The 144,179-nt window shown below is 40.4% G+C and overlaps 1 protein-coding gene across 9 annotated transcripts; it reads right to left on the bottom strand.

Moving 5' to 3' along the window:
• Nucleotides 1-65,012: 65,012 nt before the first annotated feature.
• On the bottom strand, nucleotides 65,013-139,287 carry SP3 (Sp3 transcription factor). Of its 9 annotated transcripts, XM_064286981.1 has the most exons (8): nucleotides 139,173-139,287; nucleotides 138,419-138,582; nucleotides 137,763-137,921; nucleotides 128,882-130,241; nucleotides 80,530-80,628; nucleotides 79,258-79,450; nucleotides 73,020-73,216; nucleotides 65,013-70,495 (listed from the first exon to the last, which is right to left on the bottom strand). In XM_064286981.1, the coding sequence occupies exons 1-8, from the start codon at nucleotides 139,177-139,179 to the stop codon at nucleotides 70,179-70,181; spliced, it is 2,496 nt and encodes an 831-aa protein (XP_064143051.1). In that variant the 5' UTR covers nucleotides 139,180-139,287; the 3' UTR covers nucleotides 65,013-70,178. The 9 variants fall into 9 exon arrangements, with proteins under 9 accessions (XP_064143051.1, XP_064143052.1, XP_064143053.1 ...); XM_064286982.1 differs by lacking the exon at nucleotides 80,530-80,628; XM_064286983.1 differs by lacking the exon at nucleotides 137,763-137,921.
• Between the last annotated feature and the right edge of the window lie 4,892 nt (nucleotides 139,288-144,179).

Raw genomic sequence — 144,179 nt, 5'->3', positions numbered from 1 at the left:
TCACCGGTCACATACCAAAGCGGAACAAACCACAGGACACAAGAAGTGCTAGGCTGTGGTAAGAGGAGCACCAATGGTGAAGTTAGAAAGACTGGGGTTAACCGTGGCCCCACACTAGCTGAATGGCCATGGAGCAAGTCACTCCACACCTCTGAGCCCCAGTGTCCTCATGTATTCCTGCAGGGCTTCGTGGTGATTAACACAAACACTGAGCACAGTGCCGGGCCCAAAGAGGTTGCTTTAAAAATTATTAGCCTCATAGGAGAAAGAATGAGAGAGGGGGTCCATTCTAAAGGGAGCCTTGGGATTGGAAAGAAGAACAACCGGCTTACTGCAGCCTTCCCAACCAGCCAGGGCTTTATCAGTTCAAAACTGAACAAATGACTCATGAATTTGAATCCATTCTTCTGGTTTCATGCTGGGAGGCCAAATTACAGTAGTCTATTATTTTGCCTCTTTACTGTGTATTTTATCTATCTCTGTTGTGCTGCCTAGTTTTTGGCACTTTTTCAAAAGCCTTACTTGTTCCTACCTGCCAATCGAATTCTTGGTAAAACCACCTGTCACTATAATGTACCTTTCCCAAGCTTTGAGGTTTCTATGTGGTATTCTTGCCACACTGCTAGCCTCATTAATCTGGAGCTGAATGTTGAAATTCCACTTACTGTTTTGATTCATATGCTTTCTTGATGCTTTTGTTATTCTCCAGAATCAGAGGTTCTGCTTTTGGACAAGTGGCTGCTTGTGGTGGCACCTACCAGCCAACTGCCAACTAGTTCTTAGAGCAAGTCTTGATAGGATGAAGGTGGGTTGTATCAAACTTCTAAACCTACCTCAAATCAGGAAGGGTAACAGTGCTGCAGTCAGCCATTCTCTGTGTACAGAGACCCCTATATAAATACAGTGTAAAGTGGTATGTCTGTTGTGTGGATGAGCCTCACGAGTCATTGATGCTATAGATTTAGAAGAAAATGAGTCAGTGAGCTGAGAATTATTCATGGAAGAGATGCAACTGAGCATTGGGCAGGGGCCAGATGTGGAAGGATATGTAGAGTAGGGATGGCTGGAGAAGTTCAATGCCTTTCGTTCACTTGACTCTACTAAGCTCCAGAAGGTCAGGACTGCTGTATCCCAGTCTAGCACGGTGCCTGACACTGTGCTCAAAAACTTTTTGTTGAATGAAAGAGTGAATGAATGAATTCTTCCAAAAAGTATACTATCCAGCTTTTCTATCATTTCCTGGTAGATGCAAAGGAGAAGCTCTTTCCTTAACCCAAAGACTGGCTGCATTCTATGCAGCTTGCCGTGTTGATTGAGTTAAAGAATGGGAGGCACTGCTTCCAGCAGCCCTGAAAAGGGAGGGAGGAAAACCAAGACAAATTTGAATAAAAATGTCTCCTCTCCCCCTTCTCCATTGAAGTTCTGCAGCCATCCATACCCTACGTATCCTTCAGGGTCTGACCCCTGCCTAATGCCAAGTTGTATCTCTTCCATAAAGCCTTCCCAGGCCCATTGACTCATCTTCCTCTAAGCCTATAGCATTAATGACCCATGAAGCTCATTCACACGACAGACGTACTCTCTGAAGACACTTCTTGTACTGGAAACTTCTCTTTTTTAATCTAAATCCTTTACGGTTACTTCACTTTTCATGCATTCATATTGTATCTTCTTGAGAGCAGAAATTGTATTTCATACTTCTCTGTAGCTCCCTCTGCCCTGGTACTACCTCTGGCACACGGAAAGCTCTTTCCAGAGGTACCTGCCTCTCAGACAGTAGCCTTAATCACTCCATCACTTCATAAAGAAGTGGAGTAGAAGAGGATGAGGAGAGGAGAGGAGGGGGAAAAGAGAGGAGGGATGGGCAAGACAAACAGCCTAGAGAGAGATCATCAAAACAGGAAGAACTGAGCCAAGACAAGCCCTTTCAATAACCAAACCCTGTTGCCATCGAGTCAATTCTGACTCATATGAGCCCTTGCAATGGGTTAGGTCAAATTTCACTGAAATGCCAAATGAATTAAAAAAAAAAAAAAAAAAAACCAGTGCTGCTAATGGAGAAGGGGAAGTGTTGTGGTGTGAACCAGTTTAACGATCCCCCGACTACCTTACATTTCACTACTAAATAGTACAACCACCTTGACATAATCTCCAAGGAACTGGCTTGAGGAAAACTCAAAAATTCTGGTTTTATTGAATTAAATATATTTGAAATTTGATACTTAACCACCTACAAATCACAGAACTATAGGTTTTTCAAGCTGGAAGGGATATAAGAGATCATTTAAGGTTACAAATTCTAAAGATAATGTCTACCGCCCCCTTGTCAAAACATAAATGACCCTCTGGAAATGGGAAGAAAAATCGAGTATAAGCCTAGATTAGTTTATCTTTCCTGGGGAGAGGATTTATAATCTTCATCAGATTCTTAGCAGAGTCATGCTGCCAAAAAAAAGTTACAGATCAACAACTGTGGGCTAAACACTTGATGTTGTAGACCAGAAAGCTCTGACCCAGAAAGATTAGCTAGTGCACCCCAAAAAGTATAGCCAGAGAGTAAGAGAACCAGAATTACAACCCAAATCCCCCAACTTCTAGCTGCCACTTTTTCTGTCCGCTTATACTCCCCCCTTTTCTGGTCTAAAGAGATTTTCTTTGTGACACTATTTGCTCTAACAGGATTTGACCTGTGGTGTTCCGGATGTTTTGCTCTGTTACATTTTAAGTGCTTTCTATTTGCCTGCTTTCCTTCACACTAATGATGCCCACAGAGATGTAATTTTCTCACTTTTCTTTTTCTATTATCACCTTATCTGGCCTTTGCCCATACTCTTCTCTGCTGCGCATGGCACGTCTCTGGTGCCCTTTGTCCTCCCATCCTGGTTTATAAGAAGTATTTATTTCCATGTTTTCTGTATTCACCTGGATATATTCTTACAGAGCTGATGGTAAAACTCTTCTGTCTCAGCGGGAAACTCTTGCTCACGGCAATTACTCCTGCTGTCTTCCTTTTCATTTTCCTTCAGCTCTTGATGAAATTGTGTTTCCAGAGACCCTGTGAATTCTTTCTCAGACTCTTACATAACTCAGTGTATTCAGCTATTTTTTTTCCATCCATTCTTTTTTGTTGTTGTTGTTGACGTTGTTCGTTTGGGCCTTTGGCTCATTTTCTCTCCAAATGATTTGGTGGCTTTTTTATCTTCTGTTTCCTCCACACCACAGGGGGCTCCGGCATCCAGACGGATGGCTCCAGATGCAGTCGGATTCGGTTGGTGCAGGTATCATGAGCTACAGAATGAGTCTGTGAAATGCCAGTCGTTTGGCTGTTTGCATGTCAGTTTTTTTGTTTGAGGAGGATTTTTTGTTTGTTCTTTGTGGGAGAAGGATGTTAATTTTGGGTCCCGTCTTAGGGCTAAAGTTTGGAATTTGTTCTTTTGCTCTAAGCTATGTCCATTCTACTTTTAAAGAGCTTGCCCTTTAGACAAAACTCCGGACGTGTGTGTGTGTGTGTGTGTGTGTGTTCTGGGGATGATTGTAGAGAAAATTTCCATTGGGGCTGAAATATGGGTTTCAAATAATAAATAAATCAATACTTCAGGATAAGTTCTCAATTCTACTTCCCCCACCACCACCCAACCTCATCCCATTCCCTGCCCTAATTCCAGTCGCAGAGAAGAGCACTACCAAAATTAAGGCAGAAAACAGACACTTACCTACCACACTAGGGTTCAGAGAGGCCAAAAGAGTCATGGAAATGGGGTTGAAGAACAAAGGAATGCAGGAGGAGACATCCCAAAAGCAAATGAAATACCCGGTGGTTCTTTCTGTGGGCAACAGGACTGATAGTGAATATGCTTAAGGAGCAAATGAGAGGCTGATCAATTGTAGCCGAGCTACTAGATCTTGGGGCTGGGAAGGGACAACTTCATTATAAGCCCCACAAATAGAGGAGTTAGGCAGAAGTAATATTAAGACCTTTCTATATTTTCTGATTGACCTAGGAGATGAGGCAGGACAGATTCTAAAAGAGAAGTCATGATGACCTCCATTGAAAGGAGGTAGGGAAGGCAGAGGCAATGAGGTAAGGTCTGACATTCTTAGAACCTTCACTATGGCAACTGTTTGCATCCCACTCATTCTCCTCTGTGTGCCATGGTATCCCGATGAACCTTGAACTCCGCCTGAGGGTGCCATCAAAGTTTGATCAATGTATAAAGTGTATTTTTGCTGTAATTGAGAACACACACTGACAATGTCTGACAGACAAAACCTTGAGCTGAATGGGTCACAGTATGTAGCCTGGGCCTGATACAAGTTCCTGCCAGTAGAAGGAAAAAGGTATAATATAATGTCAAACCAGTCTTGAAGAGAGAGCAACACATTAGACCTTTGCCCTTAAGAATTTACAAGATGGCGCAGTCGGGCCAGTTAACAGCTCTATGCAAACAGCAATTGGTGCTGAAAGGGCAGGCAAATAAATGGCATGATGACTTTTGATAGCTTTTTTTCAATTTTCTTGTTCCTCTCCCCCTTTAAAAAGGTATTCACCTTCAAGTGTCCTGCCAAAATACTCAAATCTTCAAAAGGCTGCCATGAATTCAGAAAGGTTAAGAATCAGCGGAACAAATAATATGATTTTAGAAGCCTAGAAATTAAAAAATAAAAATAATATATACACATTCTCTTCCCTTTTTTCAACGATACTAAAAATGTCACCAATGGAACTTTGAGAGACAGTATAATGAAGCAAAAACTGGACTGGAAGTCAGAAAAAGAAGCCTTTGATCCAGGTCTGCCCTTCACATGATTATACATTCTTGGGCAAGTCACTGAACTTCTCAGGCTCTCAGCTACCTCATTCACACAATAAAAAGGTTGAAACCAATCAGGGAGAACAGCCTTTCTTCATGAGATTCAATTCAAGAAAAACGAACATGTCAATGAGCCCAATGTATTCCTTTGCTCACTCAAAATGTAAAAGGCTTTATTGATCTCCACAGCAAAAAACAAAAAGGGAACATTACAACATTTATGAATAGAAGACTATGAATGATAATATAACAATTGTTTTAACTCTATTAAAATATTAATATCTGAATGTTTTTGAGAAGAGATAATAAAGACACAGTTTTCTAATCTTTCAGTCCGTTTTATTATCGTTGTTAAGTGTGGTAGAGCTGGTTCCGACTCACAGCAACTCTATGTATAACAAAGCTAAACATTGCTCAGTCCCGTACCATCTTTACAATAATAGGTATGTTGAGCCCACTGTGGCAGCCACTGTGTCATTCTATCTCTTTGAGGGTCTTCCTCTTTTTAGCTGACCCTCTACTTTGCATGGTGTTCTTCTCCAGGGACAGGTCCCTCCTGATAACACTCCCAAAGTAAGCAAGACAAAGACTCACCATCCTCACTTCTAAGGAGCATCCTGGCTGTACTTTTTCCAAGACAGATTTCTTCGTTCTCCTGGCAGTCCATAATATAGTCTTTGTATCATTACATCTGTTTAAATTGCACCTAAGCATTCACAAAATGCATTCATGGCTTATATCTCATTTCTTCTTCCAAGACAGCCTGAGAGGAAAACATAATTATCATGCCCATTTTACATATGGGAAAAGTAAGAATAGAAATAACTTTCTAAGTACAGTGAATTGGAAGCAGAGTTGAAGCTAAAATGAACTTCAAATATGATTTTTTGATTTTATATAAGGAAACGTGTCAACACATAAAAGATCTGCATAGCTCAGCCAACTAATATTTTCTAAATGAGCGATACATGATATCACAAAGTTATGCAAGGGTAAGAGATCTATTCAATGTACAGATAGATTAATGGGTTTTAATTGTACCAGAATATGAAAAGTTCATTTCTGTGGTTTCAGATTTCATGTGGGTATTAACCTTTAAGGAAGGTTGTCTAGTTTTGGTTTAGAATTAAATATAAATATCCATGATTATCTGAAAAGGCTATTACAATACTCCTCCTTCATCCAACTACTTATCTGTATGAAGCTGGGTTTTTTTTAATGTACTTTAACTAAAACAACATATCCCAAGAGAATGAATGCCGAGAAAGATAAAAAGAATCCAGCTGTTGTCTAATAAGCCTGACATTAAATAGATTTGCAAAAATGAAAAATAATGCCATCCTTCTCAGTAATTTTTGTTTGCTTGTGTTGGATAATAGAGCTTAATTTTTTTTTAATGTGTTATTTGTATTAACATGTAAAAGATTTATTACTGTTATTTTTAAATAAATATTTTAAATTTTTATGTTTTAATTTTTAATACAATAAATATAACCCACATAAACAAAATCTCTTCTGGGGGTGCTCAATTATTTTTTATGAGTGCAAAGAGCTCCTCAGGCCAAAAAGTTTGAGAACTACTATATAAACCACTAGCTACATTAATACTGTCAAATCAGACTTTAAGATAAAGGTCATTATGAGGTATAGATTCACTTCGACAGGAAAATATAACAATTCTAAACTTGTATGTGCTTAAAAAGTAATAGCCTTAAAATATATGAAGAAAAATATATAAAACATTGAAATTGACAAATTTACCATAATCATCAAAGATCTCATCCCATCTCTCTCAATGATTGCTAGGTCACCCAGGAAAAATAAGTGTATGGGTCAAGGTGGCAGAAAAGAGATACTATACTCCACTGAGGTAAGTGGATAGAGTTTAATGAAGGAATATTCACAAGATATGGGTGAAGACAGGGGATACCAGCTATCTCAGTTACCTAGCGCTGCTGTAACAGAAATACCACAAATGGGCAGCTTTAAAAAACAGAAATTTATTTTCTCACAGCTCTGGAGGCTAAAACTCCAAATTGGGGTCTCAGCCATGTCAATTCAGTAGCCCCGGGGGTTCCTTGGTTCATTGGCAATCCTCACATGGCATCTATGTTCCCCTGCCTGTGTGTGTCTCTATGTCATGCTGCTCTTTATATGATTCAGAAGTGATTAGGTTTAGGCTCTACCCTACACTTGTGTGACCTTAACTGACTTATTGATTACATTACATTAGAATGCATTACAGAAGTTGATGTAAAGTAATTACATCACAGTGAAAGTGAGGGAAACCCTTAATGAGATAGATTGACACAGTGGCCACAGCAATGGACTCAAACATACCAATAATCATGAAGATGGCACAGGACTGGGCGTGTTTCATTCTGTTATACATGGGATCACCATGAGTTGTGGCCAGCTTGACAGCAACTAAAAACAACAATAATTACATTACATTATATTATATTTACAGGTATAGGGTTTGGGATTCTAACACATATTTTAGGGAGGCAGGATTCAATCCATAACACCAACCGAGGATGGGTGGTTAAGCACATTCAGGCCTAGCAACAGGGGCACGCAGGCACCACTCCTAGGCCTAAATGAGAGCTGACTTTGAAGAGGAGGGCATCTGACAAACTCTGTGGCCTTTGACAAAGGATTACTGTCTTTACCAAAACGGCCCAGCAGGGAGGGAGCTGGATGAATTAATACTCTGACCTTTCTCTCTACCTCTTTCTAATCTCCTACCAGTGTCTCCCACTGGCTGAACCCAAGGAAGCCAGGGGTGAAGAGAGCCCTTGATAAAGCTCGTATAGGTCAGCCTCCTGAACCACAAAGCAGGTGAGGATACTTAGAGGGCAGATCCTGGGGGGCCATGGGGCTGGATGATAGAGACTATCCATCACAGATACAGAGGAATTGAACAAGACAATTTATAGGTCTGGTTTACTGGATAAAAATAGTTCCCTGGATCCAACGATTAAGGAATATACATTCTTCCCAAGCACATACAGAACATTTACAAAAACTGACCACAATTATAGGCCAACAAGCCAGTCAACAACTCTTTAAAAAATTGGTATCAAACAGAAGCTGCCCTCTAACCACAATGCAATTCGTTTGTGGGGGATTAGAAGTCAATAACAAAAAGGTAGGGAACCCTCACATGTTTATAAATTTTAAAAACAAACTTCTAATAACTCACCAGTCAAATAAGAAATCATAGAAATTTAGATATACTCAGAAATCAATGATAATGAAAATACTACATATCGAAACTTGAAGATGTGGTAAAAAATAGTACATAGCAGGAAATGTAAACCCTTAAATGCCTGTATTAGAACATAAAAACTAAGAATTAATGAGCTAAGCCTCCAACTTCAGATGTTAAGAAAAATCAAAGTGGAAAGAAAGTAATAAAAAGTATTAAAGGAAAAACGAATGAAACAGAAAATAAAGATAGAGACCATCAACTGAGCCAAATGTTGGTTGGCTCTATGATAAGACTAAAATAAGCAAACTGAGACTAATTTTTTTTTTAAGTGAGCAAGCAAGAATACACAAAAATTTCCTTCTTCCTTCTTCATGGCCTCAATGCCTACATCTCTAATCTCCAGCCACCATTTCTTTAGCTTTTTGTGAGCAAAAGGGTGTACTTGAAATTTTAGCATAAACGAGCTAAATACACACCTGGATTAGGAGACGACCTGAGATCTGCTGAAATTCTACAGATTCCTCCACATCTCTGATAGGCAACGGACGGCTCTGGGTTCTGCCCACGGGGTGAGGGTAAGGGTACCAGCTTGCCTGGAGAGATGGCCTTGCTAAATAGGATAAAAAGAGTAAAAAGGACACTGAGCACCTGAAGTGGAGGAAGAGTGGAAAACGGTACTGGCCAGGGAGCTAAACAGGCCAAAGACAAATCAGAGACCTGCGCCATTATTTTATCACTAGCCAGTTCCGTACTCGCTATTCATCAGGTGCGTGAACAGCGCCGCTCAAGTGGGATTTGGGGTGGTGAAGGGTTCTCCATGGCTACAGAAAATCTTTTTGTTGTGCTGTTTAGAGAATTTTCTTTTGGTTTTTGTATTTTCCGCTTTTCTTCTGCTGCTTTATAGTACCTTTTCTACAGGGACCACAAATCCACTCGCAGGGTTCAGTCATCTTTATGAAATGGAGGCCCATTTACTTGAGCTATCTCAAGATGTGTGGATCAGAAATAAAATACTCCCCCAAATCATTCAAATCCCAGGGTTTATATTCACGCAAGACTGTGAAAGGTAAAAAGAACCGTGAACCAGGTGCAAAGAGTCATTTCCAGCTCCATAATTCCTGAGGGGAAATGGCATTTCGAAACCGTGGGTGTGGAACTGAGGCTGGCGTAGGTCAGAGGTGCTATTACACAGGTTAAATTTTCGCACGCTAGGCCTTCCATTATAAATCATTAATATTAACGCTCCGTGTTCGTAGTAGATCTATTTGTTGTTAATGTATCTCAAGCCACAGTTGAATAAACTTTTAAAATGGAAATAAAGTAGTTGATTTTCTCACATAAAATGCTGGTTCAAATCCTTTTGACTTTTGAAATGATGAGTCATTCATTAATCTGCTGAAAATATTCCATGTAGTTGGAGAGGAATCTCTCCATTCCAATTTATTGGGAATACAATTTTGAATTCAGTGAAAAACCAGTATTCTTCATTCAGAGAACCATCCCCCAAATAATGCTTTAATTTCCAATTTTAATTTTAAAAACTCTAAGAATTGCTTTATACACCCATTAAAAAAACAGGAATGGCCTAAAATTGATTAATATTATCCTTGTGGTAATGACTATAAAATTCTCACCCTGGCCATTTATAATCACCATAAATAACTGAAATGTGTGTCTCTACTTACTTCTCTAATTACAAAGGAAAGAGACCTCATTCATCCCCTCGTCATTTCCTCAACATAATAGAACTCTGTCTTAAAAAAGATATTTTCCTTCTGTATCAATATCTGAGTATGACGAGATTGTCATAGACCATTTTTAGTCTTTTCTACATTTTTTAATCTTAAATTTAGATTTTCCCTGTATATGCATAGAGCCGCCCTCTGTGCTTTTTAATTCTATGACCAAAATCAGAAACGATATTTATAAATAATCTCTGAAATTGCTCAGCAAGTACAGGACATAAATATTTGAGTGACTGGTTCAAGATTTGTGTTACACAGGCGTTTGTATTCTTACTATCTATGAGGCCTATGGAAAAAAAAAAAATGACATAGCTAAGGTAATAAACCTCTAGGCTGAAGCTTATTACACAAGACATAGCATAAGACATTACCATAAACAAAATCCAAATGTTTTCTTGTTTCCGTCTATTTTTCCTCTTTTGAACCTTGAACATTAATTTTGCTAAAAATTTTAATTCCACCGTAAGTCTTATTGCAAATAGTTTAGAAGTGTGTGTGAGACCTACACTCAGGGTCCAAGAGGCTCATCTGATTTAAATAAAAACACAGCTTCTATGCAAGAGTAATAATGAATTTTCACCCAAAATTGCAGAAGTCTAGCATGTAAGTGATGTGTAAATTAAGCACTCCCTGAATAGGCATTAAATGAGCATTAAGAAAGAAGGCCATAACAGTCCATCATTTCAATGGTCCCAGCCCAAAGGTGCTTCCAAGTCGCTTTGACACACCAGAGTGTGACAGTTTCATAGGTGTTGTTTCAGGCTGCTGGGTCAAAACTCAGTGGAAAAGAGCAAATGGAAACAGGCCAGAGGAGTCACTGATGACTGTAGCCCCAGGCCCTTAACCCCAGCAGCACGGTTATCACTTTTCCAGATTTGATCCACAGGAGGCAGGAAGGAATAGGTCAGGATTGTCTGTGGTTTTACTTAAAGTAAATGATAAGCAACTGATATGGAAATAAATAAGCCATCAATTAACTTTATGTTTCCTGGGCACTGTTTGTAAGGTGCTCACCACACAGATAGTGACTGTCCCTGGAACAGCCCTGTGGGAGCAGTCTACCCAGAGTTGCTGTCCAAGCATTGCCTCGCATGCTGAAGACATGCGGAGTGAGTGCCTAGTGATCCAGCTTTTGCTATGGGGGTTCAGGATAAAAACATTCTGCTTTTGCCAGGTCAGGAATAACATTTGTATATCATTTGCCCCAAAAAGAAGAGTCTAACCTCAGTAATACCTCATCCTTTCATATAGGAAAATAACACATATGCCGGGATGGAGGGGAGGATGGTTCCTGGGATGGTTCCCGGGGGTCTGGTTTATGTGAATGAATGGACGGTGGAGCCTTCCTCAAGAGAGGAAACAGTAGAAGAGTCGTCCAAGGACATCTATAGATAAAAGGGTAAGGCCTGTAGCTAATGGATTTGAGGGCATCTAGTTTGGCAACCCTGGTGGTGTAGTGGTTAAGTGCGATGGCTGCTAACCAAGAGGTCGGCGGTTCGAATCCGCCAGGCGCTCCTTGGAAACTCTATTGGGCAGTTCTACTCTGTTCTATGGGGTCACTATGAGTCGGAATCGACTCAACGGCAGTGGGTTTGGGGTTTTTTGGTTTTGGTTAGTTTGGCCATTTACATGCCTTTTTTCTTTTTTTCCTCACTTTCTGGCTCTAAACCAAGTTGCAGATATTTAGGTGTCATCATGAATAGACTCACAGGCATACACACAAATAGGAATCCTTATCAAGAAAGTTACAGGTTTCTCCAAAAACATAAGGAAAATATTACTCCAAAAGACTCATGGACCATATCCACCAGCCTGAGCCCAGAACTAGATGGTGTCCAGCTGCCATCACCAACTGCTCTGACAGGGATCACAACAGTAGAGGGTCCCAGGGAGAGTGGGAGAAAAATGTAGAACAAAATTCTAAACCACAAAAAAAAGACCAGACTTACTGGTCTGACAGAGACAGGAGGAACCCCCAGACTACGGCCACTGGACACCCTGCTAACTCAGAACTGAAGCCACTCTCGAAGTTCACCTTCCAGCCAAAGATTAGATAAGCCTATAAAATAAACCATAACACACATGAGGAGCATGCTTCTTAGTTCAGTTAAGTGTATAAGACCAAATGAGCAAAACCTGGCCCAAAGCAAAGACAAGAAGGCAGGAAGGGGCAGGAAAACTGGACAAAAGGACACAGAGATCCCAGGGTGGAAAGGGAAAGGGGGAGATTGTTGACACATTGCGGGAATTGCAATCAACGTCACAAACAATTTGTGTATAAATTTTTTAATGAAAAACTAATTTGCACTGTAAACTTTCATCTAAAAAAGAAAACCCAGTGCCATCGAGTCGATTCTAGAGCACAATAAAATAAAATTACAGGTTTCTATTCACAAAACAAGGAGCGCTGGTGGTGCAGTGGTTAAAGCACTCGGTTGTTAAAGGAAAGGTCTACTGTTCTAACCCACCAGCTACCCCAAGGGAAAAGGTGTGGCAGTCTGCTTCTGTGAAGATTTACAGCCTGGGAAAGCCAACAGGGCAGTTCTTCTGTGTCCTTCAGGTCACTATGAGTCCAAAGCCACTCGACAACAACAGGTTTGGTTTGGTTTTTTATTCACAAAACAATTTCCAGTTACAAACTATTTTTAATATTCACAAATGAAAGAGTTATCAAAAAGGTTTCATTTTCTCTTTATCACAAGATTGTCTTGTCTTCTTGGAGGACTCCAGGTTTCATTAACCCTTTCGTTAATCTGTTTCTGTCTAAGATTGAAAAATTCTACCACAGATCCTTTTAAAAAATGAGAAAGGGCATCAACACGAATATCTTCATTATTTCTATTTCTACACAAGGGTAAAATGTTGACTTTGCCAAAACAATTAAACAAACTGAAAACATGAGTCACCAGCCAAATCGTTCCCTTGGTGACTTCATCCAACCTCCTGCCAGCTATCCCGTCATGCATCTGTTGGAATCTGGGCAAGGGAAGGGTTGCAAACGGGGGAGTTTAAATTCAGCGATCTGCTTTTATTCTTACTTATCTCCAAATTTATATAAACTTCTAAATGTTCAAGCTAAAACTTTGAATATTGAAGTTAAAGGACATAAGCGTTGGTTTGTTTTGGCTTGGTAGGACTTGATAGAAATTTTCTAACTTTCTGCCGTTAGATTCTGTGGAAGCAACACTTGAGGCAAGAAATAGTTCAAAAGGTTGGGGGTTGGCATTTGAGAAGAAGTGGTTTTCCTTGCCCTGGTCATTCTCAGGTCTCCATGCACAATGTGTCAGCATTACGACCCTTGCAATAATTTTTCTGTTCATTTTCTTTCACCCACCCACCAGGCCCCAACCCTCTCCTGCAGAAATTCCCAAAGGAACCAAACTCATGGAGATTTCACTTTCAAGCAGCCTCAGTCAAGAACTCTAAGATTTACACTCTGCTGAGAGAAATCAATTTCAGATTGTCCCATCTTCAATTTTCCAGAATTTAATAAATAATGTAAATATATTTTTATTAATGTACCTATTCAGTGTTCTGCCAAGACAAAAAAAAAAGTTTGTTTTTTTTTTTAAAGAAAGTAGTGGTTATAAATAGGCTGCTTATGGAGGGGACCAGTTCTACAAAAATTTTTGTATCAAACTAATTATCTTTAAAAGAAATTTTCTAGATTAAAGTCATTGGACTTCCTGGCAGTTAAAAGAGCTTAGGTTGCTGTACAGATTTCTCGAACTTTATATTTCTAATTTCCTATTACATAAATACCATAGAGTAAATGTTGAGGTAGGAGAGAACTTAAAAAAATAATGGAGTGCTTGTAAATATTTGCCTCACACAGACAATGCGATCTACCTTCTAGGGTAGACAAGGAACATTTGCTCAACTTGTTTTATCTAAGGAAGCAAAACAAAATTTGCATGTGTTAGAACTCTATCAATGATTAGTTGCAAAGCAGCAAAAACCTAACCAGCAAAAAAGAAAGGGAACTATTATTGGCTGATATAACCTAAAGGAGCCCTGGTAGCACAGTGGCTAAGTGCTCGGCTACTAGCCGAAAGGTCGGCGGTTTGAATGCACAAGCCGCTCCATGGGAGAAAGATGTGGCAGTCTGCTTCCATAAATATTTCATCCTCGGCAACCCTATGGGGCAGTTCTACCCTGTCCTACAGAGTTGCTATCAGTCCGAATTGACTCGACAGCAGTGGATTTGACTTGGGGGATGTAACCCAAATACAGGAAGCCTTGTGAACAACTGTAACCAGGGCCTTTAACACTGTCAAGAGGGTAGTGGTGGTTCAGTGGCAGAATTCTTGCTTTCTGTGCTGGTGACCAGAGTTCAATTCCCAGCCAACAAGGGTCCCATGGTGCATGGGGGCGCCATGAGTTGAGGCTGACGTGAAGGCCTCCCTTTCTCTCTCGTCCCTTCCTTTCTCTGCTTCTCTCTGCTGGCTGGCTTCATTGTCAGATCAACTTTATCTACCCACGGTTAGAACAAAAGTCATTTACAGCTCATATATTTGCATCTTCCCACCATAGAGGGTCAGCAAAAAATAGGAAGAAGATCCTCAACGAGATGGATTGACACAGTGGCTGCACTAATAGGCTCAGCATACCAACGACGGCGAGGATGGCGCCAGACCAGGCAGTGTTTCGTGCTGTCATATATAGGGTCACTATGAGTCAGAACCAACTCAATGACACCTACTAACAACAAAATCAATATCGAGGCCAGAAAGGAAAGAATCTCTTCCTCCTTTCTAACAGCTTCCGTTTTAAAAAAAACGCCAAAGGAAGACTCTGTTGGTCGGGTTTGGGTCACGTGCCCATTCTCAGCCAGATCTTTGTTGCCAGGGAACCTGGTACTATGAATGACCCAGCTCAGCCAAGCTCCCGCCAGTGACAAGCAAAATGCCAGGGTGTCGAGGTCACATAAGAAAGTGCAACTCCCTTTTGAATCATATATTAGACCAGGAATTTCCCAAAATAATTTTCAGAGGAAGGGGTGGAGGAGGTAAGCAAATGAAACAGTTAGTGCCCACCCATTTATGTGATTTCTGACAACCATGACTCCGCAGTCTGAGCCAGGTAAGACTTTGCCCACATTTGACATTTAAGACACCAGAGATCAATGACTTTATTTCAAAGAACTTGTTTCCGCAAAATCAAACTCTAATTGTGTGAGTCATTAATATGAAAGTGTAATTGTGTGAATCATTAATAATGATACACACATGAAAAGAAATAATTCTATAGTGACATTTCTAGCATCTATAATTCTCTGATACTCAGGTAGGTCTTTTTGGAAGTAAAACAAAGCACTGAGGGCTTTTTTTTTGTTTGTTTTCTTATCCTGTATAATAAAAAACCTAATGCAGCCTACATTAATAATTTTAGAGTGTCATTAATGATCTTTCCACATAAAAATGAATCCTGTAGAATCGTTCTAATTCAGCAATGTCAGCAGTACCCAGGAAACTAAATGCAAGTACCATTAAAAAAAAAAAAACCATTGCCATCAAGTCGATTCCAACTTACAGTGACCCTCTAGGACAGAGTAGAAATGCCCCATAGAGTTTCCAAGGAGCGGCTGGTGGATTTGAGCTGCCAACCTTTTGGTTAGCAGCCATAGCTCTTATCCACTGTGCCCCAGGCCTCAGAAAGTACCACACATGTGTGTTTATTAGTGGAGATGGCTGTTTTCTTCACCGAGCATATGTAACTGTGCAATACTAGGAGCCAATATAAAGATGTCTTTTTTACTCAAGGCTGGGAATCACAACCAATTCCCACATGGAACTCTGAATGAGAGGAGCTGGAAGCTAGCCCAGTGCCATCTTGAATAAGTGGTATTACCTTAGGCAAGTTACTTCATCACTCTGGTCCTTCGTTTCCTTGGTTATAAAAATGATAGAATTTGGGTAAATAAACTACAAGGTGATTTCCACCTCTAAAATATCATTCTAACAGAAAATAGCATAATTGGGATATAAAAGAGCCATTTGTTTTATCACTTAGAGCACAGCCAGTAGTCAGTCTCTCTTATTAAACCTTTACAGAGTCCCTTGCCACTCTCTGGCTTAGGCATCGAGGTAAAGGCTGAGTCCTTTTTGTCCTTGTCCTCAAGCAGCACACAAGCTGGCGGGAGAGACAGGCCGATAAACAGTTAATTAAAATAACTAGAACCTGTTGCCGTGGAGTCAATTTTAACTCATGAAGACCCCAAGTGTGTCAGAACAGAAGGGTACTCCATAGGGTTTTTATTGGCTGATTTTTTGGAAGTAGACACCTTTCTTCTGAGGCGCCACTGGGTAGCTTCAAACTGCCGACCTGTCAGCAGCCAAGCTAAAACCATTTATACCACTCAGGGACTCCAGTAATTAAAATACGATGTTGTAAGGGCTCTAAATGAATAGCAGACAAGGAACAAAAGGGTGGAAATGACCAACTTTACCTGGGGAGGACCTAACAGAAGAGGCAATGTTCAAGGTAAGCCTTGGAAGGCGAGTAAGAGTCCAATAGATCATCAGATGCAGGTGGTCAAGCTTGGGGGGGAAATGTCTGTGCAGAGGAGAAAGCATATGCCAAAGGAACCCAGAACATTCTGAGATGAGCCTTGCAAGAGTGAGACAGGTTTGTGGTTGTCATGGATTGAATTGTGTCCCCAAAAAAACATGTGTCAACTTGGTTAGGCCATGGTTCCCAGTATTGTGTGGTTGTCCTCCATTTTGTGATTGTAATTTTATGTTAAAGAGGATTAGTGTGGGATCGTAAGGTCATATCCCAGATCCAATGTAAAGGGAGTTTCCTTGGGGTGTGGCCTGCACACAAGAGATAAAAGGAAAGGGAAGCAAGCAGAGAGTAGGGACCTCATACCACCAAGATAGCAGTGCCAGAAGCAGAGCCTTTGGATCCAGGGTCCTTGTGTGGAAGAGCTTCTAGTCTAGGGGAAGATTGATGAGAAGGCAGACAGAGAGAGAAAGCCTTCCCCCGGAGCTGACACCTTGAATTTGGACTTTCAGCCTACTTTACTGTGAAGAAATCAATTTTTCTTTGTTAAAGCCATCCATTTGTGGTATTTCTGTTATAGCAGCACTAGATGACTAAGACAGTGGTCGTGATGAGATGTGAGGCTAAAGGGACTTTGTCCTATTGACAGGCAGAGCATTGAAGGGCTTTACACAGGAGCAAGGCATGCTCAGACCTGCCTTACAGAAAGCTCCCTCTTAGCAGAGCAAAGGGTGGATCAAGGAAGTGGACCTGAGGGCAGGGACGCTGCGCCTTTGGGAAGCAATGTAGTAACAGCCAAGTGAGCTAAAGAAGGTCTAAGTTAAGACAGTGGCAGGGGCAAGGGAGAGCAGGGCCAGGTGCTACTGAATGAAAAGTTTTTCAGATGCCAATGAATGGAATTACATTTATATGCTTTTGAATTTAACCTCGCTGAGCCTCACTTTCCTCAGCTCCAAAATGAGGGAAAAACTTTGCTGACCTACAATTAAAATAAAATGAAAAAATCTGCTTAACTCACTCAGGACAGCAGTGAGTAATCACTAAGTACAAATCATCAGCATCACGCCCCATCTTCCAATCCTCCCTCAGAGGAAACAGGGGAGAGTGAGCTGGCCAGTTTGCCCAACCTGGAGATGAGCTCCTGTGGTCCAGTCTTCAGTGGGTGAGGGGACCCATAGTGACCAGAAGAGGAAAGAGCCAAAAACAAGGGGACAAGTGTCCTTTGGGTGCCAAAGGTCAAAGCTAGAAAAGGAAAAAAATCTATCTTCGAGGTTAAGGTTCTACCACAGAGTCAGAAATAGGAAATAAAGGAGAGTCAGGAAGATGCAGGAACTGAGTAGGAACCCAAGAGCAAGGTGTTGAGAAAAGAAAGTTCAGAATAATTGCTGTTGTGGACAAGGCTGAGGAGCCCACGGTGAGGGTGGTCCTAGTGCGTCATTTTGGTTTAAAGGACAGGGTGGACCAGAGCTGACACCATTTATCATCACCCACCAGTGATCTCGGGGACACCCAACTAAAGGCTAGAAAGCCTTGTTGTGAAGAATCTCTTTGCTTTCAAGAGAGAGAAAACACCAAGCCTTCCCCTGAGTCCCCAAGGTAATAGGAGCAACTTTCAGTACTTCTAATCATTCTTCCCATCCGAGACTGAAGTTATGAGGAAAAAGATCATTGAACAAATAGTAACATTTAACCAGCCATGCCAAGCCTTGCTCTAAATTTAATCTGTTATTCCCTAAACCCAATGAAGTAGATTCCATCATTTTACAAATAAGTAAGGTGAGGTTTAGAGATGGTGAGTAACCTGCCTATTATGGATTGAATTGTGCCCCCGCCTCAATTTATGTGGAAGTCCTAACCCCTGATACCCTGGTACCTGTGAAAGTGACCTTATTTAGAAGATGTTATCAGTTAGGTTAACGTGAGGTCATACCAGAATGGGGAAGTGGGGAGTCCCAACCCTATTTGCTGAGCTGTGTCTTTATAAAAGAAAAATGACACAAAGAGACCAAGGCAAGACAGTGGCCAAGTGAAGATGCATCTACAAGCTTCTGGGGATACCAGAACCTGACACAGACAATAAAGGATCTTCCCCTAGAGTTTTTTGGGATAGTACAGCCCTGCAGAGCTCTGGTGCCTTGGTTAAGAACTTGGTGGCTAGCCAAAAGGTTGTCAGTTGGAATCCACCAGCTGCTCCTTGGAAACTCTATGGAGCAGTTCTACTCTGTCCTATAGGGTCGCTATGAATCTGAATTAACTTGATGGCATTGGGTTGGGTTTTGGCTTATAGGTCTGCTGTCACCCTGAATCAGGACTTCTAGCCTCCAGGACTGTGAGACAATAAATTTCAGTTCTTACAAGCCACCCAGTTTGTGGTATTTTGTTAGGACAGTCCTGGGAAACTAACACTTTGCCCAAGGTCACACAGCTGGTATGACGTTAAACCCTCCTTGAACCTCTCTGCTCTATTGCCTCATGCTGGGCCAAGACCCTGGAGGAACCGGGGGAGAGGAGATGAAAGTCCAGGACAAGGCAGAGGAGGGTACCTCTTCCTCTGAGACCAGAGGGAAAGTGGGGGAGGTTAGATTAAGTTTGGAGTTGAGGGAAGGAGGGAATTTGAGGGAGCTGAGACTTCATGGTCTATATTTTCTCTGAAAAACAGACCTTGGTTTATGTAAAAGAGTTGGAGGCGAGCTGATTATAGGGGAAGCAAGAGGCTGAGGTGTTTGTGGAAGCGAGCAGGGTCCTGAAAACCTGGGAGAAGCACCAGTGATGGGTGCTGCCCTAATCAACACTGGACCTTCCCAGGAGAGGTGCTGCTGACGAAGTCAGGGGGCCCCAGGGGCCTAACAAAACACAGCCCCAGAGCGCAGGCCTTCTTAAATGCTGAGTTCTGGGTCTAGTACAATATTATTGGAGCCCCACCCCAATGTTTGCTTGTAGAGAAGACACTTACTAGAACCTTACTGTTTAAAATGTGACCCTAACTCAGCAGGATCAGCATCACCTAGAAGCTTGTTAGAAAGGAAGACTCTCAGCCCCCACTCAGATTTACCGAATCAGAACCTGCATTTTCCTGAGATCCCTCAGTGACTCGGGTGCATATCAGAGCAGGAGAAGCCCTGCTCTGAAGGCACAAGACCCAACTCCTAAGCTGCTGTTCAATCTGCAAAGTCACCGAGCACACTGCCATCTCATTACCGTGGTTCTCACCAAGACATAAATCTCTGGAGAAAGACGAAAGTGCCCAAGATTGGGTCAACAATTCACACTCCAGGATGAAAGATAAAATGGAACAATTCCTTAACATTCTCTGAGTGTCTAATCTTGTGCAGAAGAGTGTTAACATTGCATATTCTGTGGTCTCGGGGTGCTGTTCCCACCAACATCCAGTCATTACTGAGTGCCTCCTATGTGCCAGGCACTCTTCTAGCAGCTGCCGATACCCCAGTGAACAGAACAGGCCTACATCCCTGCCTCCAAGAAGCTTAGGTTCTAATGGGAAAAGAAAGTAGTAAAAACATATATTATGCTGTTGCTGAGTCAATTCCAACTCACAGAGACCCTACAGGACAGAGTAGAACTGCCCCATAGGGTTTCCTAGACTGTAATCTTTACAGGAGCAGATCACCAGGTCTTTCTCCTGCAGAGCCACTGGTGGGTTCAAACCACCCACCTTTCAGTTAGCAGCCAAGTGCTTAACCATTGCACCACCAGGGCTCCTTTGCAGTATGCTAGATGGTACAAATGCTATGGAGAAAAATAAGGCAGGAAGGGGGATAGGCCATGTCAGTGGTGGTTTGCACTTTTAAATAGGGGAACCCAGGCAGGCCTCCCTGAGAAGGTGACATTAAGTCAAGACACAAAGGAGGTAAAGGAGCAAGCTAGACAGAAATCTAGGGGAAGAGTGTTGGAGTCAGAGGAGCAACCAGGGGCAGGAGTGTGGCTGGCATGCTGGAGGAACAAGGAGCCCTGTATGGCTGGAGAGGAACGAACAAGAGGAATAAGAGTGGAGACTGGAATATTGGCACAGGGCCACGGGCCAGATCCTGTCGTGCCTTATAGGGCAATGTAACAATTTTTGCTTTTACCATAATTGAGATAGGAAGAAGCTAGAGGGGTTTGTGTGTGTGTGTGTTTTTAAGTTTTTATTGTAATAAATTACATATAACATAAAAACTGCCATTTCAACCATTTTTAAGTGTACAGCTCAGTGGCACTAATTACATCTTATCAGTGTTGCACAATCTTCACCACCGTCTACTTCCAGAATGTTTTCATCTTCCTAAAGAGAACTCAGTGCCCCTTAAGCAATACCACTGTCTCTCTTTCCCACCCTCCCCTGGCAACCACTAATACCCTTTGGACTCTATGCATTTGCCTATTCTGGATATTTCATGTAAGTGGGATCATACAATATTTGTCCTTTTGTGTTTGACTTATTTCACTCAGCACAATGCTTCTAAGGTCATCCATGTTGTAGCATGTATCGGGACTTCATTTCTCTTTACAGCTGAAGAGTATTGCATGGATACACCACATTTTGTTTATTCATTCATCTGTTGATAGACAGTTGGATTGTTTCCACCTTTTGCCTATTGTGAATAACATAGCAATGAACCTTGGTGTACAAGTACCTGTTTGGGTCCTTGCTTTCAAGTCTTTGGTTACAAACCCAGGAGCGGAATTTCTGGGCCATCTGGTAATTCTATGTTTAACTTTTTGAGGAACTGCCACACTTGTTTCCACAATGGCTGTACCATACATTCCCACCAAATATTCACAAAGGTTCCAATTTCTCCACATCCTCACCATCACGTGTAACTTTCTGTCTTTTGACAATAGCCATCATAGAGAGTTCTGAGCAGAAGAGCAATATGGTCTGACTTATGTCATAACAGGATCACTCTGGCTGCTGCGTCAGGATGAATTGAAGGAGGGAAGGCAGAGGCAGGGAGAGCTGTTAGGAGACTCCTGGGACAGTCCATTCATGAGATAATGGACTTGGACCAGGGTGGTAGCAGCAGAGGTGGTGAGAAGTGGCTGGATTCTCATAGTGTGTGAAGGTAGATAGAGCCAAGAGGATTTCCCGGCTGGTTGGATATGCGATGACTCCAGCATTTTTTGGCCTGAATAACTGGAAAGATGGAGATGCCATCACCTGAAATGGGCACTGCTGTGGGCAGAGCAGACCAAACGAAAGAACCTGGAGCAATCAAGTGTGGTGCAAAGCACTCAAGGAGAACACAAGTCATGTTTTCATTTCACATGTTCTGGGAGCAAGTGGGTTTTATTTTTAGTTGGAAAATGTAGTTCCATGGTTGCTCCTCACCCACTTAGAGGATAAAGTAAACTATCAGCCTACCAAATCCTTGCCATATGGCAACAGTGAACTGGCCCCAAAGAAGTCTGAGCCAGTTCATTACCCTGAACATTTGGGATCCAGTTCGCTGCAATGGAAATGGAGGACTGGACTTAATGACCAGTCCTGCGCTCTTGCAGTTTTCCCACCCTGTCTGCATTTCCCCACAATGGACCTTTGGGTAATGCCGTTTGGTGCTTGGTTTCTTCATCCACAGCTGAGGAGTGCCTATCCTGCCTGCAGGGCCACCAGCATGGCTGGAGAGGCACTGTCCAGGCCACAAGGTGTCCAGGTTGGATTAGTAGTTGGAGAAGGACTTCCTGGCTCAGTCTCTGAGAACTCTTTTTTTGTTTGTTTGGTTTAGTCTGGGTTTTGTGTATTTATGTGTGTGTGTGTGCGCCCTCATGTGAGTCTGTATGTGTTAAAATATACGTAACAAAACATTTGCCATTTTAACCATTTTTAGATGTACAATTTAGGAATATTGATTACATTTACCAAGTTGTGTAACTATTACCCCTATTCATTTTCAAATGTTTTTCATCCCCATAAACAGAAACTCTTTGGAGCACTATGACACAGTGGCTAAGAGTTCAGCTGCTCACCAAATGGTCACCAGTTCCAATCCACCAGCCACTCCTTGGGAACCCTATGGGGCCCCTCTACTCTGTCCTATAGGGTCGCTACGAGTTGGAATTGACTCGGCGGCAACAGGTCTGGGTTTTTTGGTTTAAACAGCAACTCAGTACCCTTTAAGTAATAACTCCCCAATTTACCATTCTCTTAGCCTCTGGAAACTGCTAATAATCTTTTGTCTCTCTATATTTGCCTATTTTGAGTATTTCATGTAGGCGTGGGTCATACAAAGGAGCCCTGGTGGCACAGTGGTTAAGCGCTTTGCTGGTAACTGAAAGGTTAGTGGTTCAAACCCACCAGCTGCTTCACAGGAGAGAGATGTGGTAGTCTTTTTCAGTAAAGATTACATCCTTAGAAACCCTATGGGGCAGTTCTACTGTCCTACAGGGTTGCTGAGTCAGAATCAACTCAATGGCAGTGGGTTTGAGGTCATACAGTATTTCTCCTTTTGTGTCTGACTTATTTTACTCAGCATAATGTTTTCAGGGTTCACCCACATTGTGGCATGTATCAGAACTTCATTTCTCTTTACGGCTGAGTAATATCCCGTTGTATGTATGTACCACACTTTGTTTACCCATTCGTCTGTTGATGGACGTTTAGGTTGTTTCCATCTTTTGGCTATTACGAATAGTGGTGCAGTGAATATCAGCGTACCGGTTTCCGTTTGCGTTCCTGCTTTCAATTCTTTTGGGTTTTTTTTTTTATGATAACCGTAAAAGTCCATGAAACATGATGATCTTTCACGTTTCTTGGAAACCTTGGCTAAGAGACATCCACTTCAATGCTCTGTGGAAAGAGAGAACACCACCTCACCGGGCAGCAGCCTCAGTCACGTGACCATGTCAGGCCTACTCAGGCTCCGCAAGGAAGCTGACAGCTCCACACCTTGTGGACTGTGACTGATTTCCTCACGTTAAAAGTTTGAAGTTGCTCTGAAGCTCTGAAATGTTTGTTTTGTTTATTGAATTTATTTTCTCATTTCTAGATCTACTTTTTAAAATCTTTTAGATCCAATAAATCTTAAAATCTTTTTAGGAATAAGATGTATCTAAGACTGGCCTGGAAGAAAGGCCTGTCGATCTACTTCCGAAAATCAGCCAATGAAAATTCTATGGAGCGCAACAATTTCATCCACAGCGGATGATGGTGATGGTGCAGGACCGGATGACATTTCCTTCTGATGTGCAGGGGTCGCCGTGAGTTGGGGCCGACTTGATGCAGCTAACAACAAGGTTGGCCTAAAGAACACATTTAGTAAGCACGTATTGCATGAATCATTGTAATTAAAGTTTTAAAAGCCTGATGACAAAATTAAAAAATGATCATATCCGACATCAGCTTTTTTCACAGAGAACTTTTCTAAGGAGTAAGAAAAATAGTAACGAGTTTATTCACTAAAAACCAAACAGCAAATACTATTTGTCTTTAAAAAAAAAAACAACTGGTTTTACTGTGACTGAGTCCAGCAGATACCATCGAGGCACTGTCGTCAGATCATGTGATGCGGTATGTAGAATATTTGCTTAATAATCCACAGAATATGCAAAAACAGACAAAATGGTCATGTTTCCATCTCTGCTTCCCATTACGCTTCTTTATCCAAAAATGATGTCAACTACATCGCAATGACTATAGCATTTGGAACATTGGTAAACCCTTCCAATTAGAAATGTGCAACTGTAAATTAGATGGGTTTACATACTTTGCACCACTGTGCGCTCTCCTGGGATTTCTATCAAGCACAGAGAACTCAGATCGATTGAAGAGTTACTCAGTTGAAAGTTTCACCTCTGCTCTTATGTTTAAACTCCTCCTCTACCTCTACCTCTTTCCTCAGGGGAAGGGAGGTACCCACACAGAGTGTCACATCTGACTTCATACGGGTATGCAATCGATACTAACCCAAAATAAGTTAAACAATATGTTCTTTATATTAAAAAAAAAAAAAAAAAGAGTCCTTCGTTACTCTGAGTAAGCAGTCACATACGTAAAAGACATTCTACAGCTCTGCAAATGGACTGTGTGAGTTGCTAGTAGATTTCTCAGAAACAATACCTCAGGAGATAGGTCACCCTGGATTGCTGCCCCTGTAATACACAAGCACGCAACTGATTTCCTCACCTGCCGCACCTGCCGATGCCTGTCAGTGACCTTCTGGGAATCCTGTGCCGTATTGGTAAGTACATATTTCTGTTGCTTACCCATTCCTCTATCTCGTCTCAGGTGCTGAATTATAATAAAACCCCAAACCAAACCAGTGGCTGTCAAGCACATTCTGACTCACTGCAAGCCCATGTGTGTCAGAGTGGAACTGTGTGACATAAGGTTTTCGGTGGTCGATTTTTCAAAAGTAGATCACCAGGCCTTTCTTCTAAGGCGCCCCTGGGTGGACCCAAACCTCCAACTTTCCCGTTAGCACCTGTCTTAATTATCTAGTGCTGCTATAACAGAGATACCACAAGTGGATGGCTTTAACAAAAAGAAATTTATTCTTTCATAGTCTAGTAGACTAGAAGTCCAGGGGAAGGCTTTTTCTCTGTGTCAGCTCTGGAGGAAGGTCTATGTCATCAATCTTCCCCTGGTCTAGGAGTTTCTCAGGCACAGGGACCGCCCCCATCCAAAGGATGTGCTCTGCTCCCGGTCCTGCTTTCTTGGTGGTATGAGGTCCCCCTGTCTCTCTGCTCTTCTCTCTTTTATATCCCAAAAGAGGTTTGTTTAAATTATAGATTAATCTTGTAGATTGAGTCTATTTAACTGCCGGTAGTCCCATCTCATTAACATCATAGAGGTAGGATTTACAACACTTAGGAAAATCAAATCAGATGACAAAATGGTGGACAATCACACAACACTGAGTCATGACCTAGCCAAGGTGAGAGATATTTTGGGGGACACAATTCAATCCACGACAGCAACCAAGTTCATTAACCATTTGCACTACCCACAGGCTCCTGAGTTATAATAACTATCCTTTAATATGTCACCCCTCCAGCACAGCCCAGTAATCAGTGCTGCATGCCCTCTGAAGCCTCGCTGTTTCTTGATAGGGGCCGGCAGAAGACTTCACTTCTTAGCCCTCTTGCAGTTGGGCTGAGCCGTGTGAGTATTCCTGGCCATGGGCTGTGAGTCGAAAGGAGTGTCATTGCTGGAGTGAAACATAGAAAATGCCCTGAGGATCCTCCCAGCTAATGAGGAGGCAACATACTCGAGGTGGTGTTACAAGATGGTGTAGCCTCTGTTATCATGGAATCCTGAGTCACCGTGTGGAGCAGAGCCCTCTACCAATTTGAGTGGAACATGTAACAAAAGCTAGAAGTAAATTGCTACTGTGTTAAACCATTGAGGTTTGGGGGTTGTTTATTTCCATAGTATCCTGGTGAATCCAGTGACTTTAGCTGGCATTGCTTTTGAGCCACCTGGACCAAATATTTCTCCTATATATCTTCTGCCCATGCTTCAACAAGTTCCACTTTCCAACCCTGGAGAAGGACACATGGTTTTTGATGCACAGACTCAGAACTTCTCTAGGAGGTGCTTTCTACCTAAAGAAACACCACATCCTTCTGCCCCACCTCAGAACATCTCTCCAGCTCTGCCCAAATGTGTTCATGGAATTCTTGGAAGATAATTGCTGGGACTCACTTTCAGGATCTTCCTCCCAGGGGAAAGCTCATGCCCAAATACCAGTTCTCTCAGGAAACTACCCTATCCTTCTTTGACCCCCCTGGCTCCTCTCCAGCCTCCTCTCTGAGTTCGATTCATTGCCGTTTTCCTAAAAATCAATCTAAGACTTGGAGCAGTATCTATTAGAGATGTTACATTCTCCCTCTATTCATAAGTAAACACTCGTATTTCTGTATTTTATCTCTTCTGTACAATAAATCAGCCACTTGCCACCAAGAGCCAAAAGCTGAAATCTGAAATTGAGTCCTGAAGTCACAAGGATGATTTCATACATTGGATCATCTATTTCAACTCAAGAGATTTCTGTGCAGACCTTCCAGCTAACACTCTTCCATACTCCACTTCTCATTTTCCAGGTTTTTCCTGCCTGTCGGTTTAAGTCTGCCCCTCTCCTGTTCTTTTTAGATTTGATTTTACTCCTTTTAAAAGGCCAAGGGCAGAGGCTTAGGGAGGATAACAAGTGCCCAGAGGCAATTTCTAAACTACTCCCTCTCCTGATTTCAAGATGAATAGACGTTGATACTCGGCAATGTCAGCAGAAATGCCCTCCCCATCTTGTCCGGCTTCCTCAGTCAGGCACCTTTCATATTTGTGGCGCCTCGGATGCAGCTCTGTGCCTCATTTTGCATCTCTTTGGTCTTTCGCACAGGGGCGAGTGCCCTCCTCTGCCTCTCCTCGCTACGCCTCTGGCTAGGGGTGGAGAGGGAACAAAAAAATTTTCTTTTTAATTAAAAGCAGATGACTAATACAACTCAGTCATGGAAAATAATAGGAGTCAAACTGTCTCTCTGGCTCTCATCGGTGCACTCCCTCCATTGGCCTTGACTGAGCAGAGCAGCAACAACGCTAATCCAGCCTCCTCTGCTTTTTCCAGAAGATAGACATTATTTAAGCAGATGTCCACAGGGATTCCATTAGAAAGCTGTGCCTGTTCTTTCTTTTCCATTCACCCTCACAAAACAATTTCAGAGGTGGAAGGGAGCTTCTACAAGTATCTTATGAGGAGCTTCTATGACTGTCTTATCATATCTCCTATGAGGAGCCCAAGGACCAAAGAGGAAGGACAAGGGATATGACCAAGATGGTTCAGTCTATTAAGGTCTCTAGATCCACCTTCCAAACGTTGAAACTGTCTGATGAATCAACGCTTCTCAACTGCCCTAATACTCAAAATAGATGGAGACCCTGCCTTGTATGTTGGGTTCCTCAAGTCCTTGGGAGTGAGAGAGGTATAGCACATGCAGATAAATGCCTGTGGCTAAGCATCAGGCTTTCTCTCATTCTTCCAAACAATTTTGATGTTGTTACCTCCTTTTCGACCACTTTGTTTTTTGGGTTTTTTTTTCCCTCTCTCTCTCTCTCAACCAAATTCAGCCTTGTGCATACTCTATGAGCTTGAATGGTTTGTTTGCTTGCCTGTTTATTAACTTAAAGACAGTCTAATTCCAGATTTTTTTTACTTCATTTAGATTCAGACTTCCAAGTCACACTTTTAAATGTGTTTACTGTTAAAATGTTCTATTATCATACGTAATAATTCCAAAGGCCTGGTCTTTGCTCCAGGTTTCTCACACTTAGAATGGAATGCAACATTTTTTGTAGTGATAGCACTGAATACAGTTTTCTGTTATTAAACTCTTGCCTTCCTTCCTTTCCCCACCAAATGTAAGAAGACCATGGGGTGAGAGTGACCAAGTGAACTCACCTGCAGGTTATCAAAGAGACTAAGCCAGAGAAGTTCTGATGAAGACAAACTCTATCCATGTGGCGTGGCAGACAAAGAGAACAAGTGTTCTGGACTCTGTTGTGCACACTGGGAAATTTAGTTAGGACTCTTGATTGCAAAAGACAGAAACCTAACCCAAACTAGCTTGAGCAAAAGGAAAACTTTATTTGCAGGCTCACATACCCATATGGGAAGAGCAGGCATGCCACTGGACATCAGAGACCACTGGGACCAAGGACTCAAAAGCCCTCAGCATGCTCTCTCTTTTCTCTGCACCTGTCTGAGTTGGCTTTCTTTCTCCCAGACTGGCTTTGTCCATGTAGTGAAACCATGAGGGATTAGCTCTCTCTCACCAATTCCAGTTTCAAAATCCTTGGCCTGATAAAGGTTAGGTACCTACTCCTACTCCTGGGTATGGGGGGTTCTTTCTCAGAGGAGGGGAAATCATTGAGGCCTCCATAGTCACCCTAATTCACATAAACCACATGTGTGGCCAAGGGCAAGTTCCTTAACTTCTCTAAGACTTGATTTCTTCATTGCAAAATGAAAAAATGGGAGGGAGCCAAAACAAACCTTCAAAGAGCTGTTGATCATTTTACATAGATGACCAATTTCAAAGGCTGGTGCAGTGCCTGGAATATACATGAGGCATCAATAAATGTTCATTTTCCTTCTAAGGTGAGTCTTAAAGCCAAGGAAGAAGTTATCCCATTAAAATGGAGAGGCAAATTATCTGTAGCAGATGGAACCAAATGGGAAATGATAAACAATTCAGAGTAAGAGCTGCTACAGGAGTTGTTAAAAGGAGGGTGTTACCTTAAATCATTCCTGCCCCGAAATCAGCCGCAAGATCTGTGTTCTAGTAATTGGGGGGGCCAGCATTAGCTATTGAGGACCTGAAAAGCCAAATCGACCAATTAATCTGTAGTTCACGAGGCATTCTTTGGTATCGAGGGGAGGATTATTTCAGTCAAGTAACATTTTAGGGCCAACATAAAAAGAATTGTAAAAGACTTGGATTTTGATGAACTCTGAGAAGCAAAAGCTGCATGTGCTCATATTCCCTTTATCAGTCTTTGGAGGCAGGCCAATGAGCATACCCAGCTGTGCAATAGCATAACCTCAATTCACTACAAGTTCTCCGAAAATATTCCCTATGTTGTCTCCCCTCATAGATTTCATCCTTAAGTTTTATGAGAGGTAAAATAGATTTCATATTATGCATTTCTTAGGTAAGATTACTACACCAATGGAGCACTGAAATCAGTAGATCATAAAATTTCCAGTTTTCCCAAAGCTTCGAGAGTTTAGTACATTTAAGATTTGGCACTTTTGCATTTGAATCAATTTGACTCACACTGACATCTGTTCTTGCTATAATCATATGAAATGAAGTGTCTTAATGATGGCACAAACTAAACTCTACCTCCTTTCCTTGCTCCTCATCCCTTTCTTTGCTATCTCTCATATCATCTGCTCCTCTAGTGTGTGATGTCTGAAACTCACCAGAATTCACGTGTCCCAGATTTTCATTTCCCTAAAAACTTGTGGGGTACTAATTGCACTGGCCATGCTCTTCATTGCCTAAGGTGTATGGAGTCTTGGTGCACCTGAATCTCACCACTGGTCAGGCTTTGACTCTGCCCAAATCCTGTCTCCAAGAGCCATCCCCTCCACGATGCCTTCTCTTACCCCTCCAGCGCACAGTCACATTTTTCTTTAAACTCTTACCACATCAGTATTTTAATCTTAATCAAAGCCTGTTGGGTATTACAATTTAATTTTTACACGCCTGTGTCATTTTCCCCAATATGTTCTACACTAATGGAGGTGTAGGGCCTTGCTGTGTACTTGTTCCCAAGTGCCTTCCACAATGCGATAATGTTGTTAGGTGCCATTGAGTCGATTACAAATCATAGTGACCCCATATGACAAAGTAGAACTGCCCCATGGGGTTTTCTAGACTATAATTTTACAAGAGCAGGTCTTTCTCCTGTGGAGCCACTGGGTGCGTGCAAACCACCAACTTTTCAGTTAGCAGCTGAGTGCTTAATATTTGCGCCATTAGGGTTCCTTAATGCTGATAATAGAGACCCATAAATGAATGAATGAGTTAACAGAATAAACATTTCTATATAGGTTAGCATTTTTAGTCTGTGGGAATTAAGCCTATGTCAGACTTGAGTCTAATGACTAGCTCTGGGCTCAATCCTCCGGAGCAGAAGTATATGAAGGTAGAATAAAACCAGGGGCCATTAGGGATCACATGGAGCTGTGGATGGGCACGGGGCAGGAGAGAAAGGAGGAGATAGGCGAGGATTCAAACATCCTGGTCCAGGAACCAAGAGCCCTGCGTTCTGTCCCTCGTTAATCACTAAAAAGCAGACCTCACCAATGTGTCTGCAGATTGCCATCCGTTCCACCAGCCATAACCGGTTGCCGTTGAGTCAGCTCTGACTCACGGTGACCCCACGCACGGCAGAGTGGAACTGTGCTCCATAGGGTTTTCAACGGCTGGTTTTTTGGACATAGGTCTCCAGGCCTTTCTTTTAAGGTACTTCCAGGTAGACTCGAACTTCCAACCTTTTATAATGATTTGTACCACCCAGGAACTCCCCCAACTGTTTGTGAACCAAAATCTACTATCTTTGACTCAAATCTGACATAGACTTCAATTCCCAAAGACTGAAAATCCTAGCTTGTGTAAAGCTTGTGTAGGAGTATTTATTCTATGAGCAGAATAAATTCCTGGAGGGCTCCAGAAGCACTCATTCAAAGTATGAGTAATTGGCCCATTGTTGATCCAGCACAAGGCTTGCCACCCAAAAGAAAAATCACTTGCGGGCCTGAGGGATGCTGGGGTAATCTTGACAACTGTGGGCATGGCCATTAACACCACTGACTGGTGACCTTCAGAATTAAAGACAAATTTACTTAGAAAGGAAGACATTTTAGAGAAGCACTGATCGAGTTGACTTTACTACATACCTGAGAAGAACCACAACTGAGCATTGCGGGAAATGAGAGAAATTTGGTCGAATTTCTTTACCTCTTTAGAATCTACCCAGGAATTCTTAACTCTTTAGAAGCAACAGCAACAAAACAAGCTAATATTATTATAATTACAAGATTCTCTAAAACTCAAACAGAAGCACTTCAGTTCCCCTTTTATTCTGATGCCCTAGGGAAGGAGAGGGCTGTTACTACATGGAGCATGAAAGTCCATAGGGTGAAGAAGAAAGCTATGGCATGGAGGAAGTCCCATGGAGGGAGGAGAAGTACAGTGGAGGAAGGAGACACCAGGAAAGGAGGAGAGATCTGACATTTGACACTCGTGTCCTGGTTCCCTCTTGAGGCCAAAAGCCAGGAATGGGGACCACCAGAGCAGTTTAGAGGAAATCCCAGAGCAGTTGGTCCCAGCTCCCCCCATACCCCCAAACACAGACTGAAAACCCTACAAGCTCCCCTTAGCGGAGCACTACAAACAGTTTGGCACCACCCAGGCAGGAGTTCGGAAACTGAGAAGTAGCCTCACAAAGTGTGGAGAGGGTCCTCTTCTTTCCATCAAAGCCAAGGCTGGTGTTGAGGGTGTAAAAGGCAAATTCCAGACAAATAAGGAGACTGATTTGGTCAGGCTGCTGCAATAGGCAGAGCACCCCAGACTTGAAGATCAGTTGGTGGTTTCCCCTAGATTTTATAGGGAGGATTCAACAAGTTACAGGTGGGGTGATTTATAGCTGAGATGGTTTTGCAAGCAGTGGAGTCGATTAGTTATTTGAACAGAAAATGTGTTTCTCTATGGCTTCTCTATGGACAAGCAGTTCTAATCCTAGCTAATCAACCGTGAGACAAAGAAGGGGAAGTTGGGGCACCTGTGTCTGGCCTTATTCGTAGGTTCAGGCAAAAGGGCAAAGATCTGTGTTTGCCAAACACTGTTTGGCCTTGTCAGGGGGACGCCTGGATTTTCTGTGGGTCTTCGGAAAGCAGAGGAAGGGGCAGCCTGGACACCAGCTGGCTCACCGGTACCCTACCCACACCCGAGGGACTGCCAGAAGGAATCTGTGGAGTGGAACACAAGCTAGCATGGGAAGTGGTTGTGCCCATGTATCAGGCGGCTGCTGAAGGGATGCCCATGAATCTGCCCTACAGTAGAGCCCACAGCTACACGGCACTGTGGCCAATGCACATGTGGGGTGAGAACACCAGCCAGCTGCCAGTAGAGGAGAGACCTCAGCAGCAAATGCCGACAGGGCATCCCATGACCTGCCAGACTGGGGTCACAATGGAGGCAAGGACCCATAGGACCACTCAAAGACCTGGCACAGACCAGCTACTACCCCTCAACCCACCCCCACCCCCACCCACAAACACACACAGAACACCCAATCATCCCCTACACCAGCTTGGCTAGAGGAAGGGGGAGGAGGGAGAAACTTCCAAAAATTGATCATTTACCAGCAAGAACTTGACCTAACTGTAAACCAGACAATACTGAGGTATCTGTCTTTAGATTTCAAATCCAAATTGTTTCCCAGCCACCAAATCATCTGCTAAGTGGGGGTTCAAGAATAAACTGAGATCAGCTATACACCATAAAAGAAAGCCATACTCCAGTACTGGCCAAAGTATGGCAATAGATTCACTGCTTTGGCTAAGTCATGCCGTACTGTGCTTTAGAAGATCTAGTACTACCTAAGGCTAAGTTTAGGATGAAAGGAGAGGGAAAAGCCTAAAACATGGGGGAAAAAAGTATACATTCAGCATCTCTCTATAAATATATTTACTTTAGCCTTTTTTAAACCAGATAAACCACTAAAAAAAACCCATTGCCATCAAGTCAGTTCTGACTCATCCTGACCCTATAGGACAGAGTAGGGTTTCCAAGGCTGTAATCTTTATAGAGACAGACTGCCACATATTTCTCCTGCAGAGCAGCTGGTGGGGTCAAACCTCTGAGCTTTTGGTTAGCAGTCTAGTGCTTAACCACTGCACCACCAGGGCTCCTTGCTAAACAACTAGCAACTCCAGGAACCTGAACTCTAAGTATTTGTTGTTCTAACATAGGCTTGTGGGTCTGACTCTACGCTCAGTGTAGCTTTAAGGCTGCATTTCCCAAACCTCCCTGATGCTAAAAACCAGGAGGTGTCAGCTAACAAAGCTACAAACTGTGTCCAGGCTCCTCCCCTGGAGAAGTCTGCCTCAGCAGGGTAGAGTGGTAGGCAAGAATCTTTGTTTTTAACAAGTGCCCCAGAAAAAGGTTGGGAAAGACTGCTTAAGGCAATAGTTCTCCAAGCAGGGTCCCTGAACCAGCAGCATCAACATCACCTGGGAACTTACTAGGAATACTAATTCTCACCCATCCCCCACCTATTGAATCAGAAACTCTGGGGGTATTTTAACAAATCCAGGGAATGATTCTCAGGCACAGTAAAGTTTGAGAACTACTACCTTAAAGAAGGAGTCCCTGGATTGTGCAAAGGGTTGACATGCTCGCTCAGCTGCTAACAGAAAGGTTGGCATTTTGAGTCCACCCAGAGGCACCGCAGAAGAAAGCTCTGTCAATCTACTTTCAAAAAATCAGCCACTGAAAATCCTGTGGAGCACAGTTCTACTCTGACACACACGGCGCTGCCACGAGTTGGAATCGACTCAGAGTCGACTGGATGGCAACTGGTTACCTTAAGGAGGTCATGATAAGCAGGGAGTGAACAAGTTTCTTATTACAACTAAATACCATTCATCAATCCACACCCCACCCCCAAAATCGGCAAGGATATATCCAGCATCTCTGTGCCCACACTGTGTTATATCACTACAACAGCAACCCCCAGATTTTTACAAGCACCTGGGCTGCTTTTTAAAGCTCGTGATGCCCAGGTAGCGCCTGTTGTGTTGTTAGGTGTCCTCAAGTCTGTTTCAGCTCATAGTGGCCCCGTATGACAGAGTAGAACTGCCCCATAGGGTGTGTACCAGGTCTTCCTCCCATGGTGCCACTGGGTGGGTTCAAACTGCCAATTTTAAGCTGAGGGCTTAACTATTTGGGCCACCAGGGCACCTTAGGTAATATCTAATACCAATCAAACCAGAATGGGTGGGCGGGTAGGAGACGGGTGCCAGTGGTTTGTTTTGTTTTTTTTTGTTTTTTTAAGATACTCACATGATTCCAATGAGCAGCAAAGCTTGGGAACCACCCTCAGAGCACTTAACAGGGCCTCTGAGATCAGACTTGCCAGAACAGTTAGCGATGGCAAAACACAAGCAAGTAAGAGACTAGGATAACATCTAGAAGGCCCATCACGGAGGTTTTTTGATTTATCCACTACTTCAAAAGAAGCATTTAGAAGTATAGTAGCGTAGGCGGCTATCCTTTATGGAATAAAAAGGTAGGAGCTGCTTCCCAGAAGTCACGGAGAATTGGGAACACGTCCTCTCCTCTGGAATGTTCCCCAAGACTCCTGAATTCCAGCTGGAGAATTCAGAGCGAGAAGAATAAAGGAGCCCTTCCCCCCACCCTTTCTAAACACTCCTGAGCACTATTAGCATTATAATTAACATCACATGCCCTAGGTGGTTAAGTGCTACGGCTGCTAACCAAAGGGATGGCAGTTTGAATTCACCAGGCGCTCACTGGAAACTCTGTGGGGGCAGTTCTACTCTGTCCTATAGGGTCACTATGAGTTGGAATCGACTCGATGGCACTGGGTTTGGTTTGGTTGGTTTTTTGCCCTACATGCTAGGTAAATAGTAACTGAGAAGGAGACGGAGTTCCCTGGCACAGAATGATGGTGAAGATGATGGTGAGGAAGAGGCTAGCTAGCCTTTAGTGAGAAGTTCCCAAACGCCAAGCACAGGGCCTCACCAAAAAAGAAAGAAAAAAAAAACAAAGCCATTGCCATCGAAGTCCATTCAGACTCATAGTGACCCTACAGGACAGAGTGGAACTGCCCCACAGGGTTTCCAAGGCTTGTCATTTTTGTGGAAGCAGATGGTCAGGTCTTTCTCCCACACAGGACTGGTAGGTTCCAATCGACAGGATCTTTCCTGTTAGCAGCTGAGCACTTAACCACTGAGCCTCCAGGGTCCTTTTCCAGCTTCAGGGACTTCAGTCACTTTCTTAGTTAATCCTCACACAGCAACTTCATTTTGCAGTGGGCAATCTGAGGCCACAGGACTTTTGTAACTTGCCCCTGGGTCACAACTGTGAGTGGCAGAAGCACTCACAAATCAAGATGCAGAAGGCTGCTGTGAGACAAAGACGCCAGCGGGCAGGAAAAAGGCTCAGGAATGCTCCAGTTCCCCTGGGGCCAGATGCATTGCCTGGTGAGGCACTTGGGAACTCGACCTCACCATCTGGTTTAATCCAGAAACGGAGGGTCCCGGAGAGTCCGGACGGTGGCGAGTGGTGGTGGGGGTTCGGGCAGTAGCCACGTCCCAACCACATGGAATACTTCCACGTACGCACAACCAGTACAGCCATAGCCGAGTATACCAGCCAAACAGGACCCCTGGCTTAGCCGGTGCAGATAAAGAGCGTAAGGTTTGTTGTGGTTTAGTAGATGTAAATTTTTTAAAAGCCCTTTAGCATCCACCTTAACCCTTAATGAGTTCCCAGACGTCTCTGTGGGGCCCGGGGCACGAACACTTCTAACACCGTCGTAAGGACACCCGCGGCTCCCCTCCCCCTCGGCCGGAAGGGCACCCGATCTGGGATCTGTTTGGAAGCTGATGCAAATTGGTGCAGACAGAAGAACCTGCCGGGAGGGTGGCTGGGAGAGAAGAGGAGAAATTCCTAAAACATGACACAGATTTATCTCAAATTTCACATTTGAGCTGGGAAAACACACCCAAAATTTAACCAACAGGAACGGCTCGTTGTTTCAATGTTGCAGGTTTTCTGTGGGCTAAGCAACAGGATCACAGTTTGGGCAACTTCAGAGCCAAAGTCGTCCAGCTGGGAGGGAGGGCGGAGGCCATCTACAGGACGGTCTGGACAGGGTGGGGCATCTCGGGAACACAACCAAAACACAGCCCGAGATTGCCGCTTCAAGGGATGTTAACCCAATAAAAATTCGTGAGAAAGGACGGACTGTTGTATATTGTTTATTCAATACTATGGCCAATTTTTGCACAGATTTAAGGAAATCTGAGCAAAAGAAATAGAGGGGGCATCCAATGTGAGTGCCTATGTCAGGCAAAAGGCTCAGAACCCCAGTTTTGAATTTTAAGGCAAGCATCAAACTAGCAACTATCAGTCAATAATTTATAGGGAAAACAGAGCTATTTGGATGCAAAATTCACCTAAAAAAGCTAAAAGTTAGCACTGCAAAGATCCCAATGATTGACACAGCATTTACAACTATTCCAGCCAGCCCACATGGAGTGCGCCCTCAAACACACACACCTGTCCTGAGGAAATTACATACAGTATCTCAGGTCACCCATGGTAACCCCACATGCTAGTTACCAATACTATTCTTTCAAAGGAAGAAACTAAGGAGGCCACATAAGAAGTAAGTATAGTGTCAGGGTTTGAGCCAGGCAGCCTGATTCCATAGCCCATCATTTCTTTATATCTATATGACCTTTGCTTATAATATTAACCGCTGCTAGCCTTTAGCGGGCACCTCCTATGTTCCAGGCACTGTCCTGCCCAGTTTATAGGTGCTAACTTAATTAATTTTCATTGTTATGAGATACTATCATTATTTTTTATGAATGAGGAAACTGAGACAGAGGGAAGAGGTGAATTTCCCCAGATGTCATTGGTAAGTGGTAGAGCCAGGGTTCAAAGCTAGGTAGCCTGACTCCGGGGCTCAAGCTCCTACCCAGTCTGTACAGCTTACGAAACACAACAGGGTTGAGGGAAAGCACTCTTTGAGATCTGAAAGCATCAAAGAACTTCCCAAAAACTGATCAAGGGAATGAGAGAAAATTTCTATCTTATTGCCCATATTAAGAGGTATAAGGATTGTTATGAATTGAAATGTGTCCCCTCGAAAGTTATGCTGAATTCCTTGCCCCTATACCTGTATGACCCTGTTTGGAAATACGGGTTTTCTTTTGTTATGTTAATAAGGTCATACTAGAGTGCAGTGGGTCCTGAACCTCATTGCTTCTACCAGTACAGCCAACTGCTGTCAAGTCGATTCCAACTCGTGATAACCCCATGTGTATCACAGTAGAATGGTGCACCAAGACAACCCACATATTAAATATTAAATTCACATGTTGGCCAGGGGAATATGACAATCCACATATTAAATATTACTAAATCTTAATGTCTCTCATTTTAGGATGAAAAATGATTAAAAAGCAATCTAATATATTTTCTTCCTGCTGCTGTTCTTAGGTGCCATTGAGTCGATTCTGACTCATTGAGACCCTGTGCGATAGAGTAGAATTGCCCCATAGGGTTTTCTAGGCTAAATCTTTTTTTCCAGGTCTTTCTCCCTCAGAGCCTGTGGGTAGGCTCAAACTGCCAACCTTCTCGTTAGCAGCCAAGCACTTAACCATTGCACCACCAGGACTCTTTTGTCTTCCAGTACTACAGTTTGAGTTCCTGTAGGCACGCCATTCTGGAACTTATCTGTTTGTGCCTCTGCCTGTCTTTACCATCTCCTAGTCCTGACATCCTACTCCTAGATCTTTTCTTATCCACACTTTTTATTCTTATTTATATTGATCATTACTTTTTGGCTGGGTTCTCCTTAAATCCTATCTGGAATGAGCATGTACATTCCTATATGTTGTGAATAGAAGGGATGTTAAGAAACTTCTTCCATTTAAAGACCCGCTATTTATAACACCCAGGGATATTTAAAACAAGAATTATATCAGGAATACATTGTACATTGTAACCCCATTGCCGTCTAGACAATTCCAACTCATAGCGACCCTATAAGACAGAGTAGAACTGCCCCATAGGGTTTCCGAGGAGCGGCTGGTGAATTTGAACTGCTGACCTTTTGGTTAGCAGCCAAGCGCTTAACCACTGCGCCACCCAGGATCCATCTGTACCTTGTAGAAGCCCTGAAAAATGGCCCTGTGAATGTACGGTTAATATTAGCCATAGTGTTAGGCCATACTGAAAGACCAACTTTTTCTAATAGAAACCTACCATTGCTTTATACAATAGGTGTCTTCCTAAGAAGTTGTTATACATCTAGTTTTGCAAACCTGATTCTCCTTCGTGTGCATTAGGGAAGTTAACTGTTGAAAGGAACCTGCAGTGAATTTTAGGGGAAAGACTTGCATCTTATAATGTGAATAAACACATCCCTAGGTGGTGCAAATGGTTAACGCGCTCAGCTGCTAACTGAAAGTTCAGAGGTTCCAGTCCACCCAGTAACACTTCAGAAGAAATGCCTGGCAATCTGCTTCCAAAAAAATCAGCCGTTGAAAACTCTATGGAGCACAGTTCTACTCTGACACACATGGAATCACCAGGAGTCGGAGTCTCCTGGACTTGGAGATTGGCTCCTGGCTAACACATCTGCATCAGAATTTGAAATCTTCACTTAATGGATTTTCCTAGGGTAAGGCAATCTCAGCAGACTAAAAGAAAGCCCCTAAAACAAACCCAAAATGCAAATCCTTTCCCTTTTAAGTCCTGTCTCAAGCCCTGTCCTGTATTCTCTCATGGTGGTCCCACTGCTTTCCCATGGAACTGACTCCATCAGCTGGAGATGCGGGCAGATGCTGACTGATGATCTTGCTTGTGCTGCTGAACTCGACTTAGGAAGAGAGTTCACTGTGCAAAAGCACACATTTCTCATCTCTCAGATGCCAAGTGTTCCAAGTATAAAAATACATCAACTGGCCACTCACCAGAATAAGATAGGCAGTGATCCAATGACGAGCTCGGAGGACATCAGTGACGTCACATTCTAACCAGGTGGAGAGCTGCAGTTCATAACAGCTAATCAACCAGAGAGCCTCAAATAGACAAGTTCTCCTTTTCTGGGCCTAATTCCTGCCTTGCCAAACTGGGAGTGCTTCCTCACAAAGCCCAGAAATCTGGATAGCTCCATGGAGCTGAAGACTAAAACATGCTGGAGGGGAGCCATGATTTTAACTGCGTACCATATGAGTAATGGAATTGCCATAGCAAGAGATGTGGTTTCCAGAAAGCTCACCCCATATGAGTGCACTCACACACCCCACCAGCATTACCTCCAACTCCTAAGGAGGTGGGTAACCTCTCTCTCTCTCTCTTTTTTTCCCCCTTCTCTGAATTTTAAGGGAAAATTATAAAATCAGGAGCCTGTATATCCCCTGAGACATTTAAACTTAAGCTGGACCCAGAACTACCCATGTATCACAGGCAACAATTTCACCCTGGCAGGGAAACGGACTAAGTGACTTAATGGGTATTTTCCATCTCTAATTTCCATGATTAAAAGAAAGAGGTTGAGAGGGGTACATGTGGAGCCTATTGTGAGTTTGCCAATGAATCCTAATTTAGATCAAAGAGAGTCTATGTGACACTGAACCATAAACACCCTAGTGTGCGTTACTTCAAGGAAGTTGTTAGTGTGTCCCCGATGGCTATTATGTGATATGGTTGCGCTCTAGAGCCTGCACCCTTTAATTACTAATATAGAAGAAAATCCCATATAAGAGAGAGGAATGTAAATGAGACCTCTGCTCTTTTGAACATTTTATGCATTTGCCAAATTAAAATTTGCTGTGGACTTTGGTTTTCCCCTGATCGCTGTTGGTAGGGATCATTTGGCTCTTGGGATTAAATCCGTCTTCCCAAAAACCATTTCCAATCAGCGTGCAGATTTCAGATCTTTGTGTATGCTTTGCAGTGAGACATGGATCATCAGAACCAGACTGGGAACCATTTCTTTGAAGTTTTCAAAGGTAGGCAAGAAATCCTCGTTCAAGCTCATCTTTCTTTGTGTCATTCGTTGTTAAAGGGCAGGTCACAGGGGCTGCAGCTGAGAGGGGGGCTCGTGGAGTCCAGAGGCACACTAATCCCACACCACTCCTGCACCACCCCCAGCGCGTCAATGGGGCTTCTGTGCAGAGCATGGGGTCTGGGTCTGTTGGGGACGTGGGTCTGGATCAGTGAGCGTGACCACACTCATTGAAGTGGAGGTTGCTCACAGTTAGTTTGAAAGCACAATTTCAAGATGAGGAGAGCCACAAATGTCCACTCAAACAGCACAGTTTTAATGATACTTCCTTCTCTAGGATTTATCTGCCCTCAGCCTATGTGTAGGAAAAAAAAAAAGAATTGATCACAGCTTTGCACACAAATGAAGGTCTGAGTTTAAGACCAGGCTCTGTACAAAGGCAAAGATGCTTATTAGACAGAATGACTACTGAAGATATTAACTATTCAGGGAGATTTGCCATCCCCAACGCTGCATCTCGTTCAATAAAGCAAACGCCTTTTTTGCCATCTGTCTCCTACTACAAAGAGATAATAATAATAAAATCATTGCTTAATGAGTAAACTAAGTAGAGGATAATTCCCTGGTAGACCATATTGGTGTTCTTCTCCAAAGGATGCTATATTCTCAATGAGGCAGAGAACACTGGGGAGAGAGCGTGATCATGCACAAACAGGGACGCCTAAAATCAAAACCCAGTGCAGCATATGTCAGTATTTAAAGCCCCATCAAAGAAACATCCAACTTTTCAGCTGTAACCCAAATATAAATTTTCCTTACCCTGTCAATTAGCAGATTACAAAACTTCTGTAGCAGGAAGACCATTCTGGCAGCAAAGCCGTAGTGTTTGGAATGGGTCCAGGTCAGACAGATGGTGTGGAAAAGGGGTGCAATGAGACGTTCCATATCTGAGAGTCGACTGTTCTTCCATGCAACAAATGTAACCTTGGAAAGGCTGAGCCCCAAGGTAAGGTCGCCAGCCTCCCACACAGCTGGAGGAGCACACAGATGTCTAGACACACCCAAGTAGACCGTGGCAAGCATGACAATGGACTGGCCTGAGGGATGTGTTGAGGGAAAGGAAATATGGGGGAAAAAGTAAAGTCATATCTTCTCCTAGTAAGATATGATTGTTTAAATGAAGATGATAGAGAGTTCTTGCTCTCTTTGGAATGCTTACTGTGCTACAAGTACTCGGATGGTATAATTATGGGAAAAAACAAAGGATGTTTGCTGTACTATTGTTCAATGCCATCGCTACCTGTCACAAGGTCCCTGGGTGGCACAAATGGTTTGGGCTAGACTACTGATGTCAACTAACAGCAACAACTAACCCCCTGTTATTGGCAGTTGGAACTCACCCAGCAGCACTACAGAAGAAAGGCCTGGCGATCTGCTTCTGTAAAGATTGCAGCCAAGACAACCCTATGGAGCAGCTCTACTCTGTAGCACATAGAGTTGCCATGAGTTAGAATTGACTTGTTGGCAACAGGTTTGGATTTTTGGTTTTGGTTTTGGTTTTTGGTACATGTCACAGTCTATTTGCACAACTGGCTTACTTACAAACAGCACCTACCCAGTTGCCTGATTCAGGAGCCAATGATTAATGAAGTTATTGTGCATAGTAATGATAAGGATGATAATCTCTGAGTTGAAAAGTGAGTTTTAAAATGTAAACATGAATTGGTGGCTTTTTTTTAATTAAAAAAATTAAATTCCCTTTCATTAAGATCAAAAACAAAACGACTTCATTAACTTAAATATTTTTAGGTCAGTAAAAGTGTCTTTGTTGCTTTCTCTTTAAATGAGCAGCCACTTGGAAACACCAACAATGTGCCAGACACTTTATATGTGCCAACACGCTTAATCCTCTAAACTGCCCTGCAAAATGAAATTATCCTCACACTTCAGAGATGAGAAAGTTACGATCCAAGAAAGGGTCCTGGCTACACTCTGGCAGTAACTCTCAGCACTGGTATTCAAATTCAGGTGGTCTGGCTCAAAACCTGTTTTCTCTCTGTTGGTATTGTTAGGTGCCATCGAGTCAATTCTGACTCATAGCAAACCTATACGACAGAGTAGAACCATAGGGTTTTCTAGGCTGTAATCTTTACAGGAGCAGATCTCCAGGTCCTTTCTCCGTCGGAGCCACTGGGTGAGTTTGAACCACCAACCTTTTGGTTAATGGCTAAGCACTTAATGACTGAGCCACCAGGGTTCCTACCAATTCACCAAGGAGAGAGAAAGCTATTTGTTGCAAGTTCCAAGTCAAGATTTTCTCTTCAAACAGAGGACTATCTGATGCTGAGATCAACTGGCCTAAATGCAAATGAACGGGTTGAGTTTATATCATACATATTTTGGCTAGCTCCAGATCTTGGCTAGTGAAACATGAATTTTGCACTATGAAGTGTTTTGTGCCCAACTACATGTTGTATTCCTTTAGTTAGTTATTCCTGAAGGCTCCCTGCATAACCGGGAACCTGGTTCCACCCACTGTCTGTCTTCTGCCAAGTGAGAAAGATAGGCAAACACTTAAGGTGGTTGAGGCATTTTGATCTTCTCTGTGCTCTTCTGATACCAAATCCCGATCCTTTTCCTTCTGCTACCTGAGTCCACTCACCCGTGCAGGCTGTGGAGGCAGAAATGGCGCAGAGAGGAAGACATTGAGGCCATGATCCTGACAATGCTGGACTAGGTTCTTTTCAGCTGCTTTAGCACAAAATAGAACCTGTCTTCAGGCAGAGGCTGGGTTTTGTTTGACATGATCTGTATTGAACAAAATAGGAGAGAATTAACACATCAGCTCTGTCTACAATAAAACCCATTGCCATAGAGTCAATTCCAACTCATAGCCACCCCAATAGGACGGGATAGAACTGCCCCATAGGGTTTCTAAGGAGCAGCTGGTAGATTCGAGCTGCCAACTTTTTAGTTAGCAGCCAAGCTCTTAACCACTGCGCCACCAGGGCTCCCTGTCTGTGACAAAAAAAATTTTTTTTAGCTTCTGATTAAAGAGAACATAAGCCTTGCGTTGAATTTTATGCTCTGGAAGCTTCAGAACCAAGGCAAAGTTGACCTGCCAAGCCTGGAATGAAATTTAATGGCTAGTGCCACTGTTTTCACTTCTGAACAACCTATAAGAAAGACAATCCAACGATTAAAGCAGCGGTGAACCTGGTCATCAGTGTGAACTTTTTAACCCAGACCCCTGCCCTCTATCCACAGCCTATGAAGAGGGTGAAAAAAGACAAAAAAAAAAAAGCACAAAAGGCTTATAAAAGTAACAATTGCTTATTTTAATGTTGGCAACTTATAACTGACAATTATGTTGTTAATTGATAGTTATTTCAATGAGTTGTCATCCATGTAGATTATTCAGATTAGCAATGTTGTTTTTGCATTGTGATTAAACCACTGGGTAACTGCACAAAGACTGTTGTATTTTATTATCGATTCATTCTACCATTTCAGAAGAGAAAAAGGGCCAAGCCCCTTTAAAGACACAGATGACTTTTAAAATAGGGTGGGATTTATAAAGCCTTGTTAAAATGTGATTTTTAGCAGCATGCTAGATTAATGAAATGCAATGTTTAATTAAAGAAATTCCTTTCTATGTAAATGAAGTATTAATTAGGAAGAAGGAAGTAAAAGAAGCGATCATTAACAGCATGGTTAGCAAGCATACCAAGGGAAAACATTGTTCCTGCCTAGAACGAGACTAACGAAGAGACGCCAGGTTTGTCTTGGGACATAAGACAGATGGCTGAATAAAGGATGTAGCTGATTTCTTGTTAAGGCCGGGACAAGAGCAAGTAAATCCTCAAAGGAATCTGACCTGAAGGAAAGATTTAGAATAAATTCACAGCCCAAGACTCAACACCAATTAACACAACATCTTAAAAAAAAAAGCAACTTGCTTAAAAGTTTTCTGTGGCTTTTAAATCGTATAACAAGAGGTTGAATTTCTAAGTTTTTCTGCTGTATAGAAGCTTTAAGCCTTGTCCTTTCAATAGTAACATGAAAAATTGATCTTAGACATCAGCTGACAACTCAGGAAGGCCAGCATGCCACTCCTATCCTATGGGGCAGTGCTGGCCACAAGGTGGCAGCTGCCCAACTCTTGGGCAGAGTGACCTATTGGAACTAAACAGAGTCTAGAGGGCATGTCATAGTTTCTGCATGAGTCTGGATTAAAAGTATTCAAGTTATCAAGCTTCTCTTTATTTCCTCTTAAACTAGGTCAAGCTAAAAAGCCTGGCAGAAACCCTTGTTAAACTGGGGCAATAGTCCTTTTCATATTAACTGTACATAACCAGTTGCAGTCGAGTTTTTTGGTTTTTTTTTTTTTCTCTTCTTTTTTTTAAATAATACTCTGTTGTGGTTTAGGTAAAAGTTTACACAGCAAATTAGATTCCCCTTTAGCAATCTTTACACAAATTGTTCCATGTCATTGGTTACAATTTTCACAATGTGTCATCGTTCTCGTTATTTCCATTCTGTTTGTTCTGTTTCTACTGGTCTAGCTTCGCTTCCCTTCCTTGCCTTCTCATCTTTGCTTTCGGGTAAATGTTGACCGTTTGATCTCATGTAGTTAATTGTTTAAGGGAGCATATTACTCACGGGTAATGTTGTTTATTTTAAAAGTCAATCTACTATTTGGCTGAAAGGTGACCTACAGAAATAGCTGCCAATCTAAGTTCAAAGGTTATCTGAGGGCAATATTTTCTGGGTTCCTTTAGTCTCTATCAATCCAGTAAATTTGCCCTCTTTGAGGACTTTGAGTTTTGTTCTACATTTTTCTCCCATTCTCTCCAGGACCTTCTATTGTGTCCCTGATCAGAATGATAGGTAGTAGTAGCTGGGCACCATCTAGTTCTTCTGGTCTCAAGTTAGAGAAGGCTATGGTTTGTGTCAGCGATTATCATATTTTTATGCAAATAATGCACATCTTCTGCGTTTGTTTGCTGGTTGCTCTCTTCCCTCTTCTCCCCTGAGATATTTTCTTAGGTGCTGTATGCTAAATTTTTTTTTCACAGCAACACGTGGAGAAGGATTGGCATAGCAGCACTTGTGAGGGTGCCTTGCGAGCAGGAGGGAACAGCCATCAAAGGAATTTAGAAGGCATGTGTTATTTGCTTAAAAACCCCAGAGTCCTGTGGACTAGTTTCTGCTTTGAGCCTTGACTACCTTCATGCTGTTTTCTTACAGAGTAGAACTGCTCAGAGAGTTTTCCTGGCTGTAAAAATTTTTTTTTTTTTTTTTTAATCTTTACAGCAGCAGATCACCAGGCCTTTCTTCGATGCCACTGGGTGGGTACAAACCACCAACCTTTTAGGTTAGTAGTCATCCACAAAACATTTGTGCCTGAGAGTTGAACAAATAAATAAATATATTGTAGATAAAGACATCCAGGTTTCTCACTGTCTGAGAAAGAAGTTAAAAATAAGGAAAGAGAGAAGGTAAGAATGGACATTGAGGTTTTGGATTAGAATTGGAGGTACCAGTATGAATTTACAGTTTTTTAATATATACCCAGATGGCAGATACAGCAATGAATATAGATACATGTGTATGCGTGACTTAGTATGTATGTATTTCCTAGCTCCATCTCCTGAGAAGGCTTAGACGCAATGATACCCCAGTATCGTTAAGCACACCTAGCACTCTAATCTTGGGTTTTATTCTCCAGTAAAAATAACTGAAGCTCCTTGGAGAGGCGATTGCTTCCAGGGTTGGGGTAGAGAAAATATAGGATGAATCTGTGGCATCTTGTGGTGCCAAAAAGTAGGGAAGGACTCAAAAAAGGGATGAGGGTCTATCAAAGGGCATGGAAAACCTCCCAATAGCCAAAGTTGGAACAATTTGAACAACAAAATAGAGTATAGAATTATAATCCATAGAATAATACCCACAAGTCCATAATGACATCAATAAATAATTGAATACATAAATAAAGGAGAAGGGATAGCTCTTCCTTACTGAAAAATACCAACAACAGATGTTACAGGAATGAAGAAAACAGAAAATTACTATTAAAATAATATGGTGATAATTGTTGCAGACAAAATCCATCGATGGTTTCTAATATTAGTGGGTAAGAGTTTGAGGAGAAATGAAATATTTGCATAGTCTCAAAGTATCTTTCCCAAGATATTTACTAATTACAAAGAGAAAAATAGTAACTTTTCATCAGAGAAACTTAGCAGACACCGCTTTAAATTAACATTACCAGTAACAAGACAATGGACATCATTACCCCCAACATGCTATACTGAGAAGAGCATATCATTTCTGAAATACCCTTACCAAAATTGCATAACTCAGTCTAATCCTGAGAAAACATCAGACAAACCCACACTGAAGGATGTTCTAAAAATGGCTGCCCAGTACTCTTCAAAAGTGTCAAGGTCATGAAAGAGGAACTGTCATAGAATGGAGAAGATGAAGGAGACATGACAACTGAATGTGATGTGAGACCCTGGGTTGGATCCTGGAATACAAAAATGCCATCAGTGGAAAAACTGGTGAAATTCCAATAAAGCCCTTAGTTTACTAGTGTCAGTGTAAATTTCTTAGTTTTGATTATTTTACGATTCTCATGCAAGACGTTGATATTAAGGGAAGTTGGGTGAAGGGTATACAGGAACTCTGTACTGTTTTTGCAACTTCTCTGTAAGTTTAAAATTATTTCAAAATAGTTTTTTTTTAAGCTACGGGATGGAAGTGGAGGGTCTTTGAAGATTAAAGGGCAATCAAGGGGAAGAGAACAGGGCCTGGTGACATTTTATGAACTCCTGGACCTCTGTCTGAAGCTGGCTTACCCCAGGATTTTCCATTGTTCCTAGACAAGGATGTAAATAAACTTACTACACCTAACTCTATACTAGGGGCCCTGGTGGCACAGTGATTAAGAGCTCAGCTGTTACTCAAAAAGTCAGTAATTAGAATCCACCAGCAACTCCTTGGAAGCCCTGTAAGGCAGTTCTACACTGTCCTATGTGGTTGCTATGAGTCGGAGTCCACTCGAAGGCAACGAGTTTGATTTTGGTTTTGTAACTATACTAAAGATCACTGGTGGTGCAATGGTTAAAGTGCTCAGCTGCTGATGGAAACGTCAGTGGTTCAAACCTAGCAGCCACTCTACAGGAGAAAAGACTTCATGATCTGCTCCCATAAAGATTAAAAAACCCATTGCCATTGAGTCGATTCGATTCTGACTCATAACAACCCTACAGGACAGAGTAGAACTGCCTCATATGGTTTCCAAGGCACATCTGGTGGATTTGAACTGCTGACCTTTTGGTTAGGAGCCCTAGCTCTTAACCACTGTGCCACCAGGGTTCCTAGGAAACCCCATGGGGCAATTGTACTCTGTTCTATAGGGTCACTATGAGTTGGAATCACTGATGGCACACAACAACAACTCTACACTAAATTTAGATACCAAAACTAAACCTGTTGCCAGCCAGGTTGATTAACATATTAAAAAGCCTTTAAGTGTTTATAAATATGCCCTTCCAATTGGCCCAACACTTCTGAATGCCACTATTGTCTATCAACAGAAATAGCTTTTTGCATAGAGGAACTACCTACCCAGATAGTGTGCTAAGAAATGTGGGAAAACTCAGCCCTAAAACGTCTTTTATTGGCTGTGCCATAGTATATGAGATTCATACCTTCCATCTCCTTTTGGGTTAAGGCCTTGCAGGTCTCTGTTAAAATGTAAATACTGTGGCCCAATCTATAAATATTTATACAGCTTCTATCTAAAGATTTAATACATTATTTTTGTGGTAAAAATACATGTAATAAAGGAGTAATATACTACTAATCTATTATCAACCATCAGCAACTTAGCACCAATTTATTAACCAGATGAATTTCTGCCCCCTGGTAGGGTCCTGGAGGAATGGGACATAGGATGAGTAATTTTTCATGAAAGATCTGAAAGTGGGGGAGAAGAAGGGTTTGAAGTCTAAGGGGCAAGACTTGTCTAGCTCAAAGTTAGCAGGTGGAAGAAGAGAAAGCCTCGGGACAAAAAGGAATAAAGAATGTGACAAGGGACCTCACTGTCACCCACTCCGCTGTGCATCCCGGCTACTGTCAGACCAATCCTGACATTTAGGACTGTGTTAGAGGTCACAGAAGACAAAGAACAAGAGGCGGTAGTTCAGGGAAGAACTTTGCAGCAGCCATCAGATTCTCTTCAGTGGCAGAGCTACTGAAGCGAGGTCTCTACTGGAAAATTTTGTGTATACTGATATCTTTAAATTAGCATTGCCAGTAACGAGGCAGTGGACATCGTGTACCCCCAATATGATGTGCTGAGAAAAGCATATCGTTTCTGAGGTATTCTTACTGAAATTGCATAACTCAGGCTAATTCTGAGAAAACCTAAGACAAACCCAAATTGAAGGATGTTCCAAAAAATAACTGACCAGTGCTCTTCAAAAGTGTCAAGGGGTGGTGAAGAAAAAAGGACATGGAGGAAAACTTCCATTCTACCAGCATTCTACTCAACGAAAATAGAAAATGAAACATCTGTGTCCCTTCCCTCAGGGGCCCATGTACAGAAAATAGTGCCTATGGCAATTTAGTTTTAGATTGCTGAATGATCTCTCAAAACTGGCATGGAAACTGAGATGGCCAACAGAAGCTGCTCATTAGCGCCCCTCCTCAAGCGGCACCCAGGGAGCGCACACTACCTGCCATACCTTACTCACGCCTCCGCCCTCTTTTTTCTGCTAAGGTATTTACTGCAAAAATACTAGAGTTAGAGAGTTAGGGAAATCACCCCCCCCCCCGCCCCCACACCCCGAGTTGTTTCTCCCTACTGCTTTCAGGACAGTGTTAATGTGCAGGCCTCCTTCTAACATATTTTGACAAGGAGAAAGTGGCAAATTAGTACATTTCCTCTTTATAACGGTACAGACATATAAGCTCCTACCTATTATTTCACTAAAACAGAGGTTCAGAAGAAATTCCCTCCAGCCTTAGAGAATATAACCTGATGAAGATAACAAGCAAATGCCCCTTTTGGTTTTGCCCAAACTCTTTTCTTTTCTGCTGAGTTTTTTCTGGCTAGTGGTTGAAGCTGAGGCTCACTTTGGACCAATGGTCATCTGGCATCTTCTCAGGACTGCAGCCACCACCTCCATAAAGCACCACGGGTCCTTGGTGAGCCCAGATGAGAGCCTGAATTCCACTCAGTAAGGGAGCTCAGGCGATCATCGTAAGCATTTACCTCTTTGGTTTTTCCTTTCAGTATTCCCAATCGATTACATACTGCAGATGCTGGAAATAGAGGAGGCAGCCACCTAGGAAGACTTAATTTGAGGCACAATCTGCCGTTAAGCTCTTCCCAATAGTCTATTCCTGCCCAATTTTTTTGCATTGAAGTTAAGGTATTGTGTTTCTAAACAATCTTACTAACTGCAGTGTGTTACTTTGGAAGATCTGCACGTTAGTAGCCCTACCTCAATCGTTGGACAAATATTTATTGACTGCCCACTATAGCCAAGCAGGAGTCCCTGGGTAATCTGCTCGGCTGCTAGCCAAAACGTTGGAGCTTTCAGTCCACCCAGAGGGACCTTGGACAAAAGGCCTGGAGATCTACTTCCAAAAAATCAGCCAAGGAAAACCCTATGGAGCGTAGTTTTACTCCGACACACACATGGGGTCGTCATGAGTTGGAATGGACTCAGCGGAAACTGGTTTTATACCTAAGCAGGTCCTCTGCTAAGCCCTGAAGAAATAGTGGTAACCGAGTAGATATGTAGTTTACTGCTGTCCCAGTTATCTAGTGCTGCTATAACACAAATACCGCAAGTAGATGGCTTTAACAAAGAAGAATTTATTCTCTCACAGTCTAGGAGGCCAGAGGTCAGAATTTAGGGTGCCAGCAGCTCTAGGGGAAGACTTTCTCTTTCTGTTGACTCTGGAAGAAGGTCTTTGTCATCAATCTTCCCCTGGTCAAGGAGCTTCTCAGTGCAGGGACCCCATGTCCAAAGGAGTGCTACTCTCCCGGTGCTTCTTCCTTGGTAGTATGAGGTCCCCATGTCTCTCTACTCGCTTCTGTCTTTTATATCTCAAAAGAGATTGGCTTAAGACGCAACCCAATCTTGTAGGTTGAGTTCTGCCTCATTAACATAATCGCTTTAATCCTGCCTCATTAACATCATAAAGGTAGGATTCACAACACACAGAAAAATCACATCAGATGACAATATGCTGGAACATCACACAATACTGGGAATCGTGGCCTAGCCAAGTTGACACATATTTTCGGGGGACACAATTCAACTCATAACAACTATTTAATTTGCTCTTCTTTATCTATCCAACTCTTTTTCATTTTCAGCTTCTGAGACTCATCCAGAAACCCCAACTCTAGTTTAGATGAGCCCTCATTTACTGTCCCATAATATTCTGTGCAAAACTGCTCTGCCACTTAACAGTAAGGAGAACTTCCAGTTCCAAGGTTAGTTTACACATCTCAAAATCTCTTGTCATTTTCATTTCAGTTGTAAAGGACCACCACATAAAGTAACTCTTAAAACATCATTCTCAAGCACTACTCAGAGGGAAAAATTGATATTCATTGCACAAAACCCAGAAAAAATAACGTCTATATTGCTCATAATGGCAAATGCAGTTGTGGGTCATGGATTTGGTCTAAATCACTAAAATCCATAAAAATAGTTAGAACTTATTCATAAAATACCTCTTGTGAGACTTTCCATAAGAAAACTTTAGAAGGTAATGAAACATCAGGTAACAGGAAGAGCTAATTAACTTTGGCAAAATCCTTGATAGACTCTGCTTTATTATATTAATTAGGTACATCATGAACCCTACACCCATAGACACATGCCTTCTTCACCCAAGTTTCCAATATTGATGGCAATAGAATTAGAGCCCTTCCTGCCACCAGACTTACATAGTCCGGATTTTATTTTTGAGTCTCACAATGTACCTTCTTATACCTTCCTGCATATTCCTGGGCCACCAGATAGGGTGGTTTCTGTAAGCAGATTCAATAGTTGAGAATTAAGACTGTTCAGGCCCCAAGTCCTACATTCAAAAATTGAAATTAAAACCAGACCTATAAATCATCGTGGAAAATGTAAAACCAACACAAAACTAGAGGGAAGAAAAATGATCATACAGGCTAAGAAAACCCTTTTATGTCTAGTTTCTTTCATTAAATATGGGGTCTTGGGGAAATTCCCAATATCTTGGGTTCAAAGCACCCTTTCTACTCTTTCTCTTCCTTGTATTTTTTTATTGCTGATGGCCTTGGTCTAAGTTCTTAGATTTCTCAGCCCCATTAGCCATTTTGTATCCATGGTATTTATTATCATCTTGAGCTCTTGACGAAAGCTGAGAGGCAATTTTCCAGCACGATGAAACATTTGCTAAGGAATGACAAATACAATTTGCACATCTTCAAATGCAGCTGATTTTGACAAGATAAAATAAAATAAGATTACTGAGTATCTGGGCTTTATAATGACCCACTTGATTTCACAAACTAATTCAAAGGGAGTAGAGAAATTCACCAATTACCAACTGTCAAAAACATATTAAAAGGCATAGCAGCAAGCATTAAGTTAGTAGGTTAGTCTACGGAAACTTTGCTTTTTCTTGATTTTCCTCCCAATCTTCTGTTCAGTGCTTACTCTGTTGACAGTGCCCGTTAATGCCTAAGAACTGCTTTAATAATCTTGGAACAGGAAAAATTAATTAGCATGTATTTATAACAAAGGGTGTATAGACATTGATGCTGTAATTGTATATTACAATAAAGAATATAATTCAATGTACTAAAAGACAGCTTGCCTGAAAACATGTTGTTGATTTGGGGATGTGTTCAGGGACGTAGCAATTTGGTAGTTGAAAAATAATTTAGGCAGCAAGCAATGCGGTCTGCTTACCCACACCACAGAGCAAATGTAATTAAAAGGGGGAATGGAAAATCCTGTGGGTTTGACTAAAAAAATTGAACAGGGACTTTTCCTAACTACAATCTTCTCTTGTTAAGGATGTCTGCATAGGAAAGTACTGATGGAAAGAACATGAAACAATCTGTCCAGACCCTTCCTTTCAACCACCTAGTCTACAAATAATGAGAAAGGCAAAGATGGGTCTAGACTGTAAGACTAGTAAATTTAGATTCTTCATCTCCTTTGATAACACCCTCTGCTGGTCCCCTTTCAGTCTTTTGGCTGATTTAATATTCAAGAAGAAGAAGGAAAATAAAGCAGCTTGGGGTTAACATAAAAAGAGAAAGAATATTGTTGACACAAAGCACGGCTTTCCTCTCCCTTTCCTGCTACCATTGGGTTCCTGCAAAAAGAACCAGAGATACATGATGGAGTGCTAGGAAGTCACCCTGCCTTCTCTTATAATTTATTCTACTTTCTTCATAAAGTTCGACATCTACTAGAGACTTCCCAGTTAACACGAGTTTATTATCCCAAGGTCTTGGAAAAAACGTTAGGTCAGCACGACTTGGTTATACTTTACAATCGACCCCCATCAGTGTCATACTCAACTAGAGGGAATGATCATTTTTCTTTTTTTTAAAGTTAGGCTTCTCCAAGGGGAGGTAGCTGAGGTGGGGTGGAAAACACATGAAAGCCAAGAGGACCCCGGCCACCTATAAGCTAGCCAGGAGCTGGGGACCTGGCAGGAAACAGAGGGACAGGCTCCCCATCCTCAGATTTCAGCTGAGGGAGCTGGGAAGTGAGCTGATTATGCAGCTGTGGAGTTCTTTGCTCTGAGCTCTGACTACTGCCATCCATTTCTGTTCCTCCCTGGGATGGGCATTGAGACTAGATCCATGCTCTGCCCTACTCAGTGGCTACATCCCCTTTACAAGGCATAGTTGTTGTCAGGTGCCATCAAGTTGATTCTGACTCGTACAGACCCCATGTGACAACAGAACTGCCCCATTAGGTTTTCTTGGCTGTAATCTTTATGGAAGCACATCGCAAGTTCTTTCTACTGTGGAGCCGCTGGATGTGTTCAAACTGTCAACCTTTCAATTAGTAGCCAAGCATTTAACTGTTGTACCACCAGGGCTCCTTCAAGGCCCGATAGGTCTTCCCAATTGACACATTGCTAGCTGGGGCTGTCCTGCTCCTGGTGCAGTGAAGGTGCAAAGGATGTATTTCTGACAGAAGGAATATAAGGCAGGGCCAACTGAACCATCAGGCACAGTGGGCACAGTGCCTAGGGCTCATGATACCTTTTGGGGTCCACAAAAATGTTTTATTATTTTTTTAATCTGAAGAAAAAAATGTATAATGATGAATACAACCTGGATTATATTTGTCTTCGTACCAATGCAGCCATAAAATATAATTAATTTTATTATTATTTTTTAAATGAAGGGGCCCCATGAAGGCCAAAGTGCCTAGAGGCCACAAAAGTCGTAATATGGCCCTGACAGAATGTACAAAGCCAGAGGCAAGCAGGAAGGAATGTGAGGTATCTGAGGCAGTGAGAGAAAGCCAGTGTGGCTAGAGCAGCTAAGGAGGTGCAGACTCATCTGAGGAGAGGCTGAAGTGAGCAGAGGCCAGGCTATGATGAAGACTCCGAATGTTTTTTTAAGTACCAATAACAATGTACTAAGGAGTCCTGGTGGTGCAGTGGTTAAGCGCTTGGCTGCTAAGCAAAAAGTTGGTTCGAGCCCACCAGACACTCCATGGGAGAAAGATGTGGCAGTCTGCTTCCATAAAAATTAAGTCTTGGAAACCCTATGGGGTAGTTCTACTCCATCTTGTAGGGTCACTGGGAGTCAGAATTGACTAGATGGCAACGGGTTAGGGTTTTATCAATGTACTAATGGATACCAATGATCATGAAAATGGCCCAGGACCAGGCAACGTTATACGCGAAGTTGCCATGTGTTAGAGCTGACTTCACAGCAACTAACTAAGGAGTCTGTGGGTGCTGCAAACAGTTAACACACTCAGCTGCTAGCCTAGAGGTTGGAGATTCAAGTCCACCCAGAGGCACTGGCAATCTACTTCTGAAAAATTAGTCACCGAAAACCGTACGGAGCACAGTGCTGCTCTGACACACATGGGATTGCCATGAGTCGAAAACGACTTGACAGCAACTGGTTTGTACTGCGTTAAGGCAATAAGAGCATTTTAGTGGAGTCAGGAGGCAGAAAGCGAATGAGAGTAAGTTGAGAATGAGAGATGAGAATGTGGGAAAAGTGTGGGCAACTCTTTCAAGAAGCTGATTGTGAAACAAGGCAAACCTCTCTCAAACTTCACTTACCCATGGGGCAATAGGGAAACTAAGACAGAAGAAACATTACTAAAAACAAAGGAGTTAGCAACCAACGTGGTACTGCTAATTCTTAGAGATCAGCGACGAGCAAGACCGAGGTCCTTCTGCAGCTGGGTACCTGACCATCTAGCAACTTGACTGAAGCCACCCCACGATTCTGTTAATTTTATGGCTGTCTGCAAAGGAACCGTTTTCTCTGCCCTTAGAGAGCAAAACCAGAGAGGAATTTAAGCCTGCAGATTGCTCCCCAGTATCCTTCAGAGCTGTGGGGAAAACCTCGGAAACGAAGGTGTGATCACACTGGGTCAGAGTCCAAAACACCAGCTCCAAATGATGCGGAGACTCCACAACAGCAGCGAGAAGTAGCCTCCTATAAACTCCTTTGGAGGTTCTTTCCATAAATCTGCTAAAAGGTCACGTAGCACCAGTGCTGAAGGGAGGCCTTGCCCCCACATCTTCGAGCACAGTCCACCATGCTGTGGTGGTCCACACAGGTAGTTGTGAACTGCTCCTTTCTTCCCCTCAAGCTTCTCCTCCCAGCGTCCTAAGTTTAAATTCGGGAATAGAGAAATCTTTCAAAACCTTTCTTTATCCTTTTTTTTTTTTTTTATCAGGGAGGTAATATGGGGTTGAGTGGGGAACCTAGAGACTGAGTAGGACAGAGAACAGAGGGGCCCCCAAATCTGCAAACAAAATAACAAGAAATGGGCCAGGGTGCAGAAACAAAGCCATTCCCCAGAACAGTGGGGCAGGGTATCTAAAAATAGCCTGCAAACGTCTTTAAAGTTGCCTTTCAGAAACAGTTGGAAAAGACCAGGCCCAGGGACAGGCACAGAACATCCACCTGTGACCGCTGTGTGACCTTCCACCAGGGGCAGTGAGGGGCTACAGCCCCAGCCGGGGAATTGAACCCAGGAAACGAGAGACTGCACAGGCGCAACACCCCATAATAAGTCCTGCTACAAATCTCAGAGGCCTCTGGGGCAGGAGCCATCTTGGAAAGCTACTGCGTTAAATAAAGCTACCTTATTTAACATATCCCCGCCTGTGCCTATGAATAAACATGAATCTTTTCCCTCAAGAACTTTTAAAAACTCGGGCCTGTCTTCATTCTGTGAGATGAGGCCCTCCTTGTCTCTGCTTGCAAGCCTCTTCAATAAAGCTTTGCTCGTGTGGAAAACCGCGTGTCTTACCTGCTCATTCTTCACCAGTGAAAGGCAAGAACCTTATTCCGGTAACATTTACACCTACTACCCCTTCCTTGGAAACCCTGGTAGTGTAGTGGTTAAGGGTTACGGCTGCTAACCAGAGGGTTGGCAGTTCAAATCCACCAGGGGCTCCTTGGAAACTCTATGGGGCAGTTCTACTCTGTCCTATAGGGCCACTATGAGTCGGGCTCGACGGCACTGGGTTTGGTTTTTTTTGGCCCCTTCCACCGTGACTCATCATTCTAATGATGACTTACTTAAAGGGCAGAATGTTACTTTTTACTTCTTCACCAGCTGTGACTCTAGCTGCTTTGTAGTCTCTAGCCTCCATTTTAGGGTTAACTGTCTCCAATATTAGAACCTATCTGAAGAGACTTTGTCTAGAACAACAGGCCCCACAAGCACCTTCTCTCTTTGTTTTTCCTTACTCTGAGTTTGGCCTATCAAGTAGTCTTGGGCTTAACCCTAGAGTTTGAGCAAGTGAGCCCTTATGTTCTTTCTTTGTATGTCGTAAAAGGTTTATTAGGTACCCTCATAGATATAACTCTGCGCCAAGCAGACAGAGGCCCTACACTCAGGCTCTCACATGCTTGGGGGTATGATGTTCCAGATGTCACATCTGTGGACACTTAGCAGAGTTTTGCTGTAGCTTTTGGAGGAACACATTTAAGGGGGGGAAAAAGTTAGTCCTCCCCTAACTTTGCAATAAAGGGAATATTTTGTTAGAGTTGAAAAGTGCAGGCAACTAGAGGAGTCAGACACAATTTTTAAGTCAGAAAGGTTGTGGAGTCAGAACGCCACCAGCCTCTGACTACACTCCTTCAGTACAGAGACTATGAGTGAATTTTATCCCAAGCGACAAGCTTATAGTGTGCATTCAAATGTTTGTTGAATGAAGGAATAAATGCCCTTAATCCTATAATTCCATGAAGACAGCGGTGGTACTTGGGGTAATCATATAGGATGTGAACCCAGATCTGGATTTGAGTTCACATTCTGACATTTACTGGCTTTGTGAGTTTGAGTGATACTTTACCTAAGCCTGATCTATAAATGGAGATAATGCCTACTCCACCTATATCATAATGTCATAAGAATCAAATGAGGTTACATGTAAAAAAAAAAAAAAAAAAAAGGTTAGGCGAGGACTAACTTTTAAAGTATAAAACCTTTCACAAAAGGAGCCCTGGTGGTGCAATGGTTAAGTGCTCAGCTGTCAACCAAAGCTTGGTGGTTCAAACTCACCCAGCCGCTCTGTGGGAGAAAGACCTGACGATCTGCTTCCGTAAAGATTACAATAAAAATAACCTTATGGGGCAGTTCTACTCTGTCACATGGGGTTGCTATGAGTTGAAATTGACTTGACGACACCTAACAATAACAAAACCTTTCACAGTATTACATAACAATTAAGTGTATACATTTTGGATTTAAACATACCTGGGCTTGTGTCCTGGCTCCGCTGTTTACTAGCTATATGACTGTGGGCTATTTACCTTTCCAGTCCAAGCCTGGGCTTTCTAATCCATAAAATGGGGGTTATAGTAGCATCATCTTTATAGGGTGATTGTAGAGAGTAAGTAAATTAATGCATGTAAACCACTTCCCACTGTGCCTGGCACATATAAACTACTAGTAAATATAAGCCCTGGAGAAATTGGTATTCGTACACTTGGAAATAATTGTGGTCATCAGTTGTCTGTCAGCAAATATTAACAAAACTGCTAGTTTTTGTATTGTACCTTTTCCCTTTTTATTATGAAGCATTTCAAGCATACATAAACATAGAAAACAATATGAACACCTACGTGTCCACCTTCTAGCTTTAAGAACCTTAACATTTTTTAACATATTTTGCTTATTTTATTTAAAAAGAAACCATTGTAGTTGAAATCTACCGCATAGCCCTGACTCATTTCATTCCTCTCGTTTCCCACAGGAGTAACTGCTGCCCTGATTTTGATGTTTATCAATACCACGAGTGGTTTTATATGCTTATATGTATGCATGCATAAGCAATATATATATAGGATTGTTTTCAGGTTTTGAAACTATATAGATGATATACTGTACATAGCTTTCTGGGACTTTTTTTTTTTAACATTTTATTGTGATTTAGGTAAAAGTTTACAGAACAAATTATCTCTGTATCTCCAATCAACAATTAATACACAGCTTGTTTGGTGACATTGGTGGCAAACCCCTGAATGTGTCAGCACTCTCCCCCCTTCCTCCCTGGGCTCCCCATGTCCATTCGCCCAGCTTTCCTGCCCCTACTGTCCTTCTGAACTTTGCTTCTTAGGCAAATGTTACCCTGTAGGTCTCATGCAGTCGATTGTTCTGTACATTCCTTACTGGTGTTATTGTTCATTTTATAGGCCTGTCTATAGCACGGATGTAATGTGATATCTGGGGATTATTTCAGTTCCAAGTTTGAAGGGTGTCTAAGGGTCATAGTCTCAGGGTTTCCACCGGTCTCTATCACAGCAGTAAGTCTGGTCTTATTTATGAATTTGAATGCTGTTCTACATTTCTCTGCCACTCTCAGAATGGTTGGTAGTGGTAATCGGGCACTTCTGGTGCCAGGCTAGTGGAGGCTTTGGACTAATTGTTTCCTTGAGTCTTCCATTTTCTTCATTCTCCTTTGCTCCAGATGGGAAGAGACCAATGGTGGGACTTGTTTTTTCACTCATGCTTTTGAGATTTACCCATGTTAACATACGTTTCTCTAATTTATTTTAAATGTTGTTGGGCCATTGAATGACTAGTATATCAGTTTACCCATTTTCTTGTTGATGGGCATTTCAGTTATTTCCAATTTTTGGCCATTATAAACAATGCTGTAATGAAGTACTTGACATGTTCCCTTGTGCCTGTGTGTGAGTTCTCTAAGGCATATATCTAGAAGTTGAATTGCTGGCCAGTAGGATATTCTTATCTTTATCAGATATTGCCAAATTGTTGATCTCCACAATGTACATACCGAATTACACTCCCACCAGCAGTGTATGGGAGTTCACATTTTTCCATACCTTCCCCAATCCTTGACCTTGACAGATTTTTTTCCAGTGAAAAACAATACAGAAATTTTATTTAGGAATTTGATGAAATGATTCTAAATTCATCTGGGAGGACATCAAGCAAGTATAACTATGAAATTTAAAAGTGACCAGAAATCCTAAGCCAATATATATAAATTAATACCAGTTTGTATAACCAAACAGTCAAAAAGATCAAAGCGTTACTCGTTAACTATAGTGTAGTTTTCTGACTCTCCTTCGACCCCTGTCCAGGTAAGGTATCCTCATGCAGCAAATAGCCCTCTTGGCTGGGATACTACTGTAAGGAAGGTTCAATTCCATCTAGCTACCTTCCCTGGTATACACCTCGCCAAAGGAATGGAAGTATCCTGAGACCAGAAGGACTAGATGGTGCCTGGCTACCACTACCAACTATTCTGACCAGAGACAAAATAGATAGTCCCAATTAGAATGGGAGAAAAATGTAGAACAAAAGTCAAACTCCTAAAAATGGCCAGACTTACTAGACCAGTAGATACTAGAGGAACCCCCGAGACTATCAGCCTTAAAAACTTAGATACCCTTTAAATGTGGAAATGCGCCACTCCCGGAGGTCACCTTTCAGCCAAATAACAGATTGGCTCATGAAATAAACAATTATCACGCATGAGTACTGCGCCTCTTTTAATGAGACCAAATGGTCAATGTTTACCCTAAAGCAAAGATGAGATGGTAAGGGGGGAGGGCAGCGAAGCAAGATTAATGAAAACAGAACAACCAGAATGGAAATCATGAGAATGCTGACACACTGTGAAAAATGTAATCAATGTCACTGAACAATAGGTATAGAAATTGCTAAATGAGAACGTAATTTGCTGTGCAAACTTTCACCAAAAAACACATTATATTTTTAAAAAAACTCAAAGTGGATGCTATGGATTGAATTATGCTTCCCCCCCACCCCCCCAATTATGTGTTGGAATCCTAGCCCCTATACCTGTGGATGTAATCCTATTTGGGAATAGGGTTTTTTTTGTTATGTTAATAAGACCATATCATTGTAGGTGTGTCTGAAACCTAATGACTTTTGAGAAATAAAAAGCAGTTTAGACACAGAAGCATAGAAGCACAAATGGGGAAAGGATAAATGCCATGTGGAGATCACCAAGGAACGCCAGGGCTAGAGAAGCTGAGACAAAGATATTCCCCTAGAGTGAATGAATAAAGCCTTCCCCTAGAACCAATACCCTGAATTTAGACTTCGAGCCTCCTAAACTGTGAGAAAATAAATTTCTGTTCATTAAAGCCACCCACTTGTGGTATTTTTGTTAAGGAGCACTAGCTAAGACAGTGGGTTAATAAGATAATTTGAAAAGCAAAATCAAAATTTTTACAGGAAAATATTTTTATCACACTAGGTAATTACTTCAGAAAGACAGAAAAGCCACAAATCATAGATACAATAAAACTTGTGCAAAGCAACACATACCTAAAACACCATAAAAAGATAAGCCCCTAAGTTATCAGCCCACACATCCCTGAAATAATACACAGAATTTATTAGGAATATTTAAAAACCAATGCAAAACGCAAATAACCCAGGAAAAAATGTGCACAGGATTTGAACAAGCAATTTTTCAGAGAAAGAATGAATGGATTACAAACTCATGAAAATATGCTCAATCTCACCGGAAAACAGGGAAATTAGAATTAAAATCACAAATGAATTATCATTTCACATCCATCATGCTGGCTAAAAATATAAATGGCAATATTAGGATCTCTGTAAAAAGAGATTCCCCAGTTTGCAATCCACTTATACAGCAGACTGGGTGATCAACGTCTATCTGGGCGGGACAGGGGAAGAGATATGGAGGCCACAGTTGGGTATCCAATACTTCTGTTCCTTGGATGAAGTGACCACCACGTAAGGTAGGTAGCAGGAATTGAACCTTCTTTACAATATCTCAGCCAAGAGGGCTGTTTGCTACATGAGGATACCATACCTGGACAGGGGTTGAAGGACAGTGAGAAAAGTGTGCATTGTTTCTACTACAGTTAACGAGTAATGCTTTAATCTTTCCTACTATTTGGTTATACTAACTGGTACCAGTTTATACATATATATGCCAAAAAACCAAACGAAACCCACTGCTGTCAAGTCGATTCTGACTCATAGCGACCCTATAGGACAGAGTAGAACTGCCCATCTTTTGGTTAGCAGCTAAGCGCTTAACCACTGTACCACCATATTTACCCATCTGGCACAGGATTTATCATTCCTTTTTAATTTCATAGTTATACTTGCTTGTTGTCCTCCCAGATGAATTTAGAATAATTTCATCAAATTCCAAAATAAAATTGCTTTTTTGTTTTTCATTGGAAAAAAAATCTGTCAAGGTCAAGGATTGGGGAAGGTGAGGAAAAATGTGAACTCCCATACACTGCTGGTGGGAGTGTACTTTGGCACATACACTGTGGAGATCAACAATTTGGCAATATCTGATAAAGAATACCCTATTGGACAGCAATTCAACTTCCAGATACATGCCTCAGAGAACGCTCACACACAAGCACAAGGAACATGTCAAGTACTTCATTACAGTATTGTTTCTAATGGCCAAAAATTGGAATGTCCATCAACAAGAAAATGGATGAACTGATACACTACTCATTCAATGGCCTGACATCTAAAATAAATCAGAGAAACGCATGTTAACATGAATTTCAAAAACATGAGAGAAAAAACAAGTCCCAGAAGGCTATGTACAGTATACCATTTATATAGTTTCAAAAACATGAAAACAATCCTATACATATATTGCTTATGCATGCATACATATAAGCATATAAAACCACTCATGGTATTGATAAACATCAAAATCAGGGCAGCAGCTACCCCTGTGGGAAAAAGGAAAGGAATGAAATGAGACAGGGCTATGCAGTAGATTTTAACTATGTACCTACTCCTCACTTACCAACATGGTTAGGTTTCGAAGATGAGATTGTTATGCGAAAATCGGCATTATACAAAAATGGAAGATGACCACATCAGATCACAAAATGGACAATGACTACCTCATTATGTAACTGCCAAATTATAACATTGCATAGCAGCCAATTTACATCATTACATAACTGCCAAACCACTGAGAATCATGGCCCAGACAAGTTGACACATAACCTTAACCATCACAACCAACATTACTCTTGCCTCATAACTCGGTTTGTTACATAACTCGGTTTGTTACAGCTAGACATACGCAGTTATTGTGCAAAATAGGATAGTTGACTTTTTACTATTGTCAGAAATGAGAAACGTAGGATGAGACGGTCAGTGAGTAGTAGGTGTATAATGGTTTCTTTTTAAGGAAAACGAGCAAACCTGTAAAAAATGTTAAGATTCTTAAAGCTAGATGGTGGACACACAGATGTTGATATTGTTTTGTTTCTGTATGTTTGAAATGTTTCATAATAAAGAAGGTACAATACAAATACTAACAGTTTTATTAATAACTGCTGACAACCAGGGTGATAGGTGAATGAATTCATTAATACATGATGAGCACAATTATTTCCAAGTGTAGGAAGAATATTGATTCCTCCAAAGCGTGTATTTACGGATACTTAATATATGCCAAAAGCCCTGGTAGCACAGTGGTTAAGCATTTGGCTGCTAACCAAAAGGTCCACGGTTCAAATCTACCACTCTTCTGTGGGAGAAAGATGTGCCAGGCTGCTTCTATAAAGATTGCAGCCTTGAAAACCCTATGGGCAGTTCTACTCTGTCCTATAGCGTTACTATGAGTTAGAATTGACTTGACAGCAGTGGATTCAGGTTTGGGTCTTTAATATGTGCCAGGCACAGTAGGAAGTGGTTTACATGCATTAATTTATTTACTCTCCACAGTCACTCTATAAAGATGATGCTACTATAATTCCCATTTTATAGATTAGAAAACCTAGGCTTGGATTGGAAAGGTAAATAGCCCATGGTCATATAGCTAGTAAACAGCGGAGCCAGGACACAAGCCCAAGTATGCCTAAGTCCAAAACCTATACACTTAATTGCTAGGTTATACTGTGAAAGGTTTTGCTATTGTTAGGTGCTGTCAAGTCAATTTTGACTCATAGCAACCCCATGTGACAGAGTAGAACCGCCCTATAGGGTTTTCTTGGCTGTAACCTTTTACAGAGGCAGATTGTCAGGTCTTTCTCCCTCAGAACCTGGGTGAGTTTGAACCACTAACCTTTTGGTTGGCAGCTGAGCGCTTAACCATTGCACCCCCAGGGCTCTTTTTGTGACAGGTTTTACCTTTACTCAGGAGCCCTGGTAGGGTAGTGGTTCACAGCTTGGCTGCTAACCGAAAAGTCTGCACTTTGAACCCACCAGCTGCTCCAAGGGAGAAATACATAGCAGTCTGCTTCCGTAAAGATCACAGCCTTGGAAACCCTGTGGGGCAGCTCAACTGCATCCTATAGGGTCAGTATGAGTCAGAATCAACTTGAAGGTAACAGATTTACCTGCACTAACGAATCGAGATGAAAACGTCAAAGAAAGTTATCAACAGTAAAAATGGAAAAGATGCAATTAGCGTAACTTAGAATTTTTAAAGGGTCAGAATGTAAGGAAGAATATTGTTGGTTGTTGTTAGGTGCCGTTGAGTCGGTTCCGACTCATAGCGACCCTATGCACACCAGGATGAAACACAGCCCAGTCCTGAGCCATCCTTACAACCATTGTTATGCTTGAGCTCATTGTTGCAGCCACTGTGTCAATCCACCTCGTTGAGGGTCTTCCTCTTTTCCACTGACCCTGTACTCTGCCAAGTGTGATGTCCTTCTCCAGGGACTGATCCCTCCTGACATGTCCAGTGTAAGACTCAGTCTCGCCATCCTTGCTTCTAAGGAGCATTCTGGTTGTACTTACAAGACAGATTTGTTCGTTCTTTTGGCAGTCCATGGTATATTCAATATTCTTCGCCAACACCACAATTCAAGGGCGTCAATTCTTCCTCAGTCTTCCTTATTCATATTAGGTAAACAATATTAAAAGTTTGAGACCTGTTGAGTCCAAATAATGAAAAAAGAGACACCCATGTGGTTGAAATATTAATTCTAAGGCTAATGCTGGCAGAGTCAATATACCCAAAACCAAAACAGACACAGACACAGACACAGCTCTGATAAGAGAGTGTCTTGTGAGTGTAGACGAGCAACTAAGTCTTTTAATCATGGGCATTTTAATGGCCTTCAAGACCTACCTCTTCTGACTCATTCAGCCTTGATAGTAAGCTCTCCCTCATCAAAACCTGACTCATCTGGCACTAATCATGACAGTTAGCATTTTTTACAGCAGGAAGTCACCAACTACTTCAAACATTTGTAGATCTTATTCAAGAAGGGGCTGTATCTCAGATGTCTTTGTTGGCATTATTTAAGTAAGGGGGGAGGCATTTCAATGTAAGGTTTTAAGGGCATCTTATCAAAGCCAAAGGCAGGAAATGCAGACGGGCACAGAACACTGAGACAAAAGCTCCAAAGGCAACAGAGACAAATGAAGCCTTCTCTTCCTCTTTTCTGGGGTGCTATTCTCTCATTGTTTGCTTTCTTCTCTCTGCTCCACACACGGATTCTGTATGTAACCTCCCAATACATCAGTTTTCCAATTCCAAATTCTCAGGAGAAGTAACGAATTAGCCCAAGTTTAACCAGATGTTCACTCCTTGTCCAGTCATCTAATCAGTCTATCCCTGAAGGTAGCAGAAATAATACTCAGGAAAGGGAACATAAATTGGACAGATATGCTAAAAGGTGTCTACTCCAACACTTCCTATTTCACTGTTGTCTATTAATTGTAGACTGAGACATTTTTTAGAGAAATAAGTTGTATTTCTTTGAGGACCTTTTTCAAGTTTAAAACCACTAAATTCTATATATTATCTTTCAATCAAAAGGAACCTAAAGATTTTTGCCTGGTTCCTAGAAACGTTAAAATAGTATAGAGAGTAACTTCTTCAAGAAGACACACTTTCGCGTGCTTCATTCTTTTCATCCTTTTAAACAGGACAATCACTTCAGGCACATTGCCCACTATCTGTTTAGATTCTAAATATTCTCTTTTCACATCTGACATACACACACACACAAACTCCCTTATTATGAAAGAGAAAAGCCAATGTATGACCCGTATTAAAGCAACGGATCTCCAAAGCACTGGCCCCATCACTACAGCAGTATGAAATCCCGAGTTCATAAACACATTTAGAAAGAAAAAAGGTACCATTTATTCAGTCCCTACTATATATATCCTAGGCGCTATGCTTAATGCTTACCATTTAATCCTCACAACTCTATGAAGAGGGCTAGTTATCAGATTTTTAAGGGTAATGAAAAAAAAAATTTTTTTTTGTACTTTAAGGTTTACAGAACTAGTTTCTCATTAAACAGTACACATTATCTTATGACATTGGTTACCCACCCCATGACATGTCAAAACTCTCTTCTCGACCTTGGGTTCCCTTTTACCAGCTTTCCTGTTCCCTCCTGCCTTCTAGTCCTTGCTCCTGGTCTGGTGTGCCCCTTTAGTCTTGTTCTATTTTATAGGCCTGTCTAATCTTTGGATGAAAGGTGAACCTCGGGCGTGACTTCATTACTGAGCTAAAAGGGCGTCTGTGAGCCACATTCTCGGGGTTTCTCCAGTTTGTCAGGCCAGTTAGAATTTTGTTCTACATTTTTCTCCAGCTCTGTCTGGGATCCTCTATTGTGATGCCTGTCAGAGCAGTCAGCGGTGGTACCCAGGCACCATCTAGTTGTACTGGACTCAGTCTGGTGAAGGCGGTGGTAAATATGGTCTATTAGTCCTTTGGACTAATCTTTCCCTTGTATCTTTTTTTTTTTTTTTTTAACTTTTATTGAGCTTCAAGTGAACATTTACAAATCAAGTCAGACTGTCACATGTTTATATATACCTTACTCCGTTCTGCCACTTGCTCTCCCCCTAATGAGTCAGCCCTTCCAGTCTCTCCTTTCGTGACAATTTTGCCAGCTTCCAACTCTATCTTCCCATCCCCCCTCCAGACAGGAGATGCCAACACAGTCTCAAGTGTCCACCTGATATCGTTAGCTCACTCTTCATCAGCATCTCTCTCCTACCCACTGTCCAGTCCCTTTCATGTCTGCTGAGTTGTCTTTGGGAATGGTTCCTGTCCTGGGCCAACAGAAGGTTTAGGGAACATGACCGCCGGGATTCCTCTAGTCTCAGTAAGACCATTAAGTATGGTCTTTTTGTGAGAATTTGGGGTCCCTTGTATCTTTAGTTTTCTTCATTCTCCCATATTCCCAGAAGGGTGAGACCAATGTTTTCTCTCCGACAGCTGAAAATTAGGTTCTAAGAAGGTAAGAAACCTATTATCAGACATCTAATATGTAGCTTAACAATGATTTTGAAGAGAAAGGAATTAAAAGGTAGAGATTACACAGCTGAAGGAGGCAGAGATCTCCTTTGCAGCATATTGTTTGTAACACCATAACAACTGTAATTTACAGTAGTGAAATGGTATGAATCATGTTACATGGCAGCGTACCATGCAGCTTTTTAAAAACATTCAAAAAATTTGTTATGGAGAAAAGTTATTTTATAACTGCAAATAAAAATAGGAGAAAAAGCTTGTGTATCTTCTAAACCCCGATTTTGCTATGCATTTTAGAAAAGCAAAATGAACAATGGTTATTTCTGGGCAGCTTAGAGATCATTTTAATTCTTTTATACTCTTAACAGTCAATATAAAATCACTTTCATATAGTCAGAAAATGCTTTCCAAGACCTTCCTCAACCAAGCATCTGCCCATCTTTCCTTCACCACTATTCCACGCTGTCTCCATAGCGGTTTCTCCTGCGCGCTCAACTGACCAGTCTAACTTTTACACTCTTAAATTGCTTAGAAAGATGTGGAGGTGACTCCTTATTGCCAAAATCAAGGCTTTTCTCACTCTTCATCTGACTTAACCTCTCTACTGCATTTGATGTTTGTCACCACACTACAACTTCTTTACCAGTAGCCTTGACTGCTAGCCTTCCTCCCCCAGTTCCTTAAGTGTGGTTGTTTCCAAAGTGCAGTACTTTAGCTCACAGATTCCCAGTGCAGCGTTTGGATGCTCTGGCATTGAATGAATTTAACATTTTTCTCAGGAAAAAGCTCATGATTTCAAAAAGATTAGGAATCAGGCAAAGATTAAATTCTGAACCCCTCTACAATTTAATAGCCTCTCCTCCAAAACTTTTCCACTTCACCTCTCACAAATTCCTCAATCCCTCTTAAACCATACTGACCCTTTGTTAATGCCACTTCCTTTGCTGACCGTTCACCATACTTCTCCATGTAGAATTTCCCTCTGCAAAACACTAGTATACATTTAAATTATACTGAACTGCATGCAATCTGTCTGAACAAGTGGCCAAATCAGTATTTGTCTTCCCAACACTAAATAAAGGATGATTTCACTGAACTATCAAGTTTTGTCCCCAAAATATAAGCTACCTTGTTTTACACTCATTGTCAGACAACTAAAGACTTACTACAAATTCACGGTAACAAGTTTTACATGCACTATTAAGTAAAAAATTCCTTTATGTTGAAGATACTTCTTCACACAATTAAAATTGAAAACCAAAATGTCTACTAGCTGGTAACATAAGCAACAATGTGTCAATTTTAAGACCAAATGCTATTAATAAATTCCAAAATCATTCATATAAAAACCCCCAAATTTCAAACGACACTGAATAAAAAAACTTTATACAACAAAAATTCTGGAATCCTAATCAAGCAGTATAAAGATTTGAACTTTAAGACTCAAAGGGGAGGCTTGCTCTACTTACGTGATTTTCACTCAGGAGTGTTCAGCAGAGCAACTTGAGAAGCTGTTTAAAAATGTACTTCACCCCCAGAGATGCTGATTTAGTAAAGGGTTGGCAGGTCAGTGGATTTCCTAAACTGCCTCCCAGCATTCTCTGATAACAACACTGGTTAAGAACTATCTCCTATGAAATGTCTGTCATGCTGTCAGCTTATATGCACATGTATTTCCAAGTATCTTAAGTATTTTCACTATTTTGAAAGACCAAAGTTATTTACAGGTCACATAACTTATTGCAATAGGGGTAGTTCTTTTTAAAGTTTTTTTGCTTATGTTTTTTGAGTAACTGGAAGTTATTAAGTGTTGATCTAGGAAAAAAGATTTTTTAAGTGATAAAAAAAATTGTACTGTATACACAGTACAGACACCTAGTCTACTAGTAAGAATATGTGATAGATTTGTACGTAAATATACTGAATATGCACCAAAAAATTAAAGCAGTTGACAAAACACTTATTAGTTCAAGAGTATGCTTGAACTTAAAATCTTATACATAATATCAAGAATAGAAATTTTATAACTAGGAAAAACCTGACTTCAGAGTAATTCTCCACATATTGTTTCTGGAGTATATTTAACATTTTTGATATAAAAATATTTAAAATCACCTGCACTGAGGCTGAATGCTAACTTCTGTTAGGTAAAAGATTTAAAGCTCACTGGTATACCCCTAACAGAATCACAATATATCTTAAAAATGAAAAACAATTTTTAAGACTACTTACTTTCTTCATTGCATTCATGCTCCAAGAACTCTTAAATAGGCTTGGAAACCCATGGATGAAAAATGCTCACTAAACTTATCATAAAAATTTCAATATTATTTAAAAACACATCTACTGTAACACTCTAAAAAGTTTTATGTTCTGACCTGAGCATTTTGCTCAACTGAGCAACCTCCTCACATAAGCCTCTTTATATAATCCTCAATAATAAAAAATTAGAGATTATCTGAAGTTTGTAAGTTCAACTTCTAATCCTGAAAGAACATCAGAGCATTCCACTGATTCATTTCTATGATTCCAATAGTTCCTATTTCACATCACACACTTCAGTCTTACATTTAGAAAAATTTTGTCCATGTTTGTGTATCTAAAGTTGTCCTATGCATTCAAAGATATTACTGATAGTGTTTATTTAGATCGGACCTGGAGAAGACAATGAAAATCATAATCCCCACTGTAAATATATGAAAAAGAATTTGGTTTTTACTTTGAAATATCCAAAATACAGTCATACTTTCTATTTTTCCTTTCCTGGTATGTTGCCCTCATCATGATTAGACATACACAACCCAAAACACAATCTTTTCTAATAATTCTTGCCACAGTTACCAAAACATGGCTTCTGTTATCTTTTCTCAGGAGTCTTAATTAAATTCAGGTTTTCGATAAATCAAAATATTCTGCATTGTTTTAACAGGAGAAGCAAAAAAGGTTTGCAAAAGAGCAATGATAAAACTGATGAGTCAATGAGTTAAGGGTTAAAAGGTTTTTTTTTTTTTCCTAAGTTACATCTTCGACACTCCCTCTTAGGTGAAAAATTAGTAAGCTGCCAATGGCTCCACACATTCCTTTTGAAATAAATATACCTGTTTACAATAATTTTAGTGCCTGACACATAGAAGAATGAAGGGCTGGGATGAAAGGCCACACAAATTTTCTTACCCCTACCACTGCAATATTTTAAATGCATAGGAATACAACAAACTCAAAAGAAAAAAAAAAATAGTGTTTTATTAACTACCACACTGTTATAATACACTTTAAACGTACAATAAGGTAGCCTTTAAATTTGAGGTGGTCTTAAGAATAACAAATGAACAGAATTCCAAATTTTTCAAATAGGTGAACTGTTGCAGTTGTAAGTATACATTGAGGAAAATTATATAGCTCTTACAAGACGACCAGCAATGTAATTTTATTTTGTACATTTTAATAACTGAAAATATAAACAATAATTAAAAGATAAAAAGAAAATACAGCATAATAAAAACATATGTTTCTCAATTAAATGTACTGGATACATATAAATTTTAAGGGAAGAAGCAAAAAAGAAAAATGGTTGATATTTAAGTGCAGACTGACTACCTAGACAAAAAAAAAAAAAAACCCTTAAAAAAATATCATAAAACCTCTAGTTTTCTATGACTAATATCCATATGGTTGGAGTATTGTCACTATGGAAGTGATTTTGTTATGTTTGCATATGTTATTATACTTTACTGGTAATTTACATGATGGCTTTTAAGGCCCTGGCAGACATGGTTTTTGGAAACAAGATTGAGTAAAAATCACTGCTAAGACGCAATACACCTTATTTTTTTGGTCCTCCAATATTCAAGAAAAGGGATAATTCACTATAACATCTTTCTTACCACCCAAATGCCTCAACCTATACATTTTAAACTTTTTTAAACATTGGTTATATTGCCCAACTTCGTTATTGAAAGAATATTAACGAGACATTATTTTGGCAAATTAAATCTTAAACATGGCTTTTCAACAGGATTTAAAAGGTGACTATCCCTAGAGTTCCATGTTAAAATGTAGTTTTCAAAATCTTACAAGAGTAATGCTTAAAATATTGTACATAGTTAACCTAATTAAAAGAATTAGCTTCAAAATGACAAATTGATAAGCTAAGTAAAGCCTACACTATGTAACATTTGCTTGGAAACTTGATTTGTCAGTTATGCATAATAAAAATTCCAGTCATCAAGAAAATTACAAAAAAATTTTTTTTATCATAACATGATTTCTTTCACCCACCAACTTTTTATCTTACAATAGATAAATACCAACATGTTCTCATTTTTACACTAAACCACACAGGATTGATGCATTTGGTTAGACTACCATTCGCATTGTTAAATTCAATTTTCTCTTTATATAACTTGGTAAAATTTCATTTCTTCTAGATTCCAAAAGTACCTACAAAACCCATGCAATTTTACCATTTTTAATATACTATGGAATATCATACAAAGTAAGGCATTTCAGTGTCATGTATAACCAAGTTACTGTCAATCCAAAAATTTTTGCACATCAATAAAAAGATATCTAAGAACTTAGGAACAATATTCTTCTCACTACTGTATAAAAATAACCACAATGAATAAGTATTTGCGTAGTATTTACTCCATTGTCTCATTTCCAGAAACTGTGACAAGCTGTAAAGGTATTTCAGTGTTGGTAAGGATATCTTGATTGCTGGTGGCGGAAGTATTAACAGTTCCTATCCCTGAAACAGAACCTTGTTGAATATTTGCAAGGATAAGTGTTGTTCCTCCTGCAGTAATCAAAGTATCATCTCGCGCAGCTTCCACAGAGGCCAGCACTGTACTGCTAGAGTGAATACCTTTTTTATTCTGATGTGTTTTAATATGTTTGGCAAGGTGGTCACTTCTCATAAAGCGTTTTGAACATTCTGGGCAAACAAATTTCTTCTCACCTGTTAGGAACAAAATAAAATAGTCACTTAGTTTTAAAAATTCAACATTAATATACAAATCATCCTCTCGAACAAAGTAAGCCAACACCGATGGATGGGGAAGATCTATTACAATTGTATTCGGTTCATGAGCTATTCCCACAAGCTCTCAAAGGATAGCTCTTCCTCAAAATAAATCTGTCACCTTTATTTTTTGATGAAAAGCAACCTTCAAAGTTATTAAATACATGGGATACTCAAATAAGACTTTAATGCGTCAACTATGCTAAAATTTTGCAATACCGGTATATTACAAGACACCAGTTTAAATATTACCATCTCCTGTAACACCTATTTAACCACTAAATAAAAAGTACATTGTTTGAAACTATATTTAGGATGTTAATATGCCATATCTATAATACTAAATCTTCAACAGTTAAATCTGAATTCAAGTAACTACACAGAGTACTTCTGGATTAAACCAAAAGACAAGCAAGCTTGAGGTCCAAGGAGATTTGAGTTATCCCAAGAATTAATAGAGACAGCTAGCTGATGTGATTTCAGCTGGAAATATCAAGAGCAAGCCTAATCTATCAGTATATTGTTACAAGTTAGTAATAAGACCCTGGTGTCTAAATTTATTGCCCACCATAAATAAACTTTTCAAGTACAAAAGATAGGCTCAACATTTGTTATACTGAAGACCCACTAAGCAAGAGAATTACTATAAGAGAAGGCAAAAGGCCAACCTAAAAGGAGTTCAGATAGAAATCAATCAATAAACAAAAATCTAGTAAACAATTATTTTCTTCAAAATGTCTTAAAAAGCTCTTGTTCCAGCACCTCTACTCTAGGTAGGTCCTCAGACCTCATGTCTGAATTACTGCAATGATATCCTACTTTTTCTCTCCAATCCAACAATCAACGCGAGACAAATTTTCCTTAAATACCCGTTTTATTTACATTACAAAACACCATTGTACTAAGTGGTGTAGGAATGCAAGGGAAACTTGTAGCCAACAACCAAATAGTTCAGATATTCCCTGCCTAACTTAGAAGAACCTCTATAATGTGGCACAACCATACTCAACAGAAATATGTAAAATTCCATCTTTACACATGTTGTTCTAATTACAAAATAGTTTTTCACCTCTTCTATTCACATATATCTTACTCGTTTTGGAAGTGTTTCCCTGATCTTAGAGCATCAGTCCTGAGAGATGTTCCATGACAAACAAGGATTGATTGGGTTTAGAAAATGCAACGGGTTTTATACATTCTACATCCATCCCTTCCCCGACAAAAAGATCCACGGTCATCTTTAGCATCCAATTAAAGGTCCCAACAGAGATATGCTGCAGTGAAAGTACTTGTAACCCACACTTATTTGATCATAAACCTTGTTTCCTTTTTCTGTTATTCTTTTTTTTTTACATTCTGCTGATCAAATTCCACCGAGGGAAATTCTGTTTGGGCTACCTTAAGGTCTAATGTACCAGCCCACCACCAATGGCTACACCTTATTATTTCAGGCTATAATCATCTCTGGCTCTGATTATACAAAGCAGCACAGACTATAACACAAAACCGTTCACTTTCTTAGACTACTCAGAACACTTACATGCAGGTAAACCTTGTGTCTCTAGCTACCTGATGAAAGAGATAGGAAGTAAAACAAGTAGAGCATCTGTGTACTACTCCATATGTCTCAAATTATTTCATATAATATTTAAAGTCAATATAGGAGGTGTGAAAGCAGTCAGAGATGTGAGCTTATTTGCTTAAGTTAATAGAGAACTTGGATTTGAATCCAGATCTGGTAGGCTTAAAAACCCATGCTCTTCATTTTACCATGCTTCTTCCTTCTAAGCTCTCTAGGGGCTGTAAATACATAATGTATTTTTAATTCTCCAGTGTTAAGCATTGACTGATCGAGCACCTAGATCGTTTACATGGTATCAGGAGAAAAACATCTCCAAGCTATATTAAGTTAGGCTTCAGGCTGAGTCAGTCCCAGGTGCATTTCATGTAATAACCACACAACACTATCTTAAGAACAATTAGATAAAAGAAAAAGAGTCATAACAACAACAATGCCTAGGTTATTCCTCAGTGAAACAGAAGTAATGTCTTTTGCTTACCTCACAGATACTAAAACAATGGAAAATGGAAAATGACTGAACTTGTCAGAAGGGATTATTCTTTCTGATAGTGTTAATGGGAATGAAGGATCATGAGTAAAAGCAGACAACTAATTAAAAATTTTAACAAAATAAATAATAGTATAAATGTGGCCCAAGACACTCAACAATATCAACAAAAACTAACCACAGTCTGCACAAAATTAAACTTCCTAAGATGAGCCATGACGGCTTGTTCTTTGAAATTAGTGTTTTAAAACTGGTACTACTAAAGATAGAATATTAATATAATTAGTTATATATATATTTTCAATTCTTTCATTTAAGTATGCTAAAAGAAAATTTCAAAGATGTACATATCCCTACTGTATTCATTTTAATCTATTAAAAGCATCAGTAACCTGTATGTGTTCTTCTGTGCCTCTGTAATTCATCACTTCGAGTGAATCTTTTACCACAGAACATCCAGTTACAAACAAAAGGACGCTCCCCAGAATGCCAACGCAGATGAGCTCTCAGATGTGAGGTCTTCCCATAGACTTTACCGCATCCTGGTATGTGACAAATGTGTTGCTTCTTTTTCCCAAGATTGGTACCTCTAAAAAACACACACAGAATAATATATACTTATTTGAAAATATTCAAATGGTCATTAACACTATATCATATACCCTCATGTTGAATTTCAAATAGAAGGCAGTGAGGGTCGACTGGAAACCAAGACCATTTTAAATCAATTTAAATAAAATCTATGTATTTCAAACACAGAGGTTTTATCTATTATTTTTACTCAAGAATCAATGTGATACTGCTGTCCAAATATGTAAACATATATAAAAACTGTGTTATTAAAATGACATTCATACATAAAAACTGTATAATAAAGTTATTTACTAGTCTATCAGAACCATTTACAAATTCTATGCATAGGCCCAATCCAACTAAGTTAGGTGTATGGGTACTTGAATGGTCTTTATTCAAAAGTCATGATGTCATCTAATTAAAAAATAAATAAATCAAAGATTGAATGCATAATTGATCACAGGCACAACTGAAACATAGATAGCTTAAGCAGACTTTAAGTTAACACAATTTAAGCATATTTTGTGTATTTGTATGGCCCACCTCTGAATATACACTGACTTGGATAAAGTCAAAGAAAAAAATCTAGCTAAAGCTATGGCATTAGCTCCTTTAGCACTATATGAAATAAGTATAAGCCAAAATTACATTTACAGTTAAAATTTCCTTCATATTAACTATGCAAAGATATCCAAAATTATATACAAGAGATATCCTAACCATTTCAACATTGTGAATATAATAAAGTTTTCTCCACATGCCCAAATCTGACTGTTATATTTCAGCACTTGATATCAAGAACAGGGTTTGCAAAGTACGTGCTCAGATGGGTTAAAGGAGGTATCTTAAGTCTAAGCAAGAAGAAAACTGTTTTGATTCCAGAAATGATATTCAAATAGTATTAAATAGCTATACAAAATGTTATTCCTCAGGCTTTTAAAAACAAAAAAATCAGACTAGTTATTGAATAAAGTAAATTTTTAGAAAATATGACATTTTCACACATGGATTCTCAAAATCATATTGTATAAACTTTGCAATGCTTCTCTGTGAGATTTTTTTAAGTTCATTTTTAAAACTCCCCAGCCCTCCCTCCCCCAATCTCACAATCTCAGTGTATCCTATAAACCTTCCAGAGCCTGCAAATCTTCCTGTATACAATATACCTATCGTTCTTCTAATTTTACTGGAAAAATGCATATTTCCCCACATTTATATTTTAATGTACTCACACTCAGTAGCATGTGAAATTGCCATAGGACAAACAGTGCTAAACGGTGCAGTGCTGGCTGTTAGATGCCATAGGTGTTCTGAACAGGGAGACATCAATGTGGGCTCCAGTAGTTAGAGAAGGCTTCGTGGAGAAGGTGGGTAGGATTTAGATAGAAAGGAGGGAAGGCATTCCAGGCAGAGGAATAGCATAAGTAAAGACAAGGAGGAGTCATGCTGTTGTCTCAAGGGCAAGGATGTCATAATCTAACACAATTCTAGTTTCTGCTCCAGTCCACCCCCAATTTCTCTTGAAACTCTCTTCAAAGAGTTGAGATGAGTAAAACAGGTTTTTCTGGCTCATTTGCAATGCCAAAGTCTTAACCAAAGTCAGTATTGTTTCCGTTTAATTTACTTTATTCTTAAATAGCCCTAAGAAAAAGAGCAAGGTTTCTAGTTATTGGTGTACAAATCAATTTTACATATTGTGTTCACCATAGCAATTTCACAGAGAACCCAATTGAATTCATTCTTGTACTCAATGGCTTCTTGCTTCTCTTCTAAGTCTGTCACTCAGGTGTAACGATGTGTTTTTATAAACTCGAAAGTGCCATTTCATGAACTTAGCAAAATCTAGCTTGGGAGCACTCACAAAACACAAGACTGTAACCGATTAAAGCAACAAATCTGGGCTCTCAAAGAACCAAGAAGTTAGGGAAAGACATTTTCAAATGAATTATAAGGAAACACAAGAGCAAAACAGTCATAGTTTGAAAGTGGGACAGGCATCTAAGAAAAAAAAAAATGGAGGAAGGGACAAATATATAATTTCGGGGGAAAGGCCTAGGTTCAAGTTCCTATTTAAAAAGACAGGAACTAGATATGCATTTATCATATGTGATGTAAAGGAAGGGAAAGAACTGAGGTGAATTTCTCAACAAACTTCAGGTAGGAAAAGACTTAGTCATAAATTTTCTCGTGATTTACATAACCACACCACTAATAAAAAAAACAAAACCAAACCCTAATACCTATTTCCAAAAAAAAAAAAAAAAAGACCCCAAGGCCTTACAGCCTTATAGTCGAATCCGACTCATACGGACCCCCCATAGGGTTTCCAAGATTATGTAAATCTCTACATAAGCAGACTGTCAGTTCTTTCTCCCACGGAGCCACTGGTAGTTTAGAACCACCAATCTTTCAGTTAGCAGTCGACTGCTTTTAACCACTGTGCCACCAGGGCTCCTTAGTAATACCTACTACATAACCCTGAGAAGTTTTAGGTTTCTAGTCTTAAGTGCCTAAATTTGCTCCCAATAATTTAATAATGCTAAGATAAACTAAATTCTGGATAGAGGGACTAAAGAAACTAAGTAAATCCTTTTGTTTCTGTCTTTCTTTTGTACAGGTGGGAGAAATAGGACACGAACTAAAACGCTGACAGAAAAAAACAGACTTTGAAAAATTATTTTTAAAATACAAATTGATGTTTAAGCTACACAAAACCTACATAATGATAATGCTTTAGAATTTATTCTACTTTATTATAATATTTGTCTCCTCTACTAGATTAAAACCTTTTTGAATGTTGGTTCTGCTCAGTAAAAACTGGCTAAATGATCAAATAAATGGCAGAATGAAAAAAATTCTGTTTATAATTTTACCTTAAGTAAAACGTAAGCAAGTAAAATTTAGCTCTCTAAAGGTGAATAAAATTTAGTTTTTTTAAGACATCACCTTCCCAATATTATTTTGTTTTTAAGAAAATTGCTGAGAAAAAGGCCAATATTTAAATATTTTTTTAAATGTAACACCTATTTCACCCGTGCAGAACACTTTCAAATATTTTAAACTTACAATATATGTTATGCTTTTACTAATAAGATGTAACAATCGTCATTGATATAATTGTACCTATGGTATATATAAACTGAATTTTGTTCAAATGAGCTCTAAGAAATCTAGTTTTTTTTTTACTCCAATTTTGATTGTTTAAAATACTAAGTTATCAAAAAGTGAACTCACAAAAGACCTAGAAAAAATATAATTACTTTTATAATCCTTGAGATACAGAAGACTTAACTTTAAATGATGGAACTCTTTCTTTACTTGCATAATAACACATTTTGCAAACCACTGACATAAACAAAGATGAAAGACAACGTAAAACTGGGCAAAATGCAGTTGCACATATGACAGAGTTCACACAAAACAGTCACAAAATACAACTCACAAAGAAAAAATGACATGCAAAAAAGTTAAATCTCACTAATTAAAAAAAAAAAACGTAACAATACTGAGATACTATTTTTCATCTATCAGACTTTAAAAGGCTGGCGGGGGGCGGGGGGCACGGAGATCATATCCAGTGCTGGCAAGGGTGTGGGAACGCAGATATTCCCGTACACCATTTGTGGGGTACAAACTGATACAGCCTTTCTAACAAATTACCTTTGACCCAGCAATTCCACTTTTGCCAAATTGTATTAATGTAATAATCAGACATATGTGTAAGAACTATAATGATGACAACAAACAGCCTAAATGCTCAACAAAAGATGTTAAATTATTACACATCCACACAATAGAAAACTATACCAAACCAAACCTGTTGCTGTCCGATCAACTCCGACTCAGCAACCCTACAGGACAGAGCAGAACTGCCCCGTAAGGTTCCCAAGGAACAGCTGGTGGATTTGAACTACTGACCTTTTGGTTAGCAGCCGAGCTTTTAACCACTATGCCTCTAGGGCTCCACAGAACACTATATTGTACAGCCAAAAAAAGATGTAGATTCTATATAGACTTGCAAATTCGGTCACATTTTTCAGAACAAAAGCAGACATGTAAAATAGTGAGAATAAGACGATTCTACTTTAAGTATTTATAAAGTCTAAAAGGATTATCTACAAAAACGTTACAGTGGTTATCCTGAAGCGGGGTAGGATTTTAGTGGTTTTGTTTTTTTTTTTTTAAATACTCTTCCATATCTCTGAATTTTTAATGAGTATGTATTAATTTTATAAACATAAATGTAAAAGATTTTCACTTTAAATAAAAGAATAAGTGAAACACAGGCCAGGCCCTGACCTTCAATTAGATTTGATTTTCATAAATTATTTATCTTGAAAGCTCCTTTGAAATGATTACTGAATTTCAGAGAAAATTACTATATACACAGAATTTCATGCTTACTATTTAAATGGATCAAAACATTTTACAGGACAAATAGGAATTTTAACAATTAGTTGCCAGTAAATACAAATTATCTAAACATCAGAAGATCCACTTGGGAAGTAGTACAGTATAGCGGTTACAAGTTTGGAGTAAGAAACTAGGCCCACCATAAAACAAAACGAGACTAAAGGGGTACACCAGCCCAGGGGCAAGGGCTAGGAGGCAGGAGGGACAGGAAAGCTGGTTAATAGGGAACCCAAGGTTGAGAAGGGAGAGTGTTGACACGTTGAGGGGGTTGTTATCCAATGTCATAATATGTGTACTAACTGTTTAATGAGAAGTTCTGTTTTGTAAGCCTTCATTTAAAGTATAATAAAAAAGAAACCGGGCCAAAATTCCAGTTGTGTGTGCTCTTTTAAGGGTCATTCGACCTCTCTACACCTCACTTACATAACATTGTCTGAAAAACAGCAAGCTGACAATGTTGGCAGTTATTACCCATTTTATTAACGAAATCACTGGCCGGTATGCAAATCAGCTAATAAGACAAACTCAAAGACAAAGTTAACTGTGTTAATAGTACACGCTTACTCATTATTTTTCTACTTAAACTGTGTATTTCTGAGAGGTGTATTAAGGCCTTTCACTATGACAGGGGATTTGGTTAGCATATCTTCAGCTTTTTAAACAATCTGAGTTATAAACTTTTGTTCTATATTTTAAAGCTGTGCGAAGAGGCACCAAGACTATTAAATCTTCTTGGCAGAATCTCATATTATTAACAAGAAATTTATCTGCATCTATCTGATGCTTTTTACCTTAATCCTACCCTGCCTGATATTAACATTGCTATATAAATTCTTTTTTGTTAGCATTTGTCTAATAAATCATTTTTCTATTCCTTTATCTTCAATATTCCTTTGACAATTCATTTGAGGCGTTCCTTATAATCAACATAGGGCAGGATTTTGTTTTTTAAGTATGATCTCAGAGTCTCGACCTCTTCATCGTTAAACTTTAGCTATTTACACTTAATATATCATTAGTAATCTGTTTTCAGTTTATTTCTGTCATGTTATTCTGTCTTAAAACTTATTTTTACAACACTGGCTTGAAATACTACAGTCTCACTTTTCAAAAAATTTCACCATTAAGACTTATTATTCATATTTGTTTAAAATGGAAATGCTTATGCTTATCGACTATTTCTGAAATTCGTAACTTATTTTTATATTACTTCCATTCTTAAGCTAAGAATCAACTTTTTATCTGTGTTTCAGCAAGTCCCATTGCTGGTTTGCGAACAGGCTAAATTCTGACATGGACCTGTTAAATGACATCAGCCAACACTTTTAAAAAGTGCAAACTGAATAATTTCAATTTTTCAAAACCTGTTAAATGGCATCAGCTAACACTTTTAAAAAATGCAAACTGAATAATTTCAATTTTTCAAAAAGTCATTTACATCTGAAAATTCAATTTCATATATTTTGTTCTGTAACCTTTTCTGCCACACTCATACAGACACACATCCAAAATGATCATGTAACGAATACTTTTCCATATTAAGTAGCATGATGGCATGCAGTACTTTCAACATTAGGGTGATATTAGCACTCTTTATATATATAAAAAATATATATATATAGAGTATGTCTCATATGTGCATACCTCCCACCACCTTCTTTACAGTTGGGACAGGTGCAAGCTACCCTTCGAAGTCTTTTTCCTTCTTGATGTTGTTGGTCCCCTTCTTCATCTACCACCTGTACTCTTAAATGTGTTAAATCATTGGTATTCAATGTAGAATCACCACTGAGCTGCCACTCTTCAGGATCAGGTTCCTCTTCCTTGATCCTAATATCTGAAGAAAAAAAAACAGATACAGATGAGAAGCAGCCCACTGGCCCAAAAAGAGAGCATGAGATTTGAACCTCTCTAAGGTAATGTAAATAATGTGTAAGAGTCAAAAATCTGTTTATGGAGCAGTCACTGTTCCTCATCGTGGAGTATTCTTTTCAAAATAAACTATTTTATTCTAAATGTCCCAAAAAAGGGAATAAAGACAGCATGACAACCTGATTTGAATAGAGCAAGATGAGTTATAAGCTGAAAGCAATATGAAACTTCAATTATAGTTGTTCGTCAATAAATCCAATGGTCGATTCAGAGTGGGACAAAGTCTAATGCCTTAAACGTCTCTTTGACAGCCTGAATCAATTGTGCCTATGTGTAGGTACTATATATGATGCAAAAGAAGGCAACATTCACTTGACACTGCTACTCCTACACTTAGGCTTTAAAAGTCAACCATTACTAAAATATCTGTAGTAGCCACAAAATATCACTGTAGGGAGGAGCTACAGAAGTCCAAGGAACAGTTTCTATTTTCAAGGAACTTTATTGCAAACAACACTGAAAAACAAGATAGGCATGCAATGGTGAAGAATGGACATGGCAGGAATTGTCATTTCTCAGCAGAGACAAACATCTTTAAATCGATGATGATAAATGCAAAGCAAACCCATCGCCATCAAGTCGATTCTGACTCATAGCGACCCTAACGGACGGAGTAGAACTGCCCCATAAAGTTTCTAAGGCTGTAAATCTTTACGAAGCAGACAGCCACAGCTTTCTCCCATGGAGCCACAGATGGTTTTGAACTGCTGAGCTTTCGCTTAGCGGCCAAGCACTTACCCAACTAACCACTAGAGCATCAGCATTTTCTAAGTGAAACTAAGAGAACAGATCAACTGAACTTTCTTTTCATTTCAGGAGAGTGATTTTTTAAAAAGAAACAATAAAATCATTTAGAACACTGACTATAACCACCTTCAATGAAACATGAACTCCTGTAGATTTTTATTGATATAAACTAAAAACCTTAATGAAAACTGATTATTTTAGGTCTACATTTTGGCAAAAATAACCACGGCACTTAACTGTTTGCACCACCCAGGGACTCCTCAACTAAGGTGAAGACTGAGAAATGATTCTTGGATTTAATAACAATGTAGTAATCACTGATGATCTTGACAAGAGCTGTTTCAGTAGAGAAGGGAGAAAAAAACTCTGTTCAGTTTCAGGAGGATGGAAGACCAATTAGAGACAAGAAGTACAGATGGCTCTTTCTAAGAGCTTTGTTGTAGAAGTAAGCATTATAAAATGGCATTAAAGTTCCTAGGCTAATCTGAAAACTCCCTTTGTCTCACCCCTTTGGGAGCAAGGGAGAATGAAGAAAACTAAAGACACAAGGGGAAGATTAGTCCAAAGGACTAATGGACTGTATCTACCATGGCCTCTACCAGACTGAGTCCAGTACAGCTAAATGGTGCCTGGCTACCACCACTGACTGCTCTGCTCTGACAGGGATCACAATAAAGGGTCATGGACAGAGCTGGAGAGAAATGCAGAACAAAATTCTAACTCACAAAAAAAGACCAGACTTCCTGGCCTGACAGAGAACGAAGAAACCGCGAGAGTATGGCCCCTGGACGCCCTCTTAACTCGGTAATGAAGTCACTCCTGAGGTTTACCCTTCATCCAAAGATTAGACAGGCCCATAAAACAAAACGAGGCTAAAGGGGCACACCAGCCCTGGGACAACGACTGGAAGGCAGGAGGGGACAGGAAAGCTGGTAATAGGGAACCCAAGGTCGAGAAGGGAGACTGTTGACATGTCATGGGGTTGGTATGTGTATTAACTGCTTAATGAGAAGTTAGTTTGTTCCATAAACCTTCAGCTAAAGTATAATTAATAAAAAAAAAAAGCTCCTAGGCTAGCCCGTAAGATAGATTTAATACATAAGAGTACCTGAAATAGTGTAAGCTTGCCATTATATTCAGTAGAAATACTTGTATATTGGAAGTATTGAGATCCATATTTATCCCTATTCCCAAGAAAGGTTACCCAGCCGAATGCAGAAATTATCGAACAATATCATTTGTATCACATATAAGCAAAATTTTGCTGAAGATCATTCAAAAGCAGCTAAAGCAGTCTACCGACAGGGAACTGCCAGAAATTCAAGTCAGATTTAGAAGAGGACATGGAACCAGGGATACCATTGCTGATATCAGATAGATCCTGGCTGAGAACAGAACACCGGAAAGATGTTTACCTGTGTTTTCTTGACTATGCTAAGGTATTGGACTGCATAGGTTTTAACAAATTATGGGTAACATTGGGGAAAATGGGAATTCTGGAACACTTAATTGTATTCATGAGGAATCTGTACATGGATCAAGAGGTAGTCTTTTGAACAGAACAAGGAGATACTACATGGTTTAAAGTTAGGAAAGGTATGTGTCAGCGTTTATCATTTCACCATACCTATTCAATCTGGATGCTGAGCAGATAATCCGAGACGCTGGATTATATGAAGAACGAGCATCAAGATTGGAGGAAGACTCATTAATAACCTGCGTTATGCAAATGACACAATCTTGCATGCTGAAAGTGAAGGGGACTTGAAGCACTTACTGATGAAGATCAAACACCACAGCTTTCAGTATGGATTACACCTCAACATAAAGAAAACAAAAATCCTCACAACTGGACCAATAAGCAACATCATGATAAATGGAATAAAGATTGAGGTTGTCAAGGATTTCACCTTACTTGGATCCACAATCAACATCCATGGAAGCAGCAGTCAAGAAATCAAAATAACGCATCGCATTGGGCAAATCGGCTCCAAGAGATCTCTTTAAAGTGTTAAAAAGCAAAGATGTCACCTTGAGGACTACAGTGCGCCTGACCCAAACCATGGTGTTTTCAATCCCTTCATATGCATGTAAAAGCTGGACAATGCGTAATAAAGACCAAAGAAGAACTGATGCCTTTGAATTCTGGTGTTGGCAAAGAATACTGAATACACTGCCAAAAGAATGAACACATCTGTCTTGAAGGAAGTACAACCAGAATGCTCCTTGGAAGCAAGGATGGTGAGACATGTTGTCAGGTGGGATCAGTCCCTGGACAAGGACATCATGCTTGGTAACATGCAGGGTCAACAAAAAAAGGGGAAGACCCTCAACAAGATGGACTGACACAGCGGCTGCAACAATGGACTCAAGCACAGCAACAATTGTGAGGATGGTACAGGACCAAGCAGTGTTTCATTCTGTTGTGCACAGGGTCGCTATGAGTCAGAGCCGCCTCAACAGCACCTAACAACAACAACAACAACAATATATGACCACTGCGGATTGAATTGTGTTCCCCAAAAAGATGTGTTCTTATCCCTGTAACTTGTGAATGTGTCCATATTTGGGGAAACAGTCTTTCTTTGAAGATAAACCAAAAACCTGCCCCATCGAGTTGATTCAGATTCGTAGCAACCCTACAGGACAGAGTATAACTGCCCCATAGAGTTTCCAAGGAGCAGCTGGTGGATTCGAATTGCCGACCTTTTGGTTAGCAGCCAAACTCTTATCCACTGTGCCACCGAGGATAGTATCATTGAAATCATACAGAGTAGGGTGGATCCTAATCCTAATCCCTTCTGAATGGTGAGTTAAAAAAGGGGAGAACAACAGAGATAGGGACACACACGGGAAAGACACCATGTGAAAATATACATGCAAGCAGGAAACGAACGCCAAGAACTGCCAGGAGCCACTAAAAAAAGAAGCTAGGAAATAGGCATGGAAGCACGAACAATATGGTCAATACACCAATTTAGACTTTTAGCCCCCAGAACTGTGAGAAAATTAATTTCTGTTCTTTAAAAACGCACAGTCTGTGGTATTTCGTTATGGCAGCCCTAGGAGACGAAGGATTCCATCTTACTTGGAATCCACAATCAATATTTGTCAAGCATTAATAACTCAGGGCATGCTGAGATTTCTATTAAAAATATTACCAGAGGGAAACATAAATGCCTTCCTCCTAAAACTAATTGCTAATTATTTATCAATAGAGCTAATAGAATATTTAAGATAAATTCTAAACTTGTTTATCCAGAACAGAACATGCATACTTAATAAATACGAATTACATCACTGTTGATAAAATGAGACATTCTCCTTTATCAATAGCATATCATTAGGATTTTGTTGCTCTTATCAAAGTCTTTCATATTCTCTGCCTTCAATTTTTTTAAGCACTGATGAAATTACTTCATTTGATTTCTAAAAATTTTGTTTACATTTTCCCTTCCATCAGTTTCACCTGCCATAAAAATTACCTAAACAACTAGGAAAAATATCTGCCTTAAGCATTACGCTTTTTTAAGAACTATCTATATGGGATCAAATTGATTAACAGCAACCAGAAAGATGCGACAGGAGCATGGGGGGCAGTGAATTTATGTCAATAGGGGACGAACAACTCAGAAAAAGTAGGTGGGAATGGTTACACAACTCAAACAATGTAATCGTGACACTAAATGGTACATGTAGAAACTGCTGGATTGATCTATGTTTTGCTGACCATATTCTCAACAACAACAAAGAAATAAAATTATATTTAAAAATAATTGGAGCAAAGAAAAAAATCACCTAAACAGAATTATAGGATAATCCTTCCTGTAAGACCTCATATATTATTTTAGTTAAATTTCCATTCATAGCTATTTAGATTACTATGGACATTTCAGAGTTAGGGACATTCCAATTTTTCTTTTAAGGGGATAATGCTAAATTATAGGCATGAGTCCCTAAAAATATAACTTCACTAGCACAACCAAAAGGAGCTAACATTTTAGGGGAAAGTTTCAAAAGTAAATTTTCATTCCTTTGCCAAATATAATCAAAACACATACTATCTCTGCGTTAATATTAAGTAAATCTCTTTCCCCTAAAGCCCTATCTCCTCAGATTTAGATTGTTACTTTTCTGTAACTAATCCCTCCCTTCTCCCCCGCCATGTGAAACAAACCTTTAATTTTATCTCTATCTTTAAAAAAAAGACTACTTTTCTATATTAGTTTTCCAAATTAGCTTCAGTTTTTCTACCCAATTGGGGATTATACACTAGTAGCACTAGTCCTCCTATTATAGCTAGATAACAAACTTTTATAGGATACACACATATAAACAATTGTAAATGACTAGTTCTCTAACATGCCTTTCAGAGTATCTCATTTTATAGTCGTACCACAAACACATGAAAAAAACAGAGTTGCAATTAATACATTACTGATAGTGAAATATTAAGTTCACCTTATGTAACCTGAAGTATTAGAGTAGGTCCCCATTAAGGGAACAGTGTTCTACTCTATCAAATGATAGCTAATAACACGTAAAATGTTCTGCTTGTCAGACACTGCTGTAAGCGCCTAACAAATATTAACTCACTTCATTCCCCTATCCCAAGATTAGTATTATTCCCCATTTTCTAGATGAGAAAACAGAAAGTTAAGTAGTCTGCCTGAGGTCACATAGTTGATAATGGATGGAGCCAGGATATTAGACAAAGAATTGTGCACAACTATACTGCAAGTGGAAACCCTGGTGGCATAGTGGTTAAGTGCTATGGCTGCTAACCAAAAGGTCAGCAGTTCGAATCCACCAGGCGCTCCTTGGAAACTCTACGGGGCAGTTCTACTCTGTCCTATAGGGTCGCTATGAGTTGGAATCGACTCAACTGCAATGGACAGTTTGGGGGGGGGGGCGCGGATATTGCAAGTATTGCTATAGTTCAGTTCCCTACCAGGGTCAGCTGATAAGAACAGCAGTTTTAAGTTCGTGTGTGTTGTGATTTTAATTACAGTTTGAGCAAATCAAATTATTATGACTTAAAAGATCTGGGAAAATCTCCCCTGTTGCTTCCTAGTCCCATGAAGGACTTACTTTAGGAATTTCACAGATAAAATCTTCAATTTCACAGGTAAGAACTTGAGAACAACTACAAAGAATACACAACATATTATTGCTGATAGTCCCTGGGTTGTGTAAATGGTTAATAAGCTTGGTGCTAACTGAAAGAAAAGTTGGAAGTTCAAGTTCATCCAGAGGCTCCTTGGAAGAAAGGTCTGGTGTTCTACTTCCAAACAATCAGCCACTGAAAACGCTATGGAGCTCAGTCACACTCGGACAAGCACAAGGCCGCCGTGAGTCAGAGGCAACTGGACAAGAACTGGTTACTCTTCCCTAAGGTGCCTCTCTTTTTCCATTAGCTTTAGGGGCTAGCTTTCCTTTCTTCTTCAGATTCAAAAAACAATAAAGAAAAAATACCTTAAAGTTACTGTAAATCCACTGCCGTCGAGTCCAACTCATAATGAACCCCATAGGGTTTCCAAGGCCGTAAATCTTTACAGAAGCAGACTGACACATCTTTCTCTCACAGAGCCACAGCCAACCTTTCCGTTAACAGTCAAACACTTCACCACTGCACCAACCAGGCTACTAAAGTTACTACACAGGGTTTAAAAAAAAAATACGCTGTTCTCCCACCATTCCCAAAGGTTAATACAACACCAAAAAGGATGCTAGTTCCTAGTAAGTCCTAAGTGCTATTCAAGAAACAGCAGGAACGTGATTTGTTATAAGCACTGATCATTCACAACTCTCACTACTCAAATCGTAACAGCACTGACTATTCATCGTTTAAGAAATTGATTCAACTTTTAGAGACAACTAAAGATGATCTGAAGCCCTGTTATGAATAAGTATTTAAACTGGGTGATACAATATTGCTCTCAATTCAAACGAGCAATAGCTATAGTATAAACTGGATCCTAAAGTAGTATAAATTCATTTTATCAACATCAAACAGCCTGGGGTTCTTTTCATTAAGTGTTAATTAACTTACAACTTACTCAAGCTACAACGAACGCAAGCTACAACGAATGCCAGTTACGGGTTTTTTTTTTTTTTTGGTACATCGCATTGTTAGTACTGTGTACTACATAAATGTTGCAGTGCGTAATTTGCTGATACTATCCTGCTTAGATATTCACTGGCAGATGTTCAAAGATCAGATTTATAAAGATACTGATAATAAAAGGCAGGAACAATGAAAACTATTAAGATAAAAAAAGAGGTACGTGACTTACATCAGAACCGACTTACAACAGAGTCATCACAAGGGAGCCCCGTTTTAAGTCGGGGGCTACCTGTATATCATGTTTTTTTTTTGTACATTAGGTGAAAAGAGGATAAGCAAAAAAAGAGGAAGATCCTCAATGAAAGGGACCGACATAGTGGCTGCAACAATGGGCTCCAGTGTAACAATCGTGAGGACGGCACAGGACCGGGCAGTGTTCCGCACTGTCGGACAAAGGGTCGCTACGTGTGGGAACTGGCTCAACGACACCTAGCAAGAGGTGAAAGTTTACAGAGCAAGCTAGTCTCCCATTCAATAGTTTGTGTACAAAGTGTTTCATGACCTTGGTTTTACTCCCCACAATGTGTCAGCACTCTCCCCATTTCCACCCCGGGTTCCCCATTTTCTTTCATCCTGATTTTCTACCCCGCTCCTGCCTTCTCACCTTTGCTTTTATCTCATATAACTGATTACTCTAAGGACTGCATTCCTCTCTGGTGTTCCTGTTTATCTTATGTGCCTGTTTATTGTTTGGCTGAGAGGTGGTCTCCAGGAGTGGCTTCAGTTTCAGGTCAGACGGGTGTTTCATGGCCATAGTCTTGGGGGTTTCTCCCGCCAGACCAGTAATTCTAGTCATTTTTGTGAATTTGATTTTTTGTTCTACAACTTTCTCCCACTCTGTTCAGGACCCTCTTTTGTGATCCCAGTCAGAGCAGTTTTGGTAGTGGAAGCTGGGCACCATCTAGTACTTCTGGTTGGTCTCAGGGTTCTATAGGCGGTGGTTCATGTGGTCCGTTGGTCCTTTGGACTAATTATTCCCTTGATTCTTTGGTTTTCTTCACTCTCCTTTAATCCAGACGGGAACAGACCAACCGCTCTATCCTAAATCACCGTTTGCAAGCTTTTAAGACCCCAGACGCTATTCACCAAAGTAGGATGCAGAATGTCTTTATGTACCGTATTGTGCCAACTGACATAGATGTCCCCTGAATCTTTTAGCCTAGAAACTTCATCCTCCAAGGTATTTGGTTATGTCTAAGACATTTCCCTAACTATACCCCTTGTGTGCTCTGAGTCACACCTACAGTCAATGTATGCAGAAATACCACCAAATTTCAATGTGCCGATGGTTGTGTTCCCTTACATCCTACATGCTTCTTGGCGTATGTATCTACCTATTTGTCCATTCATAAATTATTGTTTGTTAATACTATTGCTGCAGGATTGTCTATGCTATAGGTTACCATAGTTACCCTTTATCCTTGCATTGCATTACTTTCAGTGTTCTCTCTTGCCTTGGTCGTACCATGCTGACTTCCCCCTTACTATGTATTGTCTTTTCCTTCTCCAATATTAACTTGTGTTTTCTATCTAATTGGTAATTTTCCCTCCCTCCCCTTTCCGTCTTGGTAACCCTCAAAAACTTTTTTTTTCCTGTGTGTAAACCTTATATTGTTACTTTACAGTAGTGGTCTCATACGGTATTTGTCCTTTTGTGACTGACTTATTTCACTTAGCATCATGTCCTCCAAACTCATCCACACTGTGAGATGTTTTGCAGATTCATCATTATTCTTCATCATTGAGTAGCATTCCATTGTGTATATGTAGCACAGTCTGTTAATCCATTCATCTGTTGATGGGCATTTAGGCTGCTTCTATCTTTTTGCTATTGTGAATAATGATGCGATGAACATGGGTGTGCGTGTCTATTTGTGTCAAAGCTCTGATTTCTTTAGGGTAGATACCTAGAAGTGGAGTTGCTGGATCATATGGTATTTCTATTTGTAGTTATTTTGAGGAAGCACCATACCATTTTCCAAAGTGGTTGTACCATTTTACACCCCCCGCCACCAACAGTGGGTAATAGTTCCAATCTCCCCACAACAACATCAACATTTGTTATTTTTGATTAGTGCCAGTAATACCCAGGTGAGATGGTGTAAAAATGGCATGGAGGTGGCATCTGACTCCTCTAGCTTCACAAGAGGGATGGAAAATCAAGATCAACAGCCCAAGACTAATTCCTATGAGGCAGAACTCAGACATGCCTCATCTCTCTGCCATCTTTACCAATTCTGACATGAACCGTCCCTCCCCACAGCACTCTCTACTTCTCTGCTGGGTTCAATAATTCACTGCAGTGGCCACACAGAACTCACAGACGATACTCATGATTATGTGGCTTATTAGAGAAGTGACATGTTACAATTCAGGAACTCTCAGGACACAGTTCTTCGCTCAGGACTGCCTCTTCTCAGGACGCAGGCACACCTCTCTCTGGCCCTGCAGCCTCTGCCCTGCTTGGGCAATCGTTACCAAGCACTTTTAGCTCTGGTGGTAAGTACCTAGAGGTACCCCACTCTGCCAGTAAGCCTCGACCCAAAGGCACTCAGCTCTAGCTCCATGGGTTGGCAAACCTAGCTCCACGAAATGCCCAGATGGGTCCTACTCCACCAGCAAGCCTCCTGCCAGAAGGAACTCAGCGTTCTCACTCCATAGGATGGGAAGCCCACCACACTGTCTCCTGCCACAGTTTCTCTGCCACTGCTTCTCACCATCTTCAGTGTTAGACCTCTCTCATCAGTCTCCTGGTTCTAGGAGCTTCTTGGCGCAGGGACCCAGGTCCAAGGGGCGAACTCTGCTCTTGGCTCTTCTTCCTTGGTGGTGGTGAGATCCTCTCTTCCCACCTCTGGATGGCTCATTTTTAAGCCTAGCAGGGTAGCAAAACTGACCAATCCCCTTGATGGGCCACAATTACCTTATTTGCAGAGTTACAAGACCATGGTGAGAAAGGGCATATAAAAGCGATCCATCGCACTGCAGGCCACCCCCTTGTTTTTCTAACCAAGGCTCCTTCATACTTGGAGGATAACTTCCCCCTCCCAATCATTTTACCAGTCCAAAACAGTCATTAACAAATCAGTCCCTCAGTAGGGCAAAGGAGACCTAAGGCTGAAGTTACCCAGGTACCAGCAGCCATTCAGGTCTGCTACAGGTGTCCATCTGATCTGGTGAGTTTCTCCAAGAGTGATTTCAGCTTCACCCTTTCTGGTGTCTGATAGAATTTAACTGAGAAGATCGTTCCCTTGCTCTGAAACTAACAAGGTATCAGCACAGCAAAACCTTTAAGGGACTTTAGATTCAGCCACTGTACTCAAGTTCACCAGTGCCTCCCCCTTGGTCCGCTCTTTCACACTTAGCCCAAGCCCGGTGCCGTTGAGTCGATTCTGACTCATAGCGACCCTACAGGACAGAGCAGAGCTGCCCCACAGAGTTTCCAAGGAGCACCTGGCAGATTTGAACAGTGGACCCTTTGGTTAGCAGCTGTAGCACTTAACCACTACGCCACCAGGGTTTCCTTCACACTTAGAGCTTCTACAATTAACAGTTTTTACAATTACAATTAACCTTGTTAACGACCAACACTCACAAATGAATCATATAATCCTATCGGCATCTTCCCCCGCCTTCTCTTCCCCAGACCCATCAGAAAAACAGCGATCTATTCAGTGGGGATCTTCCTGTGTACCCCTCAATTTGAGTGTGAGCACACCCACAAAAGCATGTAAGCCAGCCATTTCATGTCTTTATTCCCCCTCATCCCCTCCTCGTTTTAGACAGCCAACATTTAAATTGCCCATCCCCATCAAATCAGTGCTCTGAGGAGAAAAACATGTTTCTTGGTCTCGAAGAATCTTCTGTTCAAGTTGGAACTTTTGAGCATCTGCATCCATATACCAAGTCTAGTCCACAGCAAGCCATCAAATTGCAGCAATCTACACTAGCTCACAGTGTCAAACATCTTTCTCTTCATTTGGTCGCATTCTGACCAGCTCATTCCTAGCCATTCAAGCTAGGTCAATGGGCTCCGCCCATAAACTAATGAGTCCACACAACTCTCTGCACTTCTGACCAGCCAACCGTTCCTCTTACTCACTCATCCCTAGCATGTGCGGGCTAAGCCAACGGGTGCTAATGGAACATGTCAAATTCAACCCATTTCTTCCTTGCTGAACTTCCCCCACTTCCACTCATGAGTGGACCCAGGTGGCCACCTGAGGTAAGCATACTAGGTAGGCTGCCTACTCATCAGCTCCCTTTAACTTCTAGAAGGAGGTTCTGATGGGCACTTACTTTTCCTGCCTTGATGCATCCAAGGGCAAACCCCTAGCTCTAAATTAAAAAAAAAAAAAAACAGTCACTTTTTTCTCCTGCAGGTCCTTCCTTCAAATGCAAATCTCCTGACTCCCAAAGTGTTTGGGTGAGGCTACTGCATCCAAACTAACAGCCTGCTGCTTCTTTCTGGCAAATACTTCGCAGCTAGCAAATTAAAAAGGCGCACATTTTTTTACATAAAAATACTGTACACATTTACCTAATTTCTGCAGCAGGAATGTCAGAATACAGTTTAATATGGTATTAAATGAATCTCTGAACACTGTACTAAAAACCTCCAAAGTCTAGTGTTTAAGGTCTTGTATCTACTTTTGAAGTTTTTCTGCCTTCTTCCCATCTCTGGTGATATCAACACTCCCCATCCCCCACCTGCCAGGCTACCACACAGATCACCCCTTCTGTGATCCTCAATTACGGTGTCACCTTAGGTGTACCATGATTTTCAGTGGTTTGGCAGCAGTAGTATGATAATATGATCATGATGATCAGATTTTGATATAATGTGATCACCTCCATGATGGAATCTGCTGTAAGTGGCCAAACAGGGAGTTTCGGGCGGGGGGGGGGGGGGGGGTGGGGGGGGCCTGCATCCAATATAGGCAGACTTTCTGGCAAAGCTGGTAGCTTTTGCTCGCTCTGGATCCTGCAGCTGGTTCCTGTTCGTCTTACCTCTGGTTCTTGGGACTTGAGCTAACAGCTTACCCAAGGTCTTGTCTGCAGACCTTGGGATTTACAGGTCTTCACAGACTGTCAGCCAGAGCCTTGCTATATGACTTGCCGATCTTGGGTTTGCTAGTCCCTGTGGATATGTGAATCAGGAATCTCCATCCCAACCCATGAATTTGGCCAGCCTCTGCAACTGCATGAGCCGTTTCCTTCATATAAATCTCTGTATATACACTGTGCTGGTTCTGCTTCTCTAGAGAATCCAGCCTGAGACATCTTCTAATGGACATCTTCCATGTCAATTTTAAACCTGAAAATTAGCAAGGATTGCTAAAACTGTATATATAAAAAAACTATATGTAAAAACTGCATAAATAGGTCTGAAGAACAGATTTGAGGCTTCTCCCATTGTTGTTAGGTGCCAAGGAGTTGGTTCCGACTCATAATGACCCTATACAAAATGGATCGAAACCATGCCCAGTCCTGTGCCATCCTCACAATCATTATTATGTTTGAGCCCATTGTTGCAACCACTGTGTCAATCTATCTTGTTGAGGGTCTTCCTCTTTTTCACTGACCCTCTACTCTACACCAAGCATTATGTCCTTCTCCAGGGACTGGTCCCTCCTGATAACGTGTCCAACATACGTGAGACAAAGTCTTGCCATCCTCGGTGCTACAGAGCATTCTGGCTGTACTTCTTCCAAGACAGATTAGTTCATTCTTCTGGCATCCATGGTATATTCAATATTCTTCACCAACACCATAATTCAAAAGTGTCAGTTCTTCCTATTTCGTTGTCCAGCTTTCAGGTGCATATAAGGTGATTTAAAATACCATGGCTTGGGTCAGTCGCACCTTAGTCCACAAAGTAACATTCTTGATTTTTAACACTTTAAAAGGTCTTTTGCAGCAGACTTGCCCAGTGCAATATGTCTTTCATTTCTTGGCTGCTGCTTCCATGGGCATTGATTGTGGATCCAAGTAGAATGAAATCCTCAACAACTTCAATCTTCTCCATTTATCATGATGTTGCTTAGCGGTTCAGTTGTGAGGGTTTTTGTTTTCTTTATGACGAGGTATAATCCATACTAAAAGCTGCAGTATGATCTTCATCAATAAGTGCTTCCAATCCTCTTTACTTTCAGCAAGGTTGTGGCATCTGCGTATCACAGGCTGTTAAAGAGGCTCCCTCCAATTCAGATGCCATGTTCTTCTTCATATAGTCCAGCTCCTCTGATTACTTCCTCAGCATACATATTAAGTAAGTTTAGTGAAAGGATTCAACCTTGACGCACATCTTTCCTAAACCACACAGTAACCTGCTGTTCTTTTCAAATGACTACCCCTTAGTCTATGTACAGGTTTTGCATGTGCACAATTAAGTGTTCTACAATTCCCCTTCTTTGCAATGTTATTCATAATTTGTTAGGATCCACACAGTCGAATGCCTTTGCATAGTTCATAAAACAGAGGTAAAGAGCTTTCTAGTATTCTCTGCTTTCAGCCAAGATCCATGTGACGTCAGCAATGATATATATCCCTCATCCCATGCCCTCTTCTGAATCCAGCTTGAACTTCTGGCCGTTCCCTGTCTTTATACTGCTGCAACCGTTTTTGAATTATCTTCTGCAAAATTTTACTCGTGTGTGATATTAAGGATTATAAAAATGGCTCGAGGGCACTGTCTGAGCTCCTCCAACCCCACAGGGAGAACCAAGATCAACAGTCCAAGGCTGATTCTTATGAGGCGGAGTCAGGCATGCCTCCTCTCTCCCTTATCGCTACCAGTTCTGATGCTAACTGGCCCTCCCACAGCACACTCTACTGGGTTCGATAATTCATTGCAATGGCCACACAGAATTCACGGACCATACTCACAATTATGGGGTTTATTAGGGAAGTAACAGTTACAATTCAGGCTCAAGAACACTCAGGATACAGTTCTTCAATCAGGATAGCCTCTTCCCAGCTGTGCTCGCAGGCACACGACACTCTGGCCCTCAGTCTCTGTCCAGAGGCACTCAGCTTTCTCTCTCTGTGGGCTAAGAAGCCCACTGCGCCATCTCCTGCCGCCAGGTCTCTCCTGTTGGTCAGTCCTTCTTTGGTGGTGGTGGGCTCTTCCTCCCTGCTCTGGAATTGGCTCTCTTTTAACGTAAAACTGGCCAATCCTCTTGGTAGGCCACAATTACCCTATCATATAATCACCTGGGTGGGAGTTACAAGCCCATGGCTAGAAAGGCCACACAAAAGTAATTAATGGCACCACAATGATATTGTTTGATAAATTCCATTCTGTTGCATCACCTTTCTTTGCAATGGGCACAAATATGGATCTCAAAAAGAAATAAAGAAAAAGATGGCCACAGTGGCTATATCTGTGTTCCAGCATAGCGGCTCTCGAAGAGTTTCCTTTCAGAGAGGAGCCTCAAAGGACACTATAGGTGTCGTTGGAGAACAGAAACATATGAGGTACCAAGGTCTCATATAAATCAGAGCAATCTCATTAGGATTCGTTTTATACAATGGGGTTCTCCACCTAAGATTTCATTTAAGGAAATGGTTCTCCTGTAAGAGTGAAATAAGAGTGATGTCACTGCCACTGCTGCTATGGCTAGACAAAATAACCGTTTGCATTTTTCCTGGTTATTTAAAAAGACTCCCTTTTAAACAAAAAGATTCCCTTTCCTCAATTCTGTGTTCGAAAGGATTTATTTTTTCCTAAGGATTAATCACTTTCTGTAGACTGTCAAAAATCTTAATTTGAGTTGATACCACCGGAAACAGGAAACACTGCCCTGAATGATCCAGGAATCACACCTGTATACAGCTCTGAACAGCAAGTTTCATTTTTTTCTATTTTTCCTGTCTGTTGCCTAATCTTTTTGCATATTATCTATGTAAGAGAATACTTAGCCCATTTGTGGGCTGGCTATTTTGAAAAACATAAACCAAAAAAGATGAATCTTGGCAGTTTTAAATTGTACATTTGAACTGTACATTTCTCTTTTGTCCTCACATTTCAATGTACTCAATTCAAGCATTTACTGAGCACCTACCAAGACAAAAATTATAATGTAACGCAGTAAGGACTAGTGAGATTGTGCTATAGTAATAATCCCAAAATCTCAATGGCTTAACATACACACTAATTTCTAACTAGTGTTTACATATCCATTTTAGATTGGTAGGAGGATCTCATCAGTCCCTCAGGAAACTAGGCTCCACTTGACACATGCTTGCAAGACCACCTTGCCAAGGAAGGTAAAATGGAATGTGGTGAATCACATTCTGCTCTTAAGCCCACAATGTATTGGCCACAATATGTCACGTGCCGTGCCTAACTTCAAAAATGACGGAAAAGTGTAATCTTGTCCTGTACTTGGAAGAAGAAAAGTGGACTACTTACAAAGAATCGTAAGTCATCCTTCTGGTCAAATATTCAATTTACTCTTCTTCCCATGTGCAGAATACACCTCTTCTCTTCTTGCTGAAAATAACCCAAAAATCCCATCTAGTTACAGCATCAAGCTGAAGGACCAAGATCTATGGGTGATGTTGTCCAGACATGGTCCCTTCCATCCAGAGACTTATTTACTAAAAAGAAAAGTTGTCTACCTCGCTTCACACACAAAACAACACAACGGTAAAACAAGGTAGGTACAATCATTATTAAAAAAAAAAAAAAGACTCCTGTTCGGAAAAGAGGAAGAATGGGAAACGTAACAGTCACTGGTTCACAGCAATTCGTGAACCTAGCTGAACAGATAGTGCAAGGGCCCTCTCTCCTGGGGTTGGGGAATGCTCTGACTGCTCCTTGACAGAAGTTCCTCAAGTACAATATTCTCTGTCTCTTGGCTCTGCCCTGAGTTTTTCCTTAACTGTTCTCTTCCACCACAAGGGAAGCAGACATCAGAGAAGAAGTCCTCCTCAGCTGAGGAGCATTCTAAGCCAATTTGTTAAAAAAAAAAAAAAAAAAAAAGGTGGGTGGGCAGGGAAGGGGAGGACAAGATCATTAAGGCTTAAGTGGTTACATTTTTGTCAGGCTTTGTGCCATGCTTGTGGTTTCTTTGGCTATACTACTCCCTGAAAAATTTGGGGCTCTGTTAGATTCTAGCCAGTTTCAAGTTCATGTCTAGAACCACAAATTTTTGTAGATATGCTTCTTAACCAAAAAGCCAAACCCGTTGCCATCGAGTCAATTCCGACTCATAACGACCCTATAGGACAGAGTAGAACTGCTTCACAGAGTTTCCAAGGAGTGCCTGGTGGATTAGAACTGCCAACCTTTTGGTTAATAGCCGTAGCTCTTAACCACTATGCCACTAGGGTTCCATAAATAATGCAGTACTGATAATATCTAGACCTGATAGGCAATCATGTAGATGCTTTTCTGAGGAAAATTAATAAGTAGGACAAAACTGAAAATCAACCAACAAAGTAACCCAAATCAAAACCATCTGCACAATCCAAACCAAACTTTCCAATGCCAGACATCAGGGAAAAGAGACACTTGTTTCCCTATTGCCCAAAAAATATATTTCCCACTAATATTTTATAATTCTAGAAAATAACAAAATGACAGAACATTCTCATGTTTTTCTGCAAGCTTTATTTATGCTAACAGGGTAGCTAATTAACTTGTAGCCCCCTCAAAACTATTTCCAAAAAAAATTCATTTTTATAATTCTCTTGGCTCAGTTTATCTATTCCAATCCTCTCTATCACACTCAATCCTTCCAGTTTTTTGTCCTGAGATCCAGTCCTATATCTGTAAAAAAAAAAAAAAAAATTGCCATCAAGTTTGATTCCGATTCATAGCAACCCTACAGGTCAGAGTAAAACTGCCCCACAGGCTTTCCAAGAAGCACCTGGTGGATTTGAACTGCTGACCTTTTGGTTAGCAGCTGTAGCTCTTAACCACTGCTCCACCAGGGTTTCCGTATCTATACTACCAACAGTCATTTCAACACTGCACCACAAATTCAATCAATTAAAACGAGAATCGCTTTACCTTCCCACCAGCTGTTTCCCCTCGCAACTCTGCCAACTATATGACCTTGCTTAAAACAATGGACTCGTCTTTTATCCCCGAAGGCCAATCACCAAAACCTGTAAATTCAGCCTTTGCAATTTCTGGCATTCCTCCTTAATACCTTGATTACTTTATCCCTGTATAACTGAAGTGGCCTATCTTCTTTTGTAATAATTTTCTCCCCATTCCAACCTATCACTGAAGTATGTCTTCCATAGTATTGATTTATACTCATGTTATTCCTTTGTTCAAAAAACTTCCAAGGGTTCCTAAAGTCAAGTAATAATAAAATTTTCACCAATAGTATTCACCTCTCCACACTCCCTCACCATACTTACCGAAATGCATTCTATTAGCCACTACTGCCAAACAGCCCAAGTTCTATTTAAGCTATTACAGCCATTTCCTAAAATGTTTCTCACAATTATCCAATGAAATACTAATCTCTACAGATGTATGATCTAAAAAAGGAAAAAAAAAAAAAAAAGATGCTTTCTTTTCTTAAACAGAGGTTTATTTTCCATAGGATTTCTCAGAAACTTTAATATGCTCATGAGTATTTTTATAACTTATTTAATAATACTTATTAAGATCTAAGAGAGCCCTGGTGGTACAGTGGTTAAGCACCCAGCTACTAACCTAAAGGTTGGTGGTTTGAACCCACCGGTTGATCTGCGGGAGAAAGATGTGGCAGTCTGCTTCTGTAAAGATTTACAGCCTTGGTCTGACAACAGAGGGTCCCGGCCAGAGCAAGAGAAAAATGTAGGACAAAATTCTAACTCACACACACACACAAAAAAAGACCAGACGTACTGGTCTGACAGACTGGAGAAACCCCAAGAGTACCCTTTTAAAACTCAGTACTGAAGTCACTCCTGAGCATTACCCTTCAGCCAAAGACTAGACAGGCCCCTAAAACAAACAAGTAATACACGTAGCTCAACCATGTATACAAGACTAAACAGGCACAACAACCCAGGGGCAAGGCCGAGAAGGCAGGAGTGGACAGGAAAGCTGGACGAATGCAAACGGGGAACCCAAGGTCAACAAGGGGAGAATGTTGACATGTCGTGGGGTTGGCAACCAATGTCACAAAACAGTACGTATACTGTTTAATAAGAAACTAATTTGCTCTGTAAACCTTCATCTAAAGCACAATAAAAAACTAAACAAAACAAAGATTTACAGCCTTGAAAACCCTATAGGGCAGTTCTATTCTGTCGTGTAGGGTTGCTATGAGTCGGAATCGAATCAATGGCAAGAGATCTGGTATTAATATCTGACAAACCATTTTGGGGGAGAAATGCTGGGCTAATAAACTATCTTCTGAACAGGCTGTCTCTCTCATATTGCTTTCCCTCGTTAAGAAAACATCTTCCCCTCATCTCCCTACCTATCCAAATCCTGATCCTCCCTTCAAATTTTCCCTCCTCTAACAAGTGGCCTCATACGACTGGAGTCCTCTTTGATCTCTCACTCCTCTGAACTTCTACACAACTATTTGTATCATGCAATTTAGGAACTTGTTACACTGATTCATACTGACATCTATCCATTGATTTATATTGTCGATTTTTGCTTATGTCTGCTTTAAATGTTTGAACAAATTTGTAACATCCTTGAGAATATGGACATGTACACACTTCTCCAGAAACCCTGGTGGCATAGTGGTTAAGTGCTACGGCTGCTAACCAAAAAGGTAAGCAGTTCAAATCTGCCAGGCATTCCTTGGAAACCCTATGGGGCAGTCTACTCTGCCCTATAGGGTTGCTATGAGCCAGAATCGACTCGACGGCAGCGGGGTTTACATACTTCTCCTGCAGATCACAAGTAACATTTATTTGACTAAATACAGTTCATCCCAGGAAACTTGTTCACCTCTTCTCTAAAGTTTTTGAGCTCTTACTATCCCTTTGCTCAAACAAAGGTACCAAAATAAGCATGAAGAGCATTTATAAAAACAAAGAATTATCTAGCTTTCCCCTTCATACACAAAAAAACCAAGAATTCTAGGACACGGGACAGCATCAGCCAGATACCAGCCTAGGTAAAGAACTCTCAATAACAAAACAAAGCTAAAAAACATAAAATATGGAAAACACAGACGTCAATCTGTAAATGATGACAATGTCAAAACAGTAAAAGGGGGAATAAATGGTATAGGTATAGAACTTTCAAACGGAGAGGAAGTCAAGGTGCTATCAAGTAATAAAAAACTGGTTCAACCTTAGGATGGGTAAATTTCAAGGTAACCACAAAAAAAAAGTTAACAAACTCATAAAAAAAAGAAGAAAATCACGGACTCAGTAAACACAAAATCTGTGATAATGAAAGAAACGGGGGGAAAAAAAATCCACAAACAAAAGGAAATCAGCACAGGAAAGAAAGAGAAACAAGGAAAACATCATCACCACACACAAAAAATAGGTACAACAATATGACGGCAATAAGCTCATCAATAATCACACCAAATATAAATGGCCTAAATGCACCTGTAAAGAGACAAAGTCGCAGAATGGATTAAAAAAAATATATATATATGACCCATCAATATGCTGTCTTCAAGAGTCACAGCTTAGACACGAAGACATAAATAAAAATCAAACATTAAAAAAAATATCAACTAAAAATACACTAATCTCAGATAAAATAGACTGTGAGGCAAAAATTAACCATAAAAGACAAGGAAGGACATTATATAATGATTAAAGGGATAATCCACAAGAAGACGTAATGTTAATAAACATCCACACGCCCAACAAAAGGGCTCCAAAATATATAAAACAAGCTTTAACAGCAATGAAAAGAGAAATACAGTTCCACAGTGAGAGTAAGGAGACTTCAACACACCACTCTCGGTAAAGGACGGAATATCTAGAAAGAAATTCAACAATGATACAGAAGATCTAAAGGCCACAGTCAATCAACTTGATCTCACAGACATTCATAGAACACATCACCAAACAGCAGCAAAGTATACATTCTTTTCCAACACACATGGAACATTCTCCAGAATAGACTACCTTTAAGGCTACAAAGCAACCCCCAATAAAATCCAAAACATCAAAATAATATAAAGCATCTTCTCTGATCACAATGCCATAAAAGCAGAAATCAGTAACAGGAAGAGCAAGGAAAAAAAATCAAATACATGGAAATTGAATAACACCTTGCTTAAAAACAACCAATAAATAGATCAAAGAGGTTATAATAAAAAAATTCCTAAAATCAAATGACAATGAAAACATATCACACCAAAACCTTTGAGATACAACAAAGACAGTGTTAAGAGGTCAATTTATAGCAATAGATGCACACATCAAAAAAGGCACAAAATCAAAACACTGGCTATACAACTCAAACAAATAGAAAGAGAATAGCAAAAGAAGCCACAGCCACCAGAAGAAAGGAAATAATAAAGACCAAAGCAGAAATAAATGAAATAGAGAAACAATGGAAACAATCAACAAAACCAACAGTTGGTTCTTTGAAAGGATCAACAAGTAGTAGACAAACCATCTGCCAAAATGACAAAACAAAAACAAGAGAGGATGCAAACAGCCCAAATAAGAAACGAAATGGAGGACACTGCAACAGATCTAACTGAAATAAAAAGGATCATAATGGAGTACTATGAAAAACTATACTCTAACAAATTTTAAAACTTAGAGGAAATGCACAAATTTCTAGAAACATGCTACCTACCCAAACTAACACAAACTGAAACAGAAAATCTGAACAGACCCATAAGAAGGGAAGAGATAATTAAAAAAAAAAAAAAAAAAAAAAAAATCCCAACAACAACAAAAAAGCCCTGGCCCAGACAGTTTCACTGGAGAATCCTACCAAACATTGAGAGAAAAGGTCACACCAAACCAAAACCAAACCCACTGCTGTGGAGTCAATTCCAACTCATAGCAACCCTACAGAATAGAACAGAACTGCCCCATAGAGTTTCCAAGGAGCGCCTGGTGAATTCGAACTGCCGACCTCTTGGTGAGCAGCTGTAGCACTTAACTACTATGCCACCAGGGTTTCCGCCAATACTACTCAAACTATTTCAGAGATAAGAAAAGAAGAAATACCCCTGAATTCATGCTATGAAGCCAGCATAAGCCTGATACCAAAGGCAGACAAAGACCACAAAAAAAGAAAATTACATACCAATATCTCTCATGAATATCAATGCAAAAATTCTCAACAAAATTCAGCATCGTATCAAAAAAATAACACACCATGACCAGGTGGGATTCACAGCAGGTATGCAAGGACAGTTCAACATTAGAAAACCAATCAACATAATCCATCACATAAACAAAACAGAATAAAAAAACCATATGACCATCTCAATTGATGCAGAAAAGGCATTTAATAAGGTCCAATGTGCACTTCTGATAAAAACCAACAAAATAGAAATTACAGGGAAATTTCCTTAACATATAAAGAACATCTATACAAAATCAACAGCCAACACCATTCTCAACAGAGAAAGGCTGAAAGCATTCCCCTTGAAAACGGGAACAAGACAAAGACGCCCTTTATTACCACTCCTATTTAACATTGTGCTGGAAGTCATAGCTAAAGCAGTAAGGCAGGAAAAGGAAATAAAGGGTATCCAAGTTGGAAAGGAAGAAGCAAAACTATATTCACAGATGAGACAATACCATACACAGAGAACCCCAAAGATTCCATAAGAAAACTACAGGAACTAATACATTCAGCAGAGTAGCAAGATACAAGATCAACATACAAAAATCAGTTAGATTCCCCTACACTAACAAAGACAACTCTGAGAGGGAAATGAGGAGAACAATACCATTTACAACAGCTCCCCGAAAGATAAAATACTTAGCAATAAACGTTATCTAGGGGTGTAGAAAACATACAAAGAAAACTACAGAACACTGCTGCAAGAAACCAAAAGAGACCTACATAAATGGAAAAACATACCATGTTCTTGGACAGGAAGACTTAACACTGTGAAAATGTCAATACTACCCAAAGCAATCTACAAATACAATGCAATCCTGACCCACATTCTAACAACATTCTTTAATGAGACGGTAAAACTAATCATCAACTTCATATGGAAAGGAAAGAGGCCCCATACAAGTAAAGCATTTTTAAAGAACAAGGTAGAAAGGTAGGAGGCCTCACACTTTCCGATCTCAGAACCTGCTATACCGCCACAGTGGTCAAAACAGCCTTGTACTGGTACAACGACATACATAGAACAATGAAACAGATTTGGGAACCCAGAAGTAAATCCATCTACCTATGCACAGCTGATCTTTGACAAAGCGTTGAAGTCCATTAAACAGGGAAGAGAAAGTTTCTTTAACAAATGCTGCTGGCAAAACTAGATATTCACCTGGAAAAAACGAAACAGGATCCGTATCTTATACCATACACAAAAACTAACTCAAAATGGATCAAAGACCTAAACATAAAACCTAAAATGATAAAGATCACGGAAGAAAAACTAGGGACAATGTTAGGAGACCTAATACATGGCATAAATATAATACAAACCATAACTAACAATGTTGAAATACCCTAAGAGAAACCAGAGAACTAGGCACACCTAAAAATTAAACACTTATGCTCATCCAAAGACTTCACCAAAAGAGAACCTACGGACTGGGAAAAAAATTTTGGCTACAACATATCCAACAAGGGACTAACCTCTAAAATCTATAGAATACTTCAACACCTCAACCACAAAAAAACAAATAATCCAATTTAAAAATGGGCAAAGGATATGAACATACACTTCACCAAAGATGACATTTTGGCGGCTAACAGGCAAACGAGGAAATGCTCGAGATCATTCACCATTAGAGAAATGCAAATCAAAACTACAACGAGATACCATTTCATGCTCACATTACCAGCACGAATTAAAGTAACATGTTGGAGAAGTTGCAGGGTGACTGAAATTCTTAATGCACTGCGGTGGAAATGTAGAATTGTACAACCACTGTTTTAGTCATCTAGTGCTGCTGTAACAGAAATACAAGCGGATGGCTTCAACAAAGAGTTTATTTCCTCACAGTAAAGTTGGCTAGAAGTCCAAATTCAGGGCATCAGCTCCAGGGGAAGGCTTTGTCTCTCTGTCAGCTCTGGACAAAAGTCTTTGCCATCAGTCTCCCCTTGGTCTGGGAACATCTCAGCGCAGGAACCTCAGGTCCAAAGGACATGTTATGCTCCCAGCGCTGCTTTCTTGGTAGTATGAGGTCTCTCTGCTCACTTCTCTTTTATATCTCAAAGAGACTGGCTTAAGACACTATCTAATCTTGTATATGTCATCAATATAACTGCCACTAATCCATCTTATTACATGGTAGCCATCTTATTACATGGTAGTGATAGGATTTACAACACACAGGGAAATCATATCAGATGATAAAATGGTAGACAATCACACAATCAAACAAGGGAATCATGACCCACCCAAGCTGACAAATATTTTGAGGGGACACAATTCAATCCATGACAGCCACTATGGAAAACAATATGGCGCATCCTTAAAAAGCTAGAAGCAGAAATACCATACAATCCAGCCATTTCACTCCCAGGAAATACCCTAGGGAAATAAAAGCCGTCACACAAACAGACATATGCACACCCATGTTCACTGCAGCATTATTCAAAATAACAAAAACACGGAAGTGACCTACGTGCCCATCAACAGATGAACAGATAAACAAATTATGGTACATACACACAACAGAATAGTACAGAACAATTAAAAACAATGCTGAACCCACGAAACAATCTCACAACACGGATGAACCTGGAGGGCATTATGCTGAGTGAAATAAGTCAACCACAAAAGGACAAATATTGCGTGAAACTATTATTGTAAAACTCATGAAAAGGTTTACACACAGAAACAATCTTTTTGGTTACGATGGGAGGAATCACTTATCAGATAGCAGACAAGCGTTAATTTTGGGGAAAGCAAAGACAACACCTGATATAGGGGAAGTCAGTACAAATTGACCAAGGCAGTCATAGAAGCTTCCTAGACACATCCAAACACCTTGAGCAACTGAGTTACTGAAGCTGAGGGCTGGGGACCACAGTCTCGAGGGACATCTAGGTCAAATTGGCATAGCACAGTTTATAAAGAAAATGTTCTACATTCTACTTTGGTGAGTAGCGCCTGGGATCTTAAAAGGCTGTGAGCAGCCGTCTAAGATACATCTATTGGTTTCATCCTGTCTGGAACAAGGGAGAACGTAAAAAAAAAAAAAAATCAAAGACACAGGAAAGTATTAGTTCAAAGGACTAATGGAACACATTAACCACAGCCTCCACCAGCCTGAGCCCAGAACTAGATGGTGCTCGTCTATCACCACTCACTGCTCTTACAGGGATCACAACAGAGGGTCCCATACAGAGCAGGAAAAATACAGAACAAAATTCTAATTCACAAAAAAAGGCCAGACTCACTGGTCTGACAGAGACTGCAGGAACCCCCAGAACTATGGCTCCTGACCCACTGCTAACTGAGAACTAGACCCACTCCTGAAGTCTACCTTTCAGCCAAAGATTAGACAGGCCTATGAAACAAACAATAACACACATGAGGAACACGGTTCTTAATTCAATCTCTTAATTCAATCGGGTAATGGACACAGGGAACCCGGGGAGTAAAGGGAACGGGAGAGAGTGCTAACATATTGCAGGGATTGCAACCAGTGTCACAATACAATTTATATATAATGTTTTGAATGAGAAACTCTAGTTTGTACTGTAAACTTTCACCTAAAGCAGATTAAAATTAAAAAATAAAAGAAAAACCAAGAACACTCCACAGTTTAGTATGACTGGCTAGCCCCTGAAATTTATCAACTAGCATTTTTATAGTAGAGGAAATAAAGCAGGGAAACAGCCTCAATTGTCAAAATCCATCTTCGAAGTTTTAATAGAGCCATAAAATCTTCTTGCCACTTATAGAACAAGTATTCACACCCAGTCTAAGCTATTATTATGAACAAGGCTCACTAGCCCCACCCTCCCCAGGAATTTTTATCATAATAAAGGTTCAATCCTACATCCATGTTAAATTTCTTTAAAAATAAGATTTTAATAATCCAAGATTTCCATTACTTGGTATCACAGATTGAATTGTGTCGCTCCCTCCCCCCACCAAAATGTCTGTCAACTTTGCTAGGCCATAATTCCCAGTATTGTGTCCACCATTTTGTCATCTGATGTGATTTTCCTGTGTTGTAAATCCTATCTCTACGATGTTGTGAGGTAGGATTAGTGGCAGTTATGTTAAAGAGCCAGGACTCAATCTACAAAATCGGACTGTGTCTTAGGCCAATCTCTTTCGAGATATGAAAGAGAGAAGTGAGCAGCGAGACAGGCAGGGGGACCTCATATACCACCGAAAAAACATTGCTGGGGTTCCTGCGCAGAGAAACTCCTAAACCAGGGGAATACTGACAAGGACCTTCCTCCAGGGCCAACAGAGAGAGAAAGCCTTCCCCTGGAGCTGGTGCCCTGAATTCAGACTTCTAGCCTCCTAGAGAGTAAGTTTCTCTTTGTTGAAGCCATTCACTTGTGGTATTTCTGTTACAGCAGCACTAGATAACTAAGACACTCGGTAACATTTTAGACTTTTTATTACAGAAAATCACAAACATGCAAAAGTAGAACAGCATAACAAACCTCAGTGTACCCATCACTCGGCTTCAACAATCAACTCTGAGCCAACTGTTTTCATCTACACACTATGCTGCCTCCATATATTTTGAAACAAGCTCCAGATATAACATTTTAACCACGAATATTTTATTTAACACTAAAGAACATTTTCCAATCTCATTATGTTATTTTTAGAATATGTACATGAAATCTATAGTGTTGTAAAAAAATATTTGGGGGGAGATAACTGAATTCTTCTATATTCCCTCGTATACAAGCAGGACAATCTAAAATTCTTTTTTCCTTCTTAGGTTTTCCCCACAGGTTTTTAGGTTGGTTTCTGAAACACAATTCTAATTGTCAAGGTTTTTAAAAGGCTACATATTTAACACAATTACACAATTAGTGGTGTGAAATAAACAGATACCTAACGTCTCACCTATCAGAACAAAGTTAGTTACTTTGAAAGCAAATAGGTAAAATTTACACAAATCAATGTGTATTCTGCATCTATTACTGATATCATTTATTCATCCATTCTCCAAAAGAAAAGCACAGAGATAGATGAATAAGAAATAATGGCTGCATTCCAAAAGGAGACAAGTTAACTCTAACAGAAAACAAAAGAAACACGTGCTATTACACATGCAGTAATTTAAAGGATGCAGGAATGAGGAAAGGCTGGGATGAGGCAGTCTCTGAGCTAGGTCTTGAAGATGTCAGCAAGAAGGTTACTCTTCTACCCTTCTCTGTTCCAAAAGTTCAATGTTAGCATACCATTTACTACATTATATCAAAATCATCTACTTGTCTGTCTAATCCAATGGTTCACAATGGGGAAGTGGGGTGGGGTGCTGGTAGGGATGTTTGCCCTTCAGGGACATCTGGCAATGTCTGAAGCCATTTTCTGTAATGACTGGTCTCTTGGTCTGTGTGTATGATACTTGTTATCTAGTAAGCAGAAGCCAGGGATGCTGCTAAACATCATACAATGCAGAGGACTGCCCTCGACAACAAGGTATCATCAGACCCAAAACGTCAATAGTATGGAGGTTGAAAAATCCTGCTCTAACCTGTTAGATTATGAGCAACTTGAGCGCAAGAAGTATCATACTCATCTTTGTACCTCCAGCATCTGGCACACAATAGGAGTTCTACATATATTTGGACACTCAAAAGACCAATTTTAAGGCAATGAAAAAGTCAGGAGAGTTTTTAAAAAGGGAGTACAAATCAGTGTTTAGAGAAGGTGACTGATACAAAGGATATACTGGAACTTCCAGTATCTCCCAAAATTAAAAATGCAAATATTCTTTTTAAAAAAATGTATATATTCTCTAACACAGGAATTTTGCTTCTAGGTCTATATGCTTCAAATACACACACTTGCTCTGGGGCGGGGGGGGGGATACATGTGTATAAGGAAATTCACTGCAGCATTATTAGAAGTGATAAAAGACTGAAAACAAATGCTCATTGACAACGGTCCTACTGAGTTAACTGCAAGACATCTGTTCCATAGATTACTGTTGTGTTCAACAGATTACTCTGCCACTCCTAAGAACAATGTAGCTCTGTACTTGTAATACCAAGAAATTCAACATAAAGTGGGCAGCCTCACTCTACCTGATTTTAGAACCTATTATGCTGCCACAGTAGTCAAAACAGCCTGGTACTGGTACAACGGATACACAGACCAATGGAAAAGAATTGAGAATCCAGGCATAAATCCATCCACGTATGAGCAGCTGACACTTGACAAAGGCCCCAAATCAGTTAAATGGGGAAAAGGCAGTCTCTTTTAACACATGGTGCTGGCATAACTGGATATCCACCTGCAAAAAAAAAATGAAACAAGACCCATACCTCACACCACACACAAAAACTGACTCAAAATGGATCAAAAACCTAAATATAAAATCTAAAATGATAAAGATCATGGAAGAAAAAAAATAGGGACAACGTTAGGAACCCTAATACATGGCATAAACAGTATACAAAACATTACTAACAATGTACAAACACCAGAAGAGAAACTAGATAACTGGGAGCTCCAAAAAAATCAAACACCTATGATCATCTAAAGACTTCACCAAGAGTAAAAAGATTACCTACAGACTGGGAAAAAGTTTTTAGCTGTGACATTTCCGATCAGTGTCTCATCTCTGAAATCTATATAACACTGCAAAAACTCAACAACAAAAAGACAAATAACCCAATGAAAAATGGGCAAAGGATACAAACATGCACTTTGCTAAAGATGACATTCAGGTAGCTAACAGATACACAAGGAAATGCTCAGGATCATGAGCCATTAGAGAAATGCAAATCAAAACTACAATGAGATTCCATCTCACTCCAACAAGGCTGACATTAATCCAAAAAACACAAAATAATAAATGCTGGAGAGGAAGAACAAGACGGTGCCCGGCCATAACAGATGACTGCGCTGACAGGGAACACAACAGAGAACCCCAGAGGGAGCAGGAGAGCAGGAGGATGCAGACCCCAAATTCTCATAAAAAGACCAGACTTAATGGTCTGACTGACACTGAAAGGACCCTGGTGATCATGGCCCCCAGACCTTCTGTCGGCCCACAACAGGAACCATCTCCGAAGCCAGCTTGTCAGACATGGATTGGACTGGACAATGGGTTGGAGAGGGATGCTGGTGAGGTGTGAGCTACCTGGTTCGGGTGGACACTTGAGACAATGTTGGCACCTCCTGCCTGGAGGGGATATGCAAGGGCAGAGGGGCTTAAAAGCTGGCAAAATGGTCATGAAAAGAGAAAGTGGAAGGAGGGAGCGGGCTGTCTCATGGTGGGGGGAGTTAATTGGGAGTATGTAGCAAGTTGTGTATGGGTTTCTGTGTGAGAGACTGACTTGATCTGTAAACTTTCACTTAAAGCACAATACAAAGTATTTATTAAAAAAAAAAAGATGGATTTAAGACACACACACACAAAAAGAAAATGCTGGAGAGGCTATAGAGAGACTGAAACACTTATACAGTGCTGGTAAAAAAAAGAAAAAAAATTTTTTTTTAATGGTACAATCACTTTGGAAATCAATTTGGTGCTTCCTTAAAAAGCTAGAAGTAGAACTACCACACGATCCAGCAATCCCACTCCTTGGGATATATCCTAGAGAAATAAGAGCCTTTACACGAACAGATACATGCACACCCATGTTCACTGCAGCACTGTTTACAATAGCAAAAAGATGGAAGCAACCAAGGTGCCCATCAACAGATGAACAGATAAATTATGGTATACTGACATAATGGAATACTATGCATCGATAAAGAACAATGATGAATCTGTGAAACATTTCACGACATGGAGGAATCTGGAAGGCCTTATGCTGAGTGAAATTAGTCAGCTGCAAAGGAGAAATACTGTATGAGACTACTATTTTAAGAACTCAAGCAACAGTTTTAATGGAGAGGAAAATGTTCTTTGATGGTTACGAGAGTGGGGAGGCAGGGAGGGAGTGAAGTATTCACTAGTTAGATAGTAGACAAGAACTAACTTAGGTGAAGGGAAAGACAACACACAATACAGGAGAGGTCAGCACAACTGGACTAAACCAAAAGCAGTTTCCTGAATAAACTGAATGCTCCAAATGCCAGCATAGCAGGGGCGCGGGCTTGGGGACCATGGTTTCAGGGGACATTTAGGTCAACTGGCATAACAAAATCTATTAAGAAAACATTCTGCATCCCACTTTGTAGAGTGGCATTTGGGGTCTTAAACGCTAGCAAGTGGCCGTCTAAGATGCATCAATTGGTCTCAACCCACCTGGAACAAAGGAAAATGGAGAACACCAAAGACACAAGGTAATTATGCGTCCAAGAGACAGAAAGGGCCACATAAACCAGAGACTACATCAGCCCAAGACCAAAAGAACTAGATGGCGCCCAGCTACAATCGATGACTGCCCTGACAGTGAACACAACAGAGAACCCCTGAATGAGCAGGAGAGCAGTGGGATAAAAAAACAAAATGCAGACCTCAAATTCTTATAAAAAGACCAGACTTAATAGTCTGACTGAGACTAGAAGGACCCTGGAGGTCATGGTCCCCAGGCCTTCTGTTAGCCCAAGACAGGAACCATTCCCAAAGCCAACTCTTCAGACAGGGATTGGACTGGACTTTGGGATAGAAAATGATATTGGTGAAAAGTGAGCTTCTTGGATCAAGTAGACACATGAGACTGTGTGGGCAGCTCCTGTCAGGAGGGGAGATGAGAAGGCAGGGGGGGTCAGAAGCTGGCTGAATGGACATGAAAACAGAGGGTGGAGAGGAGGGTGCTATCTCATTAGGTGGAGAGCAACTAGGAGTGTATAGCAAGGTGTATATAAATTTTTGTGTGAGAGACTGGCTTGATTTGTAAACTTTCACTTAATGCACAATAAAATTAAAAGAAAAAAAAGAAAAGAAATTCAACGAAGTTTTAAAATGCCAAAGCATGGCCATAGCATAGGACAATTTCAGGGAATAGGGGAGAATATGTAGATATGGTAGTGTTTGTAAACACATCCTTCCTTCCAGAGATATTCTATACAGAGACGAACCGGTGGATTAAGATGAAGGAAAAGAGACTTAACTTTTTAGATTATCCTTTTACACCTTCTGAATTTGTGCCTTGTGCCAGGTATTACCTATTCAGACAATAAATCTTAAATGCACGGGAAAGAGGAAAGACTTACAGGCACAGACACAGACTAGATGCTGTAACAATACCCCAGGAGACCAGTAAGAGCCAGACTAACAAAACGAAATGGAGAGGAAAAAGAGAACGCAGGAATATGACAGAGAACCAAAGGACCTGACACTTTTACCAATGAACAGAGAAGTTAATCCTGAACCTATATCCAAGCAGCTAAAAGTAATGAGGAAAAACACCACTATGTATTTAAGTGGGCACCCAGTACTGTCCTGTAATTCTACGTTTCACCAGTAATTTCACTGTCCAACTGAGATAACTATTTCATACCTCCTCTCCTTCTCCTCAAATTTCTAACATCTGCCCCCCCAACCCATCTAAGCTGTTATGACAAAAGGAAATTAGAAACAATCTGACAAGAAACATCTTATTTTCTTACCAACATATCTGCATCTGTACATCTCTACCCTATTTCCTTCCCCCATTATTACATATGTTATCCCCACACCTACCTGTGGCCAACCACCATACCTGTGGTCCTGAATTTCATCTTGCTTGCCTTCTTAACAACCTTCTATTACACTCTCTTCTTCTGCATCATTAATTTCTCAATCTTCACTGAAACTTTCCCAGAAAAATCCTCCCTTGACCTTAAGTCCACCTCCAGCTACATGTCTTATTTCCACATTCCTCCTCTTTTCAGAAAAACATTTAAAAATATTTGTCTGTAATTAGCGTCACTACTTCCTCTTCCCTCATTCTCCTTTTAAGCCTTTCTACTGATGCTTTCTTTCCTACCACTCCCTCCACAGAAAGCTCTTGTAAAGGGTCACCAACAACCACTATCTTGCCAAATCCAATATCCTCGTTCTCTCCCATCTTATGGAACCCTCTCCACAATATCTGTCATTAACCAGTTAAGCATTCTCTCTTCCTCAAGTAGTTTATTCATTTGGCTTCCAGGATATCACTCTCTCCTGGAAGCTCCTCCTGTTTCCTTTGTTGGCTCCTCTAACTTCTCACCCTTTAAATACTGGGAATGCCCTAGGACTCAATTTTTAAGACTTTCTCAATTTTAGTTATTTTACATTTCAGTCTTTAAAAGTCCCATTTGGTTGTTTTTCAAATCTGTTATGCCACTTTTGCTATACACCTAACTCCTCACTTATCGACCATCTCATTATTCGACATTTCACATTTACAGAATAGTAAAAAAATCTACTGACTATTTTGCACATTAACTAGGCAGCAGCTTTGGTGCATCCTCTCCCTCAAGCAGGGTTTCCAAGTGGCCTCCAGGAAGCTGCGTCCTGCTGCCCCGTGCCCTCCTGCCAGTGGGTGTGCGTGTGGCTGGCCTCCTCCACGGCCACAGCCTCCAGGTGTAGCACAGGTAACACTGATTCAAGTGCCTGTTCTAAGTTTCCAGCTCCTATGCAGTCTGAGGCCCTGCAATTCAAAACTGCTGAGGTGGGAAGGAAGGAAACAGGCACCTGAGAGGGTGTCTCAAAGAAATGCAGCAAATTTAATAACATCCCAAAGTGAGCAGAACTGGGCCTGAAGCTTCCACCTCAGCAGGCCAGATGCGCAGGCAGGCTCCCAGAGCCCTTGAAGGCTCACCAAGCCCAGAGGGCAGAGCAGGCTACTCACAGCAGATCTCATCCATGGGGGTGATCACATTATCAAATCTCAATGGGGAATTGACTATGAACTCAGGGCTTGTAGGGGTGGGAGGGGAGCCCTGGAAGCAGCTCTGTGGAAGAGGCTCTGATCCATCACAGGAGGAAGGTGAAGTGGGTAAACCACAGGCCCTTTAGGCACACAGCCCTGCTTTCTTCAGCTTTGTCTCCTCTACACCTCCTTCTCCTCAGAGAAATAATCCAAAAGTGGACTTGTCACAGTAAACCTTCATTATTTATTATTTCTATGATTATGTTTTCTAAATTAAAAAAAAAAAAATCAGACAAAAGGATGGGCTGAAAACAAGAAGAAAAGACCCATTTCACATAAGGCCAGTTTCTGTATAACAACCTGATCTTTGGAATCTAACCTGATCTTTGGAACCTATACCCAGGATAAGTGAGGAGTGGGTATAGTTTCCAGCACTCCTGTCAAACATTTTCAAGCTTGCCTTTTATCTCCTTGACCACAGTAAACATAGCTGTTTTAGTCTGTTTGATAATTCTACAATCTGGAGTTTCAATGGGACCACTGTCTGTTGTTTCTGCTGGTTCTCACTCAAAATGTCTTGTCTCTTTATGCCTGGTCATCTTTGACTGTTTGCTACACACCACACTTGAAAAATCTGGAGAAATAATTTGAGGCCCTGGATGATGTCATTTTCCAACTTCTTCATCAGCACCTATATTCTTTCCCTACTAAATTAGTAATTCTCAAACCAGCTGCACTACGAATCACTTGGTAACTTCTAAAATACATCTTTCTTAGGCCTCATGGAGAGAAATTAAATTAGAAGGAGGGTGAGCACAAGTTATCAGCATTTCTTAAGGTTCCCTGAGGATTTTTACCATGCAGCCAAAGGCTGAAAAGATATGATCTGAATGATTTCAACTACATAGTCACATTTACATACATTAGCGACTCCCAAATTTTTATCTCCAGTCTAATCTGAAATCCAGATTTTGATGGTATCTATTTACCTGAACCATCCGGCTAAATGGATAGACAGATCTAGTTGGAACTAGATGGTTCAAGTAAACATTTGGATACCTCATACCCACTACACACCCACTGCCGTCAAGTCAATTCTGACTCATAGCGACCCTACAGAGTAGAACTGCCCCACAGAGTTTCCAAGGAGCGCCTGGCGGATTCGAACTGTCGACCTCTTGGTTAGCAGCTGATGCACTTAACCACTACGCCACCAGGGTTTCCTGGATACCTCATGGGCATTTCAAATTTAACACAGCCAAAACAGAACTCTTTTCACCCTACCCCTCCTCAGGCTTTCCCTATTACTATTCTAGCCAAACTTAACTATCCTCCTTTGCCTTATTACATCAAGCCTTGCGCTTATTCTTGTTACCATCTCGCTCCACCACCCAATCTGCCATAGGGATCTGAAGTGATCTTTTAAAAACATAAAATCAAACCATGTCATTTGCTCAAAACACTCCAAAGTTTCCTATTAAACATGAAATAAAATTCAAATTCCTTACCATTAAGGGCAATATTATCTGGTCCCTGCCTATTTCCAATCTCATGTTTTCATAACCCTCATTCATTAAATTCCAGCCACCTTGACTCAGACTCTCTTCCTGGAAACACTTTTCTCTAGATCTCAATAAGGCAGGCTCCTTCTCAATGTTCAGTTCTATACCTGAATTCCATCTCCATACGAGAGATATTTCCTTACCATCCTGTCTAAGATAGCGATCCATCCTCTCTGGTTTTTCTATAGTCCTTGCTATTCCATAGCCCTGTTTTACTTTTACCACAACATTAATTATCTAAAATTACACTACTGGCTTGTCTGTCTTCTCCCCCTGGAACACAAGACTCTTAAAGAGTGGGGACTTTGTCTTTTTCACTGTGTAGCCAAAGACCCTAGAGAACATCACCTGCAATATTGCAGTATACCCTCAAATATTTGTTGAATGAATAAATAATAAATAACGGCTGACCTCTCTGGGCTACTGGGAGGATGATGATATATTCATAAAAGAACTTATAAGATTTATGGAAAAAGCCATCATGTATCAAGTACCCTCAAAAAATGAAGTTGAATACAAAAACTGTCCCCCAAAACCACTAAGTAACTTAGAGAACAAGCTATAATAAAGTTCTTCTCTTAGACTAAAAGTAACATGGCACTTTACATATATAAAAATAATGTATCAAAAAAGCATTCTATCTGACAAGGATCACAACAGAGGGTCCCAGGACAGAGCTGGAGAAAAATGCATAACAAAATTCTAACTCAAAAAGAAAAGACCAGACTTCCTGGCCTGACAGACACTGGAGAAACCCTGAGCCCATGGCTTCCAGACACCCTTTTAGCTCTGTAATGAAGTCACTCCTGAGGTTCACTCTTCAGCCACCAAAGACTGGACAGGAATGTAAAACAAAGTAAGACTAAAGGGGCACACCAGCCCAGGGGCAAGGACTAGAAGGCAGGAGGGGGCAGGAAAGCTGGTGATATGAAACCCAAGGCTGAGAACGGAGAGTGCTGACATGTTGCGGGGTTGTTAACCAATGTCATAAAACAAAATGTGTACTAAATGTTCAATGAGAAACTAGTTTTTTCTATAAATCTTTGTTTAAAGTACTATTAAAAAATAATAATAAAGAAAGCATTCTAAGAAAGATCAGATATCAGGTGATTTCCATTTTGTTGTGTCCACCCAGAATTCTAACTTTGCATTCTTATTCAAGGCTACACTGTGGGATAAATTCGATTAAGGATAAATGGAGTATACTACTTCAGAAAACAGAGAGAAAATTAATGAGAAAAACAGCCATTTTTTGAAGATGCATTTAATGAGTTGAATTAGTTGACCTAGTATTCCACCGTTTAAATCACGTAGCACAAATTAATACCGTACTGTTACTTACCAATGTTACATTAAACATGTTTGGAACTGCTAGAAAGTATCACCGTCAAGAAATTAATCCTAGACCTTTTCCATAAAATACTAAGTAGAAACAAGTGTGACCAGAAACATATATTTTAAAATGATTTTATTTTAAAAGTTACATGATGTAGACATTTTCCTAGTCATAGATATTATAATTTAAAATTCTCATTTTCTTCCACAATCTGTTACCACTGCATCAGAAGACTTGTGAATCAGTACAAACCAGACTTCAAAGTTTCTAAACTCTTTTAGAAAAAAAAAAAAAAAGTCTAGTAAGAACTTATCTGTACTAAAACTCACCATGGCCAAAGTTAAAGGCAAACGATGGGGAAAATATATGTAGTGTGTGACAAAAGATTAATATCCTTAAGGTATAAAAATGGCTAACAAATTAGCAGCGGGGAGAAAACACTCAAAGGGACAATGGACAAAAATATGAAAGGCAATTTGCCGAAGAAACATAACCAATAATCATGCAAACACATGTTCAACTTCCCTGATAATCAAATGCATAAAATTCTATTTTTAACCACTCCAAAATCTGTCTGTTTGATAAAATATTCCAATGTTGGAGAAGTATGCAAAGCCTATACTCATTCAATGCTGGGCAAAGGGCATTTTTGCATTATGTATAAAAGCCTTAAATATAGTAACACTCTCTAACTCAGTAACTCAACTTTTAGTAAGTTAATTCTGCATTAAGGGAATAATCAGGGACATGAGTGAAGATTTCTGTATAATAGAAAAAATAAAAAATAACCTAAACACCCAACAAAAGATTAGCTGAATAAATGATGAAATACCCATACCACACTTACTAATGCAACCAAGTTATAATATTGTAGAAAACCACTGATGTGGGGAAATGAAAACAATACATTGTTCAGCTAAAAAGCTGTAAAGCTGTGGTGTGTAACAGATATGCCCCTCAGTGGCGCACACAGTTCGGACTCGGCTACTAACGTAAACGTTGGCGGTTGCAACCCACCCAACAGTACCACAGAAGAAAGCCCTGAGGACCTGCAACCATTAAAATTACAGCCAGGAAAACGCTATAGCACAGTTCTACTGTGTCACACACAGGGATTTCAGGAGCCGCAATGGACTCAATGGCAACAGGTTTGCTATTTTTTAGTACAGTAGAAAACACCAATTTTCTAAAAATGCTTAGTGTATAATCCCCAGTACCGTCAAGTCAATGCACAGAAAAAAAAGACTGGAAGACTATATAGCAGAATAAATCAGTAAAACCAGTTGTGACTGAGTCAATCCGGACGCACGGCGACCCCAAATATTGCAGAGAACTGTGCTCCACAAGGTTTTCAATGACTGATTTTTTCAAAGCAGACAGCTAAACCTTCTTCCAAAGTGACTCTAGGTGGACTCAACCTCCAGCCTTTTCTTTAGTGGCCGAGTGCACTGATCATTTGCATCACCCAGGACTCCATACTGCACAAAAAGAATTTACCAGGTTTTCTGGCTGTGAGATCACTAATATATTTTTTTCCTGTTTTCTTTTTAGGGCTTTCCTGAATTTCTACATCTACTACTACTTTTTCTTTGCTACATTTCTTCTCTTTTCCTGTTTTCTAATGGATTGATAATTTTCTACCTCCTGTCCCAATTTAGGAGCCCTGGTGGCGCAGTGGTTAAGAGATTGGCTGCTAACTAAAGAGTCCTCAGTCTGAATCCACCAGCTGCTCCTTCGAAACCCTATGGGGCAGTTCTACTCTGTCCTACACGGTTGCTATGTGTCGGAACGGACTCCACGGAAATGGGTTTGCTTTTTTTGGTTTGGTCCCAATTTAGAAGCTAAAGATTAATTTTTATTTTCTCGGTAGTTACTTATATCCAAACTATCAATTTTTGTAAAACAGCTAAAACTATTTCTTATAATTATCCTAAAAATGACAAGAACCTTTACCCACAACCAATCCTTCATGAACTCCCCCGCCCATTTCGTTGTTTTCAACTGTAGATTTAATTCTATTTCAACAGATTAATAATGATTACTATGGATTAAAACACACAGACTTTAAAAAAGTACAGCTCACGATGACACTTAAAAAGAGAATCTCTGATGGTCGCTAAAACACCAATTCATCCTGAGAACAGACAGAGGAGTGAACCTCACAGTTGACCTTTGGTTATCCGTATTTCTGGATAACCAAACACCTTACGGGGAAAAGGTTTTTATAGAAGAATCGCAGCTTCGAACACAAAAAGAATAAGAGAATTAGAAAATAACCACTTTGCAACCCTTAATAATGAGTTCAATGTCAACAAGCAGAAGTTGCTAAGACTCAGGAGCACATCAAATGCAATATAGTCCTTGTTCGAATCCTAATGTAAACAAACAATTCTAAAAAACACATTTTTTAATCAATAGGGGAAAACTGAACACTGCCAGGACACTAGGTAACATTAACAGATTGATGTAAATTTGGGAAGTCTGATAAAGGTATTTTGTTTATACAAAAATCCTGAATTCATTCGAGCAGCACTTCTCAGACTTTCTGATCTCAGAATCACTTTGTTGTTGTGCTGGACTCAGAGCAACCCTATAACGACAGAGTAGAACTGCCCAATAAGGGTTCCTGGACTGAAATCTTTACAAGAATAGATCATCAAGTCTTTTCCTTCATGGAGCCACTAGGTGGGTTCAAACCGCACCTTTGGGTTAGCAGCCTAGCACTTAACCACCGTGCCAGCAGGGCTCCTCAGTATCACTTTAACTCTTAAAAACTACTAAGGACCCTCAAAGAGTTTTTGTTTTTGTCTCACACCTATTTAGAAAGACTGGGGCTGGGGCGAAGGAGCCCTAGTAACACAGCAGTTAAAGCGCTCAGCCGCCAACCAAAAGGTCAGTGGTTCAAACCCACCAGCCGCTCCGCAAAAAAAAAGACGTGCCAATCAGCTTCCATGAAGATTACCGCCTTGGAAACCTATGGGGCAGTTCTACTCTGTCCTATAGGGTCGCTGTGAGTCCAAATCGACTTGATGGCAGTGAGGTTTTCATTTGGGGCTGGGGAAGAAGAGTTGACTACAAAGCGGCCCTTCGGGGGATGTATGTGATGAATGTATGATGTATAATGAACCTCTCTGAAGGAATTTGGAGTGTGCAGGTGTGATGAATATTACAGCTTGATTGTGGTGGCAGTTACACACTATACATTTGTCAAAATATACAAAAAAACTTTAATTAAAAAAAAATAACTGCACTGAAAAGGGTGAGCTTTACATAAATTATAAAAACTGGGAAAAATTTGTTTTAAAAAATTTGAGTTCAAATCCACTCAGAGGCACCTTCAAAGAAAGGCCTGGCAACTAAAAGGGACCTACTTAAGTAGAAAAACATACCTTGCTCATGAATAGGAAGACTTAACATTATAAAAATGTGTATTCTATCAAAAGCCACCTATGTATACAATGCACTTCTGATCCAAATTCCAACTACATTTTTTAATGTGATGGAGAAACAAATCACCAACTTCATATGGAAGGGAAAGAACCCCCAGAGAAGCAAAGCATTACTGAAAAAGAACAACAAAGTGGGAGGCCTTACTCTGATTTTAGAACATATTATACAGCTACAGTAGTCAAAACAGCCTGGTACTGGTACAACAACAGACACATAGACCAATGGAACAGAATTGAGAACTCAGATATAAATCCATCCACATATGAGCAGATGATATTTGACAAAGGCCCAGTGTCAGTTAATTGGGGAAAAGATAGTCTTTTTAACAAATGGTGCTGGCATAACTGGATATCCATCTGCAAAAAAATGAAACTGGACCCATACCTCACACCATGCACAAAAACTCCAAATGGATCAAAGATCTAAACATAAACTCTAAAACGACAAAAGATCATGGAAGAAAAAATAGGGACAATGTTAGGACTGCTAATACAAGGCATAAACACAATACAAAACAGTACTAAAAATGACAAAGAGAAACCAGATAACTGGGAGCTCCTAAAAATCAAACACCTATGCTCATCTAAAGACTTCATCAAAAGAATAAAAAGATTCCCTATAGACTGCGAAAAAATGTCAGCCACGACATCTCCCACCAGCGCCTGATCTCTAAAATCGACATGACTCTGCTAAAACTCAACCACAAAAAGACAAATAACCCAATTAAAAATTGGGCGAAGGATATGAACAGGCACTTCACTGAAGAAGACATTCAGGCGGCTAAGAGATACATGAGGAAATGCTCTGGATCATTAGCCACTAGAGAAATGCAAATTAAAACTACAGTGAGATTCTATCTCACTCCAACAAGGCTGGCATTCATCAAAAAAACACAAAATAATAAACGTTGGAGAGGACGTGGAGAGACTGGAACACTTATTCACTGCTGGTGGGAATGTAAAATGGTACAACCACTTTGGAAATTGATTTGGCATTTCCCTAAAAAGCTAGATATAGAACTACCACATGACCCAGCAATCCCACTCCTTGGAATATATCCTAGAGAAATAAGAGCCTTTACACAAACAGATATATGCACACCCATGTTTATTACAGCACTGTTTACAATAGCAAAAAGATGGAGGCAACCAAGGTGTCCATCAACGGATGAATGGATTAATTATGGTACATTCACACAACGGAATACTACGCATCAATAAAGAACAGTGATGAATCTGTGAAACATTTCTTAACATGGAGGAACCTGGAAGGCATTATGCTGAGTGAAATTAATCAGATGCAAAAGGACAAATATTGTATAAGACCACTGTTATAAGAACTTGAGAAGTAGTTTAAACTGAGAAGAACACATTCTTATGTGGTTACGAGAGGGGGGAGGGAGGGACGGTGGGAGAGGGTTATTTACTGATTAGATAGTAGATAAGAACTACTTTAGGTGAAGGGAAGGACAACACTCAATACAGTACAGGGGAGGTCAACACAATTGGACTAAATCAAGAGCAAAGAAGTTTCCGGAATAAACTGAACACTTCGAAGGTCAGCAAAGCATGGGCAGGGGCTTGGGGACTATGGCTTCAGGGGATATCTAAGCCATTTGGCAAAATAAAATCTATTAGGAAAACATTCTGCATCCCACTTTGAAGTGTGGCATCTCACGTCATAAACGCCAGCAAGCGGCCATCTAAGATGCATCAATGAGTCTCAACCCACCTGGATCAAAAGAGAATGAAGAACACCAAGCTCACAAAGTAATTATGAGCCCAAGAGACAGAAAGTGTCACATGAACTAGAGACTACATCATCCTGAGACCAGAAAAACTCGATGGTGCCTGGCCACAACCCATGAATGCCCTGACAGGGAACAACACAACAGAGAACCCGAGGGAGCAGGAGAACAGTGGGATGCAGACCCCATATTCTCATAAAAAGACCAGACTTAATGGTCTGACTGAGACTAGAAGGACCCCGGCGGTCAGGGTTCCCAAGCCTTCTGTTGGCCCAGGACAGGAACCACTCCCAAAGCCAACTCGTCAGACATTGGACTGGACGACGGGTTGGAGAGAGATGCTGATGAGGAGTGAGCTATCTGCACCATGTGGACACCTGAGACTGTGTTGGCATCTCGTGCCTGGAGGGTAGATGGGAGGGTAGGGGGGTTAGAAACTGGCAAAATGGTCACAAAAAGAGAGACTGGAAGGAGGGAGCGCGCTGACTCATTAGGGGGGAGAGTAAACAGGAGTATATAGTAAAGTGTATGTAAGTTTATACGTGAGAGACCGACTTGATTTATAAACCTTCACTTAAAGCACAACAAAATTAAAAAAAAAGAAAGGCCTGGCAATCTCCTTCCAAAAAATCTGCACTTGAAAATCCTATGGTGCACAGTTCTACTCCGACACACATGGGGTGGCCATGAGTTGGAAATCGACTCCACAGCAAATGTTTTAATCATTCTAACAATACCAGTGAGTTGACTCCTCAAAATTTCTAGGACACATTAAAAAAAAACAAATTGAGGACTCCAAAGGGTCTTTGTTTATGTAAGTGTACCTATAGGTATATTAGAAATCAAAACTTGGATATTTAAAAATATGTATTAATTCATTTGAAAATAACAACTCATTACACGTTAACATGAACATCCTTTAGAAAAAATAACTATTTTCATATAAAAGTGAGAAGACCTTGATGCTTTTGCAAACCTCTTTACTACTGGGCTTATAATAGCTGGATTTTCATTTCTGCTTCTGCACACAGTCTGTTATGAAACATCATGTAGCCTCTAGAAAACTCCACTGTACACTACTGAAATAATCTCTTGGTGTTACGATGAAAATAATTTCAAGCTCACCGACCTCCATGAAAGGGTCTCAAAGACCACCATGAAAAGGCCTCAGAGACCCCCCGGGGCCCCCAACCACACATTGAGAATCACTCCATTAACACTTTTGCATATACTTATTTAATAAATGGGATTTGCGGAAACCCTGGTGGCATAGTAATTAAAGGCTACAGCTGCTAACCAAAAGGTCAGCAGTTCAAATCCACCAGGTGCTCCTTGGAAAACTCTATGGGGCAGCTTTGCCGTCCTATGAGTCAGAACAGACTCAATGGCAAGGGGGTTTGTTTGTTTTTTAAAATGGAATTTGCTTTAAAACATTCCACGCAAAAACAAAATTTTAAATGGTGGGAATAGGGGAAACAACAATGACAAAACGTTGATAACTACTAAAGCTAGGAAGTGGATACATGGAGGTTCATGTGTCTTTTTCATGAATTGCTTTTGTGTATTTTTTAAATTCTCTATTATTTTTTACCTTTATCAGTACAGCTAAAATAGCAATTTTTTTATTCAATTCTGTGGTCACTACTATTTCTTGCATCCCACTTATCTATTCTGAATCCATTTTAAAACTAACTACTTGATCCTTTAGTAGTTATTTCAGTAAAAGTTCTTCATAATAAACCCTCAATCCTTGTATATTTTAAGTGTCTCCATTAAACCCTAATTCCCGAGTAGTAGTTTAATCGGATATGGGTTCTGCACTGCCGGTTCTTTTCCCTCAGCACTTTGAAGATATTACTCATCTTCTGGCATTTGCTGGCTAATGAGAAGTTGTAGGTCTCTTATTTATTAATAATCTGTCTTTTCTCTGTGTGAACACTTATGATTATCTTTCTCTTTAATTTCATTATAAGTCACGAGTAGACTTATTTTACTTATCTTACTCGATACCTGAGGTAAAATTTTGGTCTGTAGCCTGTTTTTTCAACACAAGAAAATTCTCAGCCATTATCTCATCAAATATTACTTCTCTGCCATTCACTCTATTCTTTTTCTGAAATTACTATGCTGGTGGCTCTCAATTTATAGTCCACGTGTCTTAATTGTTCTGTCTTTGTCTCTGCTGCATTCTGGATGAAGTCCTCAGTGTGATATTACAACTCACACTCATTTTCTTTCTCTATGGTCCAGTCGACTCCACAGCACTGGGTTTGTTTTCTCTTTACGGTCCAGTCTAAAGGTTATCATTTTTAAACTCCCCCCAAAAATTTTTTGGAATTTATCTACTCTAAGACAACACTGATAGTAAGAAACTTCACTACCAGTAAAAAAGGCATTGCGCCAATTACACATGACTCACCATGGATTTTAAGATGCTCTCTGATTTGAAAAATGTTAAAGTGTTAGATAATGTGTGTCAGAGAATCAATGAAATATAAGCTTCTCATTTCCAGGACTCTGAGGGTTTATTTTTCATTATCTACGTTCTTATTTCACAACTTCTTTTCTATAAATGCTACTGCTTCCTTTATCTCATTGGCAATTATAAACATACTGATGTAAATTCTTTTGACATTGTTCTTCAATCTGACATGAGTTCATCTCTTAATTATTGGTTTTATTGGCTATTTTTTAATACATTTTGCTTTCTTTACATATTTTGGAATTTTAGTTTGCAGGCTCATCTTAAGTACAACTTTCTTCTCTCTCTCTGTATTCACGCTTCTACGTCTAACAGTTTTTCCAAGTGCCTCCACCAAGTCTCCTGACCGCAATGAAGAACCAGGTCTTATAACGGCTTTAGACTATGTTGATGTCCTCCTGCTTCCCTGTGTGTCCTCTTCACAACTTTGTAACATACAATTTCATTTAAGCCATACCTCTGGGAAACAGACAATAGCAACTTTTTTCTTTTAGCACCACTTTAACAAAAAGGACCCCTACTCCTGCCCATAGTTTTAAGCAGCAGATACATCTCTGGGTCCCTCCTCATGTAGCATACTTTTATCTATATTAATAGATAATTAAATAGGATATAATTCCCGACCTAGATACATAGATATTTTCAACCTGATACAATGAAAAGTAACTAAATATTAAGCAAGATTATTAGGACAAAAAACTATATGTGAGGTACAATTACAACAATATAAAAAATGTATGTGACACCAAGTCTTGTTCCTTTCTATATTAAATCTTTCCATGTTATTTTCCATACCAAGCATGTATTACTTCTATAAGCAGACAAAACAAATTTTAATAAAATACAGAAAATAAAAAATTATAAGACTCAAAAAGAATAAAAGACATTGGAAAGATACTGTAAATCCACACTTTGCCTTGTTCCACCCAGTTTCAAATACACAGCAATGAGAGACAAATTAAAAATAAGATTACAAAGACAGATGATCTCTGAAACAGCATGTATTTCTCAGTAGGCCAAATATGGATAGAAACACAAGCAGTGTGGCCTACTAGGCTCTCTGTTCCAAAGAGTATAGGGATTTGGCTCCTAAGGGGTACTGGCATTAAAAAGAATCCCAGAGAATTCACCACTTAAAACAGGGCTTAAGTAGGGCTCCTTTCTGTTAAAGGAGAGATAGGAAAGGGGGGAAGGGAAAAAAACAGTCAAAGAAATTCCAGAGTCCTAGTAAAAATGTGCCTTTCACGTATTTCTGGAAAATTGTTATGTTAATTCCATACTTACCAAAAGTAAAAATGCAAACCAATGACACTGAACTTTAATTTAATCATTTTAATCTGGGCATACTAGGCCTAACACAGCTAAGAAATTTTTACTGATTTTCAGATGCAAAAAACCCACCCTAAGATATACTCACTCCTCACTTATTGACATGATAGGGTCCAAAGACCAGGTCTTTATGCAAAGATCAGCGTTATGTGAAAAATAGCATTTGGCCGTATCACATGACAAAATGGAAGATGACTACATCATGACACAGCTGCCAAATTACACCATTACACAACTGCCAAACCACTGAGAATCACAGCCCTGCCAAGCTGACACATATAGCCTTAACCATCAGAGCTACCATTACTGATATCTTGGGATTTGCCTTCTTTACTGCCAGATGTATGTCATTAATGCGCAAAATAGTCAAATAACAAGGCAGTCAGAAAGTGAGGTGTAGCTGTAATTTATCATCCTTCTCACCACTTAAAAAGGCAGTACACCAAGGGTTACTTTTCCTATTACCAAATATCCCCAAAATTTCCTTGGTTTTATTACTAAAAATGTTGTATACTACCCAGCATTTTTATTACCATTCACTTTAACTTTTACTTTCTCAAACTCTCCCTATTTCTTTGACATTAGGACAAAATTCAAATTTAATGGCATTCTTGCCACCATTTAATAACTGAGTTACCACTTAAAATTCCAATTTGTATTTGATTCAGATAGTGTTTCTATTTTGATAGTATTTTAGAAATATCTGACTTTACTAAAGCCCTCAGTGCTGTATGACAACATAATTTCAGGACCAACTCCCATTATCTGCTGCAGTTACTTACATTCTATAAAGTTATCAGGAACACCGATTTAGCAAATAGTGAACGAATGCTCCTAGGGGAAACACTGCAAGTCTTTGGTTACAACATTTTTGTCAACTAATCAATATATAGCCTTGTTTTATGTATGTTTCTCTTGAAAGACACCTTACTTAATTCACACTGTTGATTTATTAACATTAAAATCTCATAGCCAATAGCACTATAACTCATGCCTAAACAAAGCTTTATCTAAGATATGTTCTCCATAAGGCACATCAAAGCCTTCTTGTGCTTAGGATCACCACTAGACAATAGTTCAGTACTACATTTGAAGGCCATTTTTAACATGGAAATCATCGACAAAAAGCACAAAACTGAGAACAGAGTAGCAATAAATATTCTGTGAATAGGACACCTGTTTACCATATGCAAGCTGAAACAAGAAGGCACAATGTCCTTTTATCCAACCTCAACTGAGAAGGTGCATGTCAGGTGACTCAAATTTTTTATCACTCTACCCAAGCATTGATTTTGAGGTTCTGTGAGTACACAAATTCTCAGTACAGAATCTGCAAGTAAGGATCTACTGTATCAGTATTTGGAGTCCTGGTGGCACACTGGTTAAGAGCTCAGCTGCTAACCAAAAGGTCAGCAGTTTGAATCCACCAACTGCTCCTTGGAAACCCGATGTGGCAGTTCTACTCTGTCCTATACAGTCGCTATGAGTCAGAATTGATTCAACAGCTCCTTGGAAACCCGATGTGGCAGTTCTACTCTGTCCTATACAGTCGCTATGAGTCAGAATTGATTCAACAGTACTGGGTTATAAAAAAAAATAGGTACTGATATTTACTGTATTAGAAATTATAACAAAAATTTTGAAATTTTATTCTCCTAAAAATAAATCCATTACATGTAAACATAATTAAGTTTTATGAAGAACTACTTCCCAAAAACAAAACAAAAAATTTAATAAGGCCATGTCTTACATTTTTGCAGACCTCTTTTAATGACTAGATTAAAGGAAGACAGAGTCTCACCTGCTTCTTCAGCTCAACTGTTACAATAGATGGTTTGGGTCGTGGTATATGAAAAACATTTAGTCTCCCAAAAACATACAGTTGAAAAAGGGAGAAATAATTCAAAAGCCTTTCCAGACAATTGTGGATATTCTCTGATACTACACCAAATTTGACAAGCAACAATTTCTTAAAGGTCAGTTGCAATGTGGAATTTGAAACCATATCAGTAAACTTTCCATACTCTGTTATTTATCTTGAACTTTAAATAATCTGAACGTATAATTTTGTAGCATAGATCAGGTGGTCATTTGAAAAACACTTGTTCACTGAGTTATACAGATCTTCCAAATGTTGACACATTTCATTATAATATCAACAAAATTCTATTTCTGTTAATATCACCACTAATCTTATCAAAAGTATTTTTAAGTACTGGAAAGCTATCAAGCTCATGGTAATAGAGTCATACTCTCTAAATTCTAATTTTCACTTAAAAGCCAAAATTTTTATCATTAGCCACAAATACTGCCAGTTTTTTTTTTTCGTTCAGTGAAAGGCTTACTTCATTTTTTTTTTTTTGAGAAAGTATCTGTCATTTAAATGCACGAGTCTCAATAACCGTAATTTGTCAGTTGTTCTTCCAAGTAAAAACTGCGTCCCACGAATACAGCATCTAGTTGCTCTTGCAACTCACACAACTAACCCAAGTGAGCAACCGAAGGAAGAAAAGTACTTTTCAGAGACAATTGTCTTATTTCGGTACGCAGAAGTGCTTTATTAAGGCATACTACCCATTTCATCACTAAGAATAATAAAAAAGACATGCAGCAGATAGGACAAATCAAAACCACAATAAGGTACCACTTCACACCCACTAGTATGGCTGAAATAAAAGAGATGGACAATAACAAGTGCTGGTGGGGATACAGAAAAATTAAAACCCTCATAAACTGCTTGGAGGAATGTAAAATGATGCGGCCAGTTTGGAAAACAGTTTGGAAATCCCTCAAAAAGCTTAAACAGAATTACCATGATCCAGCAATTCCACTCCTAGATATATGCCCAAGAGAAATGAAAACATAATGTCTACTCAAAAAATTGTACATGAATGTTCACAGCATTATTCGCAACAGTCGAAAAAGAAAAACAACCAAATTTTTATCAACCGGTTAAGGGATAAACAGCATAGTATATACATTAGGAAGCCCTAATATTACTTAGGCATAAAAAGGTATGAAGTACTGATACGTGCTACAACACAGAACCTTGAAAACATTACGCTAAAAGAAAGCCAGACACCAGATGCCACATATTGTATGATTCCATTTATATGAAGTATTCAGAACAGGCTAATCCATAGAGACAGAAAGATTACTGGTTTCCAGGGGACAGGAGGAGGAGGAATAGGAAACTGACTGCTAGCAGGTATGAAGTTTCTTTCTGGGGTAATGAAAATGCTCTAAAATCAGACACTTGTGAAAGTTGTACAACTGTGACTATACTGAAAACTACTGAATTTCAGTATACTTTACCAGGATAAATTTTACGGTATGTGAATAAAGCTGTTTTAACAAGGGACTAACGGACCACAACTACCACAGCTTCCACCAGACTGAGTCCAGTACAACTAGATGGTGCCCGGCTACCACCACTGACTGCTCTGACAGCGATCACAATAGAGTGTCCTGGACAGAGCCGGATGAAAATGTAGAACAAAATTCTAACTCACAAAAAAAGATCAGACTTACTGGCCTGACAGTGACTGAAGAAACCTGAGATCATGGCCCCCTTTTAGCTCAGTAATAAAGTCACTCCTGAGGTTCACCCTTCAGCCAAAGATGAGACAGAACCATAAAACAAAAACAAGACTAAACGGGTACACCAGCCCAGGGGCACAGATGAGAAGGCAGGAGGGGGCAGAAAAGCTAGTAAAAGGGAACCCAAGATCGAGAAGGGAGAGTGTTGACATGTCGTGGGGTTGGTAACCAATGACATAAAACAGTATGTGTACTGTTTACGGAGAAGTTAGTTTGTTCTGTGAACCTTCATCTAAAGTTCAATATAAAATAAATAAATAAAGCTATTAAAAAAAAAAGGTGCAGCATTCAAAGGTCAAAAATTAGTTATTAGTAATAACTATTTTTATTGGTTCATCAAGGACATTCTTCAGTGAAACTGGTATTTTTAAAGGCCATGATCATGTAAGTACAAGATCGTGAAGAATACCACAATACTAGTACAGTTTGGTGCCAATGCCTCGATTCATGCTAATACACCAGCAGTTTTATCCACCATTGCTTATGACCATCAGTGCAAGGGTCAACACAGTAAAAAAGGCAGCTGACTTCTTAGTATTATTATGTAAGTAGTTTTGACATCAAGAACCTCTGAAGAGGGCATCAGGGATCCCCCAGGTGCGAAGACCACGCTTTGAGAACTGTTGCTCTAAATCGTAACTTCAGAAGGCTCAAATGCAATCGCAGGCTTTCTAAATCCAGATCTCAGACTCCAGGGCAACCCCAATGATCTGAACATTATTACAAATTTCTCCCAAAAAAAAAGAAAAGAAAACATTTAAGGCGTAACAGGTGTCACTTTAATAAATTAATCTCAAGTTTTTCAATTTAAGAGTTTGGAATCACTGACCCAATGAAAGACTTAAATAGTACAGACGTCACAAAAACCCAAATACAACTCAGAGTAACGAAAGTAATAAAGTTCAGGTTATAAACCAAAAAAAAAAAATCCAACCAAACCCGTTGCCGTCAAGTCGATTCCAACTCATAGCAACCCTTAAGGACAGAACGGAACTGCCCCATAGAGTTTCCAAGGAGCGCCTGGTGGATGTGAACTGCCGAACTTTGTTTAGCAGCCGCAATGCCTAACCACTACACCACCAGGGTTTCCAAAATTCAAGATACAGTGCACAACAAAACATCCATAAAATGCTATCTAGACAAAAAACATTCATACGGTAACAATAACATTAGCTCTTTTCAAAGTTTATTACTTCTTACACAACATTCAAAGAACAGACTTCTGAAATTTCTACTCATACTACCAATAGAAATATTGCTGGCACAGCTAAACACAATGTCCACTACACACTAAGAATAAACCATCACAGAATCAAAGAATATTAGATCTTGAAGCAACCCTAGATATAGTCACCATTTTACATGACAGAGATACTGAGGCCACAAAATAAACAAAAGCCTTGGCCAAAAATCATATAACTAGCTAGTGGCTGAGACAGTATAAGCAGTTTTTACCCTCAGTGTGTTTTCACTATGCCAACCTGATTCTCCAACCAAATATAACACATTTAAAACATTTAACCCACATCATACCAAGGCCAACCAAGACACCCCACTTGCCATATAAAACTTCAGTTAATCTTGACAATACTAATCAGATGTGAAAACAGATATAAAATTGATAGGGGGAAAAAACTGCATATGTAACTGGTTCAATGGAGAAATTAGTCTTCGACTTCAAAACTTACAAACTTTCAATGGAGAACAATTTGGAACATGCTTTGATGTCTACTTTCGTAAAAACACTGGGAAATGTATCATCACTTTTAAACAGAGCCAGATGCTGACAAACATCTGAAGTAAAAAATTCCCCTACATGGTAACAAATCACTGACTTTATCTATGGTATTTTTTTTATGACATGACTTAAGACACACAAAGTATGCTTTTCTAACAAATGTTGTATTAAAATAAACGTACCTGCAGGACTGTCAGCAGTCTCTCCTGGATGTAGCTGTATACCGGTTGAATCTATAGAGTTTACTGTAACTGTCTGTAGATTTGGCAACTGACCAGTGCTTAGACTAACTGGAGTTGAAGTCAAGGCTCCACCTGCTGCAACTTGACCAAGTGTGAGCGTCTGAACAGGCGTCAGAGTTATTTGTTGGGCAGCAGTATTCTGTATTTGTAAATTCTGCAAGTTCTGGACCCCTTGTACTTGAAATGTTTGCCAAGTTATCTGTCCAGAAGGAGTCACTGTCTGTGCCTGAATTAAAAAGGTTCCTGGATTCAGCTGCAATTGAAGATTTTGCAAAGCCTGTTGTGATATATTTTGACCGCTGGCTTGCACACCATGGATTGTCTGTGGTGTAATACCTTGCACAATTTGGGCTTGACTGGTTGGCTGCTGAGACTCTTGAAGTTGTAGATGCTGTACAACAGGCTGTGCTGTAGAAACCTGAATATTCTGAGCCTGTGTCTCTTCAGAAACAGGCGACTGGATATAATTTCCCTGAAGATCTGAAGAATGCACTTGCCCACTGGAAGTGGTCAAGCTATTTGTGTTTTGTTGTAATATACCTGTACTATCTATAGTAACAGGCAACTGTGATGAAGAGGATGTTGGCACAAATAAATCTGTATCAGTATTAGTTTCATTAATATCCGGAGAAACTCGCTCACCAGTCCTTTCTGAATTGTCTGAACTATCCATAGCTTGTCCTGTGTTTATCAAATGTCCATCGGCATTAATGCCTGCAGTCATTGTCTGAGAACTGCCAGACAGTCCCAAAGAATCTAGATCGACACTATTGATTGGTACAAAGGTAATATTTCCTGGCAGGCCAAGAGGCACATTAGCAACCACTTGGGTTTGGCCAGGAAAAGATGAACCACCAATTGCAACTCCCTGAACCTGGACCTGACCAGTCTGTGGTATAAGATTCTGGATATTAGTAGGAGGTGTTCCAGAGGCAAGTAAAGTTTGATTAGAGCCAGGAATGATCTGAATTTGACCACTTTCTTGATTTATACCCCCGTTATCTGAAGAGCCTGTGAAACCAATCTGAACCTGCTGACCATCTGTTGACTGAATCTGTGGTATTACTTGATACTGAACATTGGACACTGTACCATTTGATGACTCTGATCCTGGTGCAACTGAAAATATTTGTTCATTCTGCAAATTCTGAAGGGGAAGGACATACTGCCCACTCGGAGTAGCAGCGCTTGGAATCTGGACTAGATTACCAGCTTCATCTTTTATAGTTGTAGGTGTGGCTGACAAAACCTCCCATCGATTTGGTGCTCCTCCTAACTGTGCAGAAGCCAAATCACCTGTCTGGATGAAGAAAACAAAAAATATTACATGATTTATTTCTGGTATATTTATACCAACCCTCAAAAAATTCTAAAAATTGGTATAAATCCTACTACTGGACACTAACAGTTATCTTAATAACACAATAGAGTTTAAATACATAAGCAGTGATAGGCTACAAAAATTTTCACTTTCAGTTTTGTTAGTTACTACAAAGATGATTCATCTGAATCCTATTTGAGTAGGGAAAAAAATCTCAATCAGAATATTCTGTTTTACGACCCCAAACTGATCTAAGATCATTAATGGTATACGGTTCTTAAAAAAAAAAAAAAAAAGGTGGAGGTGGCCAGAAAAAGATTACGCACAGCTCAAACCAGATATACCTCAATCACTGGAAAAGAGTTCAAAGAGCATGTAACCCTCTAAAAATATATGACTAAATCAGGCACGTTTTATTTATGTACAGAAAAGAAACAGTTTTGTGCAGTGCTTTCCAAGTTTTCAAAATTAGAATATAACGTTATTATTGCTATAAAATAATTACAGCTATTCTTTTATGCCTTGTATTAATGCACTCAAGAGTAAACTCGTGGCTAGGGTTATTCCATCAGCAAGTCATCAACTCTCTTTTCTTAAGAACTAGTAGGAAAAAATGAAACCTTAAAGTAACCTAATGAGGAAAGGTTTTTGCCCTATAACCACATGGCAAAGAAGCCTCATCTGAAAGGTTTTTCTAGAGAGCGAAAGCTGGAGGATATAGACTATGGCTTTACCTGCTACTCTAAGTTTGCAGCAGAATGCCAGGCATACACATTTTGTATTCTGCGACCTGTTAGAATCTTAGTTATCATCCCCATATTTTATAGATTAGGCTAGACTACAAAAATATCAAGGTAGGAAAGCAGAAAGCAATAAAAGCCTACATACCAACATCATTAAGGTAAAAAATTTTTAAGGGAATAATAACAGTATTCTAAAATTCAACTTTTATATGCCAAGTACTACGGTAGGAGTTATAAAATTCTATCATTTACTCCTTAAAACAATCCTATGAGGTGTTATTATTATCTCCACTTCACCAATTAAGAAAACTGAGGGACAGGATCACACACCTACCAAATGGCCGAGACCAGGTTTAAAATCAGGCCAAATCTAACTCCATAACTGGGGCCCTTAATCCCTCTACCATACTTGTCTCCCACTAAAACATGGGGAATGATAGCCTCTACTTTTATCTAGGCCTATCTGTGATCTCCTGTAACTTCACTTATCACTAGACAATGAAAACAGACGTATCTAACCCAGCATTCTCAACCTAGAATTCATGCCTGGTCCTCAAAGGATCTATGAATCCTCTAAAATAGACAAACTTCTTGAGGAAGTACAATCTTGGGCGGGGGTAGTAATCCAAGGTTTCATCATAGTTTCAAAGGGTCTGTGACTCTAAAAAAGGTTAAACACTTCTCCTAACATAAACCATTTCACAAAGTTTAATAGAAATATTGTAGACACGAAAGATCTGAAGTTTCTTAAAGAAACTCGCTGCCTAATAATTTTCATGTAGGCCCCTAGTCAGAAGTATACATTTCAATGGATGAAACACGTTTTAATGTCTCCTTTAACATTTCAGCGGAAACCCTGGTGGCATAGTGGTTAAGTGCTACGGCTAACCAAAAGGTGGGCAGCTCAACTCCACCAGGCGCTCCTTGGAAACTCTATGGGGCAGTTCTACTCTGACCTATAGGGTTGCTATGAGTCGGAATCGACTCAACGGCAACGGGTTTGCTTTTGGTTTTGGTAACATTTGAGCACATCTAACAAGATTAAGGAAATCCTGGTGGCGTAGTGGTTAAGAGCTACGGTTGCTAACCAAAGGGTCGGCAGTTTGAATCCGCCAGGCACTCCCTGAAAACTCTATGAGGCAGTTCTACTCTGTCCTATAGGGTCGCTATGAGTCTGAATCGACTTGAAGGCACTGGGTGGGTTGGGCCAAGATTAAATAAGCATGTGAACAAATCCATGAAACACACAACCTATCTTCAGATAGGTCACAATCTACCCAAAATGACTTACACATACATGCTAATGTGAAAAGTGGTGCACACTAGCCATTTGATCACAAAAGAGCTATTTTACATAATTTTAGAATAAAATGTTAAAATTTCAATGTGAGGAAACAGGAATACACAGAAGCATTAACAAAGATACAGAAACAGTATCACAGACAAAAAGAAACTCTAAAGAATAATATATAATTTGACATTCAAAAGGCTCCAGAAAAAGACTGATTCTTAAAAGTAACAGGGAAGAGGACTAGACATTTATATCAGGGCCTGCAAATGGTTTCATAGATTCTGCTAAGGAGTTTGGACTTTATCCTGCAGACAGCGAATGAAAGCTGTATAAGCAAGTAAGTGGTACCATCAGATAGATGTTTTATAAAAGAAGACAAACCAAGGCCAAGTAAATAAGGCTGAAAAAAACGCAGAGAGAATGTAGGACCCAGTACAAATGTCTATGCCTGAACTAAGAGTATTACTGTCTTTTAAACACAAATAATTAAAATTAAAGTCACATGACATCCTTCAACTTCTATCTGGTATAAAAACCACAAGTTCAAGTCATCTTTCTCAATACTATAGTAACAATTCATGCTTCATTTCATCAATCTCTTGGAATTTTAAGTAAACTAAAGATATTTAAATCTATATATTAAAGTTTATACTAAAATCTTCACTGAAGTGTATCTAAAATCCAATCCTTATCTTCTCATGAAGGCTGTTACCTTCTGAGACTCAACTGTTGAACTTTTTCTAACCAGCATTAAGTTTACAACTATTCAAATTATAACCAAGAATAGAGTTTCTCACACACAAATGAAATTTTATAATACTGTCATTTTGTTGCTTTTCCTTCCTCTTAAAAAAAGAAATTCATGGCATCCAAAAAATTTTTTTTCAAACAGCAATAAAGGCTGATGATGATGGCAGGTTAAATATTCAACCTTTAATAAACATCTTTCTAGTCAAGAGATTCCTTGAAAGTAAGTACAACTGCTCAAATGACAAGTCTAATTAAATGCTGCCCAAAAGCTAACTCCTGTCCAGAGGCTAAAAAATATAGTACCGTTTTCCCCAGCAATGCAGGCCACTGACTGAAAAAAAATCCCTGAGCCCACGACAAAATGATGTTTAACAAAAGTTTATTCTGAACTTTTCTGAATAAGCCTAAGGTGCAAAGTAGGCGAATATTCATGAAGCACAAGCCTGGGGGGAAAAAATCAGGCAAGGAAAGGATTCTCTTTTGTGACTTGAATTTGCATTTTTTTTAATTTAATAAATATTAGATTCTTTAAAAGAGATGGGGAAAAAAACTGAATCAAAAAAACTGCTAGACATTCATGACTTAAGGTACAACTATGGTACTGGGGAGGCTCGACATCGTTACAGAAAAAGAAGAGAACTCGTAGCTGTGCTTTAGTCCTAGCTAGAACTGTGTGTGATTTGAGACAAGTTTCAATTTCCTCACGTTAAAAACGGAGGGAAATAGTACCTTGCAGGGTCATAAAAATCAAAAGAAAATGTTAAGCTTTATAAACTGGAAAGCACTATGCTTATGTGAAAAGATTTAGAAGAGCATCCATTACATGCCTAGAACAATCCCTGTATAAAGTTTGATCAATAACTACTTACTAAATGATTAAAGACATTTTATTTCAAGATTATCACAAAGAAAATGATAGAAAAAGTAGATCAGTAAAACTGACTTTGAGGTATTAGAGACTTCTAAGGAAAACTCTGAACCAATTTTAAACCTATTTATTTCCATAATTCCACAATGAATGAGCCCCAAATATTTCAAAACTACAGCCTACTAATCTCTAGAAGAAATTCTATCAGCAGCATACCACTAAAAAAGATAAAGTACACTAAATACCAAATGGGAAAGGGATAAATTAGAAAATCTCTGGAAACCAAAAAAAGTTTAAAAAAATGTTTTGATGCTAGGTTACTGGAAATACTACAGAAAAATAGGAAGAGACATAAAAATACATAAACCAGGCAAGAACTACTATTAAGTTTGTTTCTAAAACAATGATTTGCTCAACAAACCTAGAAACATGTAGTTGCAAAATAACCCTCTATATAACCATTTACAAAAACTTAAAAGAAAGATCCACCAGCGTTCCTTTCAGTAACTCTAATTTTCTTACCGGACAACTAACAAACAAAACAACATCTAACATGGAAGTTGGCATTATTGTAAAAAGTTCTCATTGAAAGCACTCTAAGTCTCCATCTAAATATAAACATAGCCACGTGATTAAAAAAAGGGACTACAACCTAAAGTAGCCCTGGGTGGAACCAGCAATGACATGGCTATAGTAATTCATTACAAGGGCATTCTCCAGTACAACAAGGCATAAAAACCAAGGGGGCTGGGATAGGGAGGAAAAGAAAAGAGTTATCTTCTCAAATACCTGTGGAAAAGGAAAAAGAAAAAACTCATGCCACATGCATATCCTTTGGAAAAGATTATTAACTTCTCAGTTCCCACAAATAGCTTTCTGAAAGCCAGAAACTGGCAAAGAAAGAGTAGGTGTAAATGAAAACAAGCGTGAACCATGCTTAGGCAAACACAAGTTTTTTAAAACCTTCAAGAAATACTAAAATAATTCAAAAAGATTTCCTTTAAAAACACTGAGCCAATGAATTAGTTATAATGAGATGGTAGGCCTTAGCTTAATAATAAAAATGACCTCTTTTTGAAATAACCTATTATTCGTGTTTTAGCTCACGAACACTGATGGACTAAATTACTGAATACTAAATTTACAACCTAAACTGAAGATAAAACAATGACTTCCTTAATATTTACTTGTACGCTTTCTTAACACTAAAATACAAAATGGAACGACCAAACTAAAAGCCCACGAAAGTTCACACAAATGCAAACTGGGCAAATTAATACTTACATAAAAGCCAACTTTTTTCTATTTCTTAATTTATTACTGCAATCAACTACACAACTTTTAGTAATAACATACAAAGGAACCTTTCTACTAAAGCATGTCTGGGAGTCCATGTTGTGGAACCACACTGTAGGTGAGACTCGTTTGTGATTGGATCTGTTCGATATTGTACTTGAAGTAATAACCAAACACTCTTAGTCAGCATCCAAAATGAACCTATATTATAACAAATTCCAAATGAGAGTTAAAGTAAATCTCCAGCACAGCTAATTGGCTTTTCAAGGCCCTTTTAATCTAAACTGGCATAAAGTTGAATTCTCTGTGTATATTTCCACTTGATTTTAAACACAACAATATGTCAATGCAATGTGGGATCCTGGGATTCGATCCTGGAACAGAAAAAGGGCATTATTGGAAAAAGTAGTGAAATCCAAATCAAGTCTAGAATTAATAACATATTACCATTGATAACTTCCTAGTTTTGACAAATATTTCATAGTTGTGTTAACATTATGGGAAACTGGGTGAAGGGTTCATGGGAGCTCTTAATACTGTCTTTGCCACTTTTCTGTAAGTTTAAAATTATTATAAAATTAAAAGCTTACTTAAAAAATAACAAGCTCTCTGCAACCCTCTCTAATACCAATAATTTGAATAATTAAGTTATCCAATCACATTTTTAAATGGGAAAAACATGCCCACCAGCTCACCTAAATTTTTCCTCTCATTTTGAGATGCAGAGATCTGAAATTCATTTTTGAACTAGAAAAATAATTTTCCTATTTGCTAAGGCAAACATATTCAAGCTGACGGTACCAATTTTACTTAAAGTGAAAAATTTTGTGCACAGATTCCAAAAATACAAAGAAAAAAATGCTCCAACTGATTCTGGCTGATGTTCATCTGGCGGGAAATGCGTCTCAGTAATGATTTGGTAGTCTAGAGGAGGAGCTATGTCAGGGTTGGGGCAGAGGTATGGAAACAACTTCCCTACAAGTAGATGGCCACAGCTGGCTAAAGTTGGAGACAGAACTCTATTCCCAGGTCTGAGACTCACACATATACATATTTTTCGCAAATAACTTCCTCCTTCACATCTTCCCCTCCCCCACCCTTCCCCCATCTGTGAGCTGATATCTAAACTTGTTAAGTTTCAGCCACAAGAAATTTTTTGTTCTATTTTAAAATATAAAAATAGGTAAGTAGAAGCAATCTACTTTGCAATCTTACTTATGTAGTAGTTATCTAAGATAAACAGTCAATCTCCTTTAACACTGAGGGGCTAGAGGGACAGTTAATCAAAAAAGGCTTACCAATCCACAGGTATCTTCCAAAAGAACAATACCTCTCCCAAACATAATTTTATGTTTTTACATTTTAATCGCTTATAAAAGCACAAAATAAAAAAATACTTTCAAAACATTAAAACTGTTCACATCCCCCAACGGTATAATCTAAGACACTAAAATCACAAATATTTAAAAACAGTGTACCTCTAGTTTAACGTTAGCTTCACTTTTAACGCCTAGCTATACTATTTGCTGCAAAATATACCAAATATCAAACTTTACAGGGGCTACTGAAAATCACTACACAAACCAATTCCTACCATGCACCTCAGATAACGAAAAATACTTAATGTGAAAGTGTTTCAATCATATTAATACGTGAGCACATCTACAGGTTCAAATACGAAATTCACAATTAATCTAAAACCTGTTTCCAGTTAATTTGTAGTGAGCCCTCCCATCACATTGGCCAGTTCCTTCTGCCCCCGACACTCTAAAAACATACAAAAAAAACTCACCATTTCTTATCAGAGAAGCAAGGACAATACAGCTTTGCCAACCAAATTCAACTATTCCTTGTAAATTCCTTACTTGTACTTCTTTAACACTGTTATCATTCAATCTCAAAAACCAAAGAAATATGCAAGTAACTCCGTCGATTCCAACTGCCGCTAATTAATGTTTCGCTTACTCAGAAAAAATTATTGCGAATTTTAGTAGTCTGCAAAAACTAAAATTCAACAATGCTGAACAGCCACTTAAAAAGCACTTAGAAGTGTTCGCCCTGCTTACGAAAGAGTAATTCACAGTAAGCCTTCACTCTTGTTTTATGATTTACGAACTCAATCAGTAAGATCTAATAACTTCTAACAGAAAAAGCTCCAGGTTCAAAAATACTAAATACCGAAGACACTGCCTCTATAGTTGATACCATGGCCGACAGGCCGTGCTTGAAAATTTTGTAGTTCAGCGAAGGAGTTTTCGGCACTGATAGGAATTGCTCAACATCCATTTTGTAGTCCTCTACCCCCCATCTCTAAGACTTCATTTTGAAGCGAATTCTGAGCGAGGTGCCGCAGTGACAATCTGGAGAGAGCCTAAGCCGCCTGCTGCTCTGAACAGGCATGCGAACCCACAGGAAAGGGCGCCCTGGCTGGCGAGCCGTCCGCTTCGGGGGAAGGCGCGGGCGCCAGGAAGGCCTTTTGGGCGGGCGCGCCACAGGCCCGGGATGGCGGGCGCAGGGCCTCGGCGGGGGCGGGCCGCGCGCGCGGGACTTACCGCTCCGGCGGCGGCGGCGGCGGCGGCGGCGGCGGCGGCGGCGGCGGCGGCGGGGGCCCCAGCTGCGGCGGCCGCCTCCTCCTCGTCGTCGCCCGGCGATGGCGGCCCTATCTTGCTGCAGGTAGCGGCCAGCAGAGCGAGCGGTGACGGCTGAGTGTCCTACCCCCGATGGGCGGGTTCAGAGAGGGAGACAGGGGGAGGGGTGGCGGTTAGGGTCGGGCCGCCGCTAGGACAGGAAGTGCGACTCGGTCCTCGCAGGCTGTGCCCGGGCCAGCGCCAGCCCGCGCTCTCCTCCTCCTCCTCCTCCTCCTCGACTCCGGCTCGCGTCCTCCCGCTCGCACGCACGCCCAGCAGCACCGCCGTCCGTCCGCGGGAAGGCGGCGGCGGGCTGCGCGCCGGGCCTGCACCTTCCGCCCGGAACCCACCCCCGGGAGGGCGCGCGCGCACACACGCACACACACTCACACACACTCACACACACACACAAAAAGGCGCCGGGAGGGGGCAGCGCGGGCGGGGTCGGAGCGTTGGCGCCTCCGGCGGGCAGCTCCCGGGGCGGGGGGAGGGGAGGAGGGACGCGCGGAGGGAGGGGAGAGGCGAGGGGAGGAGAAAGCGGCGCGAGGGGGGAGCCAGGCCAGGGCTCAGCCGCTCCTCACCTGGGCCACCGCTGCCGCCACCGCGCCGTTTCCGTGCTGCTGCTGCTGCTGCTGTTGCTGCTGCTGCTGCAGATACTCGCCGTGGTGGCCGCCGCCGCTGCCGCCGCCGCCGCTGTCCACGTCCAAGGCAGCCATTTCCTCTTGTTTCACGGGCTTTTCGGGAGCTGCAGGCACAGCGCGGAGGGAGGGGGGAAAGGAAGGGGGGTGGAGGGGAGGGAGGGGGCCCGCGGGCCGAGGCGAAATTACTCCGAAAGCCCTGACCGAGTCCCCTTCCCCTCCCCCACCCGCCCCCCGGCGGCGGCGGCGGCGGCTCCCTCCTCCCCTCCTGCTGCTGCCCCCGCCCGCCGCTGCTGTAACCCTCCTCCTCCTCTTTCCCTCCTCCTCCTCCTCCCCGCACTGCCCCTGCCCCCTCTCCTCTCCTCCCCTTTCCCTTCGCGCCGCTCGCTCTCACTCGCGCTCGCTCCTCTCGCACCGTCAGTCACTCACACACGCTCGCCCGCCGCCTGCGCCTGCACACAGTGGGATGCGGTCCCGGCGGGACTGGGCCGCTCGGCGGGGAGACGGCGCTGCTGGGCTTAAGGGGTGGACGGTGGCTGGCGGGGAGGGAAGGGAGGCGAAGGGGAGTGCGGCTTTCTGCCTCTCACAGACACTCGGTCACACGCACGGAGCCGGAGGCGGCGGCCCCGAGCTGGCTGTGGTCGGCGGCGGCGGCGGCGGCGGCAGCAGTAGGGGTTGCTCTCTCGGCTTTACGTACCGGTCATAGTGTGTTTAGGGCACCTCAGGCGGGGCTCCCCGCCGCCTTACACATGGTGAGGAGCGAAGGCGGCGGGAGAGGATGCGGGAAGCGGCGGCGGACACGGCCGGAGCGGTCCGGGGATTTTTTTTTCCTATTTTGATTGACTGTGCGGGAAACACAAAAGGTGGAGCCTCCAGCCCAAAAGGGGGGAAGAGGGTGACAGCCTGCCCGGAAGTCCCGCCCCTCTTCTTCCCGCTCATTCGCCACCAGGCTCTCTGCCGGGTGCACTCATTGGTCTGGACTCCCGTCCGTCGCTCGGTCAGGCGGCGCGCTTCCTGTTTGCCCCCGGGGTGGAAGGGGAGAGACAATAAGCGGCCGAGGCGGCGTAGCTTCCCGGCAGCGGCTACAGCTCGCCCGTTACCCCGCTGTGGCCGCCTGGCTCGCCGGCTGCCACTGCCAGGCCCGAAACACAGGCCTCTCCCACCTCGCAGGCGCTCGTAGCAGGTCCCGCCAAGCTGTGGGAGAGCTGAGCAGGAGAAGAAATCCGTCCCCGCTGGCTCCGACTCCACTCGACGCGTCTTCCATCCCGCCGGCAGCCGCAGCCGGATCTCCCCAGGGCCTAGCGCTCTCCGAGCCGCCGCTTCCCTGCGCTGTCTAGAGGCCACCGCCGCTCAGCCCGGGGCTGCTGCTGCGGCCGCTGCTGCTACTTAGCAAACCAGACCCGCCCCACGAGCCCGGGGGGAGGGAGCTGGTATTGGGGGAGACACCCCCTCCGAGGCTGGAGGAGGATTTTCTCACACACTTTCAGTTCGAGGATTCACAGTCAGTGCCATCTCATTCCCATCCCCCTCAGTCCAGGTTTCCAAACCATCTCCCATTTTTACCTATCCTGAGGCAAGCATTTAGAACACATTAGGAAGAGAGCTTTAATTCTGGCCAGTGTCACCAAAACATTTAAAGTATATTTCATTTCGTTTCTGGTGTCTATATGTATTCAGTGGGTAGAAATCGAAAAAATTAAATTTCACCCTCGTCATAATAATATTGTTGCTCAAACGTATATTATTCCCTGCTTCTTAATCCCTCTTGGTACAAAACAAATATCTCCTGAAGTCCATGAACTGCTAACAAGTTAAAAATAGTAAATTTCAGTGAAGTATGCCTTTTTTTTTTTTTTCTTGGAAAGTTTTAGCTGTATTTTAAAATCTTGTTTCATTTATTGGATTAAGTTAACACTCCTTCAGTAGTTGGCATCCTTGATATCCTGCTATCGTCCTGGGGGTGGGGGGAGGGGGGGAGAATTGCTCTGCTTTGGTTTTTGTTTTTTTGCTAACTGAGAGACATCCCCGCCTATTTAGAAGTAGTTGCCAAGAAAGAGGTTAAATGCAAAGGTGGAAACGCTGTCCATGATACACCTTTTATTTGACATCTGACTTGAACAAAATCGGTGTTCCAGTTACTGTGATTATCGCACTTCGTATAATAAATGAAGCTGTGCTGAGGGCTGGAAGATGCCTGGGGAGAATTTAGTGGGTTGTGAAGCCCAGGCACTTCAACTAGATTTTGTGGGCAGGGTTTTTTTTTTTAACTGAAAAAAAACTCTTAATCCGTTTATGAGAAGACGAGTTTGCATCTCAGTTCTAAAGCGCTTATACTTGAGGCCTATGCTCCTGGGATGGGAAACGTTGTTTGGTTCTTTGGCTCTTAATTGTACAAAAGATAGAATTTCTAGGGAATTGACCCAAAAAACCCAAGGATGCAAAAACGAGATTTGAAATTCTGAGTCCAAGAATAGGGTTAATCTCTTCTAATAGCAGTCTCTTGGGTCTCATTTTTAAGTAGTTGAATAATACAAAGGATGTAATGAATGAACAATATGGAAAGAATGTACACTTAAAATTCAAAGGAAAAGAAAAATGTCGTAAAATAAGCTGATTTTTGCAAAAAAATTTTAAAAAAGAGGGACAGATGACTTGCAGAGAAGGCCAAAGGTGAAAACAAGGGGAGGGGGAGAGAGCGTGGGAAGCTATAGGATCATCATCACTCTTTGTTCTTGCCTGGACACGTTGCTTAGAGGGTAGCTCTATCCCTAGAAAGAATATTTAAGGCATTCTCGGGTATTTTTTCGAGAGTGGGGATGTGTTTTATGGGTCTAAACACACCACCTTCATGCCCATTTTGCAAAGGGTTAGTCCATCCACCACAGGGAGCTACAGGAATTAAATTTATTTCCTCATTGATACCAATTGACAAATGGCATGAAAAAAATTGTTTTCAATATTCTTTGGTCTATGGACCATTCTGACGGTACAAAAATACTTCATCTATTTTTCTGAAAGAGAAAACAACCCCCCAGAACTAACTTGCCTGCTTTTGAAGAAACGCATCACTTAAAAAAAAAAAAAACCAAACCCAGTGCCGTGGAGTCGCTTCAGACTCATAGCAACCCTGTAGGACAGAGTAGAACAGCCCAATAGAGTTCCCAAGGAGCACCTGGCGGATTCAAACTGCTGTCCCTTTGGTTAGCAGCCATAGCACTTAACCACTACACCACCAGGGTTTCCAGTGCATCACTACTACATGCATAATCAGAGGGTCAGTGGACCCTCTCAGGCCACACTTAAAGTTATTGTCACGGACTATGTTAAGATGGCTGGAAATGAAGATAGTCTCTGGAAAGAACACCTTTCCTCAGCTATTCCAGTACTGTAGTCAAATCTTGAAATACTGTTTATGTTAATTAAAAGGTATTTTTTTTTTAGAACAGGGTAGCCTGTCAATACAACTGTTACATTACATAAACCTGTTGCCATGGATTCTATTTTGACTCGTAGTGGTCCTATCTATAGGACAGAGTAGAACTGCTCTATAGGGTTTCCAAGTGGATTCAAACTGCCAACCTTCTTGGTTAGCACCAAGCTCTTGACCATTGCACCATCAAGGCCCTGCTACATTACATGTCCACTGCCATCGAGTCAATTCCGACTCATAGCGACCCTATAGGACAGAGTAGAACTGCCCCGTAGAGTTTCCAAGGAGTGCCTGTCGGATTCGAACTGCCGACCTCTTGGTTAGCAGCCATGGCGCTTAACCATTACACCACCAGGGTTTCTGCTACATTACATTACATAGGAACCCAGAATTGCAATCGTTTAATATGAAGGGAGACACAGTGCTGGATATTATTTATACTTTGTCCTTCCCAAAAGTGATTAGAGAATGCTCTGTACTGGCCACTGTTGGCATCGTATCTGGATGTCACTTTATTTTCCTTTATCCTCAATTTCCTTATTTTCATTTTTATGTTGTATTTTTTTTTTAAGTATTTTGTTCTTGTTGAGACTATATCCAACAAAACGTACACCAGTTCAACAGTTTCTACATGTACCATTTAGTGACATTGATTATATTCTTCGAGTTGTGTAACCATTCTCTCCTTTTCTGGGTTGTTCCTCCTCCATTAACATAAATTCATTGCCCTTGTCTTAAACACTAGCAAGCGGCCATCTAAGATGCATCAATTGCACTCAACCCACCTGGATCAAAGGAAAATGAAGAACACCAAGGTCACAAGGTAATTACGAGCCCAAGAGACAGAAAGGGCCACATAATCCAGAGACTACATCAGCCTGGGACCAGAAGAGCTAGAAGAGCAAGATGGTGCCCAGCTACAACTGATGACCACCCTGACAGGGAACATATCAGAGAACCCCTGAGGGAGCAGGAGAGCAGTGGGATGCAGACCCCAAATTCTCCTAAAAAGACCAGATTTAACAGTCTGACTGAGACTAGAAGGACCCCTGTGGTCATGGCCCCCCAGACCTTCTGTTGGCCCAGGACAGGAACCATTCCCAAAGGCAACTCTTCAGACAGGAGTTGGACTGGACAGTGGGATGGAGAGGGATGCTGGTGAGGAGTAAGCTTCTTGGATCAGGTGGACACTTGAGACTATGTTGGCACCTCCTCCCTGGAGGGGAGATGAGAGGGTGGAGGGGGTTAGAAGCTGGTGAAATGGACACAAAAAGAGAGAACGGAGGGAGGGAAGAGGCTGTTTCATTAGGGAGAGAGCAATTGGGAGTATGTAGCAAGGTGTATATAAGTTTTTGTGTGAGAGACTGACTTGATTGGTAAACTTTCACTTAAAGCACAATAAAATTAAAAAAAAAAAAAAATTCACTGCCCCTTAAGGTTACTAGCAAATCTTTCTAGTTGCTGTTGTCATTTTGATCCCATATAGATAGTTCCTGAAAGAGCATGGTGCTCAAGGCAGACCTATTTTACTAGTTAAGAAGACTTCATGGGATACTTTTGGTTTAAGGTTTAAAGATTATCTCAGGGCAGTAGTTTCAGGAGTTAATCCAACCTTCATGGCTCCAGGAAGTCTGGAGTCCATGTGAATTTGAAATTCTGTTCTGCATTTTCCCTTTTTTGATCAGGATTCTTCTTTGATCAAAATGTAATGATAGCTGGGCACCATCCAATTTGTATGTATTTTTGTAAGTTTTCTTGAATCCTTTGGAAAGCCTGGCATGGAGTCTTTCACTCATCTTCAACCCCTTTTCTCTCCACAAAAAGAGAAAACCTCTTGACCTCAAATAGATTCCGACATGACAATCTTATGTATTATGGAGTACAACTGCTCCATAGGGTTTTCTTAGCCATAAGTTTTACAAAAGCAGATGGCCAGGCCTTTCTTCCATAAGTGCCATTTGTAGTCCAATGCAAACCATTTGTGCCATCCAGCTGACCTGCCTCACAAAGAGAAGAGGCCAGCAAATACTGTTTGATCCACATCTGCAAGAGCCTAGCCATTCTCTGTGGAAAAAAAAAAGTAGCAATGCCTGATTAACTGCACCACACCTGAAGGACTATGACCTTTCCTTCACTGTTCCTACTTCAGCTTTTCTTCCCTCCTGAGCATCTACTAAGTTGACCATATGAAATTGCCAATATTCAATCATATTCCCTTAAAAGGCGGCAATTTTGTATAGTTGAACCCAAATCAACATCTCTTTAACATAACCT

Source organism: Loxodonta africana, chromosome 6 (assembly GCF_030014295.1).
Source record: "Loxodonta africana isolate mLoxAfr1 chromosome 6, mLoxAfr1.hap2, whole genome shotgun sequence".
NCBI lineage: Eukaryota > Metazoa > Chordata > Mammalia > Proboscidea > Elephantidae > Loxodonta > Loxodonta africana.
The sequence above is the reverse complement of the archived record's forward strand: the minus strand, read 5'-3'. Positions and strand labels throughout refer to the sequence as shown.

What these genes read in the sequence shown, in the direction of transcription:
- SP3 (XM_064286981.1), bottom strand. An exon ending in CCGCCGCCGCCGCCGGAGCG is followed by an intron (nt 130,242 to 137,762) that starts GTAAGTCCCGCG and finishes TTCTTCATCCAG; the next exon opens with ACAGGTGATTTGGCTTCTGC. An exon ending in TGTAAAGAAGGTGGTGGGAG is followed by an intron (nt 73,217 to 79,257) that starts GTATGCACATAT and finishes TGTGTTTTTTAG; the next exon opens with AGGTACCAATCTTGGGAAAA.